The 144,179-nt window shown below is 43.8% G+C and overlaps 1 pseudogene across 1 annotated transcript; it reads right to left on the bottom strand.

The window, feature by feature from the left end:
* Positions 1-37,213: 37,213 nt before the first annotated feature.
* On the bottom strand, positions 37,214-104,815 carry LOC147446531 (glutamate receptor 3.3-like; annotated as a pseudogene). The gene is made up of 6 exons (XR_015189880.1): positions 104,447-104,815; positions 95,927-96,036; positions 91,900-92,295; positions 38,875-38,906; positions 38,193-38,614; positions 37,214-37,798 (listed from the first exon to the last, which is right to left on the bottom strand). The product of XR_015189880.1 is annotated as a glutamate receptor 3.3-like (transcript).
* Between the last annotated feature and the right edge of the window lie 39,364 nt (positions 104,816-144,179).

Here is a 144,179-nt window from a genome sequence, read left to right as displayed (position 1 = left end):
TGATAGTTTATGCGCCTCAGTTGGTCTCTATACATTATGCTTTTAAGAGGCATTGCCCTTTTTTATGCTTTGTGAGTGACATAATTAGTCATTTTGTCTTGTATTTTGGTTGATATAGTCCCAAATACAAAGGAGACTCTGCCAAAATTTTCCTAGAATCTTTTGGTAGTTTTGTCACCATGTCTACTAGCAAAGACCGTGACATTCATGACATAAAGAAATTTGATGGCACTAATTTTCAGCTTTGGAAGAATAAAAAATGCATAATGTGCTTGTCCAAAAGAAGCAAAAGTTTCATATTGCCTATGTGGCTAGAACTGAAGATATGCGCATGACTCAATTTCAATGGGAGGAGCTTGATGAGCTATGCAGATCTACGATTAGACTGCACCTCAGTGAGTTAGTGTACTTTTCAGTGTTAGGATGCAAGACTGCTCATGATTTTATGGCAAAAATTATGTGACACTTACGAAGAGGATATGGCTATCAATAAGGTTTTCATGATGCAAAAACTTTTCAACCTTTGTGTGAAGGAGTCAGCTAGTGTTTCCAGCCATATCAATGATTTTGATTCTATTTTTGCCCAGATTTGTGCACAATGCATGACCATTGATGATGAGATGAAATCAATCTTTTTGCTTTGTTTGTTGCCACCGTCTTGGGATATCTTTTGCACAGCTATTAGTAACTCTGCTCCTAATGGTACGGTAAAATATGATGATGTTACTAGTGTACTTGTCAGAGGAGATGCATCGAAAGACCATGACTAGCTCACATTATGGTGAAGCTCTTTATGTGCAAAGGGATGATAAGCAACGTAAGGGTCATTCTTCGCAATGTGAGTCCAAGAAAGAGGGCAATAGAATTGCATCAAAGGGTAGATCAAAGTCTCGTGGTCACCGCAATGTTCAATGCCACTGTTGTGATAAGTTTGGTCACATAAAGAAGGATTGTTATGCTTGTAAGCGTAGCAAAGAGGAGGCCAAAGTAAAGGAAAAGATCATGATGATAAAGAGGAGAAACCAAAGAGTTCGGTTAAGACTGAAGAACTGAACATAGTTCAGGATGACAGTGATGCGCAAGACATTAATATGTTGACTAAAAAGAATGATGTCTTTTATGATGCAGAGGAAACTCTATCTTTGCAGAGTTCTATGCCAGCTAAACTCCTTGTTAGTGGTGAAGTATCACTTACATGGATTCTTGATTCGGGTGCTTCATTGCATGTCACACCTCATAGGCATTGGTTTACTACATACGAGGAAACCATTGGCTTTGTTACACTTGGTGACAGTTACTCTTGTGACATTGTTGGTGTAGCTGATATTGCCATGGTTATGGAAAATGGGGTGAATTTTATCATCATAATGTGCGTCATGTTCCAGCCTTGACACACAATCCGATTTTAGTTGGACGTCTTGATGACTTGGGTTACAAAGTCACTTTTCATCAGTAGTCTTGGAGTGTTGCGAAGGGTCATCTTATTATAGCCCATGGTTCTAAAGTTGGTTCACTTTATCCTCTTTATGTATCTGATAAAAAGAGTGTTCTTTCTGTAATCGAGCTGCCAACCATTGCTTTGTGGCATAGCCGGTTAGGACATATGTCAAAGAAGGGAATGGAGACATTCTCTTGTTTGGGCTACTTACCGTCTTTGTCATTTTTTGATTTTCCCTTTTGTGAGCATTGTCAATATGGAAAGCAAACACGGACACATCGTACACATTCTTTGACAAAGAAAGAAAACCCTTAGCGCTTGTGCACATTGATTTATGTGGGCCTATGCCTTCTAAATACCATGGTGGTGCGGCCTATTATGTTACATTCATTGACGATGCAACACGGCATGTTTGGGTCTATGCCATGAAGTCTAAAGATGACGCCTTTTCTTGCTTCAAGAAGTTCTTATCTAGTGTTGAAACTCAGTCTAAACATAAGTTGAAAACTTTGCACTTAGACAATGGTGGAGAATATGTCTTCAAAGAGTTTACAGAGTTTACAGAGTTTTGTTCAAGTAGGGGAATTAAGCGTGAGTTTATAGCTCCTTATACCCCTGCACAAATTGGTATTGCAGAATAGATGAACAGGACCATCCAAGAGCGGATCATGTCTATGCTATCACATGCTAGTTTACCGCAAGCATTTTGGGCTGAAAGATTATACATAGCCGCGTACTTTATCAATAGATCACCACATGCTTCATTACAATTTTGTGTACCTTTGGAGTTGTAGTCAATACATTAATTGTCTTATGAAAAACTCCGCACATCTGGCTTTGAAGCTTATGCACATGTACCCAAAGGAGTTGCGTGCTAAGCTAGATCCTAAGTCCAGAAAATGAATCTTCATTGGCTATGGTGTAGATGGTCAATTTGGCTATCATTTATGGGATCCAAAAAGTCAATCAGTGATCCATAGCGGTGATGTTGTCTTTAATGAGACTAAGATGCATAGACAACTAGTGAAAGAGTTTGAATTCTGAAAAGTGACATTTTTCAATGTATCACCTCCTATCCAGACAGCTCCTGCGCCACTTACTACACAGACTAGCACGAGTTCTAATCAACCGCGACGATCTAAAAGAGTCTCAGATCCGCCATAACATTTTGTTCCAGGTGTGGATTTTGTTTTGCTGACAGATAGTGGTGGGCCTTCTTGTTACAAAGAGGCTATGCTAGCCAATGATAAGGTTTAGTGGAAACATGCTATGAAGAGGGATCTCTCCAGTATTGCAAAGAAAAAAACATGGAAACTTGCTACGTTGCCAAAAGGTAGGAAAGCATTGCCTTGTAAATGTGTTTACAAGAAGAAGATTGACAATTACAAAGCTCGTTTAGTGGCCAAAGGTTTCAAGCAAGAATATGGTGTTGATTTTCAGGAAATCTTTTCACTTGTGGTCAAGATGACCATACTAAGAATGTTGCTTGCTTTGGTTACCACTAAAGATATGGAGCTTGATCAAATGGATTTCATTACAGCTTTCTTACATGGTGATCTCGAGGAAGAGTTTTTATATGCAGAAACTTGAAGGGTTTGTGCTAAAGGGAAACAAACATTTGGTCTGTAAGCTTATGAAAAGTCTCTATGGCTTGAAGCAATCATCCAAACAATGGTATCAAAAGTTTGATGCATTTATGCGCTCCCTAGGCTATAACCATGTCTTACGTGAAAAAACAACCCAATGGACAACTTATTATGCTTATTCTTCATGTAGATGACATGCTTATTGTTGATCATTCCAAAAAGGACATTGCTAACTTGAAAACCAAGCTGAAAAGTCAATTTGACATGATTTAGGTGAAGCCAATCACTTTTGGGTATGCACATTACTTGTGACTGTAAGAAGAGGTTGTTGTACCTTTCTCAAAAAGAGTATGTGCACAAGGTTCTTGATTGTTTCAACATGCAGAAGGGGAAGGCTTTGAGTACTCCATTTCCTGCACATTTGAAACTTAGCAAGAACGACTGTCCCAAATCTGCTAAGGAAAAATCTGCGATAGCTAAGGTTCCTTATGCTTCAACTTGTAATAGTCTCATGTATGACATGGTGGCTACAAGACCTGGCATTGTTAATGCACTGGGAGTTTTCAGAAGATTTATGTCTAACCCTAGTAAAAAGCATTGGGATGTGATCAAGTCAATTCTCAGATACTTAAGTGGCACTGCAAATAAACAATTATGGTTTGGTCGTGGAGAGCTATCCATTTGGGGATTTGTAGACAATGATTATGCAGGTTGTGTTGACAATCGTAAATCAACAATAGGTTGGATTTACACATTTTTTGGTTCTGCCATTTCTTGTAGATCCATTCTTCTAGATTGTACATCCATTTCTACCATAGAGGCAGAGTATGTTGCATTGAGTGAGGCATGCAAAGAAGCTATTTGGCTTGATCACCTAGTGAAAGTTCTTGGATTGGAGCAGTGTACACCAATTCTTCATTGTGACAGTTAGAGTGCTATTACCTTGGCTAACAATCCAGTGTTTCATTCCAGAACAAAACACATTGATATGCGTTATCACTTCAGTTTCTTGGCAAACAAGAGCCTTGATTTAATGAAGATTCTTACGTCAGAGAACACAATGGATGCACTCACTAAAAGTATAGCCGACCATTAGTTTCATCGTTGTCATGAGTTGATGGGCTTTGGGTGAAGTGTGGTTCTCTTCCATTCTTATCGTCTCCCACATTGGCCATCGTGGGATAATGTTAGGTTTAATGGCCATGTGGCTGACCTCCCATCACTAACTGCTACTAACCCTAAGTGTATATCTATACACTTGTGTGGGCCACTAACACAAAGTAGAGTGTGTATTGTGCCTAAGTGCATAAGATAGAGAAGAAATAAAGGGGGCACACACTGTGTATCGACTCTCCCCCTCCAACCTGTGTGTGTGTTTATGGTGGTGGTGTGTGTGTGAGTGTGTGTGTGTGTGTATTCATCTTCCTCTTCCACTATGCTCCTAGCTCCTCTCCTTCATAGGATTCCATGAACCTTGATGGATACGGATCGCTCAAGTGATAGTGCTTTTGATTGTTCTCTTTGTAATACATCTGTATTGGAGCGTTCTCTTCTTAGTAGTATTGATCTGGATACACATACCTCACAATTGCATCATCTTCTCCAGGTAGTGGCAGTTGATGACATAACATTGGTCTTGGCCTTTCTACTCTTGGTTGTGGGTTTATTGGTCCTGATACATACCTTGGTGGTGGTGGTGGCGGTTTGTTTTGTTGATACTGAGGAATTACTGACATGAGTATGCTAGTGCTAGAAGGCTATACTATGGACGGCCGCCGTGGTGACCCGCTAACACTTTGGAAAACCTCTACCAGTACTTATGGATGAAAGAATGGTTTGGTGGTACAAAAAGGACCATCCTTGACACAACATAGGCTTGGTGGTTCATGTATGTAAAAAAGAGGACCTTTTAATTGGAATTGTGGAGGGTCCATATATTTCTTCGTCTTTTGAGACATTTCTAACTTTTGAAAGAGGCCACTCTTGAGGAGAGGTGGGGGTGATGTCGGGACTAGGGGGTTATGGTTCCAACATCTCTCTCTCTCTCTCTCTCTCTCTCTCTCTCTCTCTCTCTCTCTCTCTCTCTCTCTCTCTCTCTCTCTCTCTCTCTCTCTCCATGGCCGGAGATAGCCACAACGCGCAAGCAACAAGGTCCAAGAAGCTCCATATCCATTGTCATCTCTCTCTCTCTCTCTCTCTCTCTCTCTCTCTCTCTCTCTCTCTCTCTCTCTCTCTCTCTCTCTCTCTCTCTCTCTGAGAATTGGTTTAATTGTTAGTGCTATCTTGAGCTTCTCAAAGCTCTGGCTTTTTTCTTCATCCCAAGTCACCTTAATGTTCTTTTGAGGATCTTAGTTAGAGTTTCATCAAGCAACATAATCTTTGCTAAATATCATATACCATATAGTGATTTCAAGGAATCCACAAATTCTCCTAACATGGTTTGGTTGATGCCACTCCACCATGTCCTTGACTTTAGTTGGGTCAATAGATATTCCCTCATTGGATACAATGAATCCAAGGTGGTCCATTTGTTGAAAAAAGAAGAGGAACTTAAAGTTTCATTGCTTTCTTGCTTTTTTGGATTCCTCATCTTGTATGGGAGAGAGTCTTCTTTTGGGGTCTCTTCAAGAGGCCTCCTAAGCTCTCTCTCCTCTTAGAGAGGAAAGGAAATTCCATAAGCACGAAGTTGTTGAGTAACTTTGTCTTACAAAGCAATGAGATAATTCATAAACATGGGGGCATCATCATTAGCACATTCATGTGCAAAATCAAAGCTATCAATGTTCATTCTACTCTCTTGATTATTGTCAGCCATGTGAATAAATTTTATGTATGTACTTAGTGTATGCTTTGGCAATTCAAAACCTTAGTTGCCACTCCTCTTAGCCTTTGAAAATCGGCCCTTAAGTATCTACACCCACGGCTCGAAGTGGTTAAATATAGAGAGTAGTGGAGTAGGTCTAACATACAGAGTTGCCGAGGGCTAGCTCCTTTCGAACTTCTTATGGCTCAATAATAAATCCGTAGGCAAGTCTAAAAAGACTTCATTATTAAGTCCAAAGCTCCCGAGATGTGCACCATATCCCACATAGTGGACTCAAAAAAACCGATAATAGATCCCAGTTCCACTTACCCTAATACAATTAACAACATCAACCATTTATAGGCTACTTAAGGACCTCTCTTCTTAAGCAAGAAAAGAGAAACCAAATGCTCTGATACCAATGTGATGGAATTGGCCTAATAACTTGAGAGTTGTGGAAATTAATGAGAGTACTTTTGAGAAATTACTTTGTGAGCATAGCGGGTGAACATAATTGACGAAGCAACATAATCATAGCAATTAGTTAACTTGGCATGAACAATACTTTTGCAAGAGAGAGAATTTAGAGAACATGACAACAGTTGAGGACCGGATTTATGTGGAGCCAGTCCCCCTCCAATAAGCATTTGTATTATGATTTCTCCCATTAAGAGAGACTTGTTACAATACAATCTTTGTGTTCCTTGTGACCTAGGTGATGCAATGAATATGGAAAGCTTCATGCATCACAAGCGTAACATAAACTTTGTGAAAAGCTTTAACTATCCCAAGCCTCAGTCCCAAGTCCTCAAACACCTTCAAAGGTGGAGAGAGCTAGCAGGGAATGAGGGTAGGGAAGAGGAAGAAGAAATATTTCAAAGGAGAAAGAATTAGTTCCTCACTTATCAATCACTCTTCTTGCTAGCATACATAATAGCATAGTAATGAAGATAGAGAAGATGGCAAGCTTAAGCATTGAAGCATGGCTCTTGGTTGGATTTGCACTCCATAGCCAAGAGTGTTGGTGTAGGCTCTCAACCTCTACTTGCTTGGAGAAGGAGAGGGAGCTCTTGCACTTTGCACAATGCACAATCAGAGTGTGTGTGGGAGAGTATACCCACTAAGCAACCCCCTAGCTTGCTTTGATCCCCCCCCCCCCCCCCCCCCCCCCCCCCCCCCCCCCTGTAGCTCATGCTTGAAGCTCATTGGACCCCTCTAGGCCTAGCCAATCACAAGCAGGAGGCATTACAAGCAACAAGGGTAGCCTTGGGACAAGTGTCCCCCTTTCCCCTTTGAGAGAGAGTGCTTGATAAATGCAAAGACAATTAATTAAATCTCCTAAATTATCATTGGACCCTAAACCCTAAACCCTAAACCGGCCAACCAATAGGCTTCAGGCATATCATGAGGGCAACATGAGGAGGAACTTGACAAGTGTCCCTTTGATTTCTTTGTACCAAGCATGCCTTGTGTGAGTGTGTGGGTGTTCTCTCTCATCCCCCCCTCATGTAGGGCTAACCCCCTCCTTGTAGGGATTGAATCTTGACTTTTTGACACCTCAAGCCCCTCAAGCTTAGGCCCAATTCCCACCACAAGCTTGGGCTGGGTTCTCACCTCAAGTGCAGTCCTAGCATCTCAAGCATGACAAGCACCTCAAACATCTCAATCCTCAACCTCAGGCATCTCAAGCACCTCAAATCATCAAGAACCTCAAGCACCTCAAGCACCTTAGTCATCAAGCATGACAAGCACCTTAAGCTTGGGCTGGGTTCCCACCTCAAGCTGAGCCCTAGCTAACCTAAGGTCAAAGGACTTTTACACTAACTATTGGAGGTCTTCAATGAAGCTAACCCTAAGGTCTTATGCTCCATTGGTTAGCCTTGCTCTTTGATAGACCATCTCGCCCCTTTACCATCGGCCCCGTGTTGAGATAGATCTATAAGCACATGTCTATATCTTAACCCTTGTTCCCATTTATTCTCCCACATTAAATGATTAGTTTAATATGAGAAAATCATTTGGGTTGATTAGATATTAGATTTTATGACAATGTACCTTGAGGCTAATTTTGGTAGGACTCAAGGGGTATTCTCCTTGCATTAGGTTGGCCTCTTCATTCATCTTCAAGTGGTTTGTCCCTAAACACTACATCTTGAAGAATTGTGGGTCTCATGGATTCCAACCTATGGTTCAAGAGAGAATTTAACCCTTGTACAAAGCAGCTAACAACTTGCCTAGTAGTCATGGGAGGGGCACACTTGTTGAGTTTGATGAACTGGGAGTAATAATAAGTGTCCATGCTGAGGTTATGTTGGGTGAGCTTATAGTACTCATTCATCTTCAAGTTTTGATGATCCAAGGAGAAATGTCTCTCCTTTACTGCTTCCTTGAAATCTTTGTCGACACTAGTTCTCTAATTGGACACTCAAGTGTCATGTTTCCTAAGCAACTTGTCGTAATTTTTTGGTGAATCTAGAAACAAGATTTATAGGTCATGTTCATATCCTAGGTGACTTATGAGGTGAAGAACATTGCCAAATTTGTAATTTTGTCAAATTCAATACCATTTTAGATTATGGTGATAAGTTTTAAGATGGAAAAATTATAAAATTTGAGTGCAATTTTAACAAAATTTTCATAAATTGAATGTAGCTTCTCATCGAAATGAGATTTTGTATAGATTTCAAGGTTTATCTATTAGAAATACTTATTATAGCAAGAACTGGAGCTTCATAACTTAGTTCTTGGACCAGTTTTTGTTATAATCAAAAAACCCAAATCTTGGTCGTTTAAAGCCTCTTTATTAACATGATGAGTTTATGGGGCAAAACTTAGGTCTATAATGTATCTATAGGACAACAACCATCAACTAAGAATTCCTCAAGGTTCAAACTCGCACACATCTTGTAATTTAAGCTCATTTAAAAAAATCGATAGTGCATAAGTTATTTAAAAACAACCATTGCTATGAAAACCCAATGAAAGTGTGCACATAGATTTCCCAATTGGTTCTATATGAGGTATTTGTATACAATGAAATGAGATGAATGAACAAAGACAATAGTGGACTCTGTTTTAACGCTAATCTTTGATAAATAAATAATAATAATTTCAACATGTGCAATTTTTGGGATATGACACAAATCACCAAATATTGGCTTGTATAACCATCAAATAGTATCACCTTAAGATATTGAGTGGTAGATCTAATATATATGCCACATAAGACAATGCAAATTAAGATAAATTAAATGTGTTATGTGGTCAATATTTGAACATACAATTGGTGCATATTTGATCCACATGACTTTCTAAATTTAAATCTAGTCACAAATGTTTTTCACAGGATAGTTGCAAAAATTTTAACCATGGATTATTGCATGCACCCTGCTCATTTTTTTCTTAGACTAGGGTACGAGTTTTAGTGAAACATCAACTTGTGTTTTGCGTAGGTGCTTTTTATGAGTGTAGTTACTATTTACGTTGTGTACAAAAGTGGGGGATTATAATTTTTATGAGTACTTTGTCTAACATTTATGACTTTACAATATCATTTCTTGAGATTCTAGACTTCATGTACCATTTTCTTTAAATTCGTAAAAAAAGGACACTAAAGTGTCCTTTTTGGTATCAAACTAGTGTCAACCCCTTGTTATCAACACCACTCCTTCCATCAAATATTGGCATTTTTAGTGATCTTATAGCGTGCAAACATGGATAGGTTTTTTGACGTTGTGCATACAAGAAGAAAGTTGTTGTTCAAGCCTTCAATCTATGCTTCAACACCTTTAGTAAAATCACTCTCTTCTCCAAAGAATGAGCCCAGTTTCATTTGCTTTAGGAAGATATTATGCTCATCATCCCTTATCCTCCACAAAACAAGAAGCCATAAATGTAAACAAACATGGACTAGGTGGATATCTTGAAAACTAATCAAGTTAATAAGCTAAATTGATTCATTCAGGTAGAGTTTCATTATCGATCCCTTTTACACTACAAGAGGTTCTTCATATTAGCGACGCTCAAAAAAAAATTCCCGGCGTCGCTATAAGCGTCGCTATGAGCGTCGCAAATTTACAAATAAATTTGCGACGCTCATAGCGACGCTGGCTGGGGTAAAAAAAATAACCGAGCACGCCCAAAAACTCAGATCTCAGATCTAAGTTTTTCGGCGCCCTCAAGCAAGGAGCAGGTAACGCTCTCCCTCACTCTCTCTCTCTCTCTCTCTCTCTCTCTCTTTTTCTTCTCCACACACACACACACACACACACACACACACACGAGGAGAGGAAGGAGAGCCAGGTATGCTCCTTCCCTCTCCTCATTCTCATGTTCCCTTCCCCTCTTTCTCTCTCCCTCTCTCTCTCTCTCACACACACACATACACACACACACATAGTGTTTTTGAGAGAGAGAGAGAGAGAGTGTGTACAAACAAAAACAAAAACGCACACACACATACATAAACAAAGAATGCACACACACATTGAGAGAGAAAAAGAGAGAGAGAGAGCATGCATAAACAAAACGCACGCATTGAGAGAGGAAAAGAGAGAGAGAACATGCATAAACAAAAAACGCACACATTGAGAGAGGAAAAGAGAGAGAAAACATGCATACGATCCAAAAAAACGCACACACATTGAGAGAGAAAGAGAGAGAAACTAATTTAACGTCGTAGGAAACTAATTAAAATTAAAAGACCTAAAGATCTAGCCGACGAGGAGTTGAACTGAAGACCTATTATTCAAGAGGGAAATGGCATAATCAATCTATCATACTTGGCATGGGTGATAGAAAGGTTATACCATTTATCTCTTTTTATTGGCACACACATCCACACACGCGCGCACACACAAGAAGAAGAGAGTTATAACGTCGTAGGAAACTATCTTAAAAGACGTTAAAGATTAGGTTATATGTAGACTTACATTAAATTAGATTTAGGTTTATTTTTAACTAGATTTACGTTTATTTAAGCTAGATTTAGATTTACGTTATATTAGATTAGATTGAGGTCTCCATAGACTGCGATGCCTGCATGAAGCGGGTGAAGAAAGCCCTCAATGGAATATAGGGTATTGCTGCCTTCACTCATGGTGGGCTCCGTCGATCCAAAAGTACTGGTGAAATGTCTTCAGAAGATAGGGAAGAAGGTGGATCTTCAGGGCGGCAAGAGTCACTACATCCCCGACACAATGACCATCTAGACAACCTCTAGTCATTAGACTTACGTTAAATTAGATTTAGCTTTATTTTTAGTTAGATTTATGTTTATTTAGATTTACGCTTATTTACGTTAGATCGAGTCCACGCAAGAATTACTTACGGTTTAGGGTTTAGAGTTAAGCGAACAGTGAAAAGATCTACTGTGAAAAGATGTTAAGATGAAGTGAAGTGCTACAGCTAGAGAAGTGGCAAAGGGATTTTGTCCACTACATGCAGTATCATGTAGACGTGGGTGTGTAGATTTCTTGTACCCACAAATATAGGTATTGACCAATATAACCCGGTGGTTCTGATCTCCGTGCACCTCTAGACCGAGGTGTGCGGGGATTGGACATGACTAGAGAATGTGAGGTAAAGAGAGAGAGAGAGAGAGAGAGAGAGAGAGAGAGAGAGAGAGAGAAGACGAAGAATGCCAATAGAATATTAAATTTGTTGTCCAGGTTATAAGTTTTTTATCCTCATTATGAGTAGCGACGAGGATGTGGGACCGTCCAACCGAAACACCTATCTCTCAACGAGGGTCTTATGTCCTTGTAATCAATGCAAGCATGCTGTGCGACGGACAAGACGTGTTTCTTTGCAGCACGTTCGCGAATTTGGCGAGTTCAATCCATCTATTATAGATCGAGTTGTTGCCAATTATAACTCGTCGGACTCTGACGCTGGCCAACAAGCAGCAATCTTGCAACCCAATAGACGTGTTCGCAGGCGCTTTGGTCAAGCAGCATATGTGAGGCCACAAGATGTAGCCTCTGACAGCTCGGGGGATGATCATGCAGAGCACATTCCCAACGAGGCAATGTTTGAGCCCGAGATTGATGAAATGATCGAGACGATCATGGATTCAGAAAGGCTTATCTATGATGATATGAAAAGTGAAGCCGATACGTCATTGTATAATGGAGCACGTATGTCTAGATTGAAAGCACTCCTAGTTCTTCTCAACATGCAGGCAAAGTTTGGATGGAGTGACACTAGCGTCACAGCGCTTTTCAGGTGATCTATTACAATTAGTTTACTTTAATAGAACTCTAAATGTATAATGATCTGATAGATTTTTACACGACTGTATCATATTTTTATGTTGTGTAGATTGATGAAAGAGCACATACTACCAGCTGACAATGTGATGCCAGATTCCCGAGATGAAGCAAGAAAGATTTTGCGAAACTTGGGGATGGATTACAATTCTATCCACGCTTGTCCTAATGACTGCATTCTTTTCAGAGGGGAATACACAGACATGGAGAAGTGTCCGAAATGTGATTCCGAAAGATATCGAGTAGATCTCCACGGGACAAAAATTCCACAAAAGGTTTTGCGACATTTTCCTTTGCTTCCTCGCATCAAGCATTTCTTCGAATGTAAGTCCATGGCCTCCCTAGCATCATGGCATGAGGAGAATAAATCTTCGGATGGTGTGCTACGAATTCCTGCAGATTGCGCAGCCTGGAAACATATAGATGGAACATGGTCGGATTTTGCTAGGGAAGCTCGAAATTTGCGCTTAGGCCTGGCTATGGATGGCGTAAATCCATTTGGTCAAAGATCAACATCTTACAGTGTATGGCCCGTTGTCATCGTCCACTACAACATTCCCCCGTGGTTGACTACGAAGAAGGGGCACCTATGGCTAAGCTTGATTGTGCCAGGGCGATATAAAGTGGGGAATATGGATGTGTATCTTCGTCCACTATTGGAAGAGCTACAACAATTGTGGATTGGCATAGAGGTGGTGGATATGAGCCGACACACAGTACGACGGAATGCTTTGATCAGAGGTATTCTAATGTGGACCATGCATGACTATCCCGGGCTAACAGGATGCTCAGGTGATCTATTGACACTCCTCACTCAGACACTGTAAATATTGTTTTTTCCCGTAGTTGATCTATTATCATGTGTATACATGTAGGGCTTCAAACAAGCGGATACAGAGCATGTGTCACATGTGGACCTAGACTGAATGCACGTAGGGCACCCTCACTGAAGAAGCAAATCTACGAAGGTCATCAAGCGTATCTTCCAGAGAATCATGTGTTACGCGACGGCTTTTTGGGAAGAGAGCCACCAAGGATGTCTGCACAAGCATGGTTAGAGCAGAAGGAGATGTGCGATGACGGATTGCCTCCAGGGATGAAGAGACTATCTCTATGGTACGAGTTACCATACTGGCCCTGACTCGTGATCAATCACTTGCTCGATCCAATGCACATATTCAAGAATGTGGGTAATCTACTATGGGACCATTTGACCGGCAAGAAAGATACTTTGGGAGCCAGAGTTGACCTTAGAAATGTGGATCGTATGGAGCAATATTGGCCGCAAACAGTGTCTGATGGATCGATAAAACTCCCTAAAGCACCATGGATTTTCACAGGAGCCCAAGAACGCAAAGTAAAAGAGGCCATTCGATCTTTGCGGACCCCCACTGGCGTAATGCACTCGCTCCGAACGTGTTTTACTAAAGAAGGAAAGCTTACCGGTTTGAAGTCACACGATTGGCATAAAATGTGTCAGGTACGTTCATAGTGGACTTTAATATCATTGCATAAAATGTGGACTTTAATATCATTGCTGCACATACTTTACAGTTTATTTTACCGGTTGCCATTGAGGGATGTTTGTCTCTCGACATCCGTAACACAATCTACAAACTTGCAAAGCTGGTGCAATGGATCTCACAAAAGGAGATCGACGTAGACTCCATACCATTCGCCAAACTAAATGCTGCGGAGCTTGTGTGCATGTTTGAGAAACATTTTCCTACTACAATGCTAACCATTCAAGTGCATCTTCTTGTTCACATAGTTGATGAGGTGGAAATAGCTGGCACAATTCATTCCAGATGGATGTTCTTCTTAGAGCGTTTCATGAAAACGCTTAAGGGATATGTGCGTCAAAAGGCACGTCCGGAGGGTAGCATGGCAGAAGGTTGGTTGGTATCAGAGTCCCTAGTGTACATTGGAGAGTGGCTAGACGGATTTGATAAATCCCGGGACACGCTATGGCGAACCATAGATGATGAGCGCATATCTGGGATTGTCATGTGCAATCTCGGTGTTGAGAAGAAGATGACGGAAGATCTAGAGGCTAAAATCAACCGATTTTGCATGCTTCACAATCCAGTGATGCAAAAGTGGATTTCACAATATGAGGATGCAAAGCAAGAGCGACAAAGGGCACGAATCGAGTGGAGACGGGGAAGACGACCACCGATGCACTATCCAGCGGTTCTGGAGAGCCTACCAACCTTCATGAGCTTAAGATGGTTGCACAACCAATTGAAAAGCGCACAACAATGCGGTGACGAAGTGACTGAAGAAGAGTGGGAGTACTCTCGGGGTTGCGCGACCAAGGTAAGTTTGCAATGTACGACTAGCAAGTGACTTTATTTATAAACGTTTGAACGGCCACTCATAATCTTTGTTCGTTGTAGTATAAGTCATACACAGCAGCATGGTGTAAAGGTCGACATTTTAGGGTGGAACGAATCGACAAAAAGCGTTTTACTCAAGATTGTGGAATCATGGCAAAATTTGAACAGTCTAGTCGACGACGTTCCTCTGATGCAGATCCTGTGGTGGCGGAACTCACTTACTTCGGCACGCTGCAAGAGATTTTGAGGATCGATTACAGAGGATTTTTTGTCGACTTGTTCGACGTGCAATGGTTCAAGATAATCATGGAGGGTCGCAACGCTACTGTGCGTAGAGGAGAGTCTGGTTTTCTTGAGGTGGATTCTACTAAGAAATGGACTGACCTAAGAGACACTTTCGTACTACCCGAGCATTGTGAACAAGTAAGTATGTAAATAGTTAACATCCCCCGTTTACAAGTTATGTGCTTGAAAGCTCTCATGTAAGTTATGTGGCTCTGGCAGGTAGTATTTCATCCTACAAAGTCTACATCAAACTGGTGGTACGTCATAGAGGTAGCCCCTCGTAGTGCAAGGACGTATGAAGGCTACCATGTGCCAATCACAACGACATCAATGGAGGAGATCAGAGAAGATGCTCAATCAGAAGCCGCTGCGGTGGTGCCAGACGAGCATCAAGATGCTACTACTCTATATGGGGTGCATGCAGAGGAGCTACAAAATGAAACAGAGGATATGTGTTTAAACAGAGAGCTCTATATAGATATAGGAAGTTATGCTGAGTTATGCGAGGATGAGAGAGAGATCTCTTAAAGCCACAAATATTGTATTTGAACAATTTTGCTCCGTGTTGTAAAAGCTCTGGCTCTCTAAGTACCTTCCATGGTGTATAACGCTCTTTTCTACTCGCGCTCACATCTTTTGATTGACAATTCTGAGTTTTCGACTTGCCTCTTCTATCACTCGATTCATTGCGTCATTGTATTTATATGCGTCATTACGTCATTGTATTTAATGGTCTTTGCGTCATTGTCTACTCTATTCATTCAATATTAAGTTTAAATATTCGTGTGTTTAATGCAGGTATGGATGATGAGGAGTTTCTTTCTTCTTTGTCACCGCAGAAGAGACAGTGGTACGTGGAGCGTCATCGCTCTGGTGCATCATCGCGCGTTCCTACACCATCCGCATCTCCCTCTCTTTCGGAGCATTCGGCGCGCTCCGAAGCTTCGGCGTCGACGAGACGAGCTTCACACTCGTCTAGACACCGGCGCTCTAGTGGTGGCGGTGGCGGTTGTTGTGGGGATTCCGCCACCGATGCCTCCACACCGCCTCGTGTTCGACGAGGCTCTTTACCCTCCCCTTCTTTGCCCGCCCCCACACCAGCCACAGCATCGCCGTCTACGCCAGGTTTTGCACGGCTGACTGTTCCTAGAAGCTACACACCTCTACCTACTCCGCCAGGAGCCACCCCACTCGACACTCCTCGCTTCGGGGCCCAGACGCCGATGGAGACACCTGACGTCCGTACCCCCATCGACACGCCGCTAGAGACCCCTGCCGGGACACCCAGGTTCACGCGTCACCGGCCAGAGGGCTTGCCTTACTCCGTCGACATCAGCGGCGGCATCATCATGGATGATGACGGCAAGAAGGTGATCTCGCGCATGCGTGGTCTTTGCTCTCAGCTGTTTAGACACTATATACTAAACAAATGGAGTGAAGTACCAAGTGATTTAAAAAACAGAGTCATCAGCATACTTCATGATGAGTTTCCCGTTCCAACACGGGATCAGCGCTTCAATGAAGACCTGATAAAGATTCGAATGCGCGAATACTGCAAACACAAGCGTTCCGAAGTGCAAAAAGCAATCAAGAATGGGTGGAATAGGCCAGATTGGCTAGCCAAAGAAGATTGGAAGAATGCGAAGAAAGCAGCGCGCAAGAATCCCGACAAGTGGAAGCAACAAAAGGATGCAGCCAGAGCGCGAGTAGAGGCAGGGAGCTCGCACCACTTGGGGAGCGGTGGATGGGCATCATTTGAGGCCGATTTTGTAAGTCTTTTCACATTGCTCTTTATGCATGCTTGATAGTTTAGGGTTTATGAGTTTTTTAGTTCTAACATAATGAAATCTTTGTATGTTTTGACAGTGGTCGATGACAGGACGTGATCCCACACCGTACGAGCGCGAGTATGCAGGCAGGAAGGGCTTAAACGCCCTGATGGACATTCTCAGTTCTCGCGGCGGCATGGTTAGTATTAGGGTTTACTCTTTTTTATTTTTTGTATTGTTTTATAAATGTCGTTATATGTTTATATTTACTGAAAACTGTCTTATTGTCTTTTTTTGCAGAATCCGACAGATACGCCGCTTGGACGCGATGAGACGTCTGACTAGACGACGTCAGTTTAGCCGTAGCTAGATAGCATTAGTTTAGGGTTTCTCATAGCTTATGTATCATGAGACGGATTTTATACGTCTTTTTGAACCATGTATATTATTACATTTGTCACCGCAGTTCCTTTTGCCAATCAATTCTTTATGCCTATGATGTTGTACAATTGTCATTATTACATTTGCCAATCAATTCATTTTGCCTATGATGTGTACAATTGTCAATTTTGCAAACAATGCGTCTTGTGGGTGACTATTTTGGGTCTATTATCTACCTTTGCACTTTTTTTATAAAGTGAATCAAGTACAATATGGTTGATGGGTGGCAAGGCATTCAATGCCCTACCACCAAAAAAATATTCTCTCGGGCGTCACTATAAGCGTCGTTATTTATGGCTCTGTAGCGTCGCTATGAGCGTCGCTATAGTCTTCTGTGAGAGCGTCGCTATAGGCGTCGCTATATAGCGACGCTGATAGCGACGTATATAGCGACGCCTATAGCGACGCTCTCGTAGCGACGCTCGTAGCGACGTTTTTAGCGACGCCGGGGGTTATAAAAACCCAATGTATTTCCGTCGCTAACAGCGTCACAAGAGCACACAACCTCTTGTAGTGTTACAAATCAAGGAGGGTTACTCTCTGTGTGTGCGTGCGTGTGTGTGTGTGTGTGTGTGTGTGTGTGTGCCTTTGCGTGTGCGTGTGTCCAAGGCATAAATCTTAGACCGATCATTATCCCCTATGAATCCATGGCAAAAATTACCACAACAAATAATTCTAACGTTGGGAATGAATTCATGAACATGGTTGTAAGTAAGTTGTGCCTTGAAACTTGTGGAACCATGAATGGTTGCGGTTTCCTCGGGTCTCAAAGGTCCAAGGAATATGTCATAAAATCTAATATCTAACCAGCCCAAATGATTTCCTCATATTAAACTAATCATTTAATGTGGGAGAATAAATGGCAACAAGGGTTAGAATATAGACATGTGCTTACAAATCTATCTCAACAAGGGGTCAATGGTAAAAAGGTCCAAAAGAGAGATGGTATGTCAAAGATAGAGACTAGTCAATGGAGCTTAAATACCTTAGGGCTCGCTTCATTGAAAACCTCCAAAGGTTAGCGTTAAAAGTCCTTTGACCTTAGGTAAGCTAGGGCTATACTTGAGGTGGGAACCCGGCCCAAGCTTGAGGTGCTTGTTGTGCTTGCTGAGGACTAAGATACTTGAGGTGCTTGTCTTTCTTGTTGGCTAAGATGCTTGAGGTGCTTGTCATGCTTGCCAACTAGGGAGCTTGAGGTGCTTGTGGGAACACTACCCAAGCTTGAGGTACTTTGTCGTGCTTACTCACTAAGGTGCTTGTGTTTCAAAAGTCAACAAAATCCCTACAAAGGAGGGGTGAGCCCTAAAGCTAGGGGGATGAGAGAGAACACCCACACACACACACACACAAGGTAAGCCCAAGCCTCAAGAGGCACCAAGGACACATGTCAAGACCCCACCCATGTTTCCCTCAAGGTGTGCCTGAATCGTATTGGATAGGCTTAAAAGGAATTGAGTGAGCATTTATATTAATTAAATAATTATCTAAAAAATTATCAAGCCTCTCTCTCTCTCAAAGGGGAAAGAAGGACACTTGTCCAAAACCTACCCTTGCTGCTTGATATGCCTCTTGCATGTGATTGGCTAGGCCTGGAGGAGTTCAATGAGCTTCAAGCATGAGCTACAAGGGGGGGGGGTTCGACCAAAGCAAGCAAGGAGTGTGCTTGGGGGGTATACTCCCTCACACTCTCTCTCATTTGCCCTCATTCTTCACTTGGTGAAGTGCAAGAACTCCATCTCCTTATCCAAGCTCGTTGAGAATTTGAGAGCCTACATCAACACTCTTGGCGATGGAATGCAGATCCAACCAAGAGCCATGCTTCAATGCTTAAGCTTGCCTTCTTCTCCATCTTCATTACTATGCTATTATGTATGCTAGCAAGAAGAGTGATGATAAGTGAGGAACTATTTCTTTCTCCTATGAATGTTTCTTCTTCCTTTTCCTACCCTCATTCCCCGCTAGCTCTCTACACCTTTGAAGGTGTTTGAGGCCTTGGGACTGAGGCTGGGGATAATTTTATTTTTTTTTACAAAGACTATGTTATGCTCGTGATGCATAAAGCTTTCCATCTTCATTGCATCACCTAGGTCACAAGGAGCACAAAGACTGTATTGTACCAAGTCTCTCTTGATGGGAGAATCTGTAATACAACAATCAACAATGTCTAAACCATGGGTGTGGCTGCTTGAGAGCTGATTTTCAAAGGTAAAGGAGAGTAGCGACTAAGGTTTTTGAGGGTACCAAAGCACAAAGTAATTGTATACATAAGTTTAATTAGCATGGTTGACAATAACCAAGAGAGTAGAATGAACATTGATAAGTTTGATTTTGCAGATGAAGGTGCTAATGATGATGCCCCATGTTTGTCAATTGTCTTGTTACTAGGTTGCAGCAAGCGATGGGCAACCCTGCTTTGCAAGCCGAAGTTACTCAACAACTTTGTGCTTATTTTCCTTCCTCTCCAATAGGAGAGAGATCTTAGGAGGCCTCTTGATGAGACCCCCAAAAGAAGACCCTCTCCCATACAAGAGGAGGAATCCAAAGAGTGAGAAACTAATGAATCCCTAAGTTCCTCTGAAGAAGTGGCTCCACGAAGACGGAGGTCTAGACGGTCGTCAACTCCTCCCAAGAGGAAACAGTCAACCCACAGTCCTTCTCCTCATCACTCCAAAAAGGAAGAGAGGAAACAAAGGAAGAAAAGAGCAAGAAAGAGGTCTTCCTCTTCTCCTTCTTCTTCACCTTCCTCCTCATCCAACGAAAGATATGACTATTCTCCTAGAGAATACAAGAGGGGAGGACATCGCAAATCTTACCCTGCATGGGGAAGGTCACAAAAGCTCAAGAAGTTCAAAGAGGGAGGAAAGAGTATCTCTTTTTTCACCTATGATGGCACCATTGGTGCCACTGACAAAGTATTGGCCTTCATCTAGCAATTTGATGCGGCCTTTGGAGACGAGGGATTCACGGAGTCCTCCAAGCTACACCATGTAGCTATGCACTTCCAAAAATTGGCTCGTCAATGGTGGACTAGCCGGTTCGTGGGAATGGCAAAGCCCCAAACACATAGAAAACTCTACGAGTTTCCATCATGAAGCAATTCCTTGCAAGCAATGCAAAGGACAAAGTGCTTACCAAATGGCACAGTTTGCAGCTTCTCTCCCATGAATCTATCCAAAAATATGTAGACAAATTTTAGGATTTACACCTCAAGGCTACTATTTTTCAAAAGATAGACTTCGTCGAGCAAAAGCAACAATTCTGTGCGGGAGATGGTCGAGTATATCAACTCCCAACGGCTTGGTTCTATCACCAAAGTAATCCACCACACTATGGTTGCTTCATGCATCAATTTCCTACAAGGGGCTAGATGGAAGTTCAAGCCCATGGAAAGAAAAGATAAAAGTGATGCAAAGGGAAAAATCAATGCCCAAAATTGTTCCCAAGGCAATTTAAACAACAACAACAATCGATACAAGGAGAAGGGATTTTATAAAGGTCAAAACAAACTCTCTCTTGAAGAGCTTGAAGCTTTTCACAAGGACCATAAATCTTTCAAGTTTGGGGAGCAAGGAGATGGGTATCATTCTTGCCCCAAGAGAATGCCCGCAATGAAATTCTTAGAGCTTCCAGTATCGAAGCTCCAAAAGTTGATGCTCATTGCAAAGGATCACATGTCTCCTATGCTTGGGGAAAGGTAAGGGAGCATGATGCCTTCATCTTGTTTGACCCTGGCTCTACTCACAACTTCATATCAATGGAGTTGGCCACCAAGTTGGGCATTCAAGCTTTCGAGATGGAAGATATTGTAACTATCGGCACCGCTTTCAAGGGACATCAAGCCTCCGTTACTCCCTTGCTTAGGAAGTTGAGGCTTCATGTCTAAATCTACGTCAACAAAGAAGACTTTTTCATCTCCTCTCCAACATGAGGATGCTATCCTAGGGGTACCATGGTTCAACCGCATGGTTGCAGACTGGAAGTTCCCTGAAAAGAGAATCTACTTCACCTACAGGGGAAAGATCATGTATATAGATGCTAGTAAGTCTGGCCGTACTATACCACTTGTAAATCCTCCTGCTTTTGATAAATCAATGAAGAGCTCAGTTTTTGGATACATGATTTTTGTCAAAGAGTCCCTAAAAGATCCTAGTGTTTTATCAAATGTAAATGATAGGAATCAAGAAGAGTTAAACTTGTCTAATTTTCTAAAAGGATTCCAAGATGTGTTCATCGATGATATCCCTATGGACTTACCTCCAAAACGAGGGGATAATGACCATTGAATTGAGTTCCTACCGGGAAGCTCACCGCCCAACAAGCCTCCTTATCGAGTTTACCAAGCACACAAGAGGAGATCATGAGGCAAGTACAAGAATTGGTAGACAAAGGGATGGTGAGGCCTAGCTCCTCTCCCTTTTGTTCTCCAGTCCTTTTAGTGCAAAAGAAAGATGATACATACCGTATGTGTGTGGATTGTCAAGCACTAAACCATATCATTATCAAAAAGAAATTTCTCGTGCCTCGAGTAGAAGATATGTTTGATAAGCTACAAGGCTCTACCTACTTCAGTAGGATTGACCTTAAAAGTGGCTATCATCAAATAAGGTGTTAACCCTCACGGCTCACGGACACCCCATCACCTACGACGGACGTGTATTATGTATTTGGTAGAGTCAGGTACCGGGCTTGTCGGACCAATAGGAAAAGGGTAAGAGTGATCGCCGATGAGAGGCGCACTCTAAATGGGACATTCAAGGGATTAGTTGGCTAAGCATGGGCGCCCAAGTGTGAATGGGGTGAGCTCATATAAAAGCCAACTAAACCTAAAATTCACTCATTCTCTCATTTGTGCAATAGAAGAGTGCTCTTGCTCTATCTCCATCTCCATCTTCTTCTTCTTCACCTCCTTGTGTGTGTGTATGTGTGTGTGTGTGAGAGAGAGAGTGCGATCGAGCATTGCGGCGGCACGACGGCGGTGAAGCGGTTGAGCGCGACGTAGCGGCGTCTCCTTCTTCTTCGCGGCGAGGAATCCTCCACGGCAAGAGCATAGAGCGGTGAGTGACACACCATTGCCCTCTTTTGAGCTTACTAGTTAAGCTAGTTGTGTGCTTGGAGCCGTCTATGGCTCGCACACGGTGTAACGGTAAGTCCCTTGCTTCGACAGTGCGGCAAGGAGCGCACAATTTTGGCGCCGCTGCCGAGGAATTGCCCTACACTAAGCCCAAGAGGCACTTTGTGCTTCTCCTATGAGTTGTTTGTAGTAGGAAAGAAGAGGAAGAGGAAGAGGAATGAGTTGTTTTTCTGTAAGTTGTTAATTTCTATGTTGTCTGCAAGTTTTGTGATGTCTGCATAATGTTGTGTTTTCTGTTTGCACACAGTCTTTGCACAATTAGTAGTTGTTAGCTTGTTTGCAGTGAATGAATAAGCAGGTAGGCAGTTAGCAATTTCTGTTTGCACACAGTCTGTACACAGTTTTCTGTCAAGGTTTGGCTGCACACAGTGTTTGCACAGCAAGGTAGTGAGAGAGGAAGTAGGTGGACAGTTAGCTCACTGTCAGCAAGCAGTTAACAGATTAGTTAGTAGATTAGTTAGTGGTTAGCAGCACTGTTAGTAAGTAGATAAGGTAGTGAGCTGTCTGTGAGGAGCTGTTGACTGGGAGGTTAGGTAGGTGACAGTGTGTGGCCAAGAAAGGGTCACCAAAACCGCGCGCGGTCGTCACCCCAAAAAAAAAAAAGACTGAAAATATATTAAGCGTGAGTGACTGGGGGGCTACACTAAAATTTTGATCGGGATCGGGATCAAGCCCAAACCCAGGCCCAGGCCTCAGTCCTCAGTCTTATGATATATACTAGACTCACTCTTATATATATACCCTACCCCCTCAAGAGGGAATGAGAGCATGTGGGGCAAGTCCTCCACTCTCCTCCCTTCTCTTCCCACTTGCACCCTTAGACTTTCTAATTCGGGCCTAGTTCCCTATTAGAAATTGACGGTTTTAGGGATTCCGAGGGCATAAAGTGACCAAACGGAGGGCTGTAAAGCACGGCACGTCCCTCTGATTGCGACGCTCATTTTGAGCTATCATACGTTCTATTCTATAGCTGGGTCAGAAAAAAAGGACCAAAAAATCAAAAAATAAGAAAAGACTTGGGTTGCAAAACACCCAAAATTACTAGGTGAGCAGCCTTCACGGGCCCTCACTGACACTTCTAGGGGATCCAAGTCATATGAACCTACGCTCTGGACGAGTGTTAGAGCACGAGCATATTGGTAGTGCCTCCATTTACGCGGGCACCCATTATTCCTCCACCCTAGGTTCTGGACCTTCGGCTGGGACTCAAGGTAGTGCGACCCAAGATCCTCATATCGCGTCTAGTGATTCTTCCTCTGACTACGAAGTCATGGAGGGGTATCCTACACCAAACCCTGATAGTTCAAGTCAAGACATGCATGCCATGGGCCCACGGCCTGGGTCCAGCGTGTTTAGCCGCTTAAAAGAGACCCTTAGAAGAGCTACTCGCTCCGAACATGCGGTTAATGAAATAAATGAAGGGAGTGGGGAAGTAAATTCGTCATTCATGCTTAAAATGGACCCTATGCTTCTTGAGATTGTGCATGTGAATGTTCCATCCACTGCATCTCCTGATCCTTTAGGACTATCTCCCTCTGAGGTTTTACTACCCGATGGTAGGAGTCTTGCCGAAGTACAAGAGATCGAACGCTATATGCAAGCAACAAGGGAGAGGGAAATTGAGAACCTACGAAGGCTAGAACAAAGTCGAGCCCTGAAAGCAAAGGCTCCTATGGCAGCAATCATGCCAGCCAAGCAACCGAGTGCTCCCAAGGTAGCAGTCACGGAGGGGCAAGCTATGGGGAGCAATAATGCTTCCACTTCAAGGGAAACCTCCAGCACACCGGGCCTAGATGGGATATTCCTAAACAAAAATTGGGAGTATGACCTACAAGGAGAAGCTTTAACTGATCGGTACACAGGACACACCTATCATGTGGGTTGGTTAGATGTTCTACAATCCACATCGGGTGCTACTAGCATAGATGAGCAACAACAGAAAGTCTGTGATGTCCTCCATAGGATTGTCGAGTTAGAAAGACAGAACACAGGGATCAACATGCCTTCAACAAGTCTAATGAGATTCTTGGATACGGGAAAGGCCAACCAACCAACCCTATCACAAATGGAGACTCCCTCAGTGAGCCCCATTGATCCTCCATATGTTGTTTCGCCAGGAGCCTCAGTACAATCTGAGCCCACAAGTGGCAGCTTTACCTTCCCAGATCTAGCTCATCTTTCTCTTAATGACACTACGGCTACCATGCATATCCCAGTGGTGAGCATGACAAGAAGTACACCATGGAGTTCATTTGTTAATACTGCGCCGATGCCTAGTAGCACAATGCCCCCAACTATACCTACATGTATGTATCAATCATGTGCACCTGTCGTACCTCAGCCTCATGTAGCTCCTACACCTCCAATTATTCCAAGAGCTTACAATCCACAATGGAATTATCCAAGCTCTTATACAAGTGGAGCCATGCCATTTAATAATAACATGCCATATCAGGCACCCCCTATGCCTAGGGCCACGCCTGTAAACTTTGGACCACCATCTGGTACACCACCATACGAAATTTGGGACCCAAGAGCCGCGCGTATGCCAAGGCCAAGGCCAACTCCCATCTCACATGTGGTTTCAGGAGCACATACACCCATTATACCTTCTCAAATAGGAGATTTGGCAGCATTTGCTCAAACTATCGGTCACTGTATTGCGGAAAACATGCGTAGTGCACCTGATAGAGAGCCTAGGAGCAAGGCAGTTCAAGTAGCTAAGCTCACACAGAAATTCAATGGAGACGGAGATGCTAGAAAGCATATAGAAGTCTTTGAACATGTGTGCGATTCCTTGGAAGAGCACAATGAGCTACATAAGTGTAAGGCTTTGAGTTTGACCCTAAGCGGAAAGGCTGGAGATTGGTATAGAACCTTAAGAGTAGAAGAAAAAACAATCTACTCTACTCTTAGGAGACTGTTCTTAAAAGAATACATACGAGAGGGAGTACTTTGGGGTGTAGCCTCTCAGCTCCAGAAAGCCCAACGAGAAGAAGGTGAATCCGTGAGAGACTTCATTAGTCGCCTAAAGAATTTGAATTCTCGATGCAATCCAAACGAGCGATTCAACAACAACCAATTGCTCGATAGATTCATTAGGGGACTACGACATGAAAGTATTTATAATGGCCTAGTCATTAGAGGTATCACTACTTGGGAAGCAGTCACCATGAATGCAATCCAATTGGAGGATAATTTAATGATTGCAGGAGAAAGAGTGTCTGCCGAGCCGAAGTCTAGTAGCTCACAAGCATCAGGGCATGAGCCAATGAAGATAAAGACAATCGTGAAAGACCAAACGATATCTGAGATGACTTTGGCAGATCTCACAAAGGCCATCCAAGAAAGCCTTAGGGGTAATCGTGCTCCACAAAACACTCATATGTATCCAAGAAGGGAGCAACAATGGTGCTCAATTTGCTTGGGCCCACATACTACGAGTGAATGCCCTACTTTCAGAGTAAAGTTTAATGGGACTTGTAACACGTGTGGTAGGTATGGCCATCAAGCGAAGGATTGCCTAATGCTTAAACGCATCATGGAAAATAGACCGCCTATAGCTTGGGTAGTCTCACCTCGAGTTCCTGCATTGATGCCTACCCCACCCATGGAGCAACAGTTTCCATTACAACACATGGTCCCTAGAACCCAAAATGTGGTCCAAACCACACCGTTGCCACCTCCAGTGCTAGGAACGCAACCCCCTCATCCAAGAGTTACACCTATGAACCAAATAGGTTGCGAGTCATCTAATACTTATGTAGATTGCGAAGAGGACATAGACTCTAGTATCACCTATGGAGTCGACATGCTTGAGGAGTGTCCCATGTACTATATGGAAGACCATTGGGGACAAATCAAACCGGTATATCAAGCTACTGCGCTAGCAGCAAGAGGCCAAAACATTAATAGTTTTACCAAGAGACCACCTCTTCAGTGCTACAAATGTGGTGGACCACATCGAGTAGCTGAGTGCCCCATTAGAATGCAAAAGAATGCCGCACTAATGCAAACAAGTCAAGGGAGTGCATTGGCAATGCCAATACTCACTTGTAATCGTTGTGGCATAGATCATTTGATCGCACAGTGTCCTAACAATCCAAACGCACCGAAAATCACACCATTGAACATAATAGAGATTGTTGATGGGACACCACCAACTATAAACATAGCACCAGTGAATGCACTCACACGGTCGATGCTCCAAAAGCAAAATTACATCCTCGAAGAGAGAGATGTTGCATCCATTGGCCGAGCGAGAAAGAAGAAAACACGAAGAAAGAAATCCCTTAATGCTTCTAGCTCAAAACCTAGTTCAAAGACTAACATAGGGACAGGAGAGGATCCCGTGTATATGAATGACCCTGAGGATGACTGAGATTCGATAGAGACCACGGAGACCAAAACTATTACTACAAAGGAAAAAGTCAGTGAGGAGGATCACAAGAGGGAATTACGACGAGCACCAAAAGAGTATTCAAAGTTAAACCACCCAGTTGCGAACCCCCAAGATAAGCCACGAGAGACGAAAAATGAGGATTGCAAGAGAAAGATTGGAACCTATCCAAACCCAACAGTGGAAATTGAACGAGTCCAACAACTGAGAGGTTTGGTGGAAGAAACTCAACGAACATTAGAACCTGAACCCAAACATATCCAGATGTCGGACACTGTGTTTCCCACACAAGTTCAACCTCACAAGAACTACAGGCCGTTAGCTATACCCAGTATCATTCGGGAAGAGAGTGAGGGTAGGACATCTGAAAGTGGACACACACCTTTCCTACTAGAGAGAATGTTTGGTGAGGGAATGCCCGACCCCCTTGAGGAAGTGGAGATTCCATCTTCACCATTCTCTTGTCAGGGTCCTACGTCCCACAAGATGCCATTAAATGTTGCCAAATTGATGGATTTCATGTCTTCAGAAGTTAGAACCACCATCATGTCCAAACTATATAAAGACCCCGAGCTAGTCTCAGCTCTTCGAGCCTTCCTCAATGGAGAATTACAGGCCGGGTTACCACAGTTTGCACATATGAACAAACCTGACTCGGTAATGAATGATGAGGAACATTTAGCACCACCATCTGACCTAGCGAGACATGAATCTGTAATTGAAGTACTCGTTAACAAGTTGGGGCAATACTTTGAAGGTGATGAATCTAATGCTACTCTGCCAATCACTACTAAAGGATTAACTGTAAAGGGAGTCCTTGACGGTGGTGCGGGAGTCAGCATGGTGACAAAAAGTTGTTGGGAGTCCTTGGGGCGACCTCACCTTGAAGCCACAAGCGTAGTGGTAAAAATGGCTAATGGATCTATTGTTACGCCTATTGGAATGCTTAAGGATCTCAGGATCAAGGTCTTGAGACACAAGGTAAGGCAGACTTTCATTGTTATGGATTTTTCCAAGCATCCTATGTCATTTGAGATGATCTTAGGGCGTCCATTCATGAGGGAAGCAAAAATGGTGCATGACTGGTCCAAAAACCACGTCTACTTACAGTTCCAAGACTCTGTCATTCGAGTTGATCTTTAAAGTGGTCGAACACATCCTCTAGGAAATAAATTCATCATTGATAATCGATCAGACACAACAATTCACTCAGCTCCATTACAGTATTGTTACACGTGTAATGAAGACACGGATATTGGGGAGAAATCTCCTTATATGGATATCCTACCCGGAATGGCTGAGTCAGACAATGTCGATTGGGTACACCTAGCGGCAACTATGGATACATGGGGAGCTAGAGGAACAACCTGGGTAACACCAGATGGGGAAGAGATACCACACATTGCACCAGTAAACATGTTAGGTGTAGCGCATGTAACATCCGATGATAAGAAAGAGGCACACCTACCTGAGAGTGAAACCGATGATTCCTCAAAGGCTTCAGGCCAATACACATCAGAAACGGAATCTCAGGGAGAAATGGATTCAAAACCTGAGGAAACATCGAGTGAGCCAAGTATAGAAACTGAACACTCAAGGTCTAGTACGACCATCTATGGTAATTTATATGAGAGTGAAGAAGATACAAGCGAAGACCTATCAAGCGAGTCGAGTTCAAACATTTACCAAAATCAAAACCTTAACAAGAAACAAAGGTCATATAAGAGACGACGATATCGAGAAAATGTGAGAGCTAGGATAAACAAGGAAAGATCTACTGCAGAATGGCTTAGCTATCTAGGGGCATGTGATGCTCATCGAAAGCTAGTAGACAATTGGGGTGAACATCTCCAGAGTGTCATGTGGTGCATCCCGCGACCCATTGACCTCGCTCAATTGGAGGTTACAGAGCCGAAATTGAGTCGAACTATAAGAAGACGTCAAAACCGAGAGTTAGCACAACAACAAAAGGAGACAGAACTAAAAGAAAGGTCTCCGTCAGGACAAGAGCCTACTGACTTACATACGGCTCCTGAACATTTTAAATCTTATACCACGGGGGAGCGAAAGGTTGTGTATGCCAAGGCCCAACGAATACCTACCAATGAAAGCAGTGGAGTCTATGATGGTCCAGCGGTAGTTAAAGAGATAGAATTAGCAAAACCAGGTGAGGAGTCTAAACCAGTCTTTATTGCTCAAGACCTTACCGAAACTGAAGAGGCTGTACTTAAGGATCTCCTCAAGGAATACAAGGATATCTTTGCTTGGACATATCATGACATGAAGGGCGTTCCACCTTCTGTGGTGCAACATACAATTCCCATGATCAACACTGCTAAACCCGCCCAGCAACGACCCTATCCAATGAATCCTAAGTACGCCAAAATTGTACAAGAGGAGATTGAAAAACTTATCCAATGTGGATTCATATACCCTATTGAGCACTCAGAATGGGTTTCTCCAATAGTCATTGTGCCAAAAAAGAATGGGAAACTAAGAGTGTGCGTGGACCTCAAGAAAGTTAATGCAGCTACTAGGAGAGATCATTATCCCTTGCCATATTCAGAACATGTGCTTGAAAGAGTTGCGGACAAGGAAGCTTATAGCTTTTTAGATGGGTACTCTGGTTACAATCAAATCACAATTGCATTAGAGGACCAAGCTAAAACTGCTTGTATCACAGAGTTTGGAGTGTTTACATTTCGTGTTATGGCTTTTGGCTTAACGAATGCCCCTGCTACATTCCAACGATTAATAAACACTACGTTTAAAGAATTTCTAAGGGATTTTTGTGAAGCTTTCCTAGACGACCTTTGTGTTTATTCTTCTTGGGAGAAGCATTTGTTATATCTATGAAAAATATTTGAAAGGTGCAGATTTTATCGCATCTCATTGAACCCTTTCAAATGCCAATTTTGGGTTAAGCATGGAGTCATTCTAGGGCATATAGTGTCCAAGAACGGAATATCCACATATGAGAGTAAGATTAAAGCCATTGCCGATTTGCCACCACCTACGAACTATAAAGGAGTTCAAAGATTTATGGGCCATGTTGGTTATTATCGAAGATTTATTTTAAACTTTGCCGAGATAGCGCGTCCATTGTACAAGCTTCTTATCGAGTTTCACTGGATGGAAGAATGTCATCAATCTTATGAGTTATTAAAGAAGGCCCTAACAAGTGCTCCAATCCTGCGAACACCCGGTTGGAATGTACCTTTTCATGTGCATATTGATGCATCAAATTTTGCTATTGGGTGTGTTCTAACTCAACCAGGAGAACATAAATTGGACTACCCTATTAGCTTTGCAAGTCGCCAATTAAATGATGCCGAGATGAACTACACTACTACAGAGCGCGAAGGTCTAGCTATGATTTACGCAGTAAAGAAATTTCGCTATTACCTTCTTGCTACCAAGTTTGTGTTTTATGTTGATAATCAAGCATTGCTATATTTGGTAAACAAGCCGTGTTCCACAGGTCGAATTACACGATGGTTGTTAATTCTTCTTGAGTTTGACTTCACCGTTGTTGTGAGGCCTGGGAGGAAACATGTCATGGCGGATCATTTATCTCGTATCCCTAATGGCGAAGCTCCTACGGGGGTTGATGATGAATTGCCTGATACTCCTTTGTTCATTGTTGAGACAATGCCTGAATGGAGTGAAAAGATTGTTAACTTCTTAGTTAATGGTTTTCCACCCAAAGAACTACGAAAAGATATAGCTCGAAAATTAACCAAGGAATGCGAACCCTATTGCTTACTGGCTGGAACTCTCTATAAGAGAGGAAAAGATGATGTTCTTAGACGCTGTGCCCGTGAGGATGAGTATTTATATATTCTACAAGAGGCACACATGGGCGTAGCTGGTGGTCACTTTTCAGGAAACTTGACTGCCCGAAAGATCTTACAGTCAGGCTATTGGTGGCCCACTCTGTTTAAGGATGCATCACTTTTTGCAAAGGGATGTGATGAATGCCAACGCTTCAACAAGCCACAAAGAAGGAATAGGATGCCTCTACATCCCATCAAGGTAACCCAACCATTTGAAAAGTGGGGCTTAGACTTTGTAGGACCAATTAGTCCGGCTGCACGTAACACGCAATCACAATATATCATTGTGGCTACCGACTATGTAACCAAATGGGCTGAAGCAAAAGCAACACGAAAGGTGGATGCAAAAACAACAGCTAAGTTACTCTTTGAGAACATTATCACACGTTTTGGATGCCCCTTTGAACTTGTGAGTGACAATGGAACTCATTTTATAAATGAAGTAATAAAAGAACTCACATCAAACTTCATGATATCTCACCACAAGTCTACACCCTATTATCCCCAAGCAAATGGCCAAGCTGAGAGTACCAACAAAACTCTCATCTCCATTTTGACAAAGACAGTTGAGGCTCATCGCACTGATTGGAACCTAAAGCTTACATCAGCTTTATGGGCTTATCGTACTACGTATAAAGTTGCTATTAATTGCACACCGTTTAAGATGGTGTATGGCCAAGAAGCAGTTATGCCATGGGAGTTTTTCATTCCTAGTCTTCGAGTAGCTTCTCAAGAAGGTTGGGATGGTAACCCCTTAGTGGAGCGATTATATATCCTGGAAAGGCTAGATGAAGAGAGGCAATTAGCTGTTCGAAATGCTCTAGTGGAGAAGGATAGGAGAAAGAAGTGGTTTGATAGCCATTTAAAGGATAAAAACATCAAGGTTGGTGATAAAGTTCTTATGTACAGGGTACGTAATGAAAAGAAGAAATTGAAATACGCTGGTAAGGGGTCATATCGAGTGTGTGAAATTACCCCGCAAGGTACCATTCGTGTGGAGACTCTACATGGAGTTGAAACCATTGGATTCTTTAATGGGAGTAAATTCAAAAGATATTATGATCCTCTAAGCCAGGAAGAGTTGCAAGCCATCCATCAAAAGAAAGCTTCCAAGGAACAAGCAGAGCTTAAAAAAATCCAAGCAAGAGTTGAGGCTCGAGAACGACAACAACGTCTTAGACGCCAACGAGAGGCTAATCTGGGAATCACGCAAGCATTTTTCGAGGACACAGATGACGACTCATTAGAATCTGAGCCACCCCTACGATACCCAATTGAGCTAAATAGCCCCTATGGGAAAGTACTATACAATGCATTATTAGACACGGGAGCTAAACACAATTTGTTATCCTATGGAGTTTGGTGTCAATTAGGGAAACCGACCCTATCCCCGAGTACGATGCAAGTCAAGGGCATTAATAAAAAGAAAACTGCTATTCTCGGAGTCCTTCAGACCCCTGTTGTCTATGACAATGGAAGCATAGTGCAGAGGTTTCTAGTCATGCCCGCGGGAGCTATGGAAGGCAACGTAAACTTGGGACGCGCGTGGATGTTGGCAACCAAATGCACTATTGATTGGGATATTGTTAGTGTCACGACGCGACCACCGACTCTTACCCCTATCATTCAATCAAAGTCACCTACGTTGCAAACTCTAGCAAAGTTGAAGGATAGCCAACATTCACAAGCCAAGGTGGTTAACTCGTCTTTGCCAGCTACCCATGAACCTAGCACTTCAACACTTGTAGTTGCAGCAAGCAGTAATATTGCAAGTACTCATCCACGACCTAAGAGTACATATCAATGGGTTCACAAGGTTTTAATTCCAACTACCTCAACCCTCCCATCCATTCCAAGAAAAAATTTCCTGGGAAAACCAAGAGCGCGCCCTAGGAGAGTCAAGACCAAATCACGATGGATTCCAAAACAACTATTAGAAGCCCAAGGCTACTATGATGGAAATGAGCAAATTTGGGTACCTAAACGTAAAATGTGTCCTTCCCTATCAACAACAAACCCATATGAGTCAAACAGTGTAACGCTAAAGCCAATGGCAGACCGTGGGAAGGGAAAGATCACAGAATGCTACACACCTAGTCCAGAGCTAGTTTGGGCTCCAAGGCAAAACCGATTTATTCCACCTAGCTCAGGAAGGGGGGAGTTCCATGAAGCTTCTAGCTCCTCATGTAATACATCCATAGAGGTAAAAGCTTCTACACAGCCTCCATCTATAGTAATGGACCTCCATGAAGCTACAAAAGAATCCACACCTCCCAGTGTTCAAGAATCACCTGATGAACCACTTCAAGTTCGATCCTGGGAGAGTATCTTACCACCCTTGCAACTTGACGAGGCATCTAGGGTAATAGAAAACTACTGGCAAAAATCCTCACCTATTACCAACTGGAACAATTGGTTTCAAAGGGCGACGACATCATTTCAAACGGTATGATCTACCCAAGGAAGGGGGGAGTGTTTGTGGACATCCATCATTCACTTGCTTCCCTCTCAACCTTTCTCCCTGACCTCTTAATCTCCGATCTTAGGGAATGTATATATAAAGCCTTATACTCACAAAAACAAGATAAAAAAGTAAAAGAGCAAGAGCCATAACACAAATCATAAAAACAAATTATGCACAAGAACACGACCCTTGCAATATTTGCACTCTAACCATCATCTATTTGCGTGTACAGATATGGCTAGTACGCTAGAGTCATCCACTCCTGCCTTGGGTGAGAGGTACCCTCGTTACTTTTCACAAATATTTCACATGGTCTTTCCAGTGCTTGCATGTGAATGGGATCTGATAGGTACGCTAGCATGTGAGAGGAATTTTGAGGAGTTAGAATGGCTGATACGTCTCTTGACCACGTCTGATCCATACTTAGTAGAGAGCGTTTCTCCCATTGCACAAGCCTACCCTTTTGACCAAGATGACTATAGGCGTCTAGTGACCTTCTTAGTAAACATGGGCACCTATGATGAAGAAGAAAATTTACACGACTACACGGATGGCACATATGGTCTCATGGATGATGACTTTGTTTATCTCGACGACGAGGATAGGGGTTTAGCCTTAGGGTTTTCCCCCAAGCTCTACAATATCCTATTCCCTTGACTCTTTAGGGGGAGTGCAAATAATTAGGTTAGGGTTCCTTATGTTTTTTGTTGTGTTCAATAAGTGTTGGTACCTTTTTCCACTAATGTGCCTCCTGGAGGTATTCCTTTTGTTTCCTAGTGTGTACAGGAGCGTGTTGCTATTGGTAGGATTTGGACCTTCATGGAATCTTTATCTCAACTCACTCTTCAAATCAAGCGCGACTATCGACACAAACAGGTGTTTCTTGTCCATTAGCATTGCCCCTTATCTTTCTTGCATCTATGATTGTCAGCTTTAATTGTGATTGGTAGCCTAATATTCACCGCATTTGCTTAGTATCAAACATTTAATTCAATGTAATTTTTTGTCATAATCACTTGTGTAGGTTTAAACATCAAGCAGTCCGACAAACTAGTTTGACCAAGTTAGGTGTTAGAAATCTTCTCTGAATACCATGGGGAATGCCTTCCTAATAATTAATGGTTACTTAGGTTCTTAATCCGATTTAGGCAGCATTGTGTGAAATGTACTAGGGCTTTCTAGTGGGCTTGACCCTATTGACCTTTATCTTAAGTATTATAAAGGGAGTTTACTAGTGTGATGAGCCTGGGGAGGTGTATCAGTGTTATATGACCCCCCAAAGTTACAAAATTAAAATGCTGAAAATGAACAAACAAAAAATCAAAGTGCCACACTGTAAAATCTTAAGCTGGAAGAGAAATCTCAGCTTGATTTGGTACTTCACTCACATGTATTGCCTATGGTACTAGAGCCCTAGAGGTTCCCAGTATGGGCGCTTTTACTTGAAAAGCAAAAAACCCAAGGCATACAAAATAAGCACACACATCAAAATTGAATCACTGTGAAAAGACTTTGGGGGGTCAAAGAAAAAGTAATCAGTCAGGCGATGATTTCATGAGAAATTTCTTTTATGGTAGCTTAACTACAAGGTCTTCTAGATATAGCCTCTAGTCAGCCCTCGAACATGAATACTTGGCTCTCGCGATTAAACAACTTAATTGACCACAGAAAATTAAGAAGCTTACCCATGGTATTAATATTCGATCTCTAGTGCCTTTCGACCGTCAAATTAGTGACCCCAGACTTGTTTCATTTTTTACCTTTACATCTGTTTATGCATTTGATTACATTGCAATTTAATGTTCATTGCTGACAAATTGTTTGAAATTCTTTTACCAATCAATTTGTCTACCTAAAAGTGCATATGCTTTTTAATCACTTATGAGAATGCAATTACTGTGCCAATGTTGTTTGATTTTGCAGTGACTGAAGAAGGCTAAGGACATTCATCTCAAATGCTCTTCCACCTCGACGAACGAGTTTCAACTCAATAGCTTCCGAGGATGGAATTTACATCAGGAAGGGGGGCATGTTAACCCTCACGGCTCACGGACACCCCATCACCTATGACGGACGTGTATTATGTATTTGATAGAGTCAGGTACCGGACTTGTCGGACCAATAGGAAAAGGGTAAGAGTGATCGTCGATGAGAGGCGCACTCTAACTGGAACATTCAAGGGATTAGTTTGCTAAGCATGGGCGCCCAAGTGTGAATGGGGTGAGCTCATATAAAAGCCAACTTAACCTAAAATTCACTCATTCTCTCATTTGTGCAATAGAAGAGTGCTTTTGCTCCATGTCCATCTTCTTCTTCTTCACCTCCTTGTGTGTGTGTGTGTGTGTGTGTGTGTGTGTGTGTGTGTGTGTGTGTGTGTGAGAGAGAGAGAGAGAGAGAGAGTACGATCGAGCATTGCGGCGACACAACGGCGGTGAAGCGGTTAAGCGCGACGTAGCAGCGTCTCCTTCTTCTTCGCAGCGAGGAATCCTCCACGGCAGGAGCATAGAGCGGTGAGTGACACACCATTGCCCTCTTTTGAGCTTACTAGTTAAGCTAGTTGTGTGCTTGGAGCCGTCTATGGCTTGCACACGGTGTAACGGTAAGTCCCTTGCTTCGACGGTGCGGCAAGGAGCGCACATAAGAATAGTGAATGAAGATATCCTAAAGACCGTGTTTCGTACAACGTTTGGTCTTTATGAATATCTAGTCATGCTTTTTGGCTTGACAAATGCACCAGCCACGTTCAATTATCTAATGGAGAAAATCTTTAGACCCTACCGCAAATTCATTGGAGTGTTCTTTGATGATATCATCATCTACTCCAAGTCCTTGGAGGAACACGAGCAACATCTCCAAGTGATTTTTTAAGCATCGAGGGAGAACAAGCTTTTTCTCAACCAAAAGAAAAGTGATTTTTTCCTTCAAGAGATTCAATACTTAGGGCATATATCTCTTAAGATGGTATCCGTATGGATCCATCAAAGATAGAGGTAATAAAAGAATGGCAGAATCCAAGGAATTTACATGAGCTAAGAAGCTTTATTAGTATGTGTGCATACTATAGACGCTTCATAGAAAATTTTTCTCAAATAGACTTAACAAAGAAGAACGTTAAGTGTTCATGGACTGCTAAGGAGCAAAATGCTTTTGACAAGCTCAAAGAGAAGTTTACCTCCCACCAACCAGTCCTCATGCTTCCGAATCTCTCAAAGCCATTTGAGGTCCAATGTGATGCTTGTGGTGATTGACTTAGAGCAGTCTTGCTTCAAAAAGGGCATTCCATAGCATATGAGAGCCAAAGGCTTAATACGGATGAACGGGTCGATGCACTTTCACGACGGTCAAAAGTTAATGCGGTGTCTATAGCAACTCACAATGATCTATCTTCTATGATAGATGAGTATGCTACTGACTCTGACTTTAAAGACATAATTTCAGCCCTTGCTTTGGGGAAGAAAGAAGAACCATTCACCTTGCAGGATGGTTATCTTCTCCATGGCAATAGGCTATGTGTTACCCACTTGATCCATTCGTGAGAAAGTTATGTATGAATCCCATGCTCCTCCCCATGTGGGACATAGAAGCATTCAACCTACTCTTTGAGTAGAGACGTACTTATATTGGCCTACCATGAAAGTGGACATACAAGAGTATGTTTCAAAATGTATGGTATGCTAAAGACCAAGTATGATAGACAGAAGCAACCTGGATTACTCAAGCCATTGTCTATCCCAAATTCACCATGGGAGAGTATATCCATAGATTTCAACTTTGGATTATCCAAGTCTATCCATGGGAATGCGATAATATGGACAATAGTCGACACGTTTAGCAAGCAAGCACACTTTATTCCTATCAAAAAGACTAGTACCATAAAGGCTAGGAATTTCATGTAATTATTTTGCTTAACCCCTTTAGATATTCTTGTGTCTACCCCTAACAATTTTTTCCTGTGTCTTGGGAGGATTTGAAAAAGTAAAACGAATAAATACTTCATTTACTTTGTCATATTTAAATGATTAAAAATTCTTTGTTTGGATGACTTTGTCGATCTTTCTTTGCCAAAAACTCCATGGTCTTTTAAAAAATCTTCCTATCATCATTGTCCTTTGTTTGGACACTCTGGGATTCTAAAAGCTCTTCCTATCGTCATTGTTCTTGGTTGTCTGATGGTCTTAGCCTTATTATTCTCTGTTGTCTGATGGTCTTAGCCTGGAGTTTAGAACGATCCTTCATAGCCTCTCATATGAGTTTAGCATCAGTAAAGCACTCTTCAAAGAGGTAAAAAAAGAATTCAAAGAATTTTGCGTGCTACCAATCATTTCTTTATAGCATTAAGTGAAGCAAATAGGGACAAGCTAGATTGAAAAGTGGATGATAACCTTTGAGATTTTATCCACAAAAGGCTTTTTTGATCGGAGTCAAAAGTGCGAGAGGGAAGGCCATGAACTGCTAGGGACATCAAAATGCTTTTGGATCCGATTCCAACAATATTTTTTATTCCTTAGTGCTAGTGTTTAGTGCCGTATTAATGTGTGCGACAATCATAACAACCTCTTGAAAATTTGAAAAAAGGGCTTTCTCTTGCAAGTGCAGCCATATTCACTGCAATTGCAGACAATTTCAATGGGATGTGTCTCTCTATGTAAGCATATCAAGAGGTTTGATCATTTTGACCCTCATCATGTACTCTGTTTGAGCGCCCGCTTAACGGTAAATCTCCTCTTCATTGAATGTTAGCTCCGTGCTCAGTACATGGCAGGGCTTGAATGAGAGGACCACAGCTCCCTTCTGGTGATTTGCTGGCCTTGGTTGTCAAATGCCATATTAAACATGTGACATACACACAAGCAACAATACTGAAAAGCCCTCCGAAGCTCTTTAATCTCAACCGTGTTGGCTCCGAATTCAAGTTGCATCGCCCTTTCTTATCTCCAATGTTCCATCCATTCTGCAATATCTGAAGTGTTCCATCCTCCGCCATTTCAAGTATTGCCTTTGACATTTGATCAATTAGTGGATTTCCTTTTCCGAACACCTTCACAAACATTCCCCTTCAATCAATCCAGCATACTTTTTTGATATAAGAGGCTATAGACACACAGCAAACAAGTGCGCCTGTGAGGCTCGTACCCTCTGTTTTGCATGGCTACATACACACCCATAAACATTCTTGTTTTTGCATGTAGTTGACAACTGTGTGCTGCTGCTTGCCCATGCAAATTACACAAAATACTATGCAGGTTTGTTTGTATTCATGATTGCCAAAAGTGGTTATTACTGTTTTCTCCATCTTAAGTTGCCTGCAAAGTTTTGTGCAGGAACATTGGAGATGTGCACATTTGCAAGAACACGAGCACAAAGACACAGCTGGGTGTACAGTCTTTAAATGTGTAAAACTATGCCAGCTCAACAGGAAATGAGGTACTTACAAAGCCAAATCCACCGAAGAAAGGGAGAAGATCATCCTCCCTGGAGCTTTGGGTGAAGTCACATTCAGTTTGAAGAAGAATCTGAATGTAAGGGAGCTCGTCCACCCATGCCCCAACACCATTTGGCTTATGGTTGCCTGCTCGAAGGGCTTCGGCAAAGTCTCTTTCTGACGTAAAAGTTTTAATCGTGTGGCCCCCTAGGTTGAGCTTGTCCATGTAGGTTTTCATGAAGGAGCCCTCTCGGTACCCTACTGATATGCTCTTATCTCTCAATAGGGAATGAAAGCCATCTATGGTTGGGTCCCTTTTCTGGGCTGAAAGGAGAGAGGCTAAGCTAGCAGTGTAGCTTGAGTTGAATATAAGCATTACAAATAGCCATGTAATTGTCACGATTCTTCCAAGGTGCGTTCGCACGTACTCCTCTGCAATGCACAAGTTTACAAGCAAACGTTGATAAAAATGAGCGAGTAAGGATGGTCTTTGTAGAAGTGAGTGGGAAGTTCCCATTGTTTCTTCAGAGGGAGTGCTAGCACTCTTGCTTTCCACTTCTAGCGTACATTCAAGCATCTCTGCTTTTATATCTCATTTTTTGATAGATTATAGAGCTTTGCCATTGTGCAAGCTGTTGATTAAAATGTAGCCTAGATTAAGTGTCTGTTATAAAGAGGAAAGAAGAACTTAAGTTGTGCTTGAAAAAGGCAGAGAGATGTGAACCTGCATTCACAATGTCATCAGAGAGTAAGGGCATGCCAACAAGTAATAAAGAGCATCTGATACAAGCATGTAAGGCAGCTGTAGGCTACAGAGATGGTATCTCCATGAGTAATCCTTAAATCCAGGTTGCAATATGAGCATGAAGTATGAACATATAAATGGATTGTGGAATGGGGACGGGGACGAGGGTGCATCATGAATTAAGGCAATCAACAACCATCATTTCACCATTGTGAAGCTCCCCTAATTTCATTCTTCTATGCATGTTCGTAGAATCAGAACAGGAATGGAGAAGCTCATGAAACATGTTCTCTTGTTCCTACGGCCATGGAACGCTATACAAGGGCTGGTTGTAAGGTGCAGCGGAAGTGAATGTTGAACTTTGCTCAAGATAAGTGCTCCGAACTGTGCTCAAGGGTTCCTTTTACTTATGGAAGGGAGAGCCTTCCGTTCTTTAATGAGAGAGCGCAAATGATTACAAACAAAGTGAATGACACTGTGAATGAAGGTGCTGAGACTGAGAGAGAGAGAGAGAGAGAGAGAGAGAGAGAGAGAGAGAGAGAGAGAAGAATCCCTCAATGTTGCGAGCAAAACTATCACCAAGGTACACCTTGCCAAGTCTTTTGACTTTAATTTTTTGGTGAGTCAGAGATCAACACAAAATCGATAGCGCTCGCTGCTGCTGTTCGAAACCCCCCCTTGCTGCGCCATCGCTGCCCCCCCCCCCCCCCCCCCCCCCCCGCGCAGCCTCCCGCCCCCGCTGTCCCTGCTCGCCCGTTTGCTGCCCACCCCGCTATCCCTGCTCGCGCTGCCCGCCCACTGCCCCTGCTCACCCGCCCGCTGCCTGCAGCTCCCGCCTGCACACACACACACACACCCGCCTGCCGCCGCCTTTACACCCCCCCCCCCCCCCCCGCTTTCCTGGTTCCCCCGAGGTTTTTCTGCACTTTGGATTGAGCTGCATTGACCTCCTTGGGTAGTGATAGGCGCACCTTTTTGCAGTTTCTCCCCGCCGTCAGTTCTTCCGACACAGCAGTAGACACAGATGGAGGCTCCAGCTCCGTCACAGAGGGACTCGTCCGAAGCCCCCTCACCGGACCCCGCTGAGCCCACCATTCGACTCGCTCTTTCGCCGACAGAGCAAGCGAGCTAGCCGCAGAGGTAGAGCGATTGCAGGCGACTTCGGTCATCTGCAAGATACTCGGCACTCGACCTAGCAGAGGAGAGTTGCGTGACCTTCTCCAGGCCCGCCTTCTCGCAGAGGTGGGCAGGATCTTGGACATACAGATACTCGGACGCGGTTACTACCAGATCGAGTTTGAGACTTCCAAGATGGCGTCCAAGGTCATCGCCATGAGTCCACTGACCATCCGAGCAGCACGTGCCCACTTTCGATAGTGGAGACATGGTTTCGACCCTGCTTCGGATGTTCTAGTAGAGGAGGCAGACATCTCCATCTCTGTTTGCTTTCCGGGTTTGCGGAGGGAGTACTTACCATTTCTGTCCAGGATAGGCTCAGCTATTGGGACTGTCCTGGAGACACCTCGCACGGCAGCCTCAGTAGCTGCCAAGGCGGCTGGCATTCCCTCAGTTCGCGTTTTGGTCAGAGACACTCACACGCTCCCAAAGGTTATCCTTCTGCCTCGGGTGAGTGCGGGTTTGTCCAGACAGAGGGTGGAGTATTCGGGCCTCCCGAACCAGTGCTTCATTTGTCGACAGATGGGCCATCTAGCGAAGACTTGTCCACGGAGGAGGCCTCGACCTACACCACAGCCTCAGTCCCAACCTACAAGGGCTGGCCAGCAGACACAACCAAAGACACAGCGCACACAGGCAGAGCCACCCTCTGAGCCTAGGGCTCCAGTGGAGGAGGGATGGCAGCAGGTCCATAGTAGACGTCGCCAGGGGCCACAGCGTCAGACTGGCACTCAGAGTGGTCCTCAGGCACCTACTCAGCAGCAGTGGGTTCCCACGGGGACCCGTTTTGGTCCTCTAGAGCAGGATGAGGTCCCTGCCCCAGCCCCTTCCCCAGCTTCACCCTCGAGAGCCCCTCCCCCCCAGAGTTCCCTCCATCTTCCTCATCCTTCCCCCCACCTCCTGCTCCTGCCGCCTCTTTCCCCCCCCCCTACCCTCCCCCCCCCCCCCCCCCCCCCCCCCCCCCCCCCCCCCCCCCCCCCCCCCCCCCCCCCCCCCCCTACTTCAGTTCCACATTCGACCCAGAGGGCAGGGCCTTCTCCTGTGGCTAGGAGATCTCTTGGCAGCCCCTTTGCCGCGAGTCGCTTAGTGAGAGAGGGACAGCCTTTCCTGCGGCCCCCTCTGCAGGTACAGACATCTTCCCTTGCAGCTATCCCTCGTGGTCTGAGGAGCATTGACATCAGGCGCCGATGGGACTTCTTCGACTACGGCTTTACTCATTTTCTCAACGACCCCTCAGCAGACCATGAGGCAGCCTGCTTCAGGATCCATGTTCTGTTCCTTGCCGCTAGGGGGACAGAGGCCTTGGATTCAGCAGTTGGCTTCTCCTTCCCCCTCTGCAGCAGAGACCAGACAGAGTGGACTCTCGACTCAATGTTGGGATGGTTGCACACACAGGTACTAGAGTTCTCTCACCACATGGGGGAACTAGGAGTTACAGATTTGCTCCAGACTTTGTGGCCATTGGCCAAGTTTGCGGTGACACCTCCAGACTCAGCAGGATGTAGACACATTGTGGTTTACTTCTTTGCCGATACACAGTGCTTGCCATGCTATGTATACATTCATGAGGACTCCTGGACAGAGGAGGTTGCTTTACGTACGGCTCGCTCTGCTTGGGCTTGGGCCAGGCACTCGTTGCAGTCACGTCTATCTAGAGGACGCTCGGATGCGGATTACTCCCCATCCAAGCCAGCCTTGAAGATAGCCCGTCTACCTGCTGCGGCAGCATCTGTTCTCTCTCGCTCTCCATGAGGATCGTCTCATGGAACGTGCAGGGACTAGGTGTGCCCCAGTTTCAACGCCAACGGGGCCGACTGCGTCAAGAGCTTCAGCGCTGTCTTATGGGAGGAGAGATTGGTCTCTTTATGCTTCAGGAGCACCATCTGTGTGTGAGCCACATCAGACGTGGTCAGCTCTTGCGTGGACGATATGATACTTTTTGGTGAGCTGCTTTTGGACCTAGAGGCATCCAAGGTGGGGTATGTATGACTATTGCGAACTCTTCGCAGCAGGCCATAGTGGGTAGAGGGATCATTGTGCCAGGCAAGGCTCAGTGGCTTACTATGTAGGTTCAGGGTGGCCTAGTGGGTTTCCTAAACATCTATACGCCCAATGTGGCGAGTGCTCGTGCAGCGTTTTGGTCACAGATAGCTGAGTCTCTGCCGCAGGCAGAGCATTGGTGCATAGGGGGGGACTTCAACATGCTGGAGGACCCTTCTGACAGGATTGGTGATAGCCATGCTACTATGCATGGAGTTGAGTTGGCAGCTTGGGAGAGGCTTTGTTTGACTTTGAGGGTCTCGGATGCTTGGCAGCACTCTGGTTTTGTGAGGCCCCCAGACAGCCTGGCCTTCTCTCGATCGGACCGCAGAGTGGGAGGAGTGAATCTATCGCGGATAGATCGCTTCTACACTAGTGACCACTTCAGTGACTTGGGAGGGATAGTGGGCATCCTGGCAAGGACCTCCTTCTCGGACCATGCACCAATGATCCTCACAGTAGCAGACAGGCAGAGGAGTGGGAGCACGATGCTTCGCATCCCAGAGAGGGTCTTGTTGGACTCAGCACTCAGAGAGAGGGTAGAGGCTCTCTGGACAGAGGGCTTGGACAGGCAGGACTCTCCTGCTGACAGAGTGGTCGCAGGCCTAGCACAAATTAGTCGTCTTTTTCTCCAGGAGTCTTTGGCTCGCCGGGCTGCAGCGAGAGGAGGAGCAGCGTCTCAAACGTGGCATTGCTTCGTTGCAGAGGATGCAAGAGCAGCATCCAGACGGTCCCTGGTTGGAGGAGAAGTTACAGCAGGCTCTACAGGAGCTTGCTAGCACAGAGGAGAGGCGACATGAGTTTGCTTTCCACCGACAGGTATCTCAGTGGACCCAGGTGGGCGACAGAGTGACTGGTGCTTTCTTTGAGGCAGTGGGACCTCGGCATTCGCATGCCAAGGTCAGTCAGTTGAGGAGGCCCGATGGGTCAGTTGCTTCTGAGCCCGAGGATATGCGTGCAGTTGCTACTGACTTTTACTGTGAGTTACTGTCTGCAGAGTCCCAATCAGCGCGTCAGGATGCATGCAGGGAGCAGGTTTGGGCACAGATGCCTTGTCTTGTGACTGAGGAGATGCGTCAGAGGCTTGAGCTGCCACTTCAGCTTAAGGAGCTGCACACGGCTCTTAGGGCCCTCCCCCGTGATAGTTGTCCAGGTGAGGATGGGCTGACTCCCAGTTTTTTCTTGGGTACTGGGACCTGCTTGGCCCAGATCTCTACAGTGCTTTTCAGTACATTTTGCACACAGGAGTGATGCCTGACAGCATGAGCGAGGGCCTGATCTACCTCATTCCCAAGGAGGGTGGCTCCTTGGATGAGATTCGACAGTGGCGCCCCACCACCATTCTCAACTCAGCCTACAAAATTCTTGCCAAGGCTCTAAGTTTGAGGATTCAGCCACTTCTAGAGAGTTTGATACATGGGACTCAAACAAGTTTTGTCAAGGAACGCAGTATCCTTGACAACATCTTTACCTTTTGGGAGGCCTCTGCCCTGGCACGGCTCCGTGGTGAGGACCTCGTGATCCTTCTTCTCGATTTGAGAAGGCATACGACAGAGTTGACTGGGACTTTCTAAAGGGCACTCTACGCAGGATGGGCTTCTCAGATGCTTGGATCAAAGGGGTGTCAGCTTTGTACAGGCAGCCTCATAGTCAAGTATTCTTGGTAGGAGGGAGAGGTGATCGCTTCATGCTTACACGCTCGGTCAGACAGGGCTGTCCTCTTGCCCCTCTCCTCTTTCTTTTCTATGCGGAGGCGATGAGCAGGTTTTTGGTGTTGCAGAAGGTTGGTCTACGTGGCTTAGCACTCCCTATTCGGGGAGATGAGCTACTGGACACTGAGTTTGCCAACGACTCAGCGTTGTACTTAGATGGCCAGGAGGCCAACCTCCACAGGTGTGAGCAGGCTCTAGAGACCTTCTATTGTGCATCGGACACACTGATCAACTAGAGAAAGATAGTGGCTTTCTCGGTTGGTAGTGCTCCTGTGCCAGATTGGATGCCAGGAGAGGGTTTCAGGTGGATCCCCCCAAGGACTGCAGTTCGGTACTTGGGCTATCAGGTTGGTTTGGACTTGTCTCCCGTGCAGCAGATTGCTCCCCTTCTCTTGTCTATCAGGAGAAAGTTGTTACACTGGAGCTCAACACGACTTTCTTTGGCTAGCAGAGTAGTAGTTGCCAACCAGGTGTTGTTGGCGACTATGTGGTACATCACTTCCTGCTGGATCTTCTCGAGTTCTTGTATCAGCCAGGTAGAGAGACTGATCAGGAACTTCCTTTGGTTAGGACATGACACTCAGATAGACCGAGCCAAGGTGGCTTGGTAGGTCATCACTCTTCCTTGTTCACAGGGAGGGCTTGGGATCATTGATCCAGCACAGCACAGCAGAGCAGAGCCCTTCTTGGGAAGTCCATCGTCAGAGGACTTCTTCCAGGTGAGGAGCCCTGGAAGGAGTTCTTGCTACAGTGGCTACGTGCTAGGGTGCCTCAGGCAGGAGGCCCTTGGCAGCCTTCGACCATATGGATCTTTACAGAGATGCGCAGAGTTGGTCTGAGCAGGAGACTGGAGGACCGCTTCGCTGTGAGTCTTCTTCGATCTTGGAAGCATTTGCGGCGTGGCCTGGAGCAGAGACAGCCTACGTGCACGGAGGAGCGCCTATGGCAGCCCCTCGTCTAGAACTCCATAGTTAGCACTCAGAGAGGCCACTTGGTTGGTAGTCGGCCTCATGTTTCCTGGGGCCCCATGGCAGCAGGTCCAGCGCGCTCTTTAGGTGACTGGCTAGAGTTCACAGGTTTGTCAGAGGAGGTCCAGGGCCTTCAGTTACAAGGCATGAGAGGGGTGCAGAGCATGTGCCAGGACATCACAGAGTCAGTTCCAGCTGAGTGGCTCACGCCCCTCGAGCCAGTAGCACCCCGGTGGATGGGAGCCTTCACACGACTGGAGGTTCTCATCTCAATCAGGGCCTGCTCAGAGACTGTCCCAGCTCTTTTCTTCGAGCTTCAAGGTGGGGGACGCCTTCAGCGAGTTGCAGTGGAGGCCCCGCAGGTAGCAAAGTGGTGTTTTCAAAGGATCCTAGTAGTGGGCATCTGTGGAAGGACCATTGTCATAGACCCCGACCTAGCAGCTCTTGAGACTGGACACTAGAGGTTGTGGGCTTGGGAGTGTTGTCCACTGGCACGAGTACAATGGGATCCTGGTGAGTGGCTATGGAGGGATCCCTTCTCTTCTGCAGACCACCCAAGAGTCCCGTTCTTTCAGTACACTGTTCGACTGGGACGTCATGTACTAGCAGCACAGAGAGAGGCCCGCCCCGCTGCAGCACCTCATTGGCAGGAGGAGGGGCTCACAGCTAAGTTCTTGACAGTTTTTTGAGAGAGGTTGTGGGACGCCAGATAGCCGAGGCGAGTCACCTTGTTTCAGTGGCTGGTCGCACACAAAGCTACAGTAGTCGGGAGCTGGCTAGTGCATAGTGGTCTCTCGGCCGCATTTGCAGCTTGTGACCACCTTGTGGAGAGTCAGTGTCACTGTCTTTGGGACTGTCCCTCGGCCCAACAGGTGTGGCTACGAGTTCTTCGACTCATGCTTGCTCTCTCCACGGCTCGACAGTACACTAGGGGAGCAGCAGCTTGGTCCACCCTCTCAGGCCCGGCACTTCAGTTTGAGCTATCTTCCACCAGCAGGATGATAGTGATGCAGGAGGGGCGACCTACACTCCAACCTGCTACAGAGCTTACTCCACAGGAGTGGTGCAGTGAGAGAGAGGAGTGTTGGGAGCTCATTAGTGGCCTGGCACTCTGGTTCATCTGGCGGGCCCGCTGCTTCCGCATCTTTGAGGCTCGCCCCATGCCACCAGCAAAGACTGTTCGTGACTTCTGGCTAGAGCTGATCCACACTCTCAGAGGACAGTTCGAGGGACTACACGACAGCTCTGACCGCATGCGGGAGCGCAGAGAGGCTTTCCTACGACTCTGGTGTCCTGGGCCTTTCTACACCATGGTCCAGGGTGTACTCCAATGGCACTACCGACCACCTGTGTGGCTTTTCCCTCCCCCCATTTCTTGATTTAGCCCCATTGTACATATGCTGGTTTTTTCATCGGGAGAGTCTCCCACCATGGTTGTTGTAGCCCTCTCTTGAAGAGGTGGTTGTAGCCCTATGGGCAGTTTTAATAACTAATAGAAGGACCTTTTTCTCGGAAAAAAAAAGGTACACCTTGCCATAATTGCCTGCAACATATATAGCAAAACACTCCAAAGATGGAGTCACATGGAAAGAGACACAGGAATCTACTATCCAAGACTGAGATAGGCCATCATTAGCACTAAGTAATGCATCAATGACATCTTTCTTCGAGATAAGCATGTCTTCTGCATCAGCTATCACCAAATCTGAGGGGCATGAAGCCGCAACCAAGATTTCCTCAACGTCTGACAGCTCCTCAATGACCACACTAGAGGATACATTTGCATTCTCAACATCCTTGGAGGAATCACGTGTTGATTTTTTCCCTTTCTTCTCATCTCTCTTCTTCTTATCTTGCGTTTCCTTCTTCCTTTCCTGCTTTTTCTTGAAATACCTGCAATCGGGTTTCTTGTGACCCTTTCTGCCACATTGATAACTAGTGGCATCCGTATCTTTGTCTTGCTCTTACTTCTATTTTGAGTCCTGTTGCCTGCATCACGCTCTTGATTTCTACCTCTTGCATGGTAGGCAAAACTGCCACCTTCCCCACTAGACTTGCGTCTAATCTCTTCATTGAGAATAGACCCTCTCACACCATCATATGTGAGGGTGGGACTGTTACTCAAAGAGACAACCAATGTTTCCGAAGTATCTGGCAATGTCATAAGCAAGAAAATAGCTTTCCACTGTCCTGCAACTGACTCAACACACTTGTAAAAAAATGCTCAGAAAAGCTGACTTCGAGTCATCAAGCTGCATGTTCACCAACTTTCGCATCAAATGCACCTGGTTCACAGACGTGGTGTTTTCATAATTGGACTTTAGCTTTTGACATATTGCATAAGCAGAGTCCAAACGCTTGATGTCCGTCAAAATGTCATCATTGATAGCCATTTTCATGTAGGCCATAGCCTTCTTATTTAACCTAGCCCACTCTTCATCAGACAAACCTGGTGGCTTATTCTGTTCCAATGAATCTTCACAATCCTTTAAGAAAAAGATACCTTGCATGCGCTCTTGCCAAAGATCGAATCCTTGACCATCGAACCGTTTGATTTCCATCAAACTTTTAGTGTCAGACGCGGAAGAGGAAGAAGCCATCTTAATTCAACCACAAGTGTATATACAAGAGAGATGCAATAGGCTGAAACTTTCAGCAAATAGTAGCAACCACAAGACTTTGCATACAAAGAGCCACAGTTTCTTTACATGAAACAGTCCCATTCTGAAATTTCAGCTGAAATGTGCAATTTCAAGCACTTGTACTCAGCTTTTCACTCAATTTGTCACGACAAACATCAATACATGTGATCCACAAATTTGGTACACTTGCATATTGCTGTTTTGACCTGTAATAACCTGTAAATCACCTGTTTTGACCTAAAAATAGCCTGTTTTGGCAGTTTCGATGACCTTTTCGACTCCGGAAGCAAGGGGCTTCGTGATGGAAGCGAAGTTGATCGCGGGAGAGTAATTTTAACTTGCTGTTCAGCAGACTGCACAGGGCTGTTTTGAAACCTTGATACTAATTGAAAGCGCGAAGCAGAGGGTACCAGTAGGTGCACGTTGCGATGTAGTGCACAAGAAGCAGGAGGCATAGTGCAGCAGAGAAGAAGCGCTAGCAATCGAAAGCAGAGAGAGAGAGAGAGAGAGAGAGAGAGAGAGAGAGAGAGAGAGCTCATACGTTTTTGGGGAAAACTCAGTGAGTTTTGGGTTTTCCACTTTTATTATAAGTGACTTTAAAAAAATGTATCCACGTTCAATGTGAACCTAGACAAAGTATAAAAATGTACAAAAAGGGGTTATTTAGACCTGTAACCCAACAAGCATGAGAGAGAGGGAGAAGAGTTTTCCCCACCAGGAGGTTTTTCTGACCCTCCCCCTTTCCCATCTACGCCAAGGATTGTACCAAATCCGATGGACGCTTTGATGATGGACTTGATGTCACAACAAGAAGCGAATCGTGTTGCCTTGGAGCGCAAGCGCGAAGAAAGAAAGGCAATCTTGGATCACGAGCGCGAAGAAAGAAAGGCAATCTTGGATCGCGAGCGCAAAGAAAGAAAAGCGGAATTGGATCGCGAAAGCGAAGAGAAAAGAGTGGCCTTGGAGTTAGAGCGTGACGCGCTGCAAGACCAACACATGCAAGAGTTGGTCCTACAAGTACTCACCTTGAAAGTCGAGCCGGCCAAAGAGGTTGGTGGTTCATCCAGTGGCGCAAGCCGAGATTCGGACTCCAACAACCCCGTCACCAAGAAGTTGACGTTCAGTAAGTATGACGGTAAGATGGATGCTACTATTATTCATTCTTGGTTGCATCAATTTAAGGTGCTTTTGGAGTTGCTTTATTTTGAAACCTATATTTAAAAATATGGCAGATTTTGATTTTCATCTTTTGGGGCTCTGCTTTTAGCACCCTTGTAAATCTTTATAAGCGTGGGTAAGGCTCCCAACTCTACGAAGCATCTCGACGCAGAGTCTGAGAGTGAGACCTTCCCACTCCCTTGTACTTTGAGCACAGATTTAATACAAAAAGAAATACCGAAAGGGGCGCCCGTCTTTGGGGCCAATAGCTCTAGGCACGGAACTCCGTCGGGCCGTGTCGAATAGATTGTGAACTATGAACTGTTTTGAAGTGAATCTCTGTTGTGTCGTGGTAAATTCTTTACTTGGAGTGTCCAAGTTTGTTACATCACGTTTACCGTCGCGTTCTAGTTTAACATAGCTTGACTGGCACAGACATCTACGCATAGCCGATACACTTTTACTTCGGAGACTGATTCTATCTACATAGATGGTATATACAGATACTTATGCACAGAGGATCTGGGGAGACCTCTAGAGGAGCTCACTTATATATTGACAAAGACACTATAGGATGCAACAGTAGAGACATACTCACACACTGAGCCTGGGTAGTGACGATGTTCTAGGAGCGGGGAGCATACCTGAGAATAGCTGGTATGATGAGGAGTGCAGAGAGACGAGAGCCCGACTTCAGAGGGAGGTACTTCTAGAAGTCATCACTCACGGGCAGTGTTGCTAATTGGACTATTTTCTAATTTTTCATGATTAATTTCTTTCTCTAGGATATTTTATTGTGTACACTAAGAACTGTTAAAAGATTGTAGCTACAGGAAGTGCCATCAAGAACGGACAACTCTGATGTGTCATTTGATGGGTGACGGTAAACATCGCGAAGGAGTTTCTGTAAGTTCGGTGGAAAGGGCCGGGTTACTAGTGCCCCTGATGCGTCACATGATGGGTGACAGGTGCATCAGAAAGGGGGCATTCTGTAGGCTAAGGAGGAAATCCGAACTGAGTAAGAAAATACGCGTAAGAACGCAAGCACAAGAATAAAGATGGGTTCAATGAAGCTTTTTACGAAAAGCAGGAATATTCGCGTGAGGGCAGATGCTTTCCCGCGAGGAGTCTGTGTCTGCATTGCATCTGTGTCCGTGTTCTGCACCCGGGGACGCTTGGAATGTGTTCATGTAGCATTGTTTTCACTAACTGAGTGAGTTTTTAAAGTTTAAACAAGTTCACACCTTATTTTATAAAGTGCCGGTCATTTTTTAGTGACCAGCCCTTCTAAAAATAACATAAAGCATTGCTCTTCCACAAAAAAAAGCCTACGTTAAAAACTCTCGCTAATAAGCTACGCAAGGCTGTACGGACAGCAGCGTTCTCTCTCTCTCCTCTCTCTAGGGCGCCGGTTCTTGCTTTTTGGGGTCGCTATTCCCGCCGGGTGCCAAGGCCTATAAAAGAGGCAGGTAGCGTTCAGTTTTCAAGGAGGGATCGCAACAACCCAGAAGTGCAAGCGCTGGAGAATCTGGTAGCAAGTGCCGGCGACGGATTTCGCGAGAGTTCGTGTGCCGACGGAGTGCGGAAGTCGCTTTCTCGAGCGAGGAGCAACAGGTATAATTTGTCGATTACACATCGCGAGTATTGCTTTGTGTGGTTGTTTTTGCAGGAATCCTCCCTCACGGGAAGTACGACCTTTGCGTCTAAGTCCCTCTCGGGAAGTACGGCTTCGCGCCTAAGTCCCTTACGGGAAAGTACGGCCTTGTGCCTAAGCCCTTTACGGGAAAGAACGACCTTTGGGTCAAAGATTACAGAACGGAGGGGTTTCCTCGGGTTCTCGTGCTTGTATACGAATTCTCCCTGAATAAAGAATACTCTTGACGGGGGGGGACCAGCCCATCTTCTGGTCCCCAATACTGTGTCGATCTTCTCCCTTCTCTCACATTTGCAAAGTATTTTATTTTTCAGATTTCTAAGTGCTCGTGTACGCTCCCATTTTGTGACAGTGGTATCAGAGCTCGGACTCCTCTCTTTCTCTGCAAAGAAGGACGATTCCAGGAAGAACGGGAAGAACCATGTCGAGCCAAGGGAGAAGCGTTGAAGAGGAGCTTCAACAAGTGCGAGCTCAGCTTGCGGATTTGCAACAAATCTTACTATTGCCAGATGTCCAAAAGCTCTTGGGCGGAATGAAGAGAACAAATGGAACCGATGCAGGCGGGCATCCAGACCACACTGTTGGTGTGAGACCACAAGAAGAAAGAGAAGAAGAACGTGCCGAGGTGCACAAAGGATCGTCGGATCGGAATGAACGGCCTACTCCAAGGAAAGGCCAAAAGCACTCTCTTTGCTAGACGAGAGCAAGGACATCTCTATTTCATCTCCATCTAACTCCCCTGATTATACTTCTACTTCTCAATCTTCTCGCCAGAAGAAGGAAGCCGCTACTACTACTACCCTACATCAACCTAAAGATAAGCCTCGATTCAAGAAGCATGGTCGCAAGTCTCAACATCGCATGAGAGTCTTCAAATCGGGCGACAAGGACATCAAGTTCGAAAACTACAACGGACGGAGAGATATATCCAAAGCACTGTTCTTCATCAGACAGTTTGAAGTCGCCTTTACCCATGGGCACTTCACAGAAAGATCCAAATTGCGCCATGTGGGGATGCACCTCAAGGAAACGGCCAGTAATTGGTGGTTAGCCAAGATTCTGGAAGGTTCTCAGGCCAGAACTTGGGAGAGATTCAAATCTGAATTTTATGAACAGTTTCTTCCGCCTGACTTCGAGCAGGACATACGGAAGGAATGGGACTGGCTCGCCCAGAAGGAACATGAGAGAGTAACAACCTATGTGGACAAGTATTGGTCGGTTCTTCTGAAGGTCACTCCCTTCATGAAGATTGCCGACGAGGAAAAGAAACGAAAGTTCGAAGCGGGTCTCCGACCGCAGCTTCGAAAGAGTATGAAAGTGTATCCGCATGACACTCTTCAAAGGATGATGGAGTCAACAATCATTGCTAAGGATTTGCACTCAACTGGGACGCCCAGAAAAATGCAGCATAGCACCTATCGTGCGAGACAAAGAGGGGTCTACGATGACCAAGGGAGCCAAGGAAGAAAACGTCCTCCATCTAGGGACCATGATCATTCTAAGAAGCCAGAAGGCAGTGGCAAGCGAACTAAGTATCTCTCTCCTACTCAACTCCAAACCTTCAGAGAGGAAGGAAGATGCTTCTACTCTGGAGAGAAAGGACATATGAAGCCGGACTACCCTCTAAAGCAGCAACGGCAAGAACAAGCCTCTACGAGGCAAGATAAAGCAAGGAAGGAACCCGCTCCACCAAGCTCGAACTCAATTTCCGATGTTCAAAGAAACATAGAAACGGAGAAAGGGAAGCGTCAGCTTCTGAAGGGCTAGGGGTCTCTAAACAACCAGCGAGTACTGATTCTTTATGATCCAGGATCCACGGATAACTTCATCTCCCTGGATACTGCGGAACGTTTGTGCCTCACACCGGCTCAGCTTGGCACACTAGTTACATCCGGATCGGCATTCGAGGGGTTGACAACCAATGCAACTCCCGTGCAAGGACAGCTCAATCTTCGGATTGGCGAGTACAAGGACCGCGAATCATTTTTGATGGCACCCATCGAGGGATGTGATATCATCTTGGGTATGCCATGGCACTTCCACATGACACCTGTCCCCGATTATGTGGAAAAGACCCTCACTTTTGATCATGGGGGTAAGAAAATAAAGATTCATGCTGATGTAGGAGATTGGCAGTTCCCAATTGTAAGTCATATCTCCATAAAGAAAGAAATGAAGAAGTGTGTTTCTGCTTACTTGCTTTTTGCACGTGAGAAGGATAAAACTAGTGGGGATTCACTCTCTAGTCTGGAAATTAAGCGTTTTCAATTTATTGAAAAGTACAAAGATTGTTTCACGGAAACACTCCCTGATGAACTACCTCCAGTACGCCCGGAAGATCACCCCATAGATCTTATACCGGGTAGCTCGCCTCCCAATCAACCCCCTTATCGGGTGAGTCTTGCTCAGCAAGAGAAATTTTCAAGCAAGTCAACGAGCTTCTAGAGAAAGGGTTAGTACGGCCAAGTGCTTCACCCTACTGCTCTCCAGTTCTACTGGTGCAGAAGAAAGATGGCATGTTTCGAATGTGCATAGACTATAGGTCTTTAAACAAGATCACGATCAAGAATCGCTTTCCGATTCCCCGGATTGATGATATACTTGATAAGTTGCAAGGTGCAAGTGTCTTTAGTCGCATAGACTTAAAGAGTGGGTATCATCAGATACGGATCGCCCCTGAGGATGTCCATAAGACTGCTTTCCGCACAACCTTTGGACTATATGAATTTTTGGTAATGCCTTTCGGCTTGACCAATGCTCCTGCGACATTCAATCGCATGATGGACCGCATTTTCAGCCCGTATCGAGCTTTTACGAAAGTATTCTTTGATGACATACTCATCTTCTCTAAGTCACAAGAGGAACATCGGAAGCACTTGGACCTAGTGTTTCAAGAATTGCGAAAGCATGAGTTGCTTGTGAATGCAAAGAAGAGCGAATTCTTTCTCTCAAAGATACACTATCTCGGCCATATAGTCTCTCACAATCAAGTGAGTATGGATCCTGCCAAGATCCGAGTGGTAGAAGATTGGCCTATTCCCACTACGGTACATGATGTGCGTAGCTTCCTGGGATTATGTTCGTATTATCGAAGGTTTGTCCGAGGATTTGCCCATGTAGCAGGACCACTTCATGATTTGACAAAGAAGAAGAATCCTTTCAGATGGGGATCGAGACAACAAGGAGCTTTTGATCGGCTCAAGTACTTGCTAAGCCATGGACCTATTTTGATAGTGCCTGACTTAAGGAAACCATTTGAGGTTCACTGCGATGCGTCAGGCGATTGCATCGGAGCAGTGTTAAACCAAGAAGGCCATGCAGTGGCCTACGAAAGCAGACGGCTCAAGGATGCAGAGTTGCATGCATCAATCTACGAAAAGGAACTCACGGCTGTGATTCACGCCTTATCCAACTGAAAGCACTATCTTCTAGGAGCGGATTTTGTGATCAAGACTGATCACCAGAGTTAGCGGTATTTTCTTACGCAAAGGAAACTGTCTAAGAAGCAGATGAGATGGGTAAACTTTTTGTCTATGTTTCACTTCCAGATCCTTCACACGGCTGGGAGTAAGAATGTGGTCGCGGACGCATTGTCTAGGCGGCCAAGGGGAGCGCTACCACTTCGGTGTATCACCAAGAATTAGAAGCACTACCGAATTTGTATCCGAATGATCCAGACTTCTCCACTGTTTGGGGAAAGCTACATCGTGGAGAGAATGAGTTTCCCTATTCCATTCGGGACGGTTATCTCTACCACCAACAGGCCATATGTGTGGCAGAACCATTAAGAAAGAAGATCATGGATGAAGCACACGCTTTGCCTTATGCGGGTCATCGGGGTATTCTCCCTACGACCTTAGCAATGGAAAGATATTTCTTTTGGCCTAGCCTTAAAGCAGACATTGATAAGTATGTCAGGGAATGCTTGGTTTGCCAAAAAGTGAAGTATGATCGGCATAAGACGCCTGGGTTGCTACAACCATTGCCTGTGCCTAATGAACCTTGGGAAAGTATTCCCATGGACTTCATCATGGACCTCCCTAGAACTCAGACTGGAAATGACGCGATTTGGACCATTGTGGACAGGTTTAGCAAGCAAGCACACTTTATACCAGTCAAGAAAACGATCAAAGCAGATCATATGGCTAAGGTCTTGCTAGCACAGATCTTTAAGCATCATGGAATGCCTAAGTTTATTGTGAGTGATCGAGATCCTCGCATGACAAGAAATTTTTGGCGTGCCTTGATGGATAATCTTGGTACAAAGTTGAATTTTTCATCTGCCTACCATCCTCAAATGGACGGGCAAAGTGAGATAGCCAACTCCACAGTATTGGATATGTTAAAAGCTTATGTGTCAGACAGGCAATCTAACTGGGAGAAATATTTGCCCCTTGTCGAGTATGCATATAACAATACCATACACTCATCGACGGGGAAAGCACCTTTTGAGATTCTCTATGGTAAGCCTTTGCTTCCACCGATCCTTTTAACTAAGGATAAGATCTTTGCAACAAATGAATTTGTCCGGGATTTGGACACAGCTTACGGGCAAGTTAGGAGAGCTATTCTACGCTTTCAGGAAAAACATAAGAAAGCTGCAGACAAGCACAAGAGGAATCTAGACTTAACAGTCGGACAGTTAGTCTTACTCAAGTTTGAGAAGGCAAGACTTAAGAAACAAGCGTCTCATAAGGGGAAGGTGGTAAAACTTTCTACCCGTTATTATGGGCCGTTTAAGATCACTGAGCAAGTGAATGATGTCACCTTTCGATTAGAGCTACCGCCTAATTGGAGGATTCATAATGCTTTCCATGTCAGTTTACTCCGGTCGTACGTAGAACCGCCTCCGAGTCAGCCTAGTGCTGAGGAACCTCCTGAGGTTGAGGAAACAGAAGAAATACTCCAACCGGAGCAGATAGTAAGTCATCAGGAGCGGCCCCTCAAGTCCGGAAAAATAACACGGAAGTATTTGGTTAAGTTTAAGAACTATTCGAATCTAGATGCTCAGTGGATGACGCAGGAGGAATTAGCAGCTTATCCCGAGATACTGGAGGTATATGTTCAAGCACTACAGTTGAGGTCAACTGTTTAAAAGCCAGAGGGATGTTGCTAATTGGACTATTTTCTAATTTTTAATGATTAATTTCTTTCTCTAGGATATTTTATTGTATACACTAAGAACTGTTAAAAGATTGTAGCTACAGGAAGTGCCATCAAGAACGGACAACTCTGATGTGTCATTTGATGGGTGACGGTAAACATCGCGAAGGAGTTTCCGTAAGTTCGGTGGAAAGGGCCGGGTTACTAGTGCCCCTGATGCGTCACATGATGGGTGACGGGTGCATCAGAAAGGGGACATTCCATAGGCTAAGGAGGAAATCCGAACTGAGTAAGAAAATACGCGTAAGAACGCAAGCACAAGAATAAAGATGGATTCAATGAAGCTTTTTACAAAAAGCAGGAACATTCGCGGGAGGACAGATGCTTTCCCGCGAGGAGTCTGTGTCTGCATTGCATCTGTGCCCGTGTTCTGCACCCGGGGACGCCTGGAATGTGTTCGTGTAGCATTGTTTTCACTAACTGAGTGAGTTTTTAAAGTTTAAACAAGTTCACACCTTATTTTATAAAGTGGCCGGTCATTTTTAAGTGACCAGCCCTTATAAAAATAACATAAAGCATTGCTCTTCCACAAAAAAAAGCCTACATGAAAAACTCTCGCTAATAAGCTACGCAAGGCTGTACGGACAGCAGCATTCTCTCTCTCTCCTCTCTCTAGGGCGCCGGTTCTTGCTTTTTGGGGTCGCTATTCCCGCCGGGTGCCAAGGCCTATAAAAGAGGCAGGTAGCGTTCAGTTTTAAAGGAGGGATCGCAACAACCCAGAAGTGCAAGCGCTGGAGAATCTGGTAGCAAGTGACGGATTTCGTGAGAGTTTGTGTGCCGACGGAGTGCGGAAGTCGCTTTTTCGAGCGAGGAGCAACATGTATAATTTGTCGATTACACATCGCGAGTATTGCTTTGTGTGGTTGTTTTTGCAGGAATCCTCCCTCACGGGAAGTACGACCTTTGCGTCTAAGTCCCTCTCGGGAAGTACGGCTTCGCGCCTAAGTCCCTTACGGGAAAGTACGGCCTTGTGCCTAAGCCCTTTACGGGAAAGAACGACCTTCGGGTCAAAGATTACAGAACGGAGGGGTTTCCTCGGGTTCTCGTGCTTGTATACGAATTCTCCCTGAATAAAGAATACTCTTGACGGGGGGGACCAGCCCATCTTCTGGTCTTCAATACTGTGTCGATCTTCTCCCTTCTCTCACATTTGCAAAGTATTTTATTTTTCAGATTTCTAAGTGCTCGTGTACGCTCCCGTTTTGTGACAGGCAGTCACAGAATGCTTCTCCGTGCTTGGTGCGATGGAAGAAGAGGGCATTTCTAGCTCGAATAGAGCAGGATCTATACTAGCTTTTTTGAGCCAAGACTCAGGCGAGGCATGGGCATTCTCCCCCACCAGTCATCACCTCTACGAAGGTATGCGGTAAGTATACATCATCTCTATACACAGTCTCAGGTATAAGTATGTCAGACTTTGTGAAGAATTAATTTTGTCACGTGACACATCCCAACCCTATGTGTCCCTGGACAAGCTACACCATAGCAAGGTTTCCGTCAAGTCCAGTCAAGTTAGATTAAAAGTGATATGGCACTTTTGTGAATCTATTCGTAGACCGTGCATGCCCAGTCACTCAGTATAGATGCATATCCTCTGGTTGCACATTGCATAAGCATAAGCATTTCCATCAGAGTCAGTTTGGGGATTTTTCAAGTGACTTTATCCCATTTTTTCCTATTTTTGACAATTTTCACTTATTTATTAAGTGACTTTTGTGGGGTACTCAGTAGGGAAAATTGGGTGAGTTAATATATAAGCAAACCCAAGTTAGCACAAATTGGCAGATGAGCAAAGGCACAGCAGGCTTCCTCAAGCAACTGGTGTCTCTCCCTCTCTAAACAAGACCCTCCCCAAACCCTTGGCGAGGCCACTCCACCCAGAGCTAGCGTTTTCACCACCGCTTGCATCTCCATCCCTTGGCGCTTTCTAGAACCAAGCCATCGCCATCCAAGTCCCCACTTGTCCTGGCGTTTTTACCATCCTCTGGCAGCAGCTCCAACAGTTTACTAACGCTAGCATTCCCTTGCAGTTCTTCAGCAATTTCAGCATCAAAACACAGCAAGGATTCAGCCCTTCAGCCTGCAGAAAAACCAACGTTTTATCATCAGTTTCAGCCCTTGGAAAACGCAGCAGATCCTCAGCGTTTTCAGCCAGCAACAGCCCTTCAAAAACGCAGCCTTACCCTAGATCCCAGCGTTTTCTTTCAGCCTTAAACCATCAGCAGAAACAGGGATTTTCAGCCACGAGATCAGCCCCAAGATCGCTCGATTCTAAGCCCCTTAAGCCCTTGTGGACAGCAAATACAAGAAGACCCAAATCAGCCATAAAGTCATCACCGTCGTCGTCATCGGCATAGTCCAAATTGCATCAGTCCATTGCATTCGCATTGTACACCTTTGTGCAATCAAAGTTAGACCACTCTCGCCGACGAGAGTGGGGCCTTCGGAGGAGGGTTTTACAACCTCTCGGGTGTCGTATCTCTTCTCTCTCCTCTCAGTCTCATTCACTTGCACGCACAATATCCACTCAGTTTGTTCGTGATCATAGCACTCTCCATAAAGACGGAAGGCTCTCTCCTTCCTAAGAACTAAAAGGCACCTTGAGCAATAAAGATCACTAATCTTGAGAAAATACAACATTCATTCCGCTGCACCTTACATTGGTATCAAAGCTTTGGAAGTGTTTTGCATTACTCAACGAAATAACCACAAGAACCACAAGAATTTTTTTGCTTGTTGCAGTCACACGAACCCAAGTTTACTTGGGCGTGGCGATTCCTAATCGTGTTTTGTTGAAGAGTGACAGGAATCCCAAGAAATAAGGGCTTGTCCAACCTCCCCTTGTGTCTCTTTTCACTCATTGAGAGCGGATCGTGCACTTAGCGGCCGGCCAATCGACGTGAGGTGGGAAAAAGCAACCTTGGTGTGAGCGCAAGGCCACCAAGGGGTGCGCCCGCAAAAAGGAGTAGAACTCGGGTGAACAGAAGATCCTTCTCCAACACGATTTGCAAGCGAAAGAACACCTCAAGGACCTCAAGATCCTCAAGAACCCAAGATTCTCACGAATCAAGGACCTCAAGAACCTAAGTTCCTCGCGAGCTTAAGACCCCAAGATTATAGTGCATGGTCGTCACCCGCAGCGGAATGGATACTTCGCATGCAGGTGATGAGCATGAGAGAGGCGACGAAGACTCGTCCCCACCCGGAGATGATTTCTTCAACCCTCCCCCTTCGCCATATACACCACCAAGTGCACGAAACCCTATGGAGACAGTGGTCACGCAGATGATGGCCATGATGGATAGACAAGAAGCAAATCGCCTTGCTCAGGACCATGAGCGCCTTGCTCTTGCCGCAAAATAAGAAGAAAATCGCCTTGCTCAGGAACGTGAGCGCCTTGCTCTTGCCGCAAAACAAGAAGAAAATCGACTTGCTTTCAAACGCGAGCGCGATGAACGAGAAGCTCAAAGGGAGATTCTCCATCAAGAATTTATTTCCCACATGCTAGCTTCGAAGACCGAACCACCCAAAGATCGTGGGAGTTCCTCTAGTGGTGCAAGGCACGATGCGGATTCCAACAACCCAGTCACCGAAAAGTTGACTTTCAATATGTATGATGGTAAGATGGATGCTATGATGATTCATTCTTGGTTGCATCAATTTAATGCTTATTTTGCGACAACTAAGAAAATAGGAAATAGCAAAGTTTTGACGGCAGCTATGTACCTTGCCGGTGATGCCATCAATTGGTACCATGCATGGCAAGAGGCACAGCTAGCCGCACACCTAGAGGCAGCCGACGATTTCACGCCCCTCTTTTAGTTGGGCTGATTTCCAAGACAAGCTCAAGGCGCGGTTTATACCACCTCAGTACCTCGCACGATTGAAAGAGGATTGGCGTAATCTCAAGCAACATGGTATGCCAGTCATGTCTTTTTCTAACCATGTTTTGCAACTAGGCACTCAATTACGCAAGTCGGATGATGAGCGCAAAGAGGCTTTTCTCTTTGGGTTAGACGAATACATCAGGTTTGATGTTGAAATCTTTGACCCCACGGATCTCAACAAGGCGGTAGCAATCGCTCTCGCCCAAGAGATGAAGCACAACAAGGGAAAGCCTAAGGAGAACTAGTCTTCTCAAGGGACATCTCAGAATTCTCAGAACACACAGAATGGTAAGAACAGTAAGAATGGTAATTCTTCTAGCCCTTCTTCCTCTAATTCCTTGGAAAAGAACTCTAACAATGAATCTAAGGGTAAAGCTAAAGCACCTGCAAAACCTAAGCTCACCCCTGATGAAAAAGCTTCACAAGGAATTATAGGAGGATACATCACGGCTGAAGAACAAGTGATTTATGCTAAAGAAGGTAGATGTTTTCAATGTCATGTCAAGGGTCACATTAAGAAGGCCTGTCCTAAGACAGTCCCACCTAAAGAACCAAAGGCACCCACAACTACCACAAACTCTGTCACAACACAACCTACATCTACTCATGACTCTGACACACACATTGATGAATCTCTCATGAAGTGTTATGGTCATGTAAAAGGACAGCGTTTTATCATATTGTTTGACCCAGGCAGTATGCATGATGTGATTAGTCCCCCTCTTGTTGAGAGAGCCCGCCTAGAGGTTAGTCAGAAATCTCCTCTCGAGGTTTCTGGCTTCGCTCCTGGTATGGACTCTCATCACGAAGGAGTGCCTTGATGTGATGTTTACAGATTAACAAGCTTCTTTTCATAGGAAATCTCTCGTGTCTCCTCTCTCAGGATGTAATATGATTTTAGGCATGAAATGGTTTCGTGAACTGAACCCTCTCGTTGATTGGGAGGCTCTCACTCTCATTTTGCATTCCCCCTCATCATTCGTGCTAAGGAGGGCTTGCATTCTTTGCCGCTCATCTCACATGTGCTAGTAAAGCGTGAATTACGAAGAGGAGCACAAGCGGCATTCATCTATGCTGCCCTAGTTTCCCAGAGCATTCAGGCTCCAGGTAAGTATTTGGAGTTGTTTACGAAATTTAAACATCTCTTTTTGCAGGATGATCTTCCAGCTCGTCTCCCACCGGAGCGGCCGGAGGACCATCGCATCGAGCTTATGGAGGGAGCGCACCCTGTCAGTAAGGCTCCCTACCGTTTGAACAAGTCACAGGAGGAAGAGTTAGAGCGACAACTCACGGAGTTGGTGGCTAGAGGATTCATACGTCCTAGTGTAAGTCCTTTTGCTGCTCCTATTTTGTTCGTTCGCAAGAAGGATGGTTCGTCTCGTTTGTGTGTTGATTACAGGGCATTAAACAAGATGACCGTCAAGAACAAGTTTCCGATGCCTCGCATTGAGTATATCTTAGGCTCAATGGGGCAAAGATTTTCAGCAAGGTCGATCTCAAAAGTGGATACCATCAGGTACGGGTATTCAAAGGCGACATTTTCAAGACCGCCTTTCGCACCGAGCGAGGGCAATGGGAGTATATTGTTATGCCTTTTGGATTGACAAGAGCCGTGGGTACGTTCAATCGTCTCATGGTAGGTCGTTTCGGCGATATGGTAGGTGTATGTGTGTTCATCTTTGTAGATGATATTCTCATTTTTTCTGCATCGTGGGAGCAACATAAATTAGACGTTGAAAGGGTCCTAACTCGGTTGGATGAGTGTCAGTTGTACATTGCAGCTAAGAAGTCGGAATTTTTTCTTACTAAAGTCACTTATCTGGGTTATATCATTTCTACAGAAGGCGTCAAGCTAGACCCCGCGAAGGTGGAACAGGTTCGTAATTGGGATTTGCCCAAAACTGCATACGATGTGTGTTCTTTTCTTGGTTTATGTCAAGCATATAGTTCGCACATAGAGAATTTTGCACGCATTGCTGCACCTATGACTAATGTTTTGAAAGGGGTAAAGACTCGTCGTCAGCGCGTAGACTTGTCCGAGGCAGCCATTGAGGCTTTCGTAGCTCTCAAGGTTGCGGTGAGACAGAAGCACCGTGTCTTATCCTTGCCTCTTGGGATGACCCCTTTGAGGTATGGACGGATGCGAGCAATGTCGCCATAGGCGCTGTGCTCCAGCAGCATGGTCGCCCAGTAGCTTTCCTTAGCCGGAAGCTCAATAGTGCGAAAAAGAATTATTCAGTTTATGATAAAGAACTTTTGTCTGTCATTCACTCTCTTAAGCATTGGAAGCATTTTTTGTATGGTAGAGAGTTTACAGTGCGCACAGATCATCAAGCCCTCAAGTGGCTCCAGTCTATGCCTAGTGCACATTGGAGTGATCGCCAAGCGCGGTGGTCACAATTTTTTGAGCAATTTAGCGGTTTGATTGAGTATGTGCCTGGAAAAGCTAACCCTGTTGCAGATGTGTTGAGTCGCAAAGGACAAATTTTGGCTCTTGAATCAAGAACCACATTTTCTATACAGGGTGAGTCTTTTGACAGCATGAAGAATCAGTATGCAGATTCGGAGTTTGGTAAGTATTGGTTGCAGGCTCTTGCTTCCCAAGGGCCCAGCAACTATCTCATTCGTGATGGATTGTTATTTTTCGTCAGCGTCTATGTGTGTTGCCCTCTCTCAGGCCAACCATATTGCATGATGCACATGATTCTCTCACGGGTGGACACAGGGGAATGAACACCACATTGGAAAAGATTGAACGTTTTTTTTATTGGCCTAAAATGCAGAAAGACGTGTTTCGTTATGTCACACAGTGCACCATATGTCAAAAAGTAAAAGCTCCTCGGGGTAAGCAGCAAGGCCTCTTGCTTCCGCTGCCTATTCCCGAGGGACCTTTTCAGGATATCTCTATGGATTTTGTGACTAACTTACCACCAAGTCTGTATTCAAGGAACACTCAATGTTTAACAATTGTTGATCGTTTCAGCAAATTTTCCATGTTGATTCCTTGTAAGGCCACAGTTACTGCACAAGATGTTGCACGATTGTTCATAAAGCATTGGTACCCCCTCTATGGTTTGCCAAAGTCCATTGTTTCAGATAGGGATGTTAAGTTTACGTCCAACTTTTGGTGTGCACTCTTTCAAAAAATTTGGCACAAAATTGAATTTTTCATCCGCTTTTCATCCACAGTCAGATGGTCAAACGGAAATTTATAATCAGTTGGCTTTTGATGTGTTGAAGTCTTATGTTCATGATCAGCAGTCTCAATGGGAGCTCTATCTCCCATTGGTTCAGGCTATTCTCAATGATTCCTTCTCTTCTGCTATTGGTCGAACTCCGTATGAGGCAGCTTTTGGCCGCCGATTCCAGTCAACACTGTTGACTCGATCGGTCAGTCAAATGCCTGATGCCAATGCTGAGAGTCAGTCATTGGATGAGATTTCAGAGAGTGTGAAGCTTCGGCTAAGCAAGGCCCAAAAATCTTATTCTCGACAGGCTAACAAGCATCGTCAGGAGGTCTTGATCAAGGAAGGAGATTGGGTGTATCTACGAATCATGAAACAGCGTCTTAAGCAAGTTGGAAAGAAATGTCCTAAGTTATCTTTTCGTATGTATGGTCCATTTCCAGTCATCAAAAAGATTCATGAGGTTTCAATGAAATTAAAGTTGCCTAACTCATGGTCAAATGCACAACGTTTTCCATGTTTCTTGGTTGAAAGTGTTTCAGGGAACACCTCCAAAGGACGTTTCGGAAGAAGAAGAACCGGAGATCATCGATGAAGCAGAAGTCATGGAGCCGAAGCAAGTCTTGTTGCATCGGTTTCGCCATGGTTCGAAGAAACAAGTACGACAATATTTTTTGAAGTTCAAAGATCGAGGAACCCATGAAGCGGTGTGGGTAGACGAAAAGTTCTTCAAGGATTATCCAGAGTTGTTGGCAGACTACAAGGAAGCCATGCAGCTCGGTACCAGTACCTCACTTTAAAAAGGAGGGGATGTCACGTGACACATCCCAACCCTATGTGTCCGTGGACAAGCTACACCATAGCAGGGTTTCCGTCAAGTCCAGTCGAGTAACATTAGCAGTGACCTGGCACTTTTGTGAGTCTATTCGTAGACCGTGCATGCCCAGTCACTCAGTATAGATGCATATCCTCTAGTTGCACATTGCATAAGCATAAGCATTTCCATCAGATTCCATCAGAGTCAGTTTGGGGATTTTTCAAGTGACTTTATCCCATTTTTCCCTATTTTTGACATTTTTCACTTATTTATTAAGTGACTTTTGTTGGGTACTCAGTAGGGCAAATTGGGTAAGTTAATATATAAGCAAACCCAAGTTAGCACAAATTGGTAGATGAGCAAGGGCACAGCAGGCTTCCCCAAGCAACAGGTGTCTCTCCCTCTCCTAGTGTCACAAAGTGATGACGTGGCGGACAGCAGAAACCCTAATTTCTGCCAGAAACCCTAAAATTCCTGCAAACCCTAATTTTTGCCAAAAACCCTAAATTCCGGAAATCGCGGAGGCGGATTATTATTATTAAAAAAAAAAAAAAAAAAAAAATTTTGGAAAATGATGAGCGACGCGAATTTTGCTTTTGCTTTTTTTTTATAAAAAAAAAAGAGAAAAGACTCTCTAAGAGAGAGAGAGAACTGATGCTTTTGATTTTAAAAGCTTTTGGGGCTCTGCTTTTGGGCATCCCTTGTAACCTTTAAATTAGTGGTGAGGGCCTCACTTCTCAGAGCATCTGGACGCAGAGTCTGAGAGTGAAACCCTAACCGCTCTCTTGTACTTTGATGATGGATTAATACAAAAAGAAATACCGAAAGGGGCGCCAGTCTTTGGGGCTAATATCTCTAGGCACGGAACTCCGCCGGGCCAGTGCAAATCTATTGTGATCTGTGAATTGTTTTGAAGTGGTTATTTGGTGCTGTCGCGGTTGATTCTTGACTTGGAGTGTCCAAGTTTGTTACAGTGGTATCAGAGCACGGCCGATTTCTCTTCTACGGGAAATCCGATCCCCGAATTTTTTTTTTCCACGGCACCTATGGCTTCAGGCAATGATCAGTCGACTCCCTCTGCATCTGGAGATGCGGGCTGGGATCACAACGAAGATTCAGACAGAGAGTATGGCCAGCCTCGGCCTACTCAGGCGGAGCAAACAGAGATGGAGCGTCGTCAATTGATTGGCGATGCAACAAAGATGATGCTCAATTTTGCCAAGGACCCGAAGATGGTAAAATATATGAACCAGACCTCTTTGAAAGAGGTACAGATGGAGTGGCAGAGAACCACAACACCACTCCCGAAACCCGCTCTCAAGAAACCTTCTACCTCCAAGAAATATACGGAGAAGGAACTGGAGAACGTGGTTGATGCACGGATTGCTCAGCTTTTCGACGTGCAAAAGAAAGGCAAAAAGCACGGCAAAAAGCAGAACAAAGGTACTGACTTCCCGGGATATTTGGGTTGTCAGTCGACATTCGACAAAGCAAAGAAACGGAAGAAGCGTGTTCGATTTGAAGGAGTACCCAGTTCTTCTTCTTCTTCTTCTGACAGTTCTTCTCGCTCCTCGGATTAGAGCGAAGAAGACAGAAAAAAAGCAAAAAGCGAAGCAAGACACAAAGCTTCGGAACGGGCAAGAAAAAGGCAAAGAAGGCTACATCTCGCCCAGAGACTGACAGTTCTACTGAGGACTCGTCTACAGACAGCTCAGATTCCGATGACGGAAAGTTTTATGCGAACAAGAAGAATTTTTACAAAGCCAACCAGTATGACTTTCTCGAAGATAACAGCAAGAAAGTCCGAGAGTTTAAGGAAGGTGGCCACTCGATCAAGTTTGATACTTTTCAGGATACTCAGATGCTTCGAAGGCTTTGTCTCTTATACAGCAGTTTGACATCGCTTTCGCGGGAGGACGCTATTCAGAGCACTCCAAGATTCGGAGAGCTGCCTCTTACTCTGAGGGGAATGCTCGTACTTGGTGGTCCACGCTTCTATTAAGCAAGACTGTGCCAGTTACATGGCTGAAATTCAAGAGGCTTTTTATTTCTTCTTGGTTGACTCAAGAGTTTGAGCGAGATATACGAGCTGCTTGGAACCATCTCCGGATGACCAAGAGCGATACAGTGAATTCTTATTGTGAAAGATTCTGGAGCTCTTTTCTACCCGCCTCTTCATTCAAGAAGATCTCGTTCAGAGAACAGATTAAGCGGTTTACCTTGGGTCTACCTACAGAGATCCGAAATCACTGCTTGGAACAGAAGTCGGCTTCTATTCAGGAGTTGATGAGTCATGCGAAGCGGGGCTTTGCCATTCACTTTGGCAGTCTGACCTACCGCACAGATGAGGCCATGACACAACGAGCCGAACAGACTTCTGGGAATGAAAGTAGAATGAAAAAGAGCAACCCAGAGAAAAAAAAAAGGATGCACGACCCAAGCTTACTCCTGAGGAGAGAGCTCGCTTCATCAGAGAGGGGAAGTGCTTTGGATGCGGGGAACATGGACATATTTCCGCAAAGTGCCCTGATAAGGCACAGAAAGAACAGAATGATAAAGACGACGACAGGTCTGAGAGTTCGAGAGCAGCTGAGGAATGTGGCAGAAAAGGCAGATAGAAAAGCAGAACTGGTACCACATGGCGTGGGACTTGCACCGAATCAAATGAATGAAAGTACAAACTTTGCCGTTTTTTTTTGGGGCAAAGTGAAGGATCAAGAAGCTCTTTTGAAGGAGCCAAGGCCAACTTCTTTTCACTTGGAATTGGCGGCTCGATTTGGAACTACGCCCGACAGACTGACGCCACTGGCGGAGGTAGTTCGACTGGCACCCGGATGGGATGTTGCCATTACACCGAGCATTGGCAAACTTCGTTTGCAATGACAGGGGTGTTCAGGGCACGTGAGTGACGTTCTACTCGGGATCCCTTGGTACCACAAGAACTACGCCGTGGTTGACTACCGGGCCGAGAAAGCGACTTTGATAAATGAAGGGCTTAGAGATTGTACTTGATGAACTTCAGTTTTCTTACTCATTCTTTTGGGAGAACTGAACCATGGATAAAAGTTGAATATGTTTTGACCTGAAGAAAAGAACGCCAAGATTTTTTTCTCCACGCTCATGCCGATTGCTTTTGAGAGGGCCTGAAGATCATACCATTGATCAGATATCTGGAAGCACACCACCGAATCGGCCACCTTATTGTGTGAGCCGAGTACAGAATGAAAAGATTATGAACTCAGTGAAAGACCTCTTGGAAAAGGGTCTTGTCCAGCTTAGTACTTCACCGTATTGCTCTCCAGTGTTGTTGATTTTGAAGAAAGACAGATCTTGGAGAATGTGCATCGATTATAGCACTCTCAACGAAATCACCATCAAGAACAGATTTCCGATTCCTAGGATCGATGATATACTCGACAGGTTACAGGGATCCTCGTGCTTTAGCAGGATTGACTTGAAGAGTGGATATCATCAGATCAGGATAGCACCAGGAGATGTCTACAAGACAGCTTTTCGAACGACTTTTGGGTTATTTGAGTTTTTGGTGATGCCTTTTGGCTTAACCAATGCTCCTGCGACATTTAACCGGATGATGGATAGGATTTTTCGAGAGTACAGGCTATTTGTTGGCACTTTCTTTGACGACATCATTGTTTTCTCCAAGAATGAGGCAGAACACAGAGATCATCTGTTTCAGGTCTTTCAGGCATTACGAGATCACAAGTTAGTGATTAATGCAAAGAAAAGTGAATTTTTCCTACCAGAGATACACTTTTTGGGACACATTGTGTCAGCAGCAGGAGTGCAAATGGACCCGGCCAAGATAGAGACTATCCGTGATTGGCCCGATTTGAGGAATGTCCATGAAGTTAGAAGCTTCTTGGGACTATGTTCATACTACAGGCGGTTCATACGAAAGTTTGCAGAGGTTGCTTCCCCTTTGCATACCTTGACACAGAAAGGAGTACCTTTTTCGTGGGGACCCACAGAGGTGACTACCTTTCGGACATTGAAAGAGAAATTGACTACGGGACCTATTTTGACTTTGCCGGACTTGCAGAAGTCATTTGAAGTATTTTGTGATACTTGTGGTCGTAGTCTGGGTACGGTCTTGATGCAAGAAGGCCATGTCATAGCTTACGAGAGCCGTTTGTTCTCTAGGCCGGAGATGACAGCACAGATCTATGAGAAAGAGCTTTTGGCGGTTATCCATGCTCTTACTCAGTGGCGGCATTACCTACTCGGAGCGGATTTTACTGTCTTTACAGACCATCAGAGTTTGCGCTACTTCTTGTCACAGAAGCAGCTTTCGGAAAAACAGATGCGGTGGGCGAACATCTTGTCACAGTTCCACTTCCAGATTGTCCATGTGCAGGGACAGAAGAATGTGGTGGCAGATGCTTTGTCTCGGAAACCGTTGGTTCTGGCTATTTCCGCGATACATCATAGGAGCTTCGAGGATATGGTCGATCAGTATGCCACAGATACAGATTTTGCAGATATTTTCACACGGATACGGGAGGGGGAGATAGTAGCTGGATACTCCCTTCGGGAAGGCTACTTGATGAAAAAGACTATGTTGTGCGATACACAGCCGTTGAGGGAAAAGGTTATGACTGAATGCCATTGTCCACCTTTTACGGGTCACCGCGGCATTGCTACCACCATGAAAGGGGTAGAGAGATATTTCTTTTGGCCGAGACTCAAGAAAGATGTGGAAGAGTTTGTGCGCAGTTGCTTGGTATGCCAGAAGGTCAAGTTTGACAGGCATAAGGCAGAGGGATTGTTACAGCCTTTACCCATACCCACCCACCCGCCCCTGGGAAAATATTGAAATGGATTTCATTTTTTTTTTTTATCTCCCGAGAATACAGAATGATCACGATGATTTTCCGATTACATGGCACGCCTGAGACGATTGTCTCCGACAGAGACCCCAGATTTATGAGTTTGTTTTGGAAGGCAATTTGGGAGAACATTGGGACGCGGTTGCAGTTCTCGTCATCGTTCCACTTGCAGACTGACGGGCAATTTGAGATTGCCAATTCAGTGATTTTAGATTTATTGAAGTCTTGTATCTCGCATCAGAAGACTCAATGGGAAAAGAACTTACCTTTGGTGGAATTTGCCTACAATAACACGATACACTCTTCGACGGGGAAGACGCCATGAGAGATTGTTGAAACTGCTGCGAAGGTTCCATCCTTCCTGAGCACGAAAGATTAGAAATTTGAAGCGGATGAATATTCGCGAGATTTGGATACGGCTTTTGCCAAGGTTCGCGAGACTTTACAGAAGTCTCAAGAACGACAGAAAAAGGCAGCGGATCGCCATCGTCGCGACTGGAAACTGAAGGAGGATGATTGGGTGCTCTTACTTTTGAGAAGGCACGCCTAAGAAAGAAAAAGGGAAAGGAGAGGCTTTTTCCAAAGCTTAGTATGTGATACTACGGACCTTTCCAGATTACTCACAAGATAAATGATGTCTCCTTCCGATTGAAACTGCCAGATACTTGGAGGATTCACAATGCATTTCATGTGAATCTCTTGAAACCTTTTAAAGGTGATGTGCCTGATGATGGGGAGCCTGATGAGCAACCCGAAGTGGAAGAAAACGAGGAGATCCTTGTTCCTGAACAGATTTTGGCACATAAGGATACGAAGAATAAGGGTAAAGTTCGAAGGCGGTTCTTGGTTAAGTTCAAGAATTTTCCTGCATTTGATGCGAAGTGGATGGAGGAGGAGGACCTAGCAGATACTCCTCGGATTGTGAAACTTTACCTCGATGTTTTGGTTTAGCATAGTCTACTCCAAACGGAACCCAGAATTCAGCTTGGCCGGAGATCTGGTGCAGTGGGATGCACAAGAGGGGAGTCGCTCCACTCCTTTGTCAACAGATGCCTCGATTTTGATACTAAAGTCACTGATGTCTCTTTGAGCTTCAGGGATACTGAGAGCTGACAGTAGTCTGCTGGATGACTTTATGAAATGGAATTCCTGATTATGATACTGATTTGTTCTTGACTTCTTGTGAGTGCAGGAACTGATAGCCGAAATGACTGCAGCATTTTGGTCTGATTGATCTCGAATAGACATGGTTGCAATAGGGGTTAGTCAATCGGACATCGATGAGGTCCCGATTGGACCTAGATGTGATTGCTAGCTACATTGCCGATAAATCATGGTCTAAGATCCGAATGAATGTTGAATGTCATGTGATGTCTGGTGATGTCCTGTGATGTCATGTGATGTGACTGTCGATTTTGTACATGTGCTAGATGTGTGTTCCTAGTACGTAGGTACTAACAGTCAGTGTCTGCTAAGACGGTTTATGGCTTTTGTCGGTTTTGCAGGCGTAATCGCGGTCGATTACAATGCTTTCAAGAGGGGGGTATGTCACAAAGTGATGACGTGGCGGACAGCAGAAACCCTAATTTCTGCCAGAAACCCTAAAATTCCTGCAAACCCTAATTTTTGCCAAAAACCCTAAATTCCGGAAATCGCGGAGGCGGATTATTAAAAAAAAAAAAAAATTATTTTTTTTTTTTTTGGAAAATGATGAGCGACGCGAATTTTGCTTTTGCTTTTTTTTTATAAAAAAAAAAGAGAAAAGACTCTCTAAGAGAGAGAGAGAACTGATGCTTTTGATTTTAAAAGCTTTTGGGGCTCTGCTTTTGGGCATCCCTTGTAACCTTTAAATTAGTGGTGAGGGCCTCACTTCTCAGAGCATCTGGACGCAGAGTCTGAGAGTGAAACCCTAACCGCTCTCTTGTACTTTGATGATGGATTAATACAAAAAGAAATACCGAAAGGGGCGCCAGTCTTTGGGGCCAATATCTCTAGGCACGGAACTCCGCCGGGCCAGTGCAAATCTATTGTGATCTGTGAATTGTTTTGAAGTGGTTATTTGGTGCTGTCGCGGTTGATTCTTGACTTGGAGTGTCCAAGTTTGTTACACCTAGCAAGACCCTCCCCAAACCCTTGGCGAGGCCACTCCACCCAGAGCTAGCATTTTCACCACCGCTTGCATCTCCATCCCTTGGCGCTTTCCAGAACCAAGCCATCGCCATCCAAGTCCCCACTTGCCCTGGCGTTTTTACCATCCTCTTGGCAGCAGCTCCAGCAGTTTACTAACGCTAGCATTCCCTTGCAGTTCTCAGCAATTTCAGCATCAAAACACAGCAAGGATTCAGCCCTTCAGCCTCCAGAAAAACCAGCATTTTATCATCAGTTTCAGCCCTTGGAAAACGCAGCAGATCCTCAGCGTTTTCAGCCGGCAACAGCCCTTCAAAAACGCAGCCTTACCCTAGATCCCATCGTTTTCTTTCAGCCTTAAACCATCAGCAGAAACAGGGATTTTCAGCCATGAGATCAGCCCCAAGATCGCTCGATTCTAAGCCCCTTAAGCCCTTGTGGACAGCAGATACAAGAAGACCCAAATCAGCCCTAAAGTCATCACCGTCGTCATCACCGTCGTCACCTTTGTGCAATCAAAGTTAGACCACTCTCGCCGACAAATTTATTTACGAGAAAAGAATTATCTAATTAGTTGTGTACATCAGAATAGATCTAGTAGTTCTGGGGCCTCAGGTGCGCCCAGGTTTGGGCCAGATCACTCAGGGAAACCCTAGCAGAAAATACCTTGAAGCCCTAGTGATTGGAAAATCGGGTCTTCAATGAAGGGGTAGATAGTAGCCTCAGATTTCAGGCTAAGAAATTATACGCGCTAGTGCAAGCACAAGAATGAGATGAGGTCCTTAGAACAATAGTAACCCTAAGGCTTGAATTATTTTTACGGCCTTAGGATAAGTCAATTAAATTACTTTAAATAGATTTGCGCTGGACCAAACGGCCGGACAAGTGCGAACAGGTAATGCCAGAGCAGTGTCGGTACGGCATTGTGCTGGGGAGCAGCTAACATTTCATTAGTAGCATCTGTGTGTACAGTTGTGAGTTAATTTATACATTTCATTAATAGCCTAAGTTTTTTTTAACGTGAAAGTTGAATGGTTTTAAAGTTATTAAGTAACTGTGCCACTTGGCATACTTACCAATGCAAAACTAGCTCTCTCACTCTCACTCTCACCCTCTCTCTCTCTTCCTAGCGTCCCCTCTTCCTGCTAGCTTGATAAGAGCACCCCCTTCCCCACTTTTTAGTGCTCGCAGTGCTCCTACCCCCCTATTGTGAGTATGCTCTACACATTGGAGCTCTCCATGGAAGCTTGAGAGCAGCCCCTTGCAACATATGTGGTGGCCTCGTGCTCCCATTGTCTAAAACACGGGTTCTCATAGCCATAGCCAGCTCTTGGTGACGTTTCATCGCGAGAAGTTGCAACAGGCACTCTCTTCGTAGAGTGTGGTGGCTATAAATTCTCACTTTTCAACCCTCAATCATCCCTTTTAGGGTGAATTTCAGCAAAGTACACATAGAATCTTGTTCTTCTCTATCTACACTACGCATACACAAAGTTTGGTGCGATTCCATCGCGAAAAGGGTCTCTATTTCGGCATTGGAACGTGCTCAGGTAACATTTTCAGGTTATGTGCAGAAAATTACAGCAAGCGTGTGTGCGTGCATTTTGCGTATTTCTCCCTTGTTTTTCTTACAGGAATGATTATGCATAAAGGGACACAGTTAGCGGAAGGTAGACTCTCATTTTCGAGAGCTTCCGTTGAGTTTTGTGGAAGATAGACTCTCGTTTCCGAGAGCTTCCCAAAATCTCACAGCAGAGGGAAACCCTCTCAGTAGTCAGAGAGTAGTTTCCTCACTCTCTCAGTCAGAAGCAGAAAAGAGAGAATAGAGGACGGGCTTTTGATCCATTCTTGTGCTTGTAAAGATTCTCCCTTAGTAATAAAGATAATCTCTTTATGGAGGGGGACCAACCCATCTTCTGGTCCTCAATGAAGTGTCAAGATTTCTCTCTCTCTCTCTCTCTCTCTCTCTCTCTCTCTCTCTCTCTCTCTCTCTCTCTCTCTCTCTCTCCAATTCTCTTGAGTATTTGAAGTATAATTAAAAGTCAGTTCATGCTTCCGTATTTTTGTGACAGTGGTATCAAAGCAAGGTCATCTCTCTCTTTCTTAAGGGATTGACGACTCTTGGCAGACTGCACAAATGGGAGGACGCGAGATAAGAGTTCTCTCTCCTTCAACAGCAGGTGGCAGAGTTGCAAAAAGGTCTCTCCCATCCAAAAGTCCAAAAGATTCTCTATAATCTTGAGAGAGGGAAGGAGAAAGTGTCGATGGGGTCGGGAGAAATCCCGCGGAACCCAAAGACGCAAGAACCAAAGAAGGATCCTTTAATTGGAACCTCTCGCATGCACACGAGAGGCACAGGAAACCTCCAAAACGTCATGTGCGGTTTAATCCAAAGGTTCAAGAGCGTGATCCTCCTTATTCTCCTCAGTTTTCTTTCATGAAGGATCTGAATGACATAGTCCCTCCAGAAGACATGTTTCTTGACGATCCGTTGTAGCAAGAAGTGCATTCAAGGGAAAGGACTCCTATCCACAAGGAGTCTAAGCATAGAAAGAGCACCATAAGAGGAAGCACCACAGGCAGAAAACATTAAAGTCAGGAGACAAAGATGTAAAATTCGACACCTACAATGGACGGCGTGATAATGACAAAGCTTTGGCTTTCATCCGCCAATTTGAAGTTGCATTTGCAGAAGGGAACTTTAAAGAAAGATCCAAGCTTCGCCATGTTAGTATGTACTTGAAAGGCACCGCCAACAGTTGGTGGTTAACCCTGATCCTAGAAAAATGCAAGCTCCAAGATTGGACTGCTTTCAAGAAGGAGTTCTACACATGGTTCCTTCCTCCAGACTATGAGGAAGAGGTAAAGAAAGAATGGGATCGACTCTCACAGTCAGAGAACGAAACTGTTAGGTGCAGCGGAATGAATGTTGTATTTTCTCAAGATTAGTGATCTTTATTGCTCAAGGTTCCTTTTAGTTCTTACGGAAAGAGAGAGCTTTCCGTCGTATGGAGAGTGCTATGATCACGAACAAGTGAGTGGATGTTGTGCGTGTAAATGAATGAGACTGAGAGAAGGAGAGAGAAGAGATACGACAACCGAGAGGTTGTAAAACCCTCCTCCGAAGGCCCCACTCTCATCGGCGAGAGTGGTCTAATCTTTGATTGCACAAAGGTGTACAATGCTTATGCAATGGACTGGTGGAATGGGACTATGCCGATCACGACGACGGTGATGACGACGGCGACTTCGTGGCTGTAAACTGTGATCTTCTATGGGCTGAATTCGGTGGCTGTTTCGAGGCTGAAAATGACTGTTTTCTTGCTGTGGTTATGGCTGAAAATGATGGATCTTGTCTGGAGTCATGCTGCAGATGAAAACGCTGATGTTCCTACTCTTTAGGCTGCGTTTTTGGAGAAAGTTCCTCGGCTGAAAGACGCTGTGACAGCAGGTGTCTTCTTGCTGAAAATGACTGCTTACCCCGCCGTGATGACTCTATTGCAATTGCTGATGAAAAACGTTGATCCTGCTGATGTTGCCTGGCGTTAGTAATGGCTGCAAAACGCTGATGTTGGTGCTGAGGTTTCGGGAGCAAAACGCTACAATGTTGATGGTCTTGGCGGGGAAGGATGCGGGGGATCTGGTGTTGCCGCGGTACTGCAAAAGGACACGCCGGCTGATCTCTGTATCCAAAGCGCTAGGCTTCTGGGGGGGTATTGCTGAGAAGTGACCTGTTGAGCGGGAAGCTCCTGCTGCCTCTTCTGCCAGAAAGTGCTAACTTGGGTTTGCTTATATATTAACTTAGCAAAATTGCCCTACCTACTTTTGTTAGAAAGTCGCTTAAAAATAATAAGTGAAAATAACCAATAAATAGAAAAATAGGCTAAATGCACTGGAAAATTCCCCTAACTGATGCTAATGGACTCGCATGGGAATTCCGATGATCATGTTGTGTGCAACCGGAGGATATGCATCTATGCTAAGTGACTGGGCATGCACGGTCTACGAATAGACTCACAAAAGTGCCAGATCACTGCTAATCTAGACTTGACTGAACTGACTGAACCCTGCTGTGGTGTAGCTTGTCCACGGACACATAGGGTTGGGATGTGTCACGTGACATCCCCTCCTTTTCAAAGTGAGGTACTGGTACCGAACTGTATGGCGTCGAGGGAGATCGCCAAGAGCATCCGGAATCCTGGAAGGGACTCTTCGCCGGCCCACTCTGCTGTGTGGGTCGAGCGGTACTTGAACTTCATAAAGATCTACAAAGCTTGCTTCTTTGGGCCGCGCCGAAAGCGACACAAAGTCTTCTGTGGCTCCTTTGAGGCTTCAACTTCGTTGAGAGTCCTGCTTCTTCCGTCTTCAAGAATCTCCATGGCTGAAAATTCCTGAAACCATCTCCAACACAAAACCATGAACATACCCATTCCATGTAAAGTGAAGGAAAAAAATCTTGTCTTCTCTAAAGACTGTGTATGCAATGTAGATGAACATAGAGACGGAGTGACAACCTGTTCATCAAACACATGCAAACAATGCACTCTAATCTTTTTTGTTTGATCGAAATCAATCAGCTGTGGCAAATCACAATGGAAATGCCCATGCTTGGTGCTCATACAATCATGTGCTTGTTCGGAAACCGTGTCATGCCAAGGAAGTGACATGGAATGCGACTTCCTTACATACAAACTTTTCAGCTTTCCATGAACAATCCGTATACATTCGTGCTCATCCATGAGAGAAACGTGCTCAACATACAATATGTCATGCCTAGGAAAAGGGATCACATAACGATGCTAACTAAAATACAGGAAACGATCACGAAAGAAACATTCGAACAATGCGTGCGTATCAATAATGCGAACACATAATACTTCCTGTGAGGATTCTTTGAACGTAGGCTCGAGAGCCAAGATCGCTTTTTCCTGAATGATCGAATCGTCCTGTGGGGGTTCTTTGGACCTCGACTCATAAGCCAAGATCGGTTCTTCGTGATTGATCGAATCTACAACGAGGTTAGCTTCGCTAGAAAAAGCATCCACTAACACCTCATCCTGGTGAACAATCACATCTTCTTCATGCAAGTCATCATGCTCGTCTTTGTCATCCAAATCATCATGCAAATCATTATCATTCAATTCATCATGCTGCTCATAATCATGCAAATTCTGTGTATCATGCTGTGGAGAAAAAGAGATTGAGAGGATCGCCGTATCCCGAATCCTTTCAACCTTGTCCTACATATTAGCGATGAGAGATGGAGAAGGAGCAATGTCCTCTCCATGAATGACAATAGGAGAATCATTGTCGACATTGAGAGTTATAGTGTTAGCCGCAAATTTCAGGAGAGCGTCATTATCACGAAACCATTTAATGCCTAAAATCATATCACATCTTGAGAGAGGAGAAACAACAAATCTTCTAGTGAAGGCAGTCTGTTGAATTGCAAACAACACATCAAGGCACTCCTCCGTGATGAGAGCGTCCATACCAGGACGAAAGCCAAAGACCTCGATAGGAGATCTCAGACTAACTTCGAGGCGGGCTCTCTCCACAAGAGAGGAACTGATCACATCATGCATACTACCTGGATCAAACAATATGACAAAACGGTGCCCCGACGTACGACCATAACATTTAATGAGAGAATCATCAATGGGAGGGTCTTGAGAAACTTTGGGCACAATCGTGTTATCATTCATTGCATTGACAGATGTTGTGGGTGCTGTGGGTTCTTTAGATTCATTCGATTCAAGCTTAGGACATATTCTTTTTATGTGACCCTTAATGTGACAATGAAAACAACGACCTTCTTTAGAATACGTGCTTTGTTCTTCCGACGTGATGTATCCTCCTACAATTCCTTATGCTACCTTTTCATCTGGAGTAAGCTTAGGTTTAGCAGTTGTGTTAGCCTTACCCTTAGATTCATTGGAAGAATTCTTTGATGAGATACTGTTGGAAGATTGGTTAGAAGAGTTGTCATTCTTACCATTCTTACCGTTCTGAGGGTTCTGAGAAGTCTGCGAGGTACTTGTGGAAGTCTTGTTCTCCTTAGGCTTTCCTTTGTTGTGCTTCATCTCGTGGGCGAGAGCAATTGCTACCACTTTGTTGAGATCGATTGGATCGAGTACTTCGACATCGTACTTGATATACTTGTCCAATCCGTAAAGAAATGCCTCCTTGCACTTCGCATCCGATTTGCATAATTGAGTGCCTAGCTACAAAACACGATTAGAAAAAGACATAACCGGCATACCGTTTTGCTTGAGAGCTCGCCAATCGTCCTTCAATCGTGCAAGGTACTGAGGTGGCATAAACCGCGCCTTGAGCTTGTCTTGGAAATCAGCCCAACTAAAAGAGAGGGGCATGAAATCGTCGGCTGCCTCTAGGTGCGCGGCTAGCTGTGCCTCTTGCCATGCTTGGTACCAATTAATGGCATCACCGGCGAGGTACATAGCTGTCGTCAAAACTTTGCTATTTCCTGTCTTCTTAGTTGTCGCAAAATAAGCATTAAATTGATGCAACCAAGAATGAATAACAATAGCATCCATCTTACCGTCATACTTACTGAAAGTCAACTTGTGACTAGATTGTGTGAATCCACATCGTGGCTTGCGCCACTTGACGAACTCCCACGATCTTTGGGTGGCTCGGTCTGCGAGGCTAGGACTTGGGAAATAAATTCTTGATTACGAATCTCCCTTTGAGCTTCTCGCTCGGCGTCCCTTTCTGCTTTGCGTTCTTTTCGTTCAGCGCGTTCGCGTTCGAGAGCAAGTCAATTTTCTTCTTGTTGTGTGGCCAATCTTGCGTTTCTTTCGTCGCGCTCGCGGTCCTTGGCTTCTTGTGCACGGTCCTTTGCTGCTTGTTCTTCTGCTTTGCTTGCGAGTTGTGCCAATGCAACTCGATTCGTTTCTTGTTGTTGTGCCATCATGTCGAACATCGACTTGACCATCATTTCCATAGGAGTGAGGACAACTCGTGGCGTAGATGGCGAAGGGGGAGGGTTGGAAAAATCTCCTGGTAGGGAGAATCCTTTGTCGCCTCTCTCATGCTCATCACCTGAATGCGAAGTATCCATGCCGCTTCGGGTGACGACCATGCACTAGGATCTTTGGTTCTTAAGTTCACGAGGAACTTGGTTCTTGAGGGTCTTGAGGTTCTTGAGGTTCTTGAGTTCTTGGGTTATTGAGGATCTTGAGGTTCTTAAAGGTTTCTTTCGCTTGCAAATCGCATTGGAGAAGGATCTTCTCTTCACCCGAGTTCTACCCTTTTCTGCAGGCGCTCCCCTTGGTGGCCTTGCGCTCACACCAAGGTTGCTTTTTCCCACCTCACGTCGATTCGTCGGCCGCTAAGTGCACGGTCCGCTCTCAATGAGTGAAAAGAGACACAAGGGGAGGCTGGACAAGCCCTTCTTTCTTGGGATTCCTCTCACTCTTCAACAAAACACGATTAGGAATCGCCATGCCCAAGTAAACTTGGGTTCATGCGATCGCAACAAGCAAAAAAAATTCTTGTGGTTCTTGTGGTTCTTTCCTTGAGTAATGCAGAACACTTCCAAAGCTCTGATACCAATGTTAGGTGCAACGGAATGAATGTTGTATTTTCTCAAGATTAGTGATCTTTATTGCTCAAGGTTCCTTTTAGTTCTTAGGGAAAGAGAGAGCTTTCCGTCGTATGGAGAGTGCTATGATCACGAACAAGTGAGTGGATGTTGTGCGTGCAAGTGAATGAGACTGAGAGAAGGAGAGACAAGAGATACGACACCCGAGAGGTTGTAAAACCCTCCTCCGAAGGCCCCACTCTCGTCGGCGAGAGTGGTCTAATCTTTGATTGCACAAAGGTGTACAATGCTTATGCAATGGACTGGTGCAATGGGACTATGCCGATCACGACGACGGTGATGACGACGGCAACTTCGTGGCTTTAAACTGTGATCTTCTATGGGCTGAATTCAATGGCTGTTTCAAGGCTGAAAATGACTGTTTTCTTGCTGTGGTTATGGCTGAAAATGATGGATCTTGTCTGGAGTCATGCTGCAAATGAAAACGATGATGTTCCTACTCTTTAGGCTGCGTTTTTGGAGAAAGTTCCTCAGCTGAAAAACGCTGTGACAGCAGGTGTCTTCTTGCTGAAAATGACTGCTCTGCAAGCGTTAGTAAATCCTTACCCCGCCGTGATGACTCTGTTGCAATTGCTGATGAAAAACGCTGATCCTGCTGATGTTGCCTGGCGTTAGTAATGGCTGCAAAACGCTGACGTTGGTGCTGAGGTTTGGTGAGCAAAATGCTACAATGCTGATGGTCTTGGCGATGATGCAAGGGGGAAGGATGTGGGGGATCTGGTGTTGCCGCGGTACTGCAAGAGGACACACAGGCTGATCTCTGTATCCAAAGCGCTAGGCTTCTGGGGGGGTACTGCTGAGAAGTGACCTGTTGAGCGGGAAGCTCCTCCTGCCTCTTCTGCCAGAAAGTGCTAACTTGGGTTTGCTTATATATTAACTTAGCAAAATTGCCCTACCTACTTTTGTTGGACAGTCACTTAAAAATAATAAGTGAAAATAACCAATAAATAGGAAAATAAGCTAAATGCACTGGAAAATTCCCCTAACTGATGCTAATGGATTCTGATGGGAATTCCGATGATCATGTTGTGTGCAACCGGAGGATATGCATCTATGCTAAGTGACTGGGCATGCACGGTCTACGAATAGACTCACAAAAGTGCCAGATCACTGCTAATCTAGACTTGACTGAACTGACTAAACCCTGTTGTGGTGTAGCTTGTCCACAGACACATAGGGTTGGGATGTGTCACGTGACAGAAACTGTTCCACACTATGTGGATAGGTTCTGGGACATTCTCTTGAAAGTCACTCCATTCAAGAAGATTGAAGATTCGGAGAAGATGCGCAAGTTTGAAGCAGGATTGCATGAAGCCTTGCAAACGGCTATGAAGCTTTATCCTTTAGGTAACTTGCACATACTTATGGAATCAGCTCCCATAGCTGATGGAATACATGACAAGGGTACTCCCAGGAAAATGGAGCAAAGCACCTATCATGCCAAGCAAAAGGCTCTCCATGAATAGCCTACCTCTACTTCTTCTTCTCATATTATTTTTAAGTGACTTTTGTTGGAAAGTAGGTAGGGAAATTTTGCTAAGTTAGTATAAATGAAAACCTAGCTCTAGCACTTCATGGCAGAAGAGGCAACACGAGCACCTTGCTCAACAGGCAACTTCTCAGCAAGACCAACCCCTACGACGACTCTGGCGTTTTCTCTCAACAGAAAGCCTAGCGTTTTTGCACCAGATCAGCCAACGTTTTTGCACTTGCAGATTCCCCGCGACAGTAGACAGCAGATCAGCCCTAGCGTTAGCAGATTTCCCCGCAAGGTCAGATTTCACTCCTAGCGTTTTTGGTTTGCAGATCAACCTCAGCGTTTTTGCAGATCTTCGCGACAGATTCAGCCCTAGAACCAGCGTTTTCAGTTTTCAGCAGTTAGACATTGCAGAACAAGCCCCGAACTTCGCAGATCTCACCTTTTCGCAGCAGATCCTCGCCGCACAGTCAGATTCCGCAAGGTTTACAGTTTCAGCCCAGAAAACGCAGATTTCAGCATCTGCGTTTTCAGTGCGTCGTCGTCGCACCGTCGCCATCGACATCGTCACCGACATAGCATCAGAATTCAGCAGATAAAGATTTGCAGATTTCAGCCATTAGCAGTTTCAGATTTCAGCCCGTCTCGTCGTCGGCAAGTCCAAGCATTGTAGAGATTTGAGCAATCATAAGTAGACCGCTCTCGCCATAGAGAGTGGGGCCTTCGGAGGAGGGTTGTACGTCTCTCGTGTCGTATTCTCTTCTCTCTCTATCTCTCAGTCTCATACACTTTCACGCACAATGTCCATTCACTTTGTTTGTGTTCATTGCACTCTCTCATTAAGAACAGAAGGCTCTCCCTTCCATAAGAACAAAGGGAACCTTGAGCACAGTTCGGAGCACTCATCTTGAGCAAAGTTCAAACATTCATTCCGCTGCACCTTACACCAAGATTCAGAGGGCTACATTATTCTTCAAGGGAAATGCTCGAACATGGTGGTCCACCCTTCTACTGAAAAAGGAAGCTCCGGTTAAATAATTGAAATTCAAAGGGCTTTTTATTTCTTCTTGGCTGACTCGGGAGTACGAACGAGATATACAAACTGCTTTGAATCATCTTCGGATGACCAAGGGAGATTCTCTGGACGCTTGTTGCAAGAGATTTTGGAGCTCTTTTCTACCAGCCTCTTCATTTAAGAAGGTCTCGTTTAAAGAACAGAATGAGCGGTTTTGCTACGGACTTCCTACAGAGATCCGAGACTACTGCTTGGAACAAAAGTCAAATTCTATTCAAGAATTGATGGGTCGTGTGAAACAGGGTTTTGCCATACATTCGGGCAATCAGACTTACCCCACTGATGAGATCTTGACTCAGAGAACCTAACAGACTTCTAATAATGAAAGTAGAAAGAGAAAGAGTTTCCAAGAAAGAAAGACAAGGATTTATGACCCCGGCTCACTCTTCGAGAAAGGGCCAACTACATCAAAGAGGGGAAGTGTTTTGGATGCGGGGAACATGGGCGCGTCTCCGTGAAGTGCCCTAAAAAGGCACAACAAGACAGAATGAAGACAGGCCAGAGAGTTTGAGAACAACTGAGAAACATGGCAGAAAAGGCAAGATGAAAGTGGGCCTGGTTCCAGATTGCATGGGTACTGACCCAAGCACGATTGATGAAAGTACAAAACTTTACTCGATCTTTTTGAAAGAGTTAAATGATGAACACAGATTAAATATGTCTAAACTTGATAAAGAACGCCAAGATTTTCTCCACACTCATGCTGATTGCTTTTCTCAGGGCCTGCCAGACGAGTTGCCACCATCTCGTCCCAAGGATCATACTATTGATCTAATACTTGGAAGCACACCACCAACCCGGCCACCTTACCGAGTGAGCCGAGCCCAAAATAAAGAGATTATGAACCAAGTGCAAGACCTCTTGGAAAAGGGTCTTATCCAGACGAGGACTTCACCCTACTGCTCTCCGATGTTGTTGGTTTTGAAGAAATGAATCTTGGAGAATGTGCATTGATTATAGAGCTCTCAATAAAATCACCATCAAGAACAGATTTCCGGTTCCAAGGATCGATGATATTCTTGACAGCTTATAGGGATCCTCTTGTTTCAACAGGATCGATTTGAAAAGAGGATATCATCAAATCCAAATCGCGCCCGGAGATGTCTACAAGACAGCTTTTCGGACGAGCTTCGGTTTATATGAATTTTTGGTGATGCCTTTTGGCCTTACCAATGCTCCAACGACTGTAACCGAATGATGGATAGGATTTTCAAAGAGTACAGATCTTTTGTTGGCACTTTCTTTGATGACATTATAGTCTTCTCCAGGGATGAGGCGGAACATAGACAACATCTGCTACAGGTCTTTCAGGCATTGCGAGATCACAAGTTGATGGTCAATGCCAAGAAGAGTGAATTTTTCTTATTGGAGATACATTTTTGGGGACACATCGTCTCAACAGCACGAGTACAGATGGACCCGGCCAAGATTGAAACTATACGTGATTGGCTTGATTTGAAGAATGTCCATGAAGTTAGAAGCTTCTTGGGCTTATGTTCTTACTACCGACAGTTCATTAGAAAATTTGCAAAGGTCGCTTCCCCTTTGCATATCTCATGTCACCTGACACATCCAACGCTGTGTGTCCGTGGACAAGCTACAACATGACAAGGGTTCAGTCAGTCTAGATTTAGAAGTGATCTGGCACTTCTGTGAGACTATTCGTAGACCGTGCATGCCCAGTCACTTAGTGTAGATGCATATCCTTTGGTTGCACATAGCATGATCATAAGCATTCCCATCAGAATCCTTCAGGGGAATTTTCCAGTGCATTTAGACTATTTCCCCTATTTTTGACATTTTTCACTTATTATTTTTAAGTGACTTTTGTTGGAAAGTAGGTAGGGCAAATTGAGTAAGCTTGTATATAAGCAAACCTAAACTAGCACTAATTGGCAGAAGAGGCAGCAAGAGCTCCATCGCTCAACAGGCAACTTCTCAGCAAGAACCCTTGGTGGCGTTTTTCCTCCCAGCAGAAGATCCACAACCCTAGCGTTTTTCATCAAGTATCGCCCTCAAACTCAGCAGTCATCGCCATAGCCAACAGTCCCAGACCTAGCGTTTTTTATCCAAGCAGCATCGCCAAGTATCTGCAGCCCCTAGCGTTTCCAAGTTCCCCAAATCGCCCTCCTTTGTGCTGGCGTTTTTCAGCAGACAAAAGGTAGGAGATTTCAGCCTTGGTCACCTTAAAGAATAGCAATTTTCAGCCTGCAAAGAGTAGCCCACATCAGCGTTTTCGGTCGCGGTGAATTTCAGCCAGTAGCGTTTTTGTTACAGCAGCAAATCAGCCACAGATTTCAGCTAGCATCGTTTTTTGACAGCAGTTCATAAGCGTCAGATTTCAGCCCTCAGGTCGGTCTCGCCATCTCCGTCGTCATCATCGATCTAGCCTAGACTTGCATCAGTCACATGCATTCAGTTTGTACCAGTTTGTGCAATCAATAGTAGACCACTCTCGCCGACAAGAGTGGGGCCTTCGGAGGAGGGTTTTACAACGTCTCTGGTGTCGTATTCTCTTCTCTATCTCTCAGTCTCATACACTTGCACGCACAATGTCCATTCACTTTGTATATGATCATTGCACTCTCACATTAAGAACGAAGGCTCTCCCTTCCATAAGAACAAAAGGAACCTTGAGCACAGTTCGGAGCACTCATCTTGAGCAAAGTTCATTCATTCCACTGCACCTAACATTGGTATCAGAGCTTTGGCAATGTTCTGTATCACTCAAGGAAAGAACCACAAGAATCACAAGAATTTTTTTTGCTTGTTGAGGTCCCACGAACCCAAGTTCGCTTGGGCGTGTCGATTCCTAATCATGTTTTTGAAGAGTGACAGGAATCCCAAGAAAGAAGGGCTTATATATACCTAGATGAATCCAGGATAAGCCCAGATTCACCCTTGAAGAAAAGTGCAAGGAATAGACCCATGGTAGTCACTCACAAGACAATATAACCATCAGCTCCATCATGCATAGTATTGACTAAATACCACGACATCCCCACTAACGTCGTCAGTGCCCAATAGTGGGTGTAGAACTAGGTACTAACATATGCTCCCCGACACAACACACACCACACGCACACACACATGAGCATACATCAACACAAAGTCCAGCCTCCCCTTGTGCCTCTTTTCACTCATTGAGAGCGGACCGTGCACTTAGCGGCCGGCCAATCGACGTGAGGTGGGAAAAAGCAACCTTGGTGTGAGCGCAAGGCCGCCAAGGGATGCGCCCGCGGAAAAGAGCAGAACTCCGGTGAAGAGAAGATCCTTCTCAAACACAGATTGCAAGCGAAAGAAAACCTCAAGAACCTCAAGACCCTCAAGAACCCAAGAACCCAAGACCCTCAAGAACCCAATCCTCGTGAACTTAAGAACCAAAGATCATAGTGCATGGTCATCACCCGAAGCGGAATGGATACTTCGTATATAGGTGATGAGCATGAGAGAGGCGACGAAGAGTTTTCCCCACCAAGAGATTTTTCCGACCCTCCCCCTTCTCCATCTACGCCACGAGTTGTACCAAATTCTATGGAGGTGATGGTCAAGTCGATGATGGAGATATGGCACAACTAGAAAGAAAAGCAGAACGACAGGAAGCCAAGGACCGCGAGCGCGAAGAAAGAAACGAAAGAATTGCCATACAACAAGAAGCGACTCGCATTGCCTTGGAACGCGAGCACGACGAACAAAACGAAAGAAAAGCACAAAGAAAGGAGGAAGCTGAAGCAAGACGAGCGACCTTGGAGGCCGATCGGGAGGCTCAAAGAGCGACCTTGGAGGCCGAGCGTGAGGCTCAAAGAGAACTCCGCACTCAAGAATTGGTTCGACAAGTACTTGCCTCGAAGTCCGACCCAGCCAAAGATCGTGGGAGTTCCTCAAGTGGCGCAAGCCACGATGCGGATTCCAACAACCCAGTCACAGAAAAGTTGACTTTCAGTAAGTATGATGGTAAGATGGATGCTACGGTTATTCATTCTTGGTTGCATCAATTTAATGCTTATTCTGCGACAACTAAGAAGACAGGGAATAGCAAGGTTTTGACGACAGCTATGTACCTTGCCGGTGATGCCATCAATTGGTACCACGCATGGCAAGAGGCACAGTTAGCCGCGCACCTAGAGGAAGCCGACAAATTCACGCCCCTTTCCTTCAATTGGGCTGATTTCCAAGACAGGCTCAAGGCGCGGTTTATGCCACCTCAGTACCTCGCACCATTGAAGGATGATGGGCATGCTCTCAAGCAAAATGGTATGCCGGTTATGTCTTTTTCTAATCGTGTTTTGCAGCTAGGTATCCAATTACGCAAGTCGGATGATGAGGGCAAAGAGGCATTCCTTTATGGATTGGACGAGTATATCAAGTACGATGTCGAGGTGCTCGATCCAATCGATCTCAACAAGGCGGTAGCGATTGCTCTCGCACAGAAGATGAAGCACAACAAGGGAAAGCCTAAGGAGAACAAGACTTCCACAAGTACCTCGCAGACTTCTCAGAACGGTAAGAACGGTAAGAATGGTAAGAACGGTAACTCTTCTAACCAATCTTCCAACAGTCTCTCAGAAAAGAATTCTTCCAATGAACCTGAGGGTAAGGCTAACACAATTGCTAAACCTAAGCTCACTCCATATGAAAAAGTAGCACAAGGAATTTTAGGAGGACACATCACGTCGGAAGAGCAAAGCACTTATTCTAAAGAAGGATGATGTGTTAGTTGATACTTTCTCTAGTGAAGCTAACCTCATTGCAAAGACGATCAATCACGAAGAACCGATCTTGGCTCTCGAGCCTAGGTCCAAAGAACCCTTACAGGAAGTACTATGTGTTTGCATGATTCGTCACCACGCATTGTTCGAGTGTTTCCTCGTGATCGTTTTCTGTATTTTAGTCAGCGTCTTTATGTGATCCCTTTTCCTAGGCATGACATATTGTACGTTGAGCACATTTCACTCATGGATGAGCAGAGTTGTATGCGGATTGTTCATGAAAAGTTGAAAAGTATGTATGTAAGGAAGTCACATTCCATGTCTCTTCCTTGGCATGACACATTCGTAGGATGAGCACAAGAAAGTATGAGCACCAAGCATGGACATTTCCGTTCTGAATTGCCACAGTTGATTGATTTAGATCAGAAAGAAAGATTCGATCTCATTGTTTGTGTGTGTGTGGTGAACGGTTTGGCACTCCGTCTCTTTGTTCATCTACAATGCAAGCAAAGTCTATTAGGACAACAGGAACTTTTTCCACTCAATTTACATGGAATAGGTATGTTCATGGTTTTGTGTTGGAAATGGTTTCAGGAATTTTCCGCCATGGAGATTTTGAAGAAGAAACAAGCATACTCTCGACGAAGTTGAAGCATTGAAGGAGCCACAGAAGACTTTGTCGCTTTCGGCGCGGCCCAAAGAAGCAAGCATTGCAGACCTTTATGAAGTTCAAGTACCGCACGACCCACACATCAGAGTGGGCCGGCAAAGAGTCCCTTCCAGGATTCCGGATGCTATTGGCGATCTCCCTCGACGCCATACAGTTCGGTACCAGTACCTCACTTTGAAAAGGAAGGGATGTCACGTGACACATCCAACCCTATGTGTCCGTGGACAAGCTACAGCACGACAAGGGTTCAATCAGTCTAGATTTAGAAGTGATCTGGCACTTTTGTGAGTCTATTCATAGACCGTGCATGCCCAGTCAGTTAGTGTAGATGCATATCCTCTGGTTGCACACAGCATGATCATAAGCATTCCCATCAGAATCCTTCAGGGGAATTTTCGAGTGCATTTAGCCTATTTTTGACATTTTTCACTTATTATTTTTAAGTGACTTTTGTTGGAAAGTACGTAGGGCAAATTGAGTAAGTTTGTATATAAGCAAACCTAGACTAGCACTAATTGGCAGAAGAGGCAGCAGCAGCTCCATCGCTCAACAGGCAACTTCTCAGCAAGAACCCTTGGTGGCTTTTTTCCTCCAAGCAGAAGATCCACAGCCCTAGTGTTTTCATCAAATATCGCCCTCAAACTCAAGCAGTCATCACCATAGCCAACTGTCCCAGACCTAGCGTTTTTTATCCAAGCAGCATCGCCAAGTATCTGTAGCCCCTAGCGTTTCCAAGTTCCCCAAATCGCCCTCCTTGGTGCTGGCGTTTTTCAGCAGACAAAAGGTAGAAGATTTCAGCCTTGGTCACCTTAAAGAACAGCAATTTTCAGCCCGCAAAGAGTAGCCCACATCAGCGTTTTCGGTCGCGGTGAATTTCAGCCAGTAGCGTTTTTGTTACAGCATCAAATCAGCCGCAGATTTCAGCCAGCAGCGTTTTTGGACAGCAGTTTATAAGCGTCAGATTTCAGCCCTTAGGTCAGTCTCGCCATCTCCGTCGCCGTCATCGATCTAGCCTAGACTTGCATCAGTCACATGCATTCAGTTTGTACCAATTTGTGCAATCAATAGTAGACCACTCTCGTCGGACTCTCGCCGACGAGAGTGGGACCTTCGGAGGGTTTTACGTCTCTAGTGTCGTATTCTCTTCTCTATCTCTCAGTCTCATACACTTGCACGCAAAGTGTCCATTCACTTTGTATATGATCATTGCACTCTCTCATTAAGGACGGAAGCCTCTCCCTTCCATAAGAACAAAAGGAACCTTGAGCACAATTCGGAGCACTCATCTTGAGCAAAGTTCATTCATTCCGCTGCACCTAACATCAGATACAGAAAGGAGTCCCTTTCTCGTGGGGACCCACAGAGGTGACTGCCTTTCAGACTTTGAAAGAGAAATTGACTACAGGACCAGTTTTGACTTTACCGGATTTGCAAAAGTCATTCGAAACATATTGTGATGCTTGTGGTCGTAGTTTGCAAGAAGGCCATGTCATTGCCTATGAGAGCCGATTTTCAAGGCCGGAATTTACAGCACAGATTTATGAGAAAGAGCTTTTGGCGGTTATCCATGCTCTTACTCAGTGGCGAGATTACCTACTGGGAGCCGATTTTACGGTCTTCACTGATCACCAGAGTTTACGCTACTTTTTGTCACAGAAGCAGCTTCAAAAAAGCAGATGCGGTGGGCTAACATCTTGTCACAGTTTCACTTCCAGATTGTCCATGTACAGGGACAGAAGAACTTGGTGGCAGATGCTTTGTCCTAGAAGCCGTTAGTCTTGGCTATTTCCGCGATTCATCATAGAAGCTTCTAGGACATGGTTGATCAGTACGCCACAGATCCAGATTTTTCAGATGTATTCAGCCGAATACAGAATGGGGAGGTAGTAGCGGGATATCCCATTCGGGATGGCTACTTGATGAAGAAAACGATGTTGTGCGTTACACAGCCGTTGAGGGAAAAGGTTCTAACCGAATGCCATTATCCACCATTCACGGGTCATCGCGGAATTGACACCACCTTGAAAAGTGTGGAGCGATACTCCTTTTGGCCGAGACTCAAGAAGGACGTGGACGATTTTGTACACAGTTGCTTGGTATGCCAGAAGGTCAAGTTTGACAGCATAAAGCACAGGGACTGTTACAGCCTTTACCCATTCCCACCCGCCCCTAGGAAAGTATTGCTATGGATTTCATTTTTGATCTCCCGAAGACACAGAGTGGGCACGATGGTATCTAGACTGTTATTGACAGATTTAGCAAGCATGCTCATTTCATTCCAGTGAAGAAAACAGTCAAGCCGGATCATTTAGCGAGACTATTCATTGCCCAGATATTGAAATTACATGGCATGCCTAAGACAATTGTCTCTGACAGAGATCCCCGATTCACGACTTTATTTTGAAAGGCTATTTGGGAGAACATTGGCACACGGTTGCAGTTCTTGTCATCTTTCCACTCGCAGACAGATGGGCAATCTGAGATTGCAAATTCAGTCGTACTGGATTTATTGAAGTCTTACATTTCTGATTAGAAGACTCAATGGAAAAGTTTTTGCCCTTGGTGAAATATGCCTACAATAACACGATCCACTCTTCGGCGGGGAAGGCGCCATTTGAGATTATTGACGGTGCTACGAAGGTTCCACCCTTCTAAGCACAAAAGATAAGATTTCTGAAGCCGACCAGTACATGAGGGACTTAGACACTGCTTTTGCCAAGGTCTGGGAGGCTTTAGCGAAATCTCAAGAAAGACACAAGAAGGCAGCAAATCGACACCGTCGCGATTTGAAATTAAAGGAAGATGATTGGGGGGGTGCTCTTACGTTTTGAGAAGGCACGCCTAAGAAAGAAAAAGGGAAAGGAGTTGCTTTTTCCAAAGCTTAGCATGAGATACTATAGACCTTTCCGGATAAAAGAAAAGATAAATGATGTCTCCTTTAGACTGAAGCTGCCCGATACTCAGAGAATTCACAATACTTTTCATGTGAGTCTCTTGAAGCCCTTCAAAGGCGATGTACCCGATGATGGGGAGCCAGATGAGCAACCCGAAGTGGAGGAAAGCGAGGAGATCCTCGTTCCAGAACAAATACTGGCACATAAAGATAGAAAGATTAAAGGTAAAAGTGATTAGGCGGTTCTTGGTTAATTCAAGAACTATCCTGCATTGGATGCGACTCCTCAGACGATGGAACTTTACCTTGAAGCATTCGGTTTAGCATAGTCTACTACGATAGAAACCCCGATTTCAACATGGGCGAATCAAGTGCAGCGGCTTTGCACAAGAGGGGAGTCGCTCCGCTCCTTTGTCAACAGATTGCCCTAATTTTTAATATAGAGTCACTGATGTCCCTTTGAGTTTCAAGGATACTGCTGGGCTGACAGTATTCTGCTGTATGACTTTATGAATTGGAACTTACGAAATTGAAAACAACACCGATTGATTTGTCCTTGACTTGTTTAAGTGCACGAACTGAAAGACGAAATGACTGCAGCATTCGGTCTCATAAATCTCTATAGACATGATTGCAATATGGATTAGTTAATCGGGCATCTGTGAGGTCCCGATTGCATCTAGATGCGATTACTAAATACGTTGCCGATTAATCATGGTCTAAGATTTGGAATGAATTTGAATGTGATGTCCTGTGATATCAAGTGATATCCTGTGATGTCCGGTGATGTGACTGTCGATGGGTACATGTGCTAGATGTGTTGTTCCTAGTGCATCAGTACTAACACTCAGTGTCTGCTAAGACAGTTTCTGGCCTCTATCTGTTTTGCAGGCATAATCAAGGGCAATTACAATTCTTTCAAGAGGGGGGTATGTCACAAACTGGTGACGTGGCACGCTTCTAGACACACCCACATTGACCAGGGCAAGAATGCCACGTGGCAACAGTACGGATCCTGCAATATGCACCGACAGGCTGGTACAGATTTCCGAAAAATGCGGCGCGAATTTCATTGATTTGCTGAGGTGGCATTGCGTACGGATTTCTTGAAAATCCGCTGGCTGATTTTAGAAGCTTTTGGGATAATTTCTTTTGAGGTTATCAACTTTTGAGTTTAAGTCATAGTTACAGGGAATGGCCATTTTCAGGTTCCCGTTTCCCATTCCCATCCCAATTTCTCGTTTCGGATCCTCGCTCCTTGTTTCAAACGCGAGTATCAGAAACAGGGAATGGCATTTCATGCATGTTGGCGTTTCCCGTTCCCCGTTCCAATTTCTCGTTCCGGGTAATTATGGTTTAAGTGCTTGTCACCAACTCTCTTTGATCTATGCATCGATCAATTGGAACAAATGGTACTTGACTTTATGCAAGAAGAAGGCATTGAAGAGGTCACTATTTGCAATGCGGTAATCATACTTTTGTTGTATGCTGATGATGTAGTGCTTCTAGCACACACTTTAGAAGATGCACAAAAGCTTATGGTTGTCCTTGAGGACTTTTACTTGCATAGTGGGCTAATTGTGAATGAATCCAAAACAAAGGTTATGCTTGTGGAAACCAACCATAAGGAGAAGCCATGCATTGTGTACAACAATGAGACACTTGAAGTTGTTGACAGCTCTAAGTACCTTGGCCTTGAGGTTTCGGCCGTCATATTCATCGTCGTCAACATCGTCATCGTCATTGTCGTCCCTATCATCGTTATCAAGTACCACAGCCTTAGTACCCACTAGCATCAGCATCTCAGCATCCAGTCATTGTATGAGCATTTGTGCAAGAATAAAGAAAGTACTTGCTTTGACAGTAGAGTAAGGGGGTCCTTCAAGGTTGGGACCCGACATCCCATGTCGTCTCTCTCTTCTCTCTCTCGTGTCTCTTTCTTTCTTTCAGTTCAATTCTTTCAAGTGAAGTAAAGTGTCCCTTGTGTTTGTGCGGAGTACTAGATCCGAGCTAAATCCTTAAACACTTCCGCTGCACTTGACATTGGTATCAAAGCTCTGTGTATGCTTCGGCTTCACGAACTTAAGGAAAGAACCAAGAACCATCAAGAACCAAGAGCAAAACCAAGAACCCAAGGAACCTCTCCCGGGTTTTTTTCTGAAAGAATCTTTGACTCTCGACCATGGACTTACCAGATCCCATCTGCATTGCCATGTATTTAAAGGAAGATCGACGTCGGATACACAAGAACCCAAATCTTGAGTACCAAGATTTGTTTGCCTCTTATGCGGATATGGAAGGAGTTGGAGATAGGATCCCTAACGTCTTCTGCATACACATTCGCATGTAGCGTGCATCCACTTCTGTCGACAAGAAACCCTTGGAAATACCTTCGAGCACCTCTTCTCAAAACTCACAATTCTGAATTTGTGTTTCTTTGAAGACCAAAATTTTTGTTTAAGTGGTTACTATTCTATTTGACGTTTCAAGTTTCAAGTAAGCCATGAATTCTCTAGGTCATAATGAACCTAACTCATGTCTTACTTTGACAACTTGTCTCAAACCTCCATAGCTACTATGGTATATACATACATATGCATGCACACACACAGACACACACAAATGTACAGTGGATAGCATGTGGATAGCATTTTACTGTTACGTACATGGCTACTATGGTATATACATACATGTGTTACACATGGCTACTATGCTAAATACATACATATATATACACACATGTCTTCATTTTCTTCTAGAATGAGTTCATTGCATTGTTCAGTGATATCTTAGTCACGAAGATCCCCTTCTCATCAGGTGCGTTTTATTGTTACTAGTCTAGACTCTACAGCCTATCCTTTGGATGAGAGCAAGAGAGATGGTAAGAGGGGGGGAATAGTCTGAAGAATGGGAAAGGGTGCAATATAAATGTGCAAGTGGGGTTGGGGAGGGAAGCCTCCCAGGTGAAATTTAACTTGTATGTTCTAAAGACAGATGTGTTTTGCATGTTATTCAGGGGAGAGTAGGACTCTTAACATACAAAAGCAAGTTTCTTGTCAGAAAAGTAAATGCTAATTGAAGTGAGAAAAAATGTCATATACTCTCGCACACATAGAGAATACCAAATTTCAAATTTGGGGCATACCAGTAGGCATTCAGAATGCGACATCTGTGAGAAGCTTGATCTTGAATGGGGGTATCAACAGCAGGAAAGAGGGGATTGGGGTTGTGATCGTGTGATGGTGGGGTAGGGGTAGGGGCCTCGGCAGCAGAAGGCGGACTGTGTGACAAGGGAGAAGGGGAAGGGGAAGCATTGGTGGCTACCACATTTGCTGGAAGAGTTGCCTGACCTTGTGTAGAAGAAGAGCCTCCATGACTGCTGCCTCCCTCCTTGTTCTTTGATGTTCTTGCAAAATCTGGATTTTGACCTTCTAGCAAATAGAGTGCAGCTCCTGTGACCGAAAAACAACCAAGTAGCGTAATCCACAATGGCCTTGAGAATGGCTTCAGAAAGTCCCACAATGCCCCTGTACTCCCGTACCTGCACCCAAAATGTCAATCTCTGATGTTGTCTTTGGGCACTTGTATCCTAAGCCTACCTCATCTTAAATTTTGTTATCTAAAGGATCTATCCTACAGCAAAGAAAAGAAAAATCGAAGTAGATTCTCTCTCTCTCTCTCTCTCTCTCTCTCTTTTTCGATTGGGAACTTGGAGCCTGTCTCTCTTTTTGGCACTGCCTGAGACAGTTGCCAATGCAACGATTCTATTTTACTACAAAAAGTGTGGCCATGTATTTCAGGCCAGTAATAGTAATGTCCTTTTTAAAGTTGACGAGTGTTTCTCTCTCTCTCTCTCTCTCTCTCTCTCTCTCTCTCTCTCTTCTTGCTGCTCCTAGAGCTTAAAGGACGTGGCCAACTGTGAGTTCGCGCGCACATTGACACTCACATAGGCTCGCGGGATATGGTGGCGGAGCATTTCCAGCAGGCGCAGCAGCAAGACTCCTCGGCTACAAAATCATATATCGTTGTGGTCATTATCGAGAATTGAGCGGAGGAGGTACACATGCACAAAGAGAGAGAGAGAGAGAGAGAGAGAGAGAGAGAGATTGTTTCACTGCATGCATCCTTACATGCAAGAACTTTTGAGAGTGTGTACGCTTGGCACATTGTGCTTGGACTCAGGTAGGGATGTCTGCCTTCGACCTGAGGAGCACATCTCTTCACTTGTCATAGATCATAGAAACGAGCCGCTCCTATACAAACACTACTACTTTACTGCACTTCTTCGACCCTATTGAAATCATTGTGCCACCCTCCGGCACAAATCTGCAAGGCTTGGCAGGCACATTCGGACTCTTCAATCATGTGCAAGCTAGGAAGGTTAGCTGCATTTTCCTTCTGTTAGCCTACTGGCATGTCTGGTCTACATCTTCACACGCAGTAATGACACAGCAGTTGCTGTTCCTAGATGGTTCAATTCTCTGCCTTAACCAAGTACTAAAAGAACCACAGTGACTAAATAGTTCTGCGTAACCTTCCCTGTTTAATATAATGTTATGTTTCAGGGTGGAAGATGAGAAAGGAGTCATTGTCTCCCATCATTCGCTTCAGGCAAGCTTTTGTCATCGGTAACTAGTTCATTCTTTTGAATGCTGCAACATCATGAATCATTTGCTGGGTCTTTGTACTGAGCTTGAGACCAAAAAATAATTAGATCTAAAGAGATTCTCAATTGACCTCTGCTTTGAGAATGAGCAGAGCTGATCAGCTTAAGAACTTACTATTAATGGATCAGTGGAACATATGGGTATTGATCGACGTTTTGCTTACGACACTTGCGAACTCAGGATAATTATGGTGCTGAAAGTTTCATCTTGTAGCTTGCAGAGCCTGGAAGTGATTGAGCCCTTGGTACTTGCTACGGGACTACTCAGCAAAAAGTATAGCAACCTTTTTCGATTACTCAATACGACTAAGACCATTGGCGGGTATTCAACTCTGCACATAACGTCATTCATTGAAGCCCTTTTCTGGTCAGAACATACAAACCATTTAAAATGCTGGCATATTTTGATTTTCTTGCCAACTCTGTTTGGCCCGGGTGGTTTCAGCCTTTTGCAGTGGTTGTAATTATATGTTGTATGCACATTGACTTTAACTTGAAGATGATGTTAGGAAGCTGGATGTTATGGCTAAACTGCTCCATGTGTGGGTATTTTTTCCTTCAACTGGGAGTGACACTCGTCCTGTGGACGCCTTGTTTCAATTCCTAGCCCCCAACTTTCTATGTCTGTCTCTCTTCTCGAAGTAGCCTACGACAAGTGTCCCACTCTCTCTGTCTCTTGGCCCTCCCTCGTGGGGGTTCTCTCTTGTAATGAGCACAAGCGACAGCCGGCAGCTTAATTCGTGACATGGAGCTCACTTTTTGGTTGGCCGATTGCCGAGGAAGCTCAAGGGTCATCTCTTCCAGTCAGCCGGCTCACAAGCTGCCTATCCCCAGTGAGAACGCTTGCTTTCTGCTGGCCTCTTCTTTGCGTCACGCTTCTCGACTAGTCCTGCGATGTGCTCAATTGCTCCGGCTTGGTAGGTGTAGAATTAGCGTTTTCTCAATTTAGTGGATTTTCATCGACAGTGATAACTAGAGGGTACTTAGGGTAGTGGTAGAAAGACAGCTAGTGTACTTGGGTTTTACCCTGAGCCAATCAAAGGAATTTGTCATCCAAGAGGGGTGTAGCACCTATCCAACCTAGCTTTTTCTGGCTAGGTCTCATGTAAATTTTTCTTCTTGGTCAACGTCCCAACGTTGATGGTGATAGTTCGATTCTCCCATTCAACCTCTTCTGCATCTAAGATGACTTTTCCTTTTAGCAGATTTCTTTAGAATTAACCATATTGAAGTCCCCAATGAGTCTCTTTCAAGATTATTTTGAGGTCTCCAACATAGATTGCCACAGCTCTTGTACGTTGCACACCAGTTTTCTCTTGTACATTGGGTAGAAAGCCAACCCAAAAAAATTTCCCCTTGATCCTCCGCTATAATTGGAGATTACGAGCCCTTTGTTACCCTTTAGTCACATATCTACCTTCTTGGCTTTGATAGAGATAAAGGTTCCCTTGATGTTACAAGAAATGAGCTTCATTTGACGGGTCTGTTGTCATTCTTATTCTTGTTACCAAACCTCAAGGGGTTTTGTGTCACATTGTCATGGATATGTTTGTTGTGGAACACTGAGGTGTTGAATGCGGTAGTTTGGGGACGGGTTTGAATGGCATGTTCTCCTTGTTGAGATCCAACAATACTTCCTTGTCCATCTTGTTCACATGTTCCTCTAGCATTGAGGAGTCGTCAAACTCGTCCATGGGCATGGGAGAGATGAAATCATTAGTTTCTGAATCTTCAGAGTCCTCCCAATTTTGAAAGAGTGCATAAGAGCGCAAATGTATTGGAGTTCTTGTTCGTGGCTTAGGGTTAGCCTTCATGGGGTGGCCTTTCTGATGGGAACGTGTAGGCACCTCATAAGTGTGGGAAGAGGAGGTTGTTGAATTAGTTGTTGGAAGAGGTGGGGGCAAGGGGAGGGGCCTCCTTGGCCTGACTGATTGGTGTTTTTTAAAGGAAATCCTTAACAATATGCCTTGACACACCATAAAGGAAGCACTCTTTGGGGAGGTATTTGAATTCAGTCTTTTACTCATTGTCTATGAAAATCTTAGTGATAAGGGGGCGGGGGGGGGGGGGGGGGGGGGGGGGGGGGGGGGACCATCTTGGTTAGGTCCACCAAATCTTGAGGATGCCAAGAAGGATTATACTCTCTTGGGTCCTCCCACTAGAAACTTGTTGAGAGTGGATACTTTTTGGGAAAATTTTAAGCACCTTTTGGCCACTAGGCATTCTTAGCTTTAACTAAAGGGGGTTTACAACATTGAGCATCAAACAACGCACTTTGTTGTCGTGGAAGTGAACATGGATGCCAAGTAAGAGCCCTCCATAGACTACACAAAAATAAGGCCACAATCCCCATTGGAGCTACTCAACTAAGTATACTCTCCTTTCTTATGCTGCAACTGATCTATATAAAAATACTCTTTAAGGACATGTTGAGAAGGGGGTTAGGATAACTAGAAGGAATTATGGTGGAGGTAGGATAACTAGGAGTAGTTAAAGTAAAACTTACTTAAAGGGAGTGATCACGACAAGTGAGGAGGCCAAGTACGGGATTGTGAATGCCACTCTCTCCGATCTCTCTGCCGTGATAGTAAGGTCTGCCACAACTACATCAACTTCCTGCACACAGTACACCATGAATCAGTGGTTGGAAAAAGGTTGTTTTCAACTTGCAACTACGTTGTTTCATAAAGCCAAAAATGTCCAATGTAAGCAAAGAGAAAAGGCAACTACTATGGGAAAATTTTTACAAAAGTTTGTGATAGATGTTTAAAAGATTCTCCTAAATAGGTCCTCCTAATCTTTTTTAGGTGCTTATAAAAGGGATTCTCATTGGATTCTCTTTTGGGTTAAAGAGAAAAAGGAAGAAAGGTGGCACGTGGAGATAGGAGACAATAAGTCTTAGTATGAAAACATGTAGAATCTTGTATGAAATTTTCTCTCACAACCAATGGCATTTTGTGAATTTTGTAAGATTTGAATGGCATTTTGGGAATTTATGACAAATATTGGGGGTCTGCAAGTCGAAGGGGAGAGAGAGAGAGAGAGAGAGAGAGAGAGAGAGAGAGAGATTTTGTGTGCTCTGGCTATGTGGTTGTGCGACAACATAGGGGAAAGAGCCCTAAACTCATTCAAGTGTTCAATTGACAATTGCAAGCTTTGGTGAAGATGACAATGAGCTGCAGGGGTGTAGTGATCAGCGCGGTAAGGCAGCCATGTGTGTCATGCATGCGCTAGGTCTCTGGCGGCCCTTCCGTTACACCTACCATGCTCCCGTCCCGTGCGGGAGCTATGAGGCGATAGTGGCTGCGAATGTGCTATGTGCTCATGTATCCCGATTTGTAGTGTAAACTTCTTTGTTGGCACTGCTTGCTTGCAGGAAGTGATACAGGCATGCTGCCTATGAAATTGGGTACACATTTTTTAGGCTTTTTGAGGCTATTTTCAGATTCCCCTTCCACCAGTGATAAAAATAGCGGTGGTTGTTAAAATTAGCGTTGGTTTGTGCGCTTGTTGAAGAAAACCTTTGCCATCGCGAGGTCGAGAGCAAGAGCAAGTAGCATAACGTTTATGCGCAAGATAGGAGGAGCACAAGGTATACGGACCAATAGTGTGTGTGTGTGTGTGTGTGTGTGTGTGTGTGTGTGTGTGTGTGTGTGTGTGTGTGAGAGAGAGAGAGAGAGAGAGAGAGAGAGAGAGAGAGAGAGAGAGAGAGAGAGAGAGAGAGAGAGAGAGAGAGAGGATTCAAATCTGGCTTCAAGCAAATAGCATGGCGATAGCTTCAACCTTACTCCATGACACAATGGTGGGCTCATTTTGTTTGTCCTCATTGAGGATGATTATGCTTCTGCTTGGGATGCTTAACGAGGGCAAGAAAGAGGTAAGTCCGAAATGTAACTTACCGCTCTTGATTTGAACTTAAATTGTTGTGTCTAAGGTAGTTTCCTTGGGCCTGAGCAACTCACTTTGGAAGCAGAAAACCCACGGCCAACCATCTGTGAGTTTTAGTTTAGCATGTCGTCTATTTAACTCCTGGGCTCTTTTTTTATGCAGGGAGAGTTAGCGTCACATTAAGATAGGATGGAGGCCTGCTAGGGGTCTTCAATGATGCTGGTTTGATATTTGAAACCACTAGCTGCAAGATGCAAATACAGGCCATTGCATACCATGCTCCCAAGCTGCCTAACAAAATTATCCTTATGCACAAAATGCTATTAATGCGTCGACCACTGGCCTAAAAAGTTTTAAGCATCTCAAGCTGCAAAACCCTTTTGTCAAATCTCTTATCCAATCCCCAAGACAAGAATTTATCTTGCAGGTTTTGTTTGTACAGGCTACCAAGGTAGCTCAGACTCCAAACTACATATCGCGTCAAAAAAAGGTTTTGAAGGCAAAGAGATTGACTAATTTATTCGTCCCTTTTGAGAAGTGATTGTTTGTTCTGTTCAATCGCCAGTTTTCTGGTTTCTTTCCATCTCCTGTGTCCCTGCATCTCTCTACACTCCAATGCAACAAATGAGACCATTTCCCTATGTTTCTGTGACTAAGTGTAACCAACCCCCCCCCCCCCCCCCCCCCCCCCCCCCCTCTCTCTCTACCTCAGGTAGTGCCGCCGTTGGTAAATTAGTGCCAGCCTTGTTACATCATACAAGGCTACTACCTGCACGGTAGAGAAAGAGAGAGAGAGAGAGAGAGAGAGAGGGATTTTATTGTATACCTTTAACGGAGAAACAGATCTCCTTTAGGGGGAGAAAATGAAGAGAGGGAACTAAAGCAGTGCAATCGATATATTAGTAGGTAGAATGTAGCAAATTGTTAAGCAATTGACACATTAGCTTGGTATAATGTAGCAATCTGTCACACAATCCGAGGTTACTTTGACATTCTTAAAGGAGTTTCCAACACAAGGGTGCTACCTGCACCATGCACACATAAACAACTCTACCACAAGCCTTCAACTCTACCGAAATTGCTAGAACTGAGGCTTTCTTCTCCACAAAATGACACCGCTTCTATTTTCCAACTTATAACAAATTTTTCAGCTACTATCTATTGAAATAGCTGACAAAACAATCCTCCTCGCCAACAATAGCGCACAAAACTCCTCTAAAAGAAAAAGGTGAAAAAAACCCCTTGAGGGGTAAGGCTCTTAAAACAAAGGATCCAATAGGTATTAGGTTGCACAAATTTTTTCGACCTGCTCTTAGTAGAGGGAATCTACGTAGATACTGCTATTGCTTCAATGAGGAAAAAGGGGTAGATGGCACGTGGAGGAAAGAGAGACGAAAAGAGAGAAAGGGAGAGAGAGGCATGCCAAGTGTGGGCAAAGGCGCGCACACACACACACACACACACACACATAGATAGATAGAGAGAGAGAGAGAGAGAGAGAGAGAGAGAGAGAGAGAGAGAGAGATTGATTTTGTTGTTGGGCTAGGTCATCTTGTAGGAGCAAGACAAGTACGCATGAAAATTGCCTTTGATATTGACTACCATCGTAGGTATGTGTTGTTAGAGGGATATCTATGTGTGTGCAAGTGTGTGTTTTACTCGCGACACACGCAAGACAACCATGAGGGTGGTGTAGAGGAGTGGGTTATGTGCATCCTTCTACAGAGCACGGGCAACGGACAAGGGTGCAAACCCAACAATGGCCAACAAGGCGGGCAAGGGGGGTGGGGGGGTTTCAGCAATGACGGCAACAGTGCCATGCTCTTTGCCCTCGAATTGTTAGATTCCTTAAGAATCTGAAAGGAAAATTAATTCACTTTTGGTGAAATCTACCCAATCTATCTATGTTGCCACAAATTTGGAAAATGTCGAAATAGCAAGAATCTTGTAGGATACTCACATTTTTTTGAAGAGAAAAGGTGAAAGGTGTGGAGCAGGTGGCGGCTGAGCCTATAGTGGAGGCAAGACGACGAGGAACATTCTCACCGATAGAAGGATAGCCGCATGAACCACCCATTGCGACCACCTAGTGTGCACCCAAGGATGAAGACCAGCAGGTAGGACAGGCGGCCGATCGTGCAGGAAAGGGTGGGGAAATATGATTTTTTTTAAATATTAAGAATGTCACCACATTTAGCAACATCGCAAGTGTGCTAGGTTGGCTAGCTAAATCGTCTCACTTGTGACGCGGCTGGTGGAGAGTTCAGATCCTCGTAGCAACATCATAATTTTCTTCATGTGGGGCGCTAGAGTGAGGAGGTAGAGGGAAAGACTCTACAAAGATTTCGACCAAGTAGATGCAAGAGTTGTCAATAATATACACAAGTAGGTGCCCAAAACGCTTTTTTTTGCAGTTTGTTAGGCAGTATCTTGTGAGATGCTCCCTCAGAAAAGATTAAGGAAAGGAAAAGAAGAGTGCTTCTCACACAGAGTAGGCTAGGTGTCGGCCAATTGAAAGGTAGGGGAAATTGACATGTGGAAGTGGCTTAAATGTTTGTTTTGGGTTAATTAACTTAGAGAGAATCAAAGTCCATGCGTTAGGACCTATGGGGTGCAGACGCAAAGATTTTTGCATCTTTTTTGGCAGCCATACAACAAGGCGAACATGCTCTCTCTCTCTCTCTCTGTCTCTCTCTCTTGCATCCCTCTCCAAGATGAAGAGACATAGGCTAGCCTTAGGCAGAGCAAGATGAGGTCTGAGTGTACAGTAGAGAAATGGTGGTAGAAGGAGTTGAGGTGTTTGGCCACTGAGCAAGGAGCAGAGCTGCATAGGGAGATGGAAGTGAAGATACAGAGGGGTCAACCTTTGCAGTAGACAAGCATGCAAGTGGCACTGTGGTTTGTAGATGGTGCTTTGGTGCCCTGCAAGAGCTGCAAGGCATGGGGATATCGTGTCGTGATGCAACTAAGAGGGGTGAAGGTGGGATGGTTGCAATGAGCAAAGGGCAGGGTGGGAATGTGCATGGGGGACTGCACCATAGAACAGGTAGGGAAGGCAGGAGTGAGGGCTACTTGCTTCTCTCTCTCCGCCACACAATGCTAAGTAGAGCATCGAAGATGTAAGGAAGGCAAGGGCAAAACCATGCTCTGCTCTCTCCCTGTCACAACCAGAGAAGGAGTTCTGCAGTGAAACGAGCCAGTGACAATGTGTTTTCCTTGCGATGGTGAAGGTGTTATGGATGCAGAGGAGGGCATTCTGTGCGTGTTGATGCAGACATGGCAATAATGGTAGCGGGGGGCGATGATGAAGACAGGAGGTTCTTTTCTCTATGAATTCCCAGATCTGAAAGGAGAACGGGGGATAAAGTAAAAGGTTTGGTTTTGGAAGCTAACTAAAAGGTATCTCGAGCACTAATTAATTAATTGGGAGCAAAGTAGAAGGGTGCCACCCATGATTTTGAAGCTATTTTTTAAGGGGAATCATGGGGAGATGCCGCTTGGTAAACTAAAGGAAAATGAAAGCGGAGGCAAAAGTGTTCTTTTGTGTGAGGTTTCAAGTGGTAAAGGGAAAGGAGAATAGTATTTTGTAGAATCTCAAAAGATGCCTTTTGGCAAAGCAAAGAAGAAGAAAACTCTCTCTCTCTCTCTCTCTCTCTCTCTCTCTCTCTCTCCTCTTGCCACGTGTGCATTGATGTACATATATTTCACTCTCTTTCTCTCTTATTGCACATCCACAGGCGGCATAGATTTCACTCCCCAATCAAGCTGGGCAGGGAGGTGGGAAGGTGGATGCCAGGAAGGAATGATCATACAAGACAACAGAGGGGATGATAGGAGCCAGTATAGCAAAAGTTGGGTTAAATTTGGGGGACAAGGAGCGTAGTGAGGAGGTGGATTCCAGGTAGGAATGATCGTAGAGGACAATGTTGAGGATGGCAAGGGGAGGCGCTAGAGCAAAAGTTGGGTTAAAATTTTGAAATCTTAAAAGATTTCAAATCTCTATCTCTATCTATATATCATACAATGGCAAAGCGAAGCCCTTTACATGTGTATGAATTTGTCAGCTTCACTTCAAAAACCATGGTTATGTGCATGCTTCGAAAAACCTCTGGTCTTCTCTCTCTCTCTCTCTCTCTCTCTCTCTCTCTCTTGATAAGCTGGGCAACACAACACGCCAAAAATAGAGGGACCCAACTCAACTGCTCTCTCTCTCTCTCTCTCTCTCTCTCTCTCTCTCTCTCTCTCTCTCTCTCTCTCTCTCTCTCAGTCTTGATAAGCTGGGCAACACAACACGCCAAAAATAGAGGGACCCAACTCAACTGCTCTCTCTCTCTCTCTCTCTCTCTCTCTCTCTCTCTCTCTCTCTCTCTCTCTCTCTCTCTCTCTCTCTCTCTCTCTGTCTTTGATAAGTTGGGCAACACAACACGCCAAAAATAGAAGGACCCAACTCAACTGCTCTCTCTCTCTCTATATATATATATATATATATATATATATATATATATATATATATATATATATATTCAAGTAACTCTGCCTTCTCCAATTTTCTCGCTGCCAAGTTCAAACATGGTATCCGATTGAGAAATGATGGTGCTATTGTCCCTCCTATTCATATCTGCGATATGGGGGGGGGGGGGGGGGGAAGAGTGAGAGAGGATTGTCGCTCATGTTTCCTTTCATGTCCATAGGCAAGGCAATTGTGGGATGGTGTACATAATGCAAGGCATATCCATGGTAGACTACAAGTTGCTACACACATTTAGCAGGTGACCTTCTTTCTTTCTCTTGGTGCTAAGATCTTGCCTATTTTGACTGCCAAGTATCTTGCCAGGGGACAATCAAGATGGGAAAGCTTGCATACAGTTGGACATTTTGTTAGGGTGAGGTGGATGGAGAAGCTATGAATAGTGAAAGATATAGGGAAGCTATGTGGTTTCCTTAGCAAAACGTAAGAGCTTTGCAATTTCCATACATTGTTAGTAGAACTAAATTCAAATTAAGAGCAACTACAGAGTTTGTAATTCTACTATAAATAGGTAGCACAATGGGAAGCGTATAGGTAACCATCCGCAATGAATTTTCATGTCATAGTTGTAAACTCCAATTCCTCCCTTTTGGGATGAGTGCATCAAGAGTGGCATCCATATGGATGTGCCTCTGACGTAAGATGTCTTGCTTGTCAATCCTTTGGTTAGCATGTTTGTCACATATTGTATGCGCAATGTCGGATGTCCATAGGTTGTGTGAAGGGGAGTACAAAACTTGGATCTATCTTCATTTGATGTGTGAGAAAGGCCCATGTCACTAGCCATGCTAAGCCATACTGTATTATGAAAGGCGTCCTTCAATAGGCGCAACAGGTTAGCAAAGGCACTTGCCTAATTGCTCAATAAAAACTTTTTTCCAAAAACTTGGCAAACCTACATATGAGAAATAGTAGAGGTAAGTTTTTACACTAAAATACACTAAATTTCTCTACATTTAATAGGTGTTCTCACCTTCAAATTTAAAATATAGGGGTAGATCTCAAAATTTGTTCGTGGGACTACACTAAACCTAGTTCATGAGCTGCCTACAGGAGGTCTTGCTCGCTCTTACCAATGATTTTGAATGGTAACGTTGTATAGTTTCTCAAGCTCACTCATGCTTACACTTAGAAACACTCGTTATCTCTAGATGTTGAGCGACACTCGTTCGAATGAGAGATCTTGAGAATTGTACAAGATTGCCATTCGAAATCGCTTGTAAGAGAGAGCGAGACTCGGGTTGTGTGAGCTAGTGATCGCGATACAAACGTTCACCATCCGGTTCTTTGATGTTAGGGACATGGCATGTCCAACTGATGTGGAAGCACTTTTTGACCGAGCGAAGCACTGAACGCATGCATGTGCGCACCACAAAGCGTTCCCCCCTCATCGGGACGTTTATCCATTGGGTGTTTGCACACATACGTGTTGCTGACGGGTGAACTGAGAGGGTATTGTCAGTTACGGCAGGTGGAAGAGAAGTAAGGCCCCTGTCACACTGGGATTGGCAAAAGCAGCCCAAGCTGAGTTGGCGTGCCGCTATTCGGTGGGGGAGAAAAGAAAAGTTGGCTGCGAGGTGTTGTCAAAGGGGCGGCCTTGCTTGCCCGGCCATCTTCTCAAATCGATAGCCAACTGAAAAAGTGAAGGCGGGAGTGCGCGCGATTGATCTTGAACACTGTCCGTTAGCTTGAAACGCGCACATGCTACCACTTGGCCAACACTTGTTGACTACATCAAATGTCCAACATTTTATGGTTCAGCCAATGTGACATAAAGAGGCTACCCGTCCCTGCAAAATCCCCATGGGCGCCCGTCTTAGTGTGACAGGGGCTGAGTGAGAGGGCATCATGTGTGCAATTGGAAGAGAAGTGAGAGGGTGGGCTCCATGAAAACTAAACTCGGGATCCCGAATTTAGTTTTTATGTCGAAATCTGTTGTTTTAAGTTTAAATTTATGAAAAAACACAACTATTTCAAGAAAGCGCACGCGGGCGTGATGGTTAAGGCCCCAGACTCTGAAGCTAGTGGTGAGGGTTCAAATCTCGGTTGGGGAGAGGGGGGCATCCTAAGATTAGGCCCCGCATGGTCGGTAAAACTTAAACTCGGGAACCCAAGTTTAGTTTGAAAAATCTAAATTCGAAATCTCGAGTTTAGTTTTAGCAGATCGATGGTCCAGATTAATCTTTCACTTGGGACCATTGATCCCATGGTTGAAGACCCGTGGCACTTAAAGGGGAGGGTGAATGTGTGCCTATAAGAGACACATTTGACCAAAAGGTTTGAGGGAAAATGAGCTTCCTTAGGCCCGGTTGCAGGCAGCATTTTTGCGCCCAAATGCCTCTTAGGTTTTGATCGAGAACGTCATGGTTGGAAACCCGTGCCAGAGCTCTGTCAATTCTCCTCATTACCCTGGCCAGTGTTGGCCACACACACACACACACACACACACACACACACACACACACACACACACACACACACAGAGAGAGAGAGAGAGAGAGAGAGAGAGAGAGAGAGAGAGAGAGAGAGAGAGAGAGAGAGAGGAGGATGTGTGTTTGTGTACAAGAGTCTCAATGTGTGTGCGCACGCGTGAGGTCATGAGCTGCTCACCTTATTGACAAGCATGTCGAGCATCCCATCGTACGAGGGGGTCTTATCGCCCAATCCATGGAGCACGAACTTGTAGTGAGGGGGTGGTTGCATGTGGCGCAGGGCTTGCAGGAAGACTTCGATGGAGAAGCCATCCGGCAAGCATGACTCAGGCCGAAATGTCACAAATTGCCCGAAAGAGAGCTTCCAGGGCACAAGCACCAGCAGAGTGCTGGAGTTGTCGCGAGCCTTGCCGTTCGTCAAGCTGGCTGAGGTGAGCAAGTTGGGGCATTTAGCAGAAACATCGAAGGCCTGGCTGCTTGCACAACTCAAAGAGCAGAATATGCAAAGAAGCAGAGAGAGTGATGAGCAGAAACTGTTAGCAGCCATTTGATGATGCAAAGTGTGACTCTTGCTCTTAAGGGCCCCTTGTAATATATATATGCACTATGCACATTTCATGAAATCTGAAGGTCAACCTCCATTGTGTGACCTCTGACTTGTTCATATTTATGTACTGTGCACACTTCGTGCAATTCCAAGGTCAACCTCCCTTGTGTGACTCTTGCTGCCTATGTACCATGCACTCATCGTGCAATTCAAAGGTCAATCTCCCCTTGTGTGTGTGGGTGTGTGTGTGTGTGTGTGTGTGTGTGTGTGTGTGTGAGAGAGAGAGAGAGAGAGAGAGAGAGAGAGAGAGAGAGAGAGAGAGAGAGCATCAATAGATTCTTCTTTAGGATCTATTCCCTACCCTAAGCTACTGGCTCGTCTCAAGTTTTATTACCCTGGAATCTCCAAGGATTCTTCCACATATTTGCCCTCTGTACAATGTGAGGTGTGTAAAACCACAGTGGAGAGGACGATTTGAACTCTGGCAGTTGCATACAAAACTTTAAGTTCCTACTCTAGCCAACTCACTTTGGCGAGTTACTAGTTGCCAGCTCCGTTGCTTGCTACCTTTTTCATTGCCCAATACCTTTCTTTCTCTACTCGTCGCGAGCTTCCTTGTTGGCTTTAATACTCCACGACATGTCACTTGATTCTTGGCTTTTTTTTAAAAAAAAATAAAAAAATTGTCCCAGTAGGTATTGGAATTTGGTACCCCCTACCTCAGGACAAAATAACACATAGCATTAAAGAGGGGGGGGGGGGGTAAGGGGATCGAGGACAGAGAAGTGCGCGCACAAAAATCGAGGAGATTGCAGCTGTAGATGGACACTTAAAAACTAAACCCGACCACAGACTAAACCCGGGCAACACCTATGTTTTAATAATAAAACCCAAAAAAGGGGCCATGGTAACAGCATGTGCGCGCGGGTGGGATGGTTATCCCATGCATCTCAATCTGGGCGACAAGGCCCTGGGTTCAAATCGAGTCGACGCACGTCCACATTTTCGTATTGACTTGTCGCACGTCCGGGTTTAATTTGCCTCGGGCTCCCCGCATTCACTTTCGGGCCGTCGATCCCATCACTCCCCTCTCTTTAATGTCATGTGTTACTCAATGTCGTGGCCCTAACTCCCAAGGAATGCTTATCACTAATTCTTCTTTAGGATCTATCATGAGGAATGCTTATTCAAACGGTTTAAAAAAAAGGGGGACTTCCCCCTTCAATTTATAACACCTCGATTTGCTTAACGCTTAATCTTATGAAACTTTTGAAGATAGATGGGACTACCTTTCAAGACTTTTTGTCACGGATCCCAAGCTCCTTCTCCTCCTAGCATGTCTCCTCCTAGCATGTCCTCAACACTAAAGGGCACGGATGGAAAGAGATGGGATTCGTGGTGGGGGCCCAAAGGGGGAATCTTGAGGCTAATGGATGGCGAAAAAAAATGGGCGTCGATCGTAGGCACATGAACTCGAACCCCTGCCGGCGTGAGAGCCCAATACACTAACCGCTACATCTGCGACGGCCACATTGACATGTGGGCAAACCATAAAAGATAAATAAATTTGGACAGGCTTCTCGCTTGCCCAAGTTTACTATATTTTGTCCTAGTTTACCCCCGAAATCAAAGGCTGCACGCGCCTTGATCCTCGTGTCCTAGTTTCGTTGCCGTAGATCCCAACATTGGAGCCTCATTAAAGTGCCCGTGCCCTTTAATGCTGAGGCTAGCATGTGGCCCAAGAACAATACTTTATATATCATCAGACAATACCTAACTTGGTAATAGTTTCCGCAAGGTTGAGGGTTCAAGCATCTATTCATGGCTATTCAAACCGATGCCAAACTGGTAAGAGTTGTGGTATTCATCAGGGCATGTGTGTCTCCACCATAGTTATACAAGAAAACACAATGCATCAAATAAACCATATATGCGCTAACAATGCTACTTACAATTTGCCCTTCCTCTATGGTAACTGCTTTTTAGGGTTTTGTTCATGTTTCTCAATTTCTCCAAGCTTGCAACTTATATGATTGTGTATGTTGGGATGTTTATGTGTGGCAAATTACATGGCCTTTGCACACAATGTTTCATAGCAAAGGAGGCACATGATGTCAAGGTGCTCATGTGTGAGTGATTCCAAAAAATAAATAGGGTTGGGTTTTCAAGCCTTCTCCATTGTAGGGTTAGATGTATTTCAACCTGGCTTCAACTCAATGTTAGGGTAATGGCCAAGTCTCGGCCAAGTGACAACCCACTTACCCATCCACTAAGCCTTATTCATTTATCATAATAGAATAAAGGTGTCTAGCATATTGCAAGGGACTCCACCCACTCTATGTCTCCTCCTTCTCCATAGCACGCGTTATGTGCACATTCCTCGCTCCTATACTTTCACAAGTATCAAAGTTAGGGGAGCAATGGCTTCATCCACTTCACGTGCCCAACGGGAAGGGCCGTTGGAGTCCATGAGTAAAGCTCTCCGCAACCCATAAAGCTCGCAGAACTACAAGACGAGCCAATGGATTATTCACAACGGTCGACGTGAGGGAAATTCTGCCTAGCTAAACTCGGCATTGCACATATGAGCGCGTTTTTCTATGATCATATGGTTGTGAAACTCTCCAATCATCAGAGAGTTTCACAGCCATATCGATTTTGGCTTCATGTATGCTTATGTGGATTGAGAGACTGAGTCTCTTGTGATTGCGTTTAGCCATAGATAGTCATGCGGCTTGCTTCTATAGGTTTACAGGTGCTATTAGATATAGGTTTATAGGAATAGGTTATAGGTACTTTTGCAGTTTCTAGAGTTTGTAGCAGGTGTCACATCATTTGTGGGACATTCATATGTATGTTTATGCATTTGCAGTCTTGACTACTACAATTTGGCTCTTTTGAGAGCAATTTATCCCCGCAAGGCTTTGTTCGTGCTTGCATCTTTATTGGCGCTTGTTTATGCATAGATCTTGCTTTTTCACAAATAGTGATTACTCTGTTACATGTACGTTGAGTTGCAGATACTACCACTGTATGCCAATTGTGGAGCCATATTGGCATTCATGGAAGTCCTGATTATTTGTGAGACTTGATTAGTAGATGGTGATTCCTGAGCTTCACCATAGTTTTGAGTCTTTACAGAGCCTATGGAGGGTTGTGGTGAGGTCTTATGTGAGTTGGGGGATTCTTGAATGTTGAGATCCTTTGGTTGATGAAGGTTCGATGAAGGTTGGTTGAGTACCCCTTATACACGGCCTCCACATAGGACATATATAGAGAGGACCAAGTGCTACTGACACCGTGTTGGCATCCGGTTATGGTAAGATATTGATCAGTTATATAAACTTCTAATCAAAGATTATCCTTTACAAATTTGGAGCGCACGATTCTCTAGGGTTGATTGGGAAAGCATCCGGCCTCTAGCTATGGGAGAGAATAGAGAGAGAAGAGCAGCAAAAACAAAGAGAACACTACAATAGTGACCCAATCCAACACTGAATTTATTGAATATCATAAGACTAGAACAACCTGCGATCAAATCGACCCTAGATAATCATCAAAAACTAAAAGAAACCCTTGGTAAAGATAGCGATGAATAGCTGCTACCTAGTGTTAGCACTAAGCTAACAAAGCTGTTCTATTTTGAGCTCACAAATTGTAACTTTATCTCATTTTTGAATGTAAACACATCATGTCCAAATTTTGTACTTTTAATCCTTTTTATGAGATTGTAAAGTCGGTAGTCGGGGCTATGAGATCATTACCCATATGTGATCTGAAGTCCCTTTCTAGCCTAGATTTGAGCGAGTTTGACATTTTAAGCTAAGGTATAAAAGCCAACTTTTGTAAAAAAAACTCACTAGTTTTGGATAATAAATCGTACGTTCTGTCTTTGAGAGCTATGTATTCTCCCTCTTTCTTCCAATGCTCATATCTCCCTCATGGATTGTCCATTTGAAGTGTTGTATGCTTCTACATGTTCATAGGTAAAAGCTCTACGTAATGACATAATTCTTTTACGATGGTTCTTTGAAATTGATGTTGATAATCCTCTTGCTAATTAACTCATAACTCACAAAATAAGCATAGAAATTGTGTTTTAGCTATCGGAGGGGTATTGGGACATCAATGCTAAGCTATTGAGTGCATTTTGAGCAGAAATGGGCTAGGTCAAATCAACCCTAAAGATAATAAGTGTGTTTTTGGCAAGTGGCTGAAATCTGGATTTGAGACCCTAGGCACTTGCGTTTAGAAATTTTATACCCGATCTATGAGTTTGTTGATGTTTGAGCTCACTTTCTTGTGATCCGTCAAGATTTGTTTGCCGATTTGATGATTGGCTTTTGTTGTTTGACATACAATTGAGTGTTGCATTGAGTAAATAAGGATTGTGTGTTTTCTAAGAAATTGACAACCTCTTGTTGCCTCCATGCAATACTTGTGTTGGTTGTGTCCCATGGTATAATATTCATGCATGTGGTTCTTGCTATGTCTACAATAGGATAGAGTGAGGCTTGACAAACCCGTTTTACATTTGGTGCTTGGATATGTATTGCCAATCACTTCTCCTAGGTTTACCTAGGAAGAAAATTAGCTTTTAAAAATCACATAGGTGAGGAGTGTCGTCTTCAGTTGTGTAAAGTTGTTTTGGTAGTAGTCGTGTTTGCTAAGTAGCTTTTAAGTATAGATTAGGTTGTTTTTGGTAGTAGTCGTGTTTGTTGGGTACCTTTGAAGCATATATTAGGTTGTTTTTGAGTGGTTGATGAGTTGGACTATGTTAGACTTTGAAAGCTAGCACTCAAATCATTAAAAAAAACCAAGAAAATAAGAATAAAATCAGCGTTTTGGACACTTTCCACTATCCTTGTGTTGTTTTGATTGGGAGTAGGTTAAGTAGACATCGTGGTGGATTTCTAATCTACCTCACCCTTTGAACTATCATCAGTGAGCCATTCTGTGAAATTTTAGAGTTTTCAGGTTTCAAACTCCTAAGGTAAGCTTGAAAGACCATCAAACAACATCACTAGTCAAAAACTAGTCTTAGAAAACACCGTGGTAAGTCAGAGCATCAAAGGAAATCCCAAAGTTTGACTAAAAGATTATTATCTCTTCTGTAATTAGAGCATGCAAATTTGGGTTTTTTTGGCCAAGAGTGCTTGTAATCCTCTATATAAGAAACGAAGGGTATTCAAATTTCAAAAAAAAGTAATTTTAGGCCTGTAGATAATAATCATTTCTTTTGTAAGAAGCTGAAATTGAACTTTAAGCTCAGGAGTATCTTGTCAAGGTGAAGTATAAACACTTCTGTGAAGGCTCCAAGTGTCTCGATCTCAATCCTGTGTAAAATTCAAGCCGGATCTACTTCCACCTCTGATCAACAAGTAGTTGAAGGTAAGTATACCAAAACTGATCCAAAGCAGGTGAAACATCTTGACAAGTCTTAAAAACTTTGTACTAACTGTGAAAATCACCAAAAGCTAAAAATTCCACCTCTGGTCAACTTTCACCTCTGATCAACGCGTAATTGAAGGTAAGTACACCAAAATCGATCCAAAGTGAGTGAAGCCTCTTGATAGGTCATAAGTCACTCTGTAATAACTATGAAAATCACCAAAAGCTAAAAATTTTGCAAATCTGGGCTCCAAGATAATCATCACACTAACTTGGTACAAATCCTTCTTCTAAAAAGGACATGCTTGTAGTCAAGTCACAAAAGAGAAGCTCGTTGCTTTTGAAGCAATGCTCAAGTAGAGATCACTATTGTTAAAAGTGGAGTCTGGTTTACCCTTGTAATTTTTATTCAAAATATGCACATTTGTAAGGCCCCCATTATGAGGAGAAGCCCTCATCGCACAAACTCCAAGATAATAATCGCACTGATTCGGTACAAATGCTTCTTCTAAGGACATGCTTGTAGTCAAGTCACAAAAGAGAAGCTCATTGCTTTTGAAGCAATGCTCAAGTAGAGATTACTATTGTTAAGTATGGAGCATGGTTTTACCTTGTAATTTTTATTCTAAAAATGCACATTTGTAATGCTCAAGTAGAGATTGCTATTGTTAAGTTTGGAGCATGGTTTGCCTTGTAATTTTTATTCTAAAAATGCACATTTGTAAGGCCCCCATTATGAGGAGAAGCCGTCGTGCATGAGAAAAATCCCTCATCAAAAGACCAAAAATTTGCTAGACAATTCTTTTTCATCGGAATATCTTGGCTCGATCGTCAAAAAATGGTCGATAGAGGTAGACACATGACTGGTGGCTGGTGGTCCATGGTCGACGGTCAAAAGTCAATGGTCTATGGTTGGTGGTTGATGGTCAATGGTCTATGGCCAGTGGCTAGTGGTAGGTGTTCAATGGACGGTGGCTGGTTTTTGGGTGGTCTACACATGGACGGCTATCGGCTACCTCTCATGTGAGAGGAAAGCCCATAGAGGCTCCTTTGCATCTATAAAAGGAGGTCTTGTCTACACACAAAAAGGAGAAGCGAGAAGTGCAAGGCAGAGAGAGAATCATGCGGAACAAGTAGTGAGGGTTTCTAAGCCCTTTGTAAACTACTTCAAGCTTAAAATGTAAATCCATTGAGTGGATGCTTTCCCATGGATGTAGTCCACACTTGGGTTATATATATTTTGTGTACTCTCTCTCTCTCTCTCCTCCTTTATCTCTCTTGTGTATGTTTTATCTCTCTCCATTAAGCGTACCACTCTAATCACTACTTAGTGACTCGTTAATCTTAACGACTCGTATCAGGGCGAGGTTTACTAGTAGCTAATAGATTTAACGAAAATCATTCCTTGAATTGAGTGGGAGTGATGGCAGAAGAGGGTAAGTTCAAGATTGAGAAACTCCATAGCAAGAACTACTAACATTGAAAGATGCAAACTGGAGATTATCTCTACCAAAAGGATCTCTCTTTGCCATTGGGCTCTTGAAGATGGTAAAATCTTTAGGAGTAGAGATGTTATTTTCAACGAATATAATATGTATAAAAATTACTTGAAAAGAAAACAATCAAAGAATGGAGGTGATGAGTAAATAAAGCTTGAGGACAATGAAGACTCAAAGAGGGTAAGTGGTGACAACTTGCAACAATAGCAACAAGATGAGGAACCTCAACCTATACCTTGAAGATCTATGAGAGTGTGTAGACTTCTAGAGAGATTCATTCCTTCTTTCAACCATCTCTTGGTCACAGATTCTAGAGAGCCAGAGTCATATGAAGAAGCCATGCCAAAGAAGAGTGGACGAAGAGCATGCAAGCAGAGACGAACTCAACTGTATCAAAATCAAACCTAGAAATTGGTTGATTTTCCTAACTTTAGATGGGCACTTGCCATTTTCTTGCAAGGACATGCCGATGTAGATATAGTAGGTGACAAAGATATGACACATCAGTAAGTTGGTCTTCAAAGTTGTAGAAAGTGGTCTCTCTATCTACCACAAAAGAAGAATATGCATCTCTTACTGAGGCTAGCAAAGAGATTTTGTGGCTCCACAGATTTTGGAGGATCTCAGATATAAGCAAGACAATTGTGTCTTGTATAGTGATAGTCAAAAACCCATTCACCTTGCAAAGAATTTAGCCTTTCACTCAAGGAAAAAGCATGTAGAAGTGAGGTATTAGTGTACCTACTTACACGTTCACACACATGAAACACGTACAGACACACACACACACACACAACACACATGTGCAAGCAAGATCAACCAACCAAGGCATTACTAGAAGGCCACCGCAACAAGAACGACCCCAACACACTCACATTGTCGCAACCACCGCCAGCATGTGCAGAGTAACATAAAGGAAATGCGACCAGAAGGTGCCCCGATACGACATGGTGGCATCACACAACAAAGGACCATGAACGTAAGCATTAACCTGACACCAGCCACCCAAACCATCAACAACACCCATTGTAAATGCCCCGATCTCCAATCTTCTCTAATAACTTGGCCAACGACTAGTGAATTGTAAAAAAGCTCCCCACCCCACTCATATCTCCCTTTCTCTCTATCTCTACCTTCTCTCCCTCTCTAGCTCTCTCACTAAAGAGGCATCTAGACTCTCTACAGTGACCGGTGGGTATTTGCAAGGACCATTGGTAAGGACCACCTCTCAGGCCTATATAAAGAGGCCTCCACTAAGCACAATAGAGGAGGAAAAGAGAAATAACACACTAGAGGCACCACCTAGGCTCCATGCACTCTACATTCCATACACCACTAAGCACATAATGCACCTCACACGCTAGGGAGATCACGGTGTCATGCTTATTACAAGCATGGGTGTTCCAGCATTGGTAACATCACCACCACCACCAGTCTCCACCCACACATGGATGACTTACTAGTCATGGCCACCCCATGCACATAAGGCACTCATTATCACCCCACAAGGCATCATGAACACACTAGGATTGAGTGCATTGACACCATGCTACCTTGGGCCACTCTAGATGCTAGTGGTTGACGTTGCTGGCGGCTACACTGTCTTGGTGGTTACCTCAACTAACCTCCCACTAACGTGCTAACACTGCTAACTCCAAAGTTTGCCATGCACCATATGGTGCTCATATTCCATCATGCATCCCCAGTGTCAGGAACAAGGTTGGTATTAGCCAAGATCACCGTTTGTAAGTATCATCATCATCAACAAAGTGTGAAATTCTATCATGATCTTTGAGTCCTTTCTCTCTTCTCCTTAGCTTTGTTCTCCCCATATCCATGGGATGATTCTTCCCTTGTATATCACTCTGTTTGTATTTCATCAAGTGTGCCATCACCAGTCAGTCATGCTCCATTCTAACCTTTGTCACATACCTCTCTCGTGCACACACTCCTGACTGTTGACTAGGAATTCTCTTTATCTGGACATGGCCATCTCATCATTTTATGTTGGCTACCTAGATGGCATCTCACTCCTGCCACTCTAGGTTTATCCATGTCTGCATCCTAGCCACATACACACTAGGTGGTGCCCCTTAGAGTTATAGGATAGCATACCTTAGGTGCTACCCCCCTGAGATGATGCTTGGGGATTTCAGGCTATGTGTGGTGTAGAGGCCACCCTACCTGGCATGTCATTTGCGACTATCATTTTCTTGGCGCCCCCACGGAGGAGTCTTTCATGAAACCCTTTAGTTTACAATACTGAATACCCTAACCTTTTGTGGATGGATGAGTGGTTAGCAGGGTTTGCTAACTGGATGACAAAAGAAGAAGAGCTCCAAGCACAGTTGGACGAACTTCGCATCTCCATCGAGGCTTGAGTGCCAAGCATAATGATGATAGATTTGCAGTGGGAAAGACAACTAGCATGTCAAACATAGTGGATATACATAGCCCATGTGCCAAGGAGAAGAAGGAGGAGGTCAAGGCCATGTCCGAAACCTTTGACCAACCTGCAACAACAAGATGGAGGGAGCTCAACACAGTAGAGAGTCAATACTATTCTACTTCGAGAATCGGGTAACTCAAGTCACGGAGGTAATTATCACAGTCAGTTTCCAAGTCGCACTTGATGTTGCAGCACAGATAACGAAAGCACATGCTCACGCTCTCACTAAAGAGACTAGGGATCTACTAAGTCTGTTTCAGGAAAGGACACGACTCTCTCCCACAAGTTTTGAAAACGACTAAGTATCGCTAAGCTTCACATGAGTCAGTACAACCTACCTCAAGGCAGATCACACATTCCGATATGAATACATTCAATCAAGGTAATACTGCATTGGAAGGCTCACTATTAGCACATCATCAACACTATGCTGGGAGGGGAGCGCTTCTTTGAGGTTCTGGCATCAAATTGGCCATTTGTCCTACCTTTGGTACAAGGCAATGTACCATTTGAGATTTTAATCTATGTTCTAGTATAGAAAGGGTATACACGCCTTCTTGTAAGAAAAAAAATCTTTTGGTTGTAAGCTAATCAATGTATCTTTCTAGCTCTCTCTCTCAGTAATCATGGCAAGTGTAGCATTTCCAACATTTAAGGGAAAGAAGGGGGAGGATTGGGTAGCAGATTTCTTAGATGACTTTGAAGTAGCATGTGTAGTAAGCAACAAAGATACAGATGAGTCTCGGGTTCGAATTTCTAAGCATCTCATGAAGCTAGAAGCTAGGTTGTGGTAAACCGCACTCCCACAAGCCAACCAAGGATAACTAGGAGCTCCTAAAAATTGCTTTTAAGGGGCGTTTTGGGGGAGGTACCACTTCAGAGAAGCTGTGGGACAAGTTGAGAGACTTGAAGGAGGAGGGTATTTCAGAGTGTGCCACCTATGAGTCCAAGTTCGTGGATTTGTGGGAACGGTGGGTTGAGTCACTGGCAAGAGGAGAAGCTGCATCCAATTTCCTCAAAAAGGACCGATTCGCGCACGGCTTGTGGCTGCCTCTCAAGGAGAAGGTGAATGGTAGATTCCCGGCTACGTATGAGCTACCCATGGAGATTGCTCGCCTTAAGGACAAGAAGGTGCGGATGAAATCCAAAGAATGCAAGTCAACAGAAGTAGGAACATCACGTCAACCACCAACCATGGAAACCACCACTCCACCTCCACCACCACCGGCTCCTGGGGTAAGAAATGACCAACAAGATATGTTGGCCCACATTACTGATCAACTGGAGAATTTGTCTGTCCACTTGATATAGCAAGGAAGGAATCAGGAGAGAGACAAGACCCGAGAAGAGCACGACGACAAAACAAGGAGTATCATTGCTACAACTGTGGTGAAGATGGTCACGATATGTATTACTGCCCCCAACCGCGACAATTCTATAATAGAGGAGGTAGGAGAAACCAATTGTCACCCCCTAGAGAGAGAGAACCTCCACCTTGAACACCAGCCCCACCAACACAGATTCTACATCCACCCCAGGCACCACCACAAGCACCCATTCCACCTCTTCCACCGGCACCACCACCACCACCTGGTCGCACTGTAAGCATCATAAGCTTAGAGGAGAAAGGAAAGGCTGTAGTAGTGGATTCACCCATAGTGAAGGAGAAAGGCAAGGGTAAGGTGAAGGAGACCTTTGTAGAACCATTTGAATCCATGACTGTAAAGGGAGCTAGAAGGGAGAAAAATGCAGAAGCTGATGATGAGAGGAGCATGAAGGGAGAGACTAGCAAAAGGCCGTCAAGGCCACGACAAAAAATAGGCATCACTGAATTTCAGTTAGGAGAGAGTTCTAGGCCCTATGATCTCACATTGGATGTGGCAGAGCAAGGACCAAAGATTACATGGCCACACATCTCACACCAAAGGTAAGGCAACAATGGTCTAAAATGGTAAGTACAAGGCGCTCCAAAGCAAAGTTAGCTGGAGTAATTTTGCGTTGCAACATGGTTGACATCCTTCCAGTCATTGACGTAAACATAAAGGGTAAGAGGGTTGGAAACACCTACATTGATGGTGGCACACAAATTTGTGTGATGAGTGAAGCTATGATGCTTCGGCTAGGACTCGAGGTTGATCGAGCTTCTCCATGCAAGGCAAAGATGGCAAACAACACAAAGGTGAAATGTGTGGGTGTAGTAAGTGCCGTGAAGGTAAAAGCCTTCAACACTGAAGTAGAAGTATATATTTTTGTGATGCCAACTTGAAGGGGGAGGGCTATCCAAGCAATCTTGGGAAGGCCATGGTTGATGGCCATGAAAGCAAAGCAAGACTCGGGCACTGGTCTTCTACACATGACTGGTAAGAAGGGGGAACAATCTACTATGACATGAGGACCGACAAGCATAAATAAATGGACCTAGAGACATCAGTAGATAAAACCACTAGTGAGTCTTCCACTTCTGAGGAGGAGACCACTTCCACCAATGAGAGCGACAGTTTCATCGATGTGATGGGCATTATCATGAAGGATCTACAAAGGGAAGTAAAGTCATTCCCTTAGGCCATGAAATTTCAGCTAAAGGTATCAATGCCAATCCAAGTAAGGTGACTTCACTCATCGCACTACCTTCACCAACAACCACATGTCAACTAGTCTCTTTTCTACAGAAGGTGAGGTACTTGAGTAGATTCATACATCTACTATCACAACTTGTTCTACCACTGCAATAGCTCACACAATGATCGACTTTCACATGGGATGAGGAGAGCGAGCATCACTACAACAAGGTAAAGGAGGTCTTAGCCAACCTACTAACTATCTCACCGCCTAAGTGGGACCAAAAGTTCTATGTCACCTCAAGTGTGGGTGACGAATCCTTGGGGGCAATGCTACCCTAGAAGGATGCAACAACATCTTTCATGAGGCCAATCTACTTCTCCAGCCGCATGATGACATCGGTAGAGAAAGGTTTCACCCATGTGGAACACCTAGTCATGGTAGGATTACTGAATGGCTAGTTCGTCTATGCAAGAATTTGACTATACGGTACATGTGGAAAGCACAACAAGGGCAAGCTTGGGGGGACTCATGACCTACCAACACTTTGAGAAAAAGGTAAAGCAATCTAGAGGGGAGGAAATTTAACCACTTCCAGAGCCACTAGTAATGGAAAGAGTACACTCTCTCTACTTTGATGGAGCCTACAAGCGAGCATCCCACAAAGCAGGTGCAGGCATAGTGGTCTTTGATGACAAAGGTATCAAGGTATTTTTGCTTGGCCATTTGTTAGAGTCACATTCTAACAATGAAGCTGAGTATGCAGCACTAACCAAGGGGTTACCATGGTGTATCTCACAAGGGGTAAAGCGCCTTAATGTATTTGGGGATTCTCTACTTTTGGTAAGGCAAGTAAATGGAGCATGGACATGTAAGAATCCTAGCTTGAGGACTCACTTAAGCAACGTAAAAACTTTGTTGTTGGGAAAGTTTGAAGCAGTTCAACTACACCACATCCCAAGGGCTCAAAACCATGAAGCTGACGCCTTAGCAAGCGAAAGACTGCAAGAAATGGTAGTTGGGGCTATAAAGCTAAAGCTCCCTCTATTTCAAGGTAGTGACACTTAACCCGACATAATTCATTTCTTGGAAGCAGGGGAAATGTCCACCAGATTTGACAAAAGGGCAAAAGCAATGGCTCACCACAAAGGCCACAAGGTATTGACTTATCAATGACGGTCTGTATTGTAAGGGGAAGGACCAGGTACTCAGGAATATCTCTCTCTCTAATGAAATTAATGGGATAATTGCCAGTTGTCATGATGGTGTTTGTGGCGGGCACTTTGCCCTAGATATAACAAGCAGGAAAATCTTGCAGGCTGGTTTTGTATGGCCTAGCCTCAATCGTGATGTACACCACTGGTGTAAGACATGTAAGTTGTGTCAAAAGGCCGGCACTAGATCACTCATGCCTGAACCACAGACACCTATCCTTTCATATGGGCCATTTGAAAAATGGGGTATAGATGCCATAGGACCATTGCCTAGGGCCAACTCAGGGAAGTTCTATATCATCATGGGAGTCGACTATATGACTAGATGGGCGGAAGCTACAACCACAACTAGGATCACAGTTGTGGAGGTAGCCAAGTTTGTTGCAGGTTTGGCACACCATTAAAAATCATCTCTGATAGAGGGCCAGGTTTCCGAGCAGACTTAGTAGGGGAGTTAATGCAAAAATTAGACATTACAAGGAGGCACTCCATACCATATAACCCTCAATGTAATGGCTTAGTTGAAAAAGTGAATGGAATGATTTGTAAAATCATCACCAAGCAGGTTAACCGTCATCCTGGGTATTGGGATAATTATCTACTCTCAGCTTTGTGGGCCTACCGTACCTCATTCCGAACATCTTTGGGGTTCACCCCATATCATTTGGTATTTGGTAAGGAGGCAGTCTTACCTATTGAGGTGCAGCTAGCAAGTCTCAGAATAATGGCAAGCCAGTTTCAACAACCCAACATGCACTTGAAAGATCACATCCTCAACTTGGAACAACTACAGATGGATAGAGAGGAAGCAATCAACCATTATGCAGCACAGGTAGAACAAAGACGTCTTAGTTTCAATCAACATCTTTGGCACAAAGATTTAAAGAAGGGCATGTTGCTGCTCTGCTATGACAATCGCTTTGACACACGCAAAGATAAGAAGTTCCTACTCCAATAGGAAGGTCCTTTCATCTCATCAAGAAGAAATATGCCAATGGAGTTACCAACTCATGGAAGTGGATGGTAAGCTTCATAAGACCAGAGTCAATGGGTGGTGGCTTAAACCTTATTTTCTATGATTTGATCAAACTCCACCTATCGACATTCCTGATGAGGATACACCATCAACCTCCACCTCTGATGAAAACGATGAAATGAATGAGTTAGAAACATAAATGCCCTAACCTTTGCGGGAGGGCTAATGACACGGGGTTAACCACACTGCACTCTAGCTCATTTGAAGAACTATTGATCATGGCCGGCCTTCAGAGCCAAGGCCGCGAGAACCAACCCCATTTAAGGAGCATAAAAAATAAACAAAACAAAAAAAAAGTTTTTTTTTCTTTTGCTTGTTGCTGCCGCCACCGCCACCGTCTTTATTCCCCTTGCTCATGTTGCGCATGCGGTGGGCCCCTGCCCCCCCTTGGCACCACCCTCCTTCCCCCTCTCTTCCATTATCTACCTTCTCTCTCTCTCTCTCTCTCGCTCTCTCTCTCTCTCTCCTCCATTATCACTGCAAGTGGCCAATCACTCTCTCTACCTTGGTTGTCACCAGCCATGAAGGCGCAAGGAATCACTCTCTCTCTCTCTCTCTCTCTCTCTCTCTTAGCACACACACACACACACACCGACCCACCCACACACACTCACCCTCAGCCTCTCTCTCTCTCTCTCTCTCTCTCTCTCTCTCTCTCCCCCCATCACCTGCTCTTCCACACCCTCTCTCTCCATCTCTCGTTCACTCACTCTCTCTCCCCTTTTCTGAGTGGGCCAAGCCAGCATAACAAAATAATAATCTCTCTCTCTCTCTCTCTCTCTCTCTCTCTCTCTCTCTCTCTCTCTCTCTCTCTCGCGTTCCAATGCACACACAAAAACACCCATACACACACATATGCACTCACGAGCACATACATACATACACAATAGCACTTACACGCATAAAAACGTACCTACTTACACACTCACACACATGAAACACGTACACGCACACACAACACACATGTACAAGCAAGATCAACCAACCAAGGCACTACCAGAAGGCCACCACAACAAGAACGACCCCAACACACCCACATCGGTGCACCCACCGCCAGCATGTACAAGCAAGATCAACCAACCAAGGCATTACCAGAAGGCCACTGCAACAAGAATGACCCCAACACACCCACATCATCACACCCACCGCCAGCATGTGCAGAGTAACATAAAGGAAATGCGGCCAGAAGATGCCCCGATACGACATGGTGGCATCACACAACAAAGGACTAGGAACGACAGTATTAATCTGACACCAGCCACCCAAACCATCAACAACACCCATTGTAAATGCCCCATCTCCACTCTTCTCTAATAACCTGGCCAACGGCTAGTGAATTGTAAAAAAAACTCCCCACCCCACTCTTACCTCCCTTTCTCTCTATCTCTACCTTCTCTCCCTCTCTAGCTCTCTGACTAGAGAGGCATCTAGGGACTCTATAGTGACCAGTGGATATTTGCATGGACCATTGGTAAGGACCACCTCTCATGCCTATATAAAGAGGCCTCCACTAAGCACAATAGAGGAGGCTCATAGAAATAAAACACTGGAGGCACCACCTAGGCTCCATGCACTCTACATTCCATACATCATTAAGCACATAATGCACCTCACAAGCTAGGGAGCTCATGGTGTCATGCTTATTACATGCATGGGTGTTCCAGCATTGGCAACATCACCACCACCACCACCACCAGTCTCCACCCACACCATGGATGACTTACTAGTCATGGCCACCCCATGCACATAAGGCACTCTTTATCACCCCGCAAGGGAGCATGACCACACTAGGATTGAGTGCATCGACACCATGCTACCTTGGGCCACTCTCGATGCTAATAGTCGACGTTGCTGGCGGCTGCATCGTCTTGGTGGTTCCGTCAACTAACCTCTCGCTAACATGGTAACACCGCTAACTCCAAAGTTCGCCATGCACCATATGGCGTTCGTATTCCATCATGCATCCCCAGTGTCAGGATCAAGGTTGGTATCAACCAAGATCACCGTTTGTAAGTATCATTATCATCAATAAACTGTGAAATTCTATCATGATCTTTGAGTCCATTCTCTCTTCTCCTTAGCTTTGTTCTCCCCATATCCATGAAATGATTCTTCCCTTGTATATCACTCTGTTTGTATTTCATCAAGTGCGCCATCTTCAGTCAATCATGCTCCATTCTGACCTTTGTCACATACCTCTCTTGTGCACACACTCTTGACTGTTGACTAGGCATTCTCTCTATTGGGACGTGGCTATCTGATTGTTTTATGTTGGCTACCTAGATGGCATCTCACTCCTGCCACTCTAGGTCATCTATGTCTGCGGCCTAGCCACATACATGCTAGGTGGTGCCCCTTAGAGTTATAGGATAGCATACCTTAGGTGCTACCCCCCGGAGATGATGATTGGGGATTTCAAGCTATGTGTGGTGTAGAGGCCACCCCACCTGACACATCATTTTCGACTATCAACACCATCATTAAAATACCACACATGTGAATTTGGAAAAATTGACATGCATGCATCATGGACAACAGGATTATAGGTACACTCTACACTAAATCCCATTCTGCATCAACATCAGCATCACAGTCTCCTTTCACAGAAGACTCAACAATAGCTGCATTTGTAGTCGAACTAGCATTGGCAATGGAACCACCCTCTTTCTTCTTAGCCTCTTTGGCCTTTAACTTAGGACACTGATTAATGAAGTGATCATTAGATTTACAATAATGGCAATGCATCTTCTTTTTGCCCTTATCACCAGAATTTCCAGCTGTCAGCAGAAGCATTAGGAACAGGTGATTTTCCACTCGCTGAAGAACCATAAGAAGTGGCTGGATTGCTGTTACCACCCTTTCTTTGAGCATTAATAAAAGCCTATTGAACTGCACGCTGTTTAGTCCTGTTTTTTTTGGAAAGTGACTCTTGCAACATCAATCTGCATAACGCATCAAACTTGACAACTTCAGGATTTCCTTGGGTTATAAGTCTCTAAGTACTAGCAAAAGTTTGGTAAGAACCTGGTAAGGCATCAAGAACAGTCTGCACAACGGAACTGTCTGAAATGACTTCACCTGGAGAAATAAGTTGCTCATTGGTATCCTTGACACCAGCAAGGAAAGTGTCTATGTCATCTTCCTCATGCATAATCTTTGACTCCCGCTCTTTACACAACAAAGCAATTTTTGCCTCATTGCGGCTTGCATAAAGATCAGCTAGAATATCCCAAGCATATTTTGCAGATTTTGCTGAACGAATGTGAGGATTAATGGTGTGCTTCACAGACAATGCAATCAACACATGAGCCTGCGCATGCTTTACATCCCAACGAGCTTGATCTACCTCTAACAAGAGAAATCCTTGCAGCAAGACCTGTAACATCCTCAACGTCGCCTACATCCTCAGAACCAGGACGTACATCAATGCACTACACAATATTCTAGATGCCCTTTGACACAAGAACATGTTGCATCATGTAAGCCCACATAGGGTAATTGTCCATCCAATCTGTCCTCAACAGCAAACATCTTGAACACATCTGTGTTGTTGTTAGCCATGGTAAATGCTGCACCTGATGTGAACACTGCTCGAAAAGAGGAGACACAAAGCGGGAACAACATGTGCTATATAGCACAAACCGTAGAAGACTGTAAGGGACCTGTTATGCAAAAAACGACACTAACAAAAATTTTGCACAAAATGAAGAAATAGCATGTGCAGTACTGCCTGTAGTGGAGATGGAGGCCGCCAAAATGAGGCTGAATCAGAAATCTAAGCAGACTGAGCTCTACGAGCCTACCCAAATTTTTTGTCGACCTACGAATGCTCGCCAAAGCTCACTAAAATCGAAGAAAGTGAGCAAGCGTGTGCTGGAGCTGTTGACGACTAAGCCTGGGAGGACTTAACCTGCTCTGATACCAATTGTTGGAATTAGGGTTGCGGCAAAACACACACAGCTTGGAGAAGAAGAAGGAAGCTCAAGGCACACAATAGAGAGTGTATTACTTAGTGTGCAATGGAAAGATAGATAGCCCTAGAATGATGGGCCTATATACAATGCACGGGGGAAAAAACCTCCTAGAGAGGGAAAAATGCCCTGCCATTCCTAAATGTGTTCACACACATCACTACCACATGTATATGGTAACAGTTATGGCTTCTAGTTTTGAGAAGGACATTCATAACATCCAAAAGTTCAGTGGCACAACCTTTAGTATATGGAAGGAGTAAATTTAGGATATTTTGATCAACAAAGGTCAATTAGAGACATTTTTGGAATGACAAGAAGGTGATGGTTACACAAGTTCTAAGTGGTAATCACAATATGCTAAAGCTAGATCCATCATTCACTTACACTTGGTAGAGTCAATGTATTTCATTGTTGTTGGTGAAGCTATTTTTGGTTCCATATGGGAGAATCATGCATCATGGGTGAGAGCAAGAGTGCAACCATAATAGTTTACTTAATGAAGAAGCTATTTCAACTTTGTATGAAAGAAGGAGTTAGTGCACAATGCGTGCATGCACCGTGCATGAAGGGGAAGAGGAGAGATGCTCTATGTGGGTGGAGAATAGAGCAGCAAGCTTTATCTACTTATTCTTTGTATATAAAAGAATAAGGTGACCAGTTGTCTTGATGGTGCAGAGTATGCATATAGCACTAAGGAGGCTAGCATAACTTTAGGTGTGTACTGATTTTCTTAGCGTTCAGGCATCTCATGTTCAACATGTTAGTGTCGAGGCTTGACTTAGTGGGAGCATTTGCAGCAAGGATTGTCATTTCTACCATGATTGACACTAGCATGACACTTTTTGGAGCCATGCATACCAGTCTATAGGATTTGCATGTAGGTTCTAGCATGGATTCACGTGCTTGCCTATCACTAGAATTGATACAATTGCATGCAGATCAAGTGAGAAAGCCAGTTGGCATATGCTAAGAGAGTGTCTCATCTATTTTCTTGTACATACTTGTAGTTTAGCTAGTAGTGCCTTGGAATTGGAGATGGTCTCTTCAGACAGCTGATTCCAGTGTTAGAATTTAAAGCTACTGGTTATGTCGTTAGTTCAGTTAGTGAGACTGGAACAGAGAACGGACTGGACTAAAATAGATAACTGAATTAGAATGTTATGTACTGAAATGAGAGACATGCTGAAAGATTGGAAAGAGTAATTGTAGATTCAGATTAATAGCTCAAGGACAACCAATGCAGTGTATAATGGATTTGAGCTCAAATGATTATTGAAGAAATGATGACAGAGTGAAGCTAGAGGCGAAGAACTTGTAAACCCGAAAGCGCTTAGAAAGCTAAAGCCAACAGACAAGCAGATAAGAAGTCAAGAAGATAAGAAGCTCAAGCTAAGAAGCCCAATTACAATGTAGCGGATCCTATTTATAGCTCCCAAGAGTTACTGCAGTAAACTGCCTGTGATAATTACTGCTAGTGTGACTCATCCGCTGTTCGGCCTTCTAAGGGATAATTCTTATCTGCTGCTGGGACTGTCCTCACCTTCTACATCCTTCCCTCCTTTCTTGAATTTTGGTATAACTCCAAATTTTTTGAAAAAAATCCACCGTCTGATTCTGATTTGATGTTGAGGAAACCATCTGGTGTTCTGGTTGGCCTAAACCCTAAACCCTAAACCCTTGTGGTTGCTGATTTGGCCGATGTTCCTCATGATAATACTCTTTTGGTATTGTTGGCTTTATACCATACTTCATGCTTGTTGAGTTCTTGACACCCCTATAGTTGTAATTCCAAGGGTGCCTCGCCAAAGAAATTCCAGTGCCTAACTGGAAAAATCCACCGTCTGATTCTGAGATGGAACTACCCAGTATCCTTCCACTGAACCCGCTTCCTCTTGCCCTTCTTCTGTCTTGGTGCCTCAGAAGTCTCCACAGAAGTCCCTGGGAGAGGATTTTCCTTCTGGATAAGTTTGTAAATGGCCTCCTGCTCAAGCTGATCCCGCCTTGTAGTGGTCATCTCAAATTCATAAGGCGTGAGAGGATTGTATGTTTTAATGTTGGGATCATACAGAGTGCATTTTTCCTTTGTCAGATGGGTTTTGGCCAATATATGACAATGCGAGGCTGTGTGGATCCATCTCTGCGGAAGAGGCTGATTCGTCTTGATTCTAGCTTCAAAGAGAATCTCAACCATTTCTCTGTATTGTGTTCCCAGTCCTAGTTTAGCAGTGATATCCTTTTCAGGGATCTTGGAAGACTCCACAGTCAGTTGAAGCAACTGATTTGTGATCTTCATTAAAGAAATGAGTTGGATCTTCCATTGTCCCATACAGAGTTTGAACGTTTGCATTTCTTTTTGAAGTTCCATGGCATCATTCAATTTGAGAGCGTCATTGATTAGGGATTGCCAGGTTTTCCATTCCATAGTGGCTCGCTCATACCAGTCCTGGAGTTCATTAGTGATACTAAAGTAGGTGAGCTAATTCACTGGTTCTGGATACTGAGGATACAAAGCTAGGAAAAATTTGGGCAGTTTAGCCTCTTTAATAGGTAATTCATATAGGAGAATTGGAGAGTCAGGCACAAACTCGAAAAGATTGAGAACAGCTTTGTTCTCTTGCTGCATCATCTTCCTAGTAACTCGGATGAGCTGAAAGAGTCTTCGGAGAGCAGTTGCCTGTTCTCCTACTGTCATTTGAGTCTGAGGTCCTTTGTTGCTAGAAGAATAGTCTTCAATGATAGCCTGCACCCTCTGATACAAAACTCCTATAGAAATTTGGATCTGAAGTAAAAATTCTTTCAATTGAGTTCTAACTTCCTTCATACACTTGTATGTAGGCCTGTTTCCAAGTAGTAGATCTAGTTCAAGAGCTAGAGAGTGTCGGTCGGTAGTGGGCTGTTGCTTCCAATGTGGATTGACTATCCTATCATCAGAAGTCAGCACCCACTCAGGTACTCTATCCATCAGCTGGATTCTGCTGGGATGCACAGGCAATTGACACAATTCTTGATCAAGGAAGGCAGCTGATTTCTAGTGCTGAATCATTTCTCTGGCTTCGACGTACAACCTTTGAAAGAGTTCTAGATCAGAGATCAGAGTATCATCCTCCAAATACATCCTAGTAATAGGAGCTTGTTGATGTCTTAATCTCTTGTTCAGTGTGGTGAGCTGTAATGAGTGTTGCTCATCACCTTTTAATGACTCAATCACAACTTTGGCGTTTCCTTTGCTGTCGGCAATGTGCCGTGACTGGTGTACTGAAGTATCTCTAGTGTTGCCCTTCTATCCATTGCCTAGCTGCTAATCATCAGACCGCTGGTCCCCTGATTGCTGGTTTGGCTGGTCTTTCTCGGGTGATTGCCCCCTGTGGCAGTTGATCCACCAGCTCCAGAGCCTGAAGGTGGGGAAGGAGGAAAGTCATTATCATCATCATCAGGTTTGTCGGCCAGATTGTCCTCCCCTTCCTCAGCCTTCTCTTCTTCCCTTTTAGAATCCTTATCAGGATTATTTTTCTTTTCAATATGATCCATGATGGCTTGATTTGCCTAATGCCGTGTTGTATTCAGAGAGCTTGTCTTGCAGATCTCTCTGCATGGTCTCCATCAGTGCCTTTAGATTGCCTTTACTGTAGTGTGGGCTGCCATCGGTTCTTTGATGTATGTCTATTTAATTCTTAGCATATTCTAAAATCTAGCAGTATCTCTCAAGGCTGCCGCCTTGTCTTCCCTTAATTGCCGATTTTCAATTTCTATCTTCAACAACTTTGTCTACAGCTCATCAATTGTCCTTACTGTGACTAATTATCAGCAATAGTTTGCCTGAGTTTTTGTGCAGCCACATCCTGCTGAAGTTTTTGAACCTGCTACTGGCTACTTTCTAGTTCTTCTTTTAGCTTAACCATCTTCTCATTGGGAGCTAATGCATCCATCATTTGTCCTAAAGCATTGAAAATGGTGTTCCATGATGATTGGATAAGCATTGACCAGCCATAAGCTATTGTTGCTTGGTTAGATTGGACTGGCTCATAAACCATAACGGGAGCCATGTATGGTAAGTGTGCCAAATTAGATGTTTGAAAAATTAGTCGGCCTTTGAGAGGGTTCTGCTGTATCAGCTACAGTTTATCCTTCTTGGCTATGGATAAACCCAATTCACTTAAAGGAATTCTATTGGCTGGGGACTGTGAGGTACTGAGCCCTTTCTCTTGTCTTTGACCGCCGCCTGCTCAGCACTTAACGTTTCTTCCTGGCCCTTTCCAGTGCTGCTGTCTACTAGAGTCTGCTCTTCTTGCTAGTCCTTCTCGACACTGGTCTATGCTGGAGTTTTTTTTTCAGGTGTAGCGTGCTGAAAGTTTCCTAGACTTAGCTTGACTCTCCAGTTTCTTTAACAAAGCAGTGCTTTTGGACAACGTAATTCTTGGTTTCTTTGAACCACTGGCTTTCACCTGTGTAGCCTTTCTCTTTTGTCCAGTTAGGACCAACTAATTGCCTGGAGCCTCTTCGTCTGAAGACACCTCAACAATGTTAGTCTCTAGAATGGGCTTCAGACTCCAAGCCATCTTTACCTAGAAATGATCTTCTGGAGAAGTTGCCCAGTACAGAAACTACCAGACATACCAAGATTTGAGTACATTCTGAGATTTCAGCTTGGCAATCTGCTAGAGCACATTATGAGACAATATCTTTTTTAGGCTAGCAGCCTCAACAACAAACCTGTAAGCTGAGGGGATGTCTAATACTGCTACTGGAACCCCTTGTTCACTAGAGTTTTGTTTCTTCTTGGTAGCTTCATCCTCTTCAGAGCCGAACTTATCTGTTCTCCAGACATTGTGGTTGGCTTTGGCTCATTGGGCATTTTGAAAGCATAAGCAATATCATCAGGAGTGTTCGTGACTTCTACACCGTTGACAATTGCATTGCCATCTTCGGCATTGAAAGAATCAAGAACCTCCTAGATCATGAACGTGTCAAAATCTATTCTTGTAGCTTGTACCACCAGATGCAAGTTCCATAGCTGCACCAGTGCTTTGACCTGCTCAGTGAACACATACCTTTGTATCTTGCTATGTGGGATAAGTGGTAGAGAAGCTTTAAGAGAGGTGATAATTGCCAAAGTTTCATCTATGGTATCTTGCATCTTCTATGACATTTTCCTTCTCCCCATGCACTGTGACGACTGTAAGTCTGTAGAGGAAGAAGACTTACTTGGATAGTCAAAACCATAGCTGGGTGTGTTGGGTACAGACAGACAGTGATTGACAGACTCTTCTGACGAGAAGGTTTGTGGTTGTAGTGAAGAAGCCTCATAGCTTGGCGATGGTGAGTGTGTAACAGCAGGTAGGCATCGTACAGGAGATTTGTGAGGAGGAATGCCTACTCGCCTTACTGTTATACGCATTCGCTCCATAAAAGCTCCACTACTTACCATTCCTAGAGTTTTGTGCATCGTCGACGATGTGGCACACATGCAATGGCTAATACTTCCCCATGTTTTCTTTAATGATTACCACATGCATTTCCGGTACTGGCTCTAACACTTTACTGACTCTGCCTTTGGCACTACTTTAACATGCTGAGACTTTTTCTGACACCATGACTGGCTCTGGTACTGGTTGTACATGGAAGAGGTTTAGAATGGCTGATTCTAAAATTTCTTGGCCATCAGTACCTATAATGCCAATATCTTCTTCTTTGGAAGTCTCTTTCTCATTAGAATAATATAGCTTGATCTTGGCCCCATTATAAACACCTGGCAGCAGTAAACATGATAAATCCTTCAACCTTATTGTGCCATTGGACAACACCCAATCAACTTCATATGGACCAGCCCAAGCTATATTTAAATTTGGTTTCTTAGGGCCTAGTTTGGATTGATAGAGAAAAACCAAGTCGCCTTTTTGGAACTCCCTAATTTTGATTTGTCTATCATGCCAGTGTTTCCTTTTTTTCTGAATAATCTCCTGTTCCAGCATAGCATGTATCTTAACTCATCCAACTGTGCTAACTCCTCCAGTCTATGTTTAAGATTGTGACTGAAATCCAATCCATACTCAGTCGCCATCCTGAGACTGGGAACCACGAATTCCATAGGCTCTACAACTTCAATACCATACACCATTTTGAACGGTGTCAGTCGAGTCGTGACTTTATAAGATGTCCTGTAGCCGATAGAGTAGTCTAGAGCTTAAGATCCCATTGGTGTGGCTGCTTCTGCACAATCTTGGTGAGAATGGTCTTGATAGTTTTTTACCTACTCTCTGCTTGCCCGTTGCACTTGGGATAATATGGTGTTGACTTCCTGTGCTTTACTGAGAGAATATCCATGGTATCATTAATAAAATGTGTCCCTTGATCAGACACAATCTCCATAGGGCATCCATAATGGCAGATAAGATTTTCAAATAAGAATATAGCAGTGGACCTCAAGGTGTTATCTGGAAGAGCCTTGGCCTCTACCCATTTGGTGACATAACAAGTGGGCATCAATATATACCAGCTCTTCCTTGGAGTGATTTTCTTGAATGGACCCATGAAGTTCAGACCCCATTTCATAAATACTCCCAGTGGTTGAACTGGAGTAAGTGGAGTTATATTGGTTGTTGTTGGTCTGCCCATCCTCTTGCATATATCACATGTTTTGCAAAAACTTCTAACATCAGATATTAGAGTTTGCCACCATAGTCCAGCTTGCAAAATCTTCTTGTAAGTAATATCAATGGAGAAATGTCCTCCAGAATCCCCATCGTGTGTCTCCGAAATAACTTGCATTCTACCTTCCATTGGCACACACCTACAAGGAACCCCATCTACTCCCAGTCTATAAAGCAATCCTCCTATGATGGTGAACTTCAGACTCTTAATAATCAGAGCCTTCTTCTGATTCTGAGTCCAGGTTTCTGGGAATCCTCCTTTATAAAGGAACTGATATACATCATACCATTCTAGATCTGTGTTTTCCTCAGCTGTTACCTGAAATAGCTCTACGTCCACTGGCTCATCTCTCAAGGATACCTGTGAGTAGCCATCAATACTTCTGGACAGGAAATCAGCATCACATTGGGATTTATCGGGCTTGGAAGTATGCGGAATTCAAAATCCATCACAGGAACATCATCCATCTGATCAATCTTCCTTGAATAATAACTTTGTTATAATAAAAAATTATAATGCCTGATGATCCTCATAAAAATGAAATAGGTTGCCCAGTAAATAATGTCAAAACTTAGTGGCACTGAAAACCAGGCTTCTCTCTCCGTAGTAGTATATCCTTGTTCAGCCTGACTGAATCTCCGATTGGCAAAATACACTGGATAATCAGTCCTCCCTTCTGGTTGAGCCAGCATTCCTCCCATTGCTAGTCCTTAAGCATCGACATGCACATGAAAAATAACAACCCAATCCGGTTGTCGAAGTACTGGCTTACTGTTAATGGCATTCTTCAAACATTGAAAACTATTTTCACATTCAACAGTCCTGATGAACTTGTTGGTTTTCTTTGTGAGCTCATACAATGGTCTTGCCTTGGAAGCAAATATATGAATAAATCTTCTATAAAAATTGATATATCCAAGGAATGAACTTAGCTCTGATATTGTGCAGGGTGCCTTGGCGTGTTGGATGCACTGGATCTTATCATTAGCCATCTCTATGCCATTCCTTGACAGTATATGTCCCAGTAGTTGTACCTTCTAGACCAGGTAACATATTTGAATGGGTTCAAACAGATCCTCTTCTCCTTACAATGCTGAAAAACCATTTCCAAAAAGAGCAAATGATTCTCCTTAGTTGAGTATACATTGAAGTCATCCATAAATATGGCAAGAAATCGGTGCAGGAATTCATTGAACATCTCCATCATACATCTTTGGAAGGTTGGTGGAGCATTGCAAAGACCAAATGAAATAAGAAGATACATAAATGCACCCCATTCAATGATAAAAGTAGTTTTACTCCGGTCTTCAGGAGCAATCGGTAGATGATTATAACCACTATAGCCATCCATAAAGCTATACATATCATGGCCTGCAATCTCATCGAGAAGCATATCCATAAAAGGTAATGGAAAAGGATCCTTGATGGTTTGAGCATTCAGCTTTTGGTAATCTACACAAACTATGAGCTTTTCATTCTTCTTGGGCACTACCACAATTGGAAAGAGCCAGTCACTACTAGCAACTTTAGTGATAAATCCAGCCTTCAGAAGATTATCGATTTCTTCTTTGACCTTCTTAGAATAATTTGGATTCATTGCAGTCGTACTGGTTTGGCATCCGACTTCAAAGGTATCCTACATTGACAGACCTTTGGATCTACTCCTTTTAGATCGGTATGCTCCCATGCCAATACGTCTTTGTACTTTTGGAACATGAGTCAGGATTTTTATTTCATTCCTGGATTCAAATGCTTGTTTACTTTGATCAATCTAGGACTTTCCTCAGAACCCAGGTTCCATTCCTTGATTTCGTAATCATCTAGAAGCAACCAGTTAGGTCCATCTCCCTTCCTTTTGGTTGACTCCTTAGCATAATCCCAGGACGGACCTCTTTGCTCTGAACTGTCATTTTGAACTTCAGTAACTTCTTCAGAGTGTACTTGTTTAGAGGTTGCTTGCGTGCTGGAATCTGAGAATTCTTCTATAGAGTCAATTGGTTTCTCCGACAGTCCAATTAGCTGAACTAGCCATTCTCCAAAATTCAGTTCAATGAATTGACCTTCCTTTGCTTTTCAGCCTGATCTTTGTCAAATAATACTGCAGTTAGGTCTTTCTTGGCCAATGAAAAAATATTCATTGCTGCCAGCATCCTCTCAATCTTCTTTACCCCATACGTCTGGCAAAGCTCTTTTGATTGCAGTGTTTTCTTCCAGCTTCTAGTGTTGTTTGTATGGATTTGAATTCTTCTATTGGCGCCCTGTATTGTCAGAGTCTGATTGGCATAGTTGTGAACAACCTGTGCGGTTCGTAACCATGGACGTCCCAGTAGCATCCCATATGCGCCTTGCACGTCTAGGACTAAGAATTTGGTCTTGAAATTTTCTTTTCCCACCCTTATCTACATACTCTCTATCATCCCAGTTGCTTGCACAAGTCTATGATCGGCCATTCGAACTTTAAAGGTGCTCGTTTCAAGTTTGTGATACCCATTCTTTGTTGAAGGTGTGCCTTTCGGATGTTTACTCGTGCCCCTCCATCCAATATGACACTGGATAGTGGCTCCCATTGTTTCCTGACTTTGTAGTCTACCAAAATCACTAGCACTTCATCCTCTGACAGCTGCCAAGTCAAGTGCTCTGGCATCCGCTTCAGCTTTTCTTCACTGTCTGATGAATTTTGTTGCTTCAGGCAAAGTTTTTCTGATGTCTTCTAGTTCCATTGTCATTTTTTGAATTCTTTCACAGATCTTAACATGGATTTCTTCTCTCTCTTGATCAGAGTTATTATCAGAACTTGAGGAATCATGACCATCTGCACAGTGCCACTCCTTTATTATGGTGTCCACTTTGCCACTTTGATTATTTTCCATTGCAGTTAGATATGATTTATTGTTCCCTATATCTTCCACTAGTCCCTGAACTGCAGCCAACATAGTCTCAGCAATCCCAAACCCTGACTGGTCTAGTTGTGTTTTCTCAAAAGACTAGGCTGGTATCTTCTGAATGACCCGAGCATCAAAACTTTTTGGCTACTCTGGTAACTTCTTGGATAGATCTTCTGTGATCTTAGCCGCCAGTTCTCTCTGCTCCTGCCATTCATAGACTACCTTCTCTTTGTCCTTTGCCTTCTATACCTCCCTCTACTGAGCCCATTTGCTAGTTTCAAAACTGACTGGTGTTGCCGACTCCTCTGGGAATTCCTCAATGAATACCCGTTTATTGTGTGTAACTGCGCATACTGGAACTGGCTCTAGGGCTTTTGCCTCAGTAGCCACAATGCTGGGTGCTTCTGGACACTGAGCCGCAAAATGCCCATACTTGCCACAAGTATAACAGTTAAGGCTTCCATTTTGAAAGTTACCACGACCCCGGTCTTAGCCACCGGCCTCGGCCAGTACGTCCTTGGTACTTTCCATGCCCAATACTAGTGCCATTGGTACCTGTTTTCTCTTCTTGGGGTACACTGGTTGTCTCTAGTCTAGATGGTTTAGCATTGGTTAATGCTACTACAAACATTTCCCTTCTTGAAGTGATGAATGCGAATGCCACAATTGTTCCATAAATGACCATATGCTTTGCAATAGGTACATTGTGGACATTAATTGGAAAGATGATCTTTAGATTTGCCCCTTGAGCACCAAGTTTCCATTCTCCTAACTGGTTGTCTGGTATGGCTGATTTTAGCAATTTGCCGGGCCATTTCATCAATCTTCCTTGACCAGGACCCCTTCCTGGCCTTGTCCTTGCTCTTTTCATCTGAGCCACTTTCAGAGCTACTGGAGGTCTCACTGGAATCAAAATTCTCAGTGGAAGAACTGCTACTACTGGACCTGCTCTTTGTGTGACTTCTCTCCTTCTTAGCCTGTTGTTCAAGCTTCAGAGCTGGCTGCACAAAATCATTAAATTTCTTTGTTGGTGCAGGCACCTCATGTTCTCTGAGCTTCTTATTGCGGAACCCATTTAAAAACCATGCGTGTAGACTCTTTTCCAATGGTGGCTCCTACAACTGCTTGGTTAACTCCGTGATTTTTTCAACATAACTTCTCACTGACAATTTTCCTTGCTTTATCTTATCTAGCTCGCAGAGGAATGTCCTCATCATCCCTGTTGTTTGAATACTCCAATCTGAAATCTTTGAGCAATTTCTTGTATGATCTGAGTTGGCAGGCTGAGTAATGGTAATACCATTTTCTTGCTGCATCTTTCAGTGCCCGAGGAAAATATTCTCCCCAATCATCTTTATCAATATTCTTCAGGTCAGCATATTGTTCAAAAGCTTGAATATGAACATCTGGATCATCGTTCTTTCCTCCTTTGAACACTGGGAAAGAGATTTTCAATGAAGAAGTATAATCATGCCGGTCGGCATCGTCTCTACTTCTTTTGTCCTTGGGAGCCTGACTTCATCAAGAAGACTTTCTGTAGTGATCTGTGTCAGCATCCTGGTCAACTTCTTCTTCAGTCTCAATTTTTGTCTGTTCTCTGGCTTTTTTGCTGGAACTGTGACGACTGCTCTTGCTTCCCTTGGCCCCATCTTCCTTGTGTGTGGACCAAGAACTCCTAGTTTTGTGTTCTTTTTGCTCAGCCCTTCTCCTCCTGGAATGACTGGAGTGCTGAGAGTCCTTGGCCTCTTCAACATGACTGTGCTCCTCCTGAGCCTCAGATCTTGCTCTCCGGGTCCTTGTTAGGATCAGACTCTCTTTCTGATACCTCAAGAATAGGGTCAACGCGGTTGGAATTAGTGCCAAACTGGGATGATTGTATTCAACCACGATTGACTTTGAGCGCCATCAGTACAACTGTAAAAATGGGAGATGAGAGTTTTCTGGCCGAAGAGCGAATAGCTCTAACCAGTGTGATTGCCAAAATGGAATTGGAGCTAGTCTCTTCAGATAGCTGATTCTAGTGTTAGAATTTAAAGCTACTGGTTATGTCATTAGTTCAGTTAGTGAGATTGGAATAGAGAGCTAACTGTACTGAAATAGATAAATAAATTGGAATGTTATACTGAAATGGGAGACATGCTGAAAGACTAGAAAGAGTAATTGCAGATTTAGATTAATAGCTCAAGGACAACCAATACAATGTATAATGGATTTGAGTTCAAATAATTACTAAAGCAATGATTACAGAGTGAAGCTAGAGTCAAAGAGCTTGTCAACCCGAAAGCACTTAGAAAACTAAAGCCAAAAGACAAGCAACAAAGAAGCCAAGAAGCTAAGAAGCTTAAGCTATGAAGCCCATTACAATGTAGAGGGTCCTATTTATAGCTCGCAGGAGTTATTGCAATAATTGCCTACGATAATTACTGCTAGTGTGACTGATCCATTGTTCGGCCTTCTAAGGGATAGTTCCCGCCTGCTAGGACTGTCCTTGCCTTCTACAGGCCCTGTTGTTGACGCATTTTCCTTTAAGTGGGAGTCTGGTGTCCAAATAACCACTAAATGCACTAACCTATATATGGACGAGTCAAATATTGGAGGACCACCTCTCTCTCATCCATAAGGACTCAATGTCTGTGTCCTCGCATAATCTTATTAGCCTCTATCATAATCATATAAAAGAAATCCATGTTTGTCAATTTTGCCTGTGTCTCTAGGGAGTAGATCCGCTCTATCTGTATCTACACAAACTCTGACAACACCTGATGTGTCTCATTGGAGCATTCATGCTCCACGTCTGACTCTACAAATTCCACAAACATGTCTTGCATAGCTACATGCTCTTTCTTCTTAGCATACTAGAGCTCACCTACAAATGATACGTCTCATCTCTTGATCCTCACAAGTCACTATCATCACTAAGACTATGCCATCTCATACTTGAGAAACTTGCACTGGGTAGACGATGTAGGACCTAGCTCCTTGTGCAATGACTAGGTGACCCAGCTACATCTAGAAAGACTACTCTCAAAGCAATACCTGACAACCACTGTCTCTCAAGCATCTCAATAAGATCAAGCTCGTGCAATCTTAGGAACATAATGCACATATTGTAGTATATAATGTTAAATTGGGTAATGAAAGGCGTACATCTTTTACACCCTCAATGTCATATGTTGATCCGTCAACTAGATGCACACAACCAAGGCTTCCACTAGCAATAGTGCTAAACCACTCACAACATGATGTGACATGGAATGCTACATACTCATCTAGTAGCCATCGAGAGAGTGTAATCTTTATCAAACATAAAAGCAAGAGAAACACTAGAGGTAAGCAAGATATCACCGTCAATAGCATACAAAACCACCTCTCTAGTCTCTCTAAAAACCATCTTTGCATCACACATACATCTTTGCCACTGCCTCATACATTTGAAACAATGACGTCTAATGTGCCCTTTGTGAACACAATGCAAAAAACACATGTATTGACAAGATCAAGGCCGTTGTCTCTCATGAATCATCATTATCAATGCTAATGTGTTAGACATAATGGATGTTATATTAGTGAAGAAAAGCACATATGCATCAAAGTGGGAGATCACTCGACCACTATGCTAATCATAACATTGCATTAATCATATGCATACATATGCAATCCGTAACTCGACTAAGCTCTACCACGAGATATACAAAAGAAATGTCCAAAGAGCGTACACAGACAAAGTGTCCTCTACAAAATCAAGCAAAAACTATGTACAAACTAGCACCAAGAGATAGTGCAAGCACACAAAGTATCATTATAGCAAAGTGAACTCAAAACATGGGATAAAAAATTCTCAGCAAAGTATAAGGTGCATAACCATATATGCAAGTAGTGAGCAAACATGATGCCCAAAATGCATCTCACAAATTTGCCTCAAAATCGACAGCTGTGTAAAATTTGCACCTGTAAGCATGTAGGTAAACAATGACTACCTGTAAACTGTATGCAGCAAACTCATGATTAGAACGTTCATCGATAAAAAATAGTGCATACTATAAATCTACCTGTAGCCACTATGATCATGCCATAAATCTCACTCCTACAGGAGTGGATACAAGAACACTAGATTTGTGTCCAAGCTGACAAAAACTATAAAAAACAAGAGTAAATACTCAATCACTGTCAAAGTTGGAGTAAATTGACCACTATAGAATAAGATTGAAAATGCATGCAACGTATGGCAAGAATCTAGGGAAAATTGGATAGAGCCTCCAACAAAATCTCAACCATAAAAAACACAACCAAGATGCCAAAGTGGGAGATGATATTGACCACTACAGATTAACAAAAAATTGTCTAGTGTCAACATAGATAGATTGTCATAAAATGAAAACAATGGATCCCATAGAAGCATACAATGGCTAGAACCGCATGTAACATACATACACAACAAAAGCTGCTACTAAATGCAGTAGGACATGTGCTCATACCAATGCCATGTGATGTAAACAACACTTGTGGGAATATATGCTCTCAATAGAGTTCAATGCAGTCATTGGGAAACTGGGCATCACCCTTTCTTATGGCAATAGTAGCTCAACATTATGCATGGAACCGCAAGACTTACTATGAGAGTTCTTGTGATCCTTAGACTTGGCATAATCATAAGTGTGACCTTTCTCTTTGTGAGATTGTGTAACATAAGCATCACCATTCTCGGTAGTCTCAAGAGATTTCCTATAAATCTCCTCAGTGAGCAAAATATTGACTACATTGTAGACCAACTTGCCTTTAGGTGCAAAGTTTTTTATGGTTGTGTAAAAAGCATCCCATGAGGAAGGTAGAGAGTATAAAAAGAAGATAGATGGAACTTCTTTCTCAGACTTAAATCCTTGTGACATCAAAAAATGGAAAATAAGATTGAAATCATTCAAGTGTCCAAAAACTATGCTGCCTTCTTTTGGGGTTAAAGGAACATGTGCCTTTGCCTAGAGACGGTTGTCATGCTGGACACAGGGAGAATAAGTCTCAAGAGACTAAGAAGTTTGATAGTGCTTGAGGCAATCCAAGTTGTTAAGTCTCCTAAGGCTTCTGATGTATCTAAGGTGAATCATACCTTAGACATCTTGGTTTTCACCTCAAATTTCACTAAAGATGCCAATTATGCACATAATTGATTAATAAATTTTGATGCAAATTTCCATGTTACACCACATAGAGAGTGGTATTCCTCTTATACGAAGGGCTATTAGGGTATAGTCAAATTGGGTGATTCTTATGTGCTTGATATCATTGGAATTGGAGACATAAAGATAGTACTTCCAAGTGACATGGAATTTATGCTAAAGAGTGTCAGACATGTTCTTGAGCTAGCTAAGATTTTAGCCTTTGTTGGGACAACTAGACGACTTGGGATATGTGACTTGGGTCATGATGGATCGGGATCCATGTACCTTGTTAGAATGCAATCAGACATTGTAAACTTATCCCTTTAGGTCTAGTGAAATTTTTCTTAGAGTTTTGTGACAATCCGAGTCCGTTTAGTTGACAAAATGGCATGATGACCAAGAGCAATGAGAAAGGACATTGGCATAATTTTCAATCATTGAGTGGTGATTTGCTTATTGAGTAGATGCATTTTCTTGTTAGCTTCACTTCTTGAGGTTAACACCCTCAAAGAGTCTTCGTGCCCCATCCGAGTCACTTCTTTGAGTATTGACATATTATGTTAGTGCCAGATAGCTATGCTACAGACGTCCACTGCAGCGATCTGCTAGCATTGGTGCCATTTCCGGGGAATGATCCTTAGATGGTGAGTGACCTAGTGCACATTTATAGTGTTCTTTTCCAAATATTTGTCTTTCCATTTCATTTAAACACTAGCAGTCGAGTAGCTAAACGGGGGTCTCGTACTTAATAGAGTCTAGAAGTCGAGGATTTGCTAGATCTATTCTTGAGAGGTAAAGAGAAGTATGAGTGAGATAGGCAAAAGCATTTGATTCTTTGATTTTCTATTACTTTCAGAGTGCTGTTCCGTTTTATGTTACAACTTTTGTTTGCATTGTTTTGTTTGTTTTTGTTCCTTATTTCTTTCCATCACATAGGAGAAGGGCAAGTAGAAACCAATACCATCAAATTGGGCTACAAAGATCATGACAAAAGGGACGAAAACCATATTTTGGTGAAAAAGACCATAACTTTGAAAAATAAATTTTTTGATGGTACCTAAAAGCTAATCCAAAACCAAAAATTTGATGACATTTAGAATATTCATTAGGTGCAATTTGGAAAGTCTCATCAGATTCTGTGGAGGAACATAGCTCAGGATACATGTACCTTAAAGGCCTTTTTTGCGGAAAAAGTTGTTAGTTACACTTTGTATCAGTAGGACATTGCTCTGAGAAAGTTTGTTTGCAAGAAATTTTCAGAAATCACATCAAACTTGGCTGATAGGGCAAAAACAACAAAACCGAAGACACTAAATTTGGAATATCTTGAGATTGAAACTTAAAAAGTTTTGGGGATTAGCATCAACATAGCACTGAAAACAAGCTGACCAAGTTTCATGTTAAAATGAGATCAAACATGAATTGTGACCCATGTAACTCATCTTAATTTTTGGCTGAAAGTTGAGCAGTAGGTAGCTGAGACATAGACAAATACTTTTCCCAAAAGAAGCATATGCAAAAAAGTTAAAAAAGCTGTCAAAAGAGCAAAAAAAAAGAAGATTATAAAAAACTGTTAGATTGACTCGAGATTTCACTTTTGGTTGGCAAAAATTGATGCAAATTTAAAAATATTTTGGGAGTAGTCTATAAACATCATAAGCTATACATTGACAAAATCCCAAGTCCAGAGGTGACCAAACATGGATCATGATACATGTACCTCATTTGAGTTTTTAGACAAAAACTACACCGGCTTGTAGCAGAGGCCATTGTGACCCAATACTTCCCAAAGCAAGGTAGCCAAAAGAGTTAAAGTGTGGGTCAAAAGGACAAAAAAACACTTCAAACTGAAAAATTGCTAAAATTAAACTTAGGGTTTCACTTTTGGTTGACCAAAACTTGTCCAAATCCAAGAAGATTTTGAGGGTAGCCTACAAATACCCTCATTTATAAGTGGTTCAAATTTGGGCTCAAAAGCTCTCCAAACATGGGTCACGATATGTAACGTTTTCCCTGGGTGTCTATCAGCTTGGAAACAGGTTTGGGTAGGAAGCATCCTCATGGAGGGTTTAGGTGGTGCAAGTGCTTGGGGCTCATTTCTATTGTTGGAATGGAGTGCTCCTCATCATTACACCAATTTCACGCTATTTTGTTTTTTTTAAAGTTTTGCATACATATCACTTGTATCGGGGTATTAATGTTTCCCAAAGGGCCCTTGATGCTTCCCAGAGGACCCCTCATGTTGCCCAAATGGCTAGGGCTATATTTTGGAGGGCCAAGGCTATGTTTTGATGGGCCCAAAGGGATAGGATTGTATTTCAAAGATGGAGGGCCAGGGCTATTGCCCGCAACGGGCAAAAATGACCCAAATGTCTGGTAGCCTTCATGTCACATTGTCGTTATCTATGAATGTGAAGAGTTGTGAATTGAGAATTTTGTTAATTAACATTGTGACCATAAAAAACAACATGTGATTACATGAATATGAAATCCCTAAACACCAACCATACCTGCTTAAGTGTCATGCCTCTTCGATGCCACATCAAGTGTTTAATCCAAGCAAAGGTAAGATCTTGGGCGTGCTTCCCGTGTAGGTCATTGAACCCCTGATGCACTAAGTGTCTAGATGATCCTAAAAAAAAGAAGAACCCCTAGGTCATTGACCCTTTTGTCTAAGGCTAAGCAATGTACGTGGACTAATCTTGTATTGACTCACCATCATGAGAAACATAACACATGATTCCAACCATACCACACCATCTTGTATATACACAAGCAATCCTTTTCATGTCAATCAGGTTGTACAAAGTCTCTACCCTTACACACTTGACATAATGCATCAAAACCACTTTATAATCTAATCCAAAACCATACACCATAATCCAAACCCTCATCACATTGGTGATCACTCAACCCTAATCTAAGCGATGCACATCCATCTTGCAAAATTACTTTAACACAAAAAATGACTACAAAAATTGTGGTAGCACAAAAATTGTTAGCTACATAGCTAACCTATGAGTCTTTGTACTGTCGTACATTGTTTTTTTCCATTTTTTGGAGCAATCTAGACGTTTATAGCTACACGCTTATGTATTGATTCATGAGCCAAAAAACATGTAGGAGATTGTGTAATTATGAGCCAAACTGAGTGGAGCTAAATGCTTCCAGACACTAAGGAGAAGAGCCAATTTCTATAAAAGATTTGTAAGTTTTTAGGATAATTAATTTATCAAGTGTTTACTAAGCACTGTGTAATCTCCTTCCTCCTTGTCAAGCTTGTAATTCTCTTGCAAATGGTCTATTTGGAGATCATCTATTCTATTTCCTTAAGATGAAAGTTCTATGCGACATTGTAGCTTTCTTGAAATAAATCTATTATTTTGATATAGTTATTCTTCTTCTTAATCTGCTCATATCTCAAGTTTTACACATCTAAATCGCATATCATGCATAGGAGGGATTTTGGGACAACATTGCTAAGCTATAAAGTGCATTCGAGACAGAAAATGGATAGGTCATATCTGTCTTGTAGAGACACATTTATAGGTAGGTCAAATCTGTCCTATAGATAATAAACACAAATTTTGCAAGTTGTCAAGAGGGGGTTTGATGCCATAGGCATGTGTCATTAGTCATTGCATATCCATTCTACTAGTTTGATTGCATTTTTGGATTTTATGCTTGGTGAATTCTGAAGATTTGCTTGCAAATATTTGAGTTTGTTTTTGATACATGTCATATAGTTGAGTGTAGCTTGGGATAGATAAGGATGGAGTGTGTTTTCTAAGAGCTTGATAATCTCTTGTAGTCTCCATGCACTAGTCAACTCAACTCCGTCCCATGGTATGACATTTATGTGAGTGGATCTCACTATCCCTACAATAAAATAGAGACTTGGCAACTAGCGAGCTTACATTTTGGCACCATTGTCGGAGATGAGATGACCTAAACTAGGGAAAACCTTAGTACTTAGGTATTATTGTGTAAAATTTCCTCTAGGTTCACCTAAAGTCAAAAACCATCTTTTAGAAACCATACGATTCAGGTGTGTCAACTTCAACAGTGTACAAGTGTCTTGGGAGTAGCCGTACTTGTTTAGGACCTTTTAGGATTAGATTACGTTGTTTTCGAGTGGTTGATGACTTAGGATTTGTCAAAGTCTGAGAGTTGTTATCAATTTTATTAGAAAAAAAAGAAAAAACTAGTGTTTGTGGATACTTTTCCACTACCTTTTGCAGGTTTGACTAGGAGTAGGGTAAGTAAATACCAAGGTTTATTTTTTACCTATCTCATTATATGGATTGCCATTAGTGAAGTGCTTTATGAAATTTCAAAGTTTTAGGTTCCACACTCATAAGGTGAGCTTGAGAGACCAAAAAACAATATTTCTAGTCAAAATTGGTCTTGAAAAAACTGTGAAAACGCATCGATAAGTCAAAGCCAGTTTTTAAAGAAAATTTCAAGGTTTGGCTAAAGATGAGATTATTATCTCTTCAATGATTTATGCATGCACAATTGATTTTTTCTACCCGAAACTACTTGCAATATGCTATATAAAAATTGACTGACATCAAAATTCTAAAAAAGTGCATCTTTAGGCCTATAGATAATAAATTTTTTTGGGCTTGAAATTGAACTTTTTAACTCAAGTACATTTTGTCTAGGTGAAGTATAAGCACTTTTGTAAAGGCTCTAAAAATATTGAAGTCATTTGAGTGCAACATTTGTGCCGAAACAACTTCCATATTTGACCAACAGGTAATTGAAGTTAAGTATATCCAAAATTCAATACAATTTGATGAGACCTCTTGATAGGTCTTCAAATACCTTTGTTAAATTGTGTGAGTTGAAAAAAGTTTGGAAATCTATACACCTAGATAATAAGAAATTTTATTATGTCTTGATCTAAAAATGCAACATTTTTATCATTTGACAATAGTACCAAAGGCTAAAACATAGTGTATTAAGACCCTTATTTAAGTTTGAAATCATTTGAAGTTGTAGGTTGTCATTTAGGCCTAGATTTCATTGAAGACCAAAAGAAAACACAAAATTGCAATGATGCCACATCCACGGCCTTCCCTGTCTGGCAAGGTATATACACGCCTGCAACTATGGCAACCATTTTTGCATATATCACACTATGTACATTCTAACATTTGGTCCCACGCATCAAAAACATTACGAGTGAGCTAGATATTTTTATTTTCACATTATGCACGTGCCTTGGCACAAAGCCGTACTGTAGTAGACACAACTATCGTCAATCAAAACTGAGGCCTACATGTGAATTTATAGGCACATGATGAGGGCTAGAGTGTACCCCAAGCCAACAACTAGTGCTACCTCTCTAGCTAGATTTAGTGCACATCTTTTGGGCACTTTGCTAAAAACATGGCTTAGCTTTTGGTTGTCAAGTCTCCCAATTTTCCTTCAAATTTTAAATAAAAACTGACTAATTGACTAGTATCCTGGTAACTAATGTGACTGTGACTAAACTATGTAGCATTGTAATTTCGTGACATAATTATGACTATCTTGTACTGTCCCGACGTATTTACGGGGTCGCTTTTATAAAAATAATTTCCATGAAAATTTTGTTTAATCTCGTTTTTCTTTGGGTGGTCATTTTTAAACTCGATGGTGACTAAAAATAATATTTTTAACATTTAGGTCACCCTAAAATGCACGTTGTTTTTCAAAAACAGCAAAAAGTACAAAAAGCTAAAAATAACATAAAAAGATTTTTTTCCCAAAATTGAACCACGAGATATGCGTTCCCATTTCATCTGTGGTGCATCAATAGGTTGAAGCTTACCAGGGTATCGAACTCGTTTGATTTTTATACGTTGCCATGTTAAACATCTTGTAACATAGTTCAACACATCATGCTTTAATCCTAGCAAAAAGAAACTCTTTCTTATAGTTGTGTAAGTTTTAATGTATCTTGTATGTCCTGCAATAGGTATATCGTGAGCTTCCCGTAGTATTTGAAGTTTGATCTCACCATGATTTTGGATACAAAGATGGTTGTTGGGATAAAGGTCATTGTCTTCAACATGGAAGCCTTTGATTTTCCTTTCTTGATTTTTTCTATGTGATTATTCAAGTTCATTAAATACAGAATCTTTGTATAATATGGATCTTGAGGCATACCTAGTCAATTAAAGAGGTAGTAGAGGTTGCGATAGCTACTTCAATACTCTTTTTACTTAAAGCATCAATCGCAAGGTTCTCCTTTCCAAGTTTATATTTAATTCCAAAATTATATTTGCATAATAACTCCATCCATCTTCGTTGCCGCATATTAAGGTCAGGCTGAGTATAAATCCATTTGAGGCTTTTTTGATCTATATGTACTTCAAATATCCTTCCAAGAAGATAATGTTGCCATACTTTAAGAGCATGAACAATGGCCAACAACTCCAAATCATGCATAGGTAATTCAACTCATGAGTACGTAACTTACAAGATTCATAAGCTACTAGCCTTTCTTCTTGAGATAGAACACCATCGATTGCTTGTCCACTCGCATCAGTGAGCACAATGAATC

The sequence above is a fragment of the Adiantum capillus-veneris genome, chromosome 12 (assembly GCF_014529385.1).
Source record: "Adiantum capillus-veneris isolate H3 chromosome 12, ASM1452938v2, whole genome shotgun sequence".
NCBI classification, from domain to species: domain Eukaryota; kingdom Viridiplantae; phylum Streptophyta; class Polypodiopsida; order Polypodiales; family Pteridaceae; genus Adiantum; species Adiantum capillus-veneris.
Note: the sequence above shows the minus strand (reverse complement) of the source record. Positions and strands in the feature narration are given on the sequence as shown.